Source organism: Bos indicus x Bos taurus, chromosome 12, assembly GCF_003369695.1.
Source record: "Bos indicus x Bos taurus breed Angus x Brahman F1 hybrid chromosome 12, Bos_hybrid_MaternalHap_v2.0, whole genome shotgun sequence".
NCBI classification, from domain to species: Eukaryota; Metazoa; Chordata; class Mammalia; order Artiodactyla; family Bovidae; genus Bos; species Bos indicus x Bos taurus.
Window position 1 is genome coordinate 28950139 of NC_040087.1, and position 144179 is coordinate 29094317.

The 144179-nt window shown below is 40.8% G+C and overlaps 1 protein-coding gene across 1 annotated transcript; it reads right to left on the reverse strand.

Moving 5' to 3' along the window:
* Positions 1 to 870: 870 nt before the first annotated feature.
* RXFP2 (relaxin family peptide receptor 2) lies at positions 871 to 98963 on the reverse strand. Its single transcript, XM_027557060.1, has 19 exons — positions 98860 to 98963; positions 98474 to 98673; positions 48100 to 48246; positions 45523 to 45600; positions 42380 to 42485; positions 41500 to 41571; positions 30555 to 30626; positions 29655 to 29726; positions 27549 to 27620; positions 26424 to 26495; positions 24603 to 24674; positions 22967 to 23038; positions 16934 to 17005; positions 16752 to 16823; positions 12598 to 12669; positions 9978 to 10207; positions 8762 to 9172; positions 5626 to 5844; positions 871 to 2105 (listed from the first exon to the last, which is right to left on the reverse strand). Exons 1-19 carry the CDS (start codon positions 98961 to 98963, stop codon positions 1846 to 1848), a joined length of 2475 nt encoding a protein of 824 aa, XP_027412861.1. The 3' UTR covers positions 871 to 1845.
* Positions 98964 to 144179: the final 45216 nt, after the last annotated feature.

A 144179-nucleotide genomic window follows, 5' to 3' on the forward strand; every position in this document is an offset into this window, starting at 1 on the left:
AGGCTCAGGGTCTATTCCTTATTTATGCTTCTGATGTTGGGAAATGTATTAGGAAATAAATCATATGATGTTCAAGGACTAGAAAGGACATTTAATAAAATAGGCACATGGGGAAGTAACTAATCATAGTGAGGAGACAAGAGGAGGAAAATTTGAAACTGTAAGAAAAAAGGGCAGCTTTGTCGATGGGGAGGGAAATTATTTCTAGAATAAATGTGGAAAGATTTCACTGATGTCAGAAATATCTCACGTGATCAAAATAAAGGAACTCACGTGATGGTTTTAGTCAATATTAGATAATAACAGTAGGTCACCAAAACAGGTGTGATGCATCAATTCTGGAATTCCTTTCATCCTGGGTGCTACTAGATAAATAAGCAGTAGGAGGTGGTCTGGGGTTCTCACCTGCTTACATTTCATCTCATTAAGGGAACTCCAAAGGAAGTGAAAAATAAAGAAATTAAGTTACTGCTTCATGATTTGGAAAAGAGGGGGAAGAAAAAAAAATGTAAAAAGCATCTTGTTAACTGAGGTTATGTGTTTGTTTCTGAGTTATATTCTCTACTAGAGAAAAAGTGGTTAATAGTCAATAAGCCCTATCACTGGTCTTTGCTGGTCTTCCCTGGTGGCTCAGCAGAAAAGAATTTGCTTGCCAGTGCAGAAAACACAGGAGACATGAATTCGATCCCTGGGTCAGGAAGATCCCCTGGAGGAGGGCGCAGTAACTCACGCCAGGATTCTTGCCAGGAAAATCTCATGGACAGAGGAGCCTGGCAGGCTACAGTCCATAGTGTCGGACATGACTGAAGCTACTGAGCACATGAATGTGGTCTTTGTTGAACTTAAAATAATACACAGACAATTGCAAAATAGAATTTTATTTACCTGATTCTTTTTTTCACATATAATCTTTCAGTACAAAAACATGTCCAGGCCTTCACAAGTGCTTTTCATTTTCCAAAACGAACAAACTTACTAGCTTTTTTGTTAAAAACAGTGGGAATTTATTTGAGTCCAGTATTCTTAAATCCCCCTTCACACTTATCTGTGTGTTCTGTGAAGGCAGAACTTGCCAGCAATAGGGATGATGCTCTAGAGAAATTATATTTTAAAACATATGGAAATATAGTTTTTGGCAGTTGTAATGCCCAATTTTCCTCTGTGGTATGGGCAACCTTAAGAAAAGTATTTTGAGAGCACAGCTCTTCTGACATCACATACAAGCCAGAAAGGTGAAGGGTACCAGGTGAATAGTCAGCACGCCCTTCTGGTCATATATTAGACTTCGAGCCTTGTGCAAAGTTCTGCTTTCAAAGCTGCCGCTCCACTGGCCTCCTTAGGGAGGACTTGAGGTGAGTGGACATCTCAGAAGTCCTTTTGCTATCACTTCAGCAGGATGCTGATGGATTCATTTGACGTTGAAAAAGCAAGGAAAGCGATTTAGGCTTAATGCGATTATGGCCACGCTAGAATTAGATGTCATGAATGTTTTCATTTAATGACAGTGCAACTCAATTTAAGAGCAGACTGTGCAGGGCCAAAGGGCGGGCATCCATTGGTAGGTTGGCCGTGCTGCCGAGATAGAGGTCCACTGCCCATCAGCCTGCTATTTATGGGTCATTAGTGCCTCGCAGGCACGTCGGGGTGAGGAGACCCTCAGGTACAGTCCTCAGGTGGTAAACACCACGGCTGCCATCGGAACGTCATGCCCGACACCCTCCTACTATGCTCCCAGTGCAGTCAAGTTTTGCTCTCAGTAAAGATGAAAAGCGTTGCAGGCGTCATCTTCCAAACGCTGTGCTTTTTCAGGTAGTCCCTTTGAAGCCCAGTGCTCCAAAACCGTGACTAGGAAATTGGTTTCACTATATTGTCCTCGAGGTTTATTTTGCTCAAAGCCCCAGGTTTAAGTGCGGAGGAGTCATCCGCCCACATGATGGAAGTAGACACGCTTTTTTTTTTAGTTTTGAAAATGGATTTTCTCCGATGTTTGTGCAGCAGCTGTTTCAACTTGTCCTTGAAAAAGCTGGTTGTGAGAGTGTAGAGGATTGGGTTCAAGGCACTGTTTACTGGAAGGAAAAAAATGACGACCCAGGAGGTGATTGTGTCTGGAGAAGGAAACGAAACGTGAAAGAAAGGTGAAGATTTAATACACACAAAACACATTACATGCTATAGTTAATGCCATTTTTGAGAGGGCTACCTGTTCCATCTAAGTCTTCTCTGACCTTATGGAAAATCTCTTTGCCAGAAGAGCATAGGAGCTACGGATTCAAGGTCCTACATGAACTTTTCTGAGTTTTAGTAACTACTCTGTATTTGTCGTAAATCAATATGGGAGGAAACATTATGTGAAAACACTTTATAAACTATAGATTGATACGTACTTTTCTAGTTTCTATTGCCTCTCCTTATAGAAAAATAGGAAAAAGAGCAATTAATTGGACAATGTCCAGGAATCTTCTGGTTTAGAGTCAGATCTGAACTTGGTCTAAATTTCAGTCCTGAAGATCTTCCTGCCTTACACTACTATATTCAGAATGGAGTCAGAAGATCTGAGGAGCAAAAAATATATATCTCAAAACTCAGTGAATTCCTTCTGTGTGAAGCCTTTCAAAGGCTAATAGAATATAAGGGAAATGTAAGGGAAATGTTTCACAAAAAGGGAGGAGATATTTTGGATGACAGAGCATTTTCTGAATTTAGTTGTCCCTTGATATCCACGGTGGGACATATACCAAAATCAGCAGATTCTTAAGTCCCTTATAAAAAATGGCATAGCATTTGCATGTAACTTATGTACATCCTCCCTTTAAATCATCTGTATATTACTTATAATACCTAATACAATGTACTTGAATGTAAAGAGTTATAAATACAATGTAAATACTATGCAAATATGTGCTAACACAAGGCAAATTCAAGTTTTGTTCTTTGGAAATTTCTGGAAAACTTTCCCCCAATACTTTCGGTGTGCGGTTGGTTGAATCCATGGATTTGGAATGCAGAGGTACGATGGGCCGACTACATCATTTACTTGGTTAGGATGAAATGTGTTTTCCTCCTCAAATAGAGCCTGACCCTAGGCTTGCACACTTCTTAGCTCTGAGACTGTGGGCAAATCACTAAGCTCCCCAGACCTCAACTGCCTTATCTGTGAAAGGGGCTGATGATAACTTACATGACTGATGTCCGGGAGCTGGGCCGGCTCTGCGGACGTCCCTTTTCAGCACTAAGCCCTGTGGTTCTCCAGACCCACCACACTCTGCTGCCTCCTCCCCTATCTTCAGAGTCAGAGAACTGTCATCTCGGGAGACCAGCATCCTGCCTTCCCCTCTCCCACTCCTTTGTGACTGCAACCTCTTGCTTCCCCACCCCGCAGTTTCTTATCCTTCACACACTGTTGCTTGCTCTTCTCTTAGTCCCGCTCTTCCCTACATCCTTTCTGTTCTTCTTCCGGTTTGCTTTCCATCTCTTCTCTGACTACTTATCTGCCCCTTCCTCCTCCCCTTTGACCTCTCCCTTCTCCTTTTTCTATGTTTGCCTCTCCTTTTTTCATCCCGTCTTCTCTTTCTTTTCCTTATTTCTTTTTAACTGGAAAGAATATGAAAGAAAAACATTTGTATTTAGCATATCTTAGATTGATTCAATGAAGTTTTATATTACTATATATTACTTGTCCTTAATTTTTTTAAAAATTAGATACAAACAGTATGTGATGGAAGAAAAACTGGTTTTTTGTTTTTTTTTTTGTCTATTGAGTCCTTAAAGGAAGCTGTGATCAGGAATGAGGTGTCCTGTTAGTCTCAGGGTCACTCGGTGGTGTAAGGTTAGATCATCTCAGGACTGAGATGGGAGGGCTGAAGCCGGCTTACCTTTGTGGCTGAGCCCAGGTACTATTGGCCACCTGTCATGGTGGAGAAGACCCCACAGTTCTTGGAGGGTGGGGAAGGGGTGGGTTTAAGTTTTCCCAATACCATGGGAAGTTGGGCGAGGAAGGAGAGGCTTAGTCAAGTCTGGTAAAGACTTTTCTCCTGGTTCCACTGCGACATTCAAGACAAACCTCAAACTGCTGAACTATAAAATGTAGAGAAAGACTAACGTGTGGCCCAATAATGTTTCATAGTAATTTCTTCCTGATCTGGTTCCCTATCATGGTCTGAAATGTCTTAGACTTTCTCCGAGAATGACGATTACTACCCCTGCTATCAGGCTTCCCTGGTGGCTCAGTGGTAAAGAATCTGCCTGCAAAGCAGGAGATGCAGGTTCCTTCCCTGGAGAAGGAAAAGGCAACCCACTCCAGTATTCTTGCCTGGGAAGTCCCATGGAGAGAGGAGCCTGACGGGCTACTTACCCTACCATAGGGTCCCAAAAGACTCGGATAGAACTTAGCAACTAACGAACTACCACAACCCCTACTATCAGAAAACCTTGTCGTGAGACTAAGCTGATAGGTTAAAGGGATGTGGTGGGTGTTGTGTGGCATTTGTAAGACATCTGACAAGCCAGAGGGACATAAATAGTTGGAGGAGATTTTTACTTAAAGAGTCTGCCTGCAATGCAAGAGACCTGGATTTGATTCCCGGGTTGGGAAGATCCCCTGGAGAAGGAAACGGCAACCCCCTCCAGTATTCTTGCCTGGAGAATCCCATGGACAGAAGAGCCTGGGAAGCTATAGTCTGTGGGGTTGCAAGAGTTGGACGTGACAGCGACTAAGCACACACACACGTTTGTTACTTAGCCATCCACCGGGCCCAGTGTGACAACCACATGGCCAGGGCCGTGAAACAGACTAGTGGTTCTTAACCAGGGGGGTGCACCTCAGAATCACAGGGCGATCTTTTCTAAAATATCCATACCCAGGCCTTGGTCCCTATAGACTGAATTCAGAGGCAGGCTGGAACCTGGGCATAGATATTTTGTTCTGTTTTACGCACCCTTGGTGAAGCACCACTATCTAGCTCCGGTGGAAGTGAGACACTAAGATGCGGTTTTTCTCTATCTCCTGTGTTTTTATTATTCTAGTCAGGCTTACACCATTATCCAATTCCTATCTTAAAATACTGATTATAGAACACTGAGGAGGGCTTCCCTGGTGGCTCAGTGCTAAAGAATCCGCCTGCCAATGCAGGAGACATGGGTTCGATTTCTGGTCTGGAAATATCCCACATGTTGCAGAGCAGCTAGGTCCATGCACCAAAACTATTGAGCCTGTGCTCTGGAGCCCACGGACTGCAACTGCTGGGTCCACACGCCCTAGAGCCCGTGCTCTGCAACAAGAGAAGCCACTGCAATGAGAAGCCCGTGCACCGCAACTCGAGAGGAGCCCCCACTCGCCACAACTAGAGAAAAGCCCGCACAGCAAGCAAGGCTAGAACAGTAAAAAACAAATAAAATTATATATATACACATATATATATTTATTTTATTTATATAAAAATATATATGTAATATATAATATATTTTATTTATATACGTATATATGCGTATATAAACACTGAGGAAATCATAACTCAAGCTGTAGGGATTTATGGAGAATTCACTACACGTAAGACCCTGTATTCTGGCCTCGTCAAACAGAGGACGAAAGCAGACACAACGTGCTTGGGAATCATAGAAGGGACTGACCTGGTATTTCCACCCGGGAGAGGGAAAGGATTTTAATTACAAATACAGGAATCCAGCAGATGGCTTCAGAGAACACTATAAAAAAGAAACGGTTCGCGACAGCCACCTCTCTTCCCATGTGACTCCTCTCATCTGAGGTCTGCAGGGCAGTTTTTTGAATGGAACAGAACATGACAGTATAGGAAAACACAATAATGAGGAAAGCCAGCAAGTTCACACCTGTTGGGAAAAGCACAGCTCTTAACATCTTGGGCGTATACATCAACAGCAGAAACACTCTATTACTTAGATGTTTGGTATGGTGCCTTTTCCAAGAACCATTCTTTGTATTAGCCAAGTGGTAATCAGGTAAAACCCTGAACTCACGGCTATAAACTGGAATAAAGGCATTGGGTTGGCCAGATCAAAAAGATATTTCAAATACATAAACACATTACCAAGAATTATAGACTTTGAAATTCAGATCTAGGTCTATCATGGGGTAATCTGTAGCTTTTTTAAAGCAGGAAAAAGGCTACTTAATTTTTTATCTCTCTGCAAATTCAAACCTTAAGGGATTACTATAATCACATGTACATATCAAAAAATCAGTATGCCCTATTCCTTTATCTTATAAATATGATTAAGATAACCTTGGGATATCAAGAAGATAATAGCATCAGAAACATTATTTCTCATGTTTATTGGTCTTAAATCAAAATAATACCTAGGACAAAAAAAAATCTTTATTTTCCTTCAGATTGTCCATAGTCATCTAAACCCAAATTCAGAACTCTTTAGACTATTTTAGAAAAAAGAGTAAGAGAAAAACTAAAAAGTCAACTATATGAATTACTGCTTTAGAGCCACTTATCCCACGATCGTGACTTTTTGGTCACTTTGTTATATTCTTGCTACCATAAAAATCCTGAGGGCTCATCTTATTCCTTATAGTGAATGTAAAATATCCATATAATTTCAAAGTTGTTTTAAAACGTCCATCTGAGTAGATTGTATGTAAGACTAGTAAAGTCTAGGGAAAAATACTATAAACTCATGGTGTTTCATTTTTTTTATCCAAAACATTTCGCATGGAATCTCATTACAAAACCATACAATTGGATTTCACAAAATGGGTTGATCTTAGGTCTACTGTCAGAAAGTTAAGAATAAATAAAAAAAAAAAGACTGTTAAAGATGTTTCTCCGGTACAAATCCTGAAAACAGACCTATAGAAAGGTTCAGAAGTGTATGTTCTGGAAACACCATAGGAATGTGAGATGTTAACAACAGTGGAATCTGGTGAGGCATGTCTGGAATACAGGAAACTGTACTGTCTTTGCAACTTTTCTCTAAATCTAAATATATTCTAAAATTTATAAATTATTTTAAAACTATATATTCTTATTTTTAAGCAAAAATATTGGCCTTTAAGTCTCCATGTCTCACACATAAGCTGTGTAAACGCAGATGATATTTGTGTGTGTGTGTGTGTGTGTGTGTGCGCGTGTGCTAAACCCTGTCAACCACCCCACACCTCCACCACAAGATCCAGCCACACAAACTTCTTTTGCCCTGTATCTGGGCCTGTTCCCTGGCTGCGGGTCTCTGACTCCTGGAACACAATGTCTGCCTTCACTTGGCCCGTGTATCCTCATGCTTTGGGCCCCCATTTGGGCTAATTTTTCCTGAGGCGCCTTCCCCGGTCCTCAGATCTTGGGCTTCTAGGACAGTCTGCACTCCTCCTTCCTGGCTTCTGTCAGCTGGTGACACAAGGACGTGTTTACTTGTCTTCATCCTCCTTGCTGGCTGCAGGTCTGTGGGGACCAATCTATTTGATCTCCAGTACCCAGAACAGTGCCTGGCCTATAGTAGGTGCTCAATAAATCCTTTTTGAATCCATGAATATAAGGTAGTTAGTGTGTGTGTGTGTGTGTGGCTATGCGTGTGTCGGGGAGGGAAGTTTTCCATGAAGTGCACCTCTACTGGGAACGGCTTACATTACTGCAGACATGATATAGCCATGAAACACAACTACCAAATAGGCTTGTGTGTGAGAAGTATTATTAAAATGGTGCAAATTAAGTGTTTTCTTTTTCAGAGGGAGAAGGAATAGGACCAGAATAGCTGGGAATTGTGCTTAGGGCCATTTTGTGATGGGCTTTAAAGTGACTAATTTAAACTTAACCCTGGTTGTAGGGGTTCCTAAAGGTCTCCAAGCAGAGGATACTCAGTCCTTGGGATACTCAGGTGGTGAACAGATAAACAGGAGAGCAAAGACCCCAGAGGCCAAAACACCAGCAAGTACTAATGTAATAATTCAGGGTGAAGGTCATAAGGCTTTAAAGAAAGGTACAGCAGCAGATAGAGACTGAAAGAAAGAGAAGTCAGAGGCATATTTTGAAGAAAAAACATTTGATGAAAAAGAAAGGATGACAGAGCTTATTTCTTCCTTAGATGAGGGGACCAGATGCGAAGGGGGGAACTGAATTGATGATACAGCCCTGGTTAAAGACAGAACACAGAGATGGCCTTAGTGCTAAGCAAGAGAGATACCTATTAGACAATATAAAACATTTTTTTAATCTTTAGGGGCTAAACTTCTCATTCACTTGTAATAGAAAAGGTTGGGTTTTCTTTTCTAACAAATTAGGGAGAATTAAGGAAATGGAAAAGCACCCTTCTGTTGCTGACTCTAGAGCTGCATTTATGAAAGGCAATAAACTTTTCTGGCATTTCCATTCAAATAATCTCCTGCTAGTGAATTTCAAGAATTTTGTTATTATTATTTATTTGGCTCATATCTAGACTGTGAAAAAATGAGTTCAAATAACTTGGAAGGGTCACAGGACATGGCAGTGAACTGGAATTCCTCCAGATCATTGTCATTGTGTATGAACATAAAATCAAAGGGTCTCACAGATAATAAAAAAGATCATTTGGAGATCCTGACAGTATGTTTTTGTTTTTCATACTAAATCTTTTAATAAAAATTTAATAAAACACTTATAAATATGCAGCAAGAACTTTTCTTTAAAAAAAGGAGACAGTCTTAACTATATTTGCTTACTTTCTGAAATGGACAAATATGGCTTTACTGAAATTTGAGGTACTTCTATCAAAATGATGTTTGTCCAGGAAATGAGAAATAAGTTACCTAGGAAAATTCCAAGAGAATACCCTTTGCTTCCAATATCTTCTGTTTGGTCATAATAAAGTGGGAAACATACTCCATTTTTTCCATAAAAGTTTCCAAAATAATCCTCTTTCCACAATGGAGTCACAGCTATTAAGAACCCCACAATCCAGATGCAGATGAGGACGGCCAGGGTCTGCCATTTTCCAGGACGAATGTTACTGAAGGGAAAGACAACGGCCAGGAACTTCTCCAGGGTCAAGTATGTGAGCAAGAGGACAGAGACCTCAGTGGACAGCATGGCCAGGAAGCCCAGGAGGCGGCACTGCAAGCTCTCCATCCACAGCAGCGCGTACTTCTGATACTGCCCGCGGTACTTTAGATCGCAAAGGCCAATGAAGAACAGATACACACCCATCAGGCAGTCCGCACCTGTTGAAGAATCACAGAGTGTGTGTTGGCAGTTTCAGCATCTCTGTCTTCGTTTTCTGATTAGATCTGCTTCCTCTATACTGTCCTAAACGAACTAACGTAAACACCCACAATAGTACTTAGGAGTACTGTTTGAAGTCAACAGACTTCAAAAGGTATATTATCTCTAAAGTACTACACTGCATCTTTATAATTTTGAAAAAGTGGTGGTAGGGAGATAATTAGGGTTGTGGGGAGCCTGGGCTTCCCAGGTGGCACTAGTGGTAAAGAACCTGCCTGCCAATACAGGAGACATAAGAGACACAGGTTTGATCCCTGGGTCGGGAAGATTCCCTGGAGGAGGGTATGGCAATCCACTCCAGTATTCTTGCATTGAGACTCCTATGGACAGAGGAGGCTGGTGGGCTACAGTCCATTGGGTCATGTAGGGAATCTAGGTTTTAAACAGTAAAAAATATAACTTACATATTTAATAAAAGGAGTAATTTTCTGGGCTTGAGGAACATGGATGTTACTGCAATTAAAGGTTAAACAAAGCATAGTTTTGTAACCTACAACCTGTCCTTCTATAATCCATCCCTTGACTCATTGACTCCCTGTTACTTCATTTCCAAGACATAAATCACTGCAGACTCATGCAATCCAGAACAGAGTAACCAAAGAGAACAATAGGACTTTCATACTTAAAAAAAAATTTCCCAGAATATGTAACTCATATTAAATGCCATTTGCTGAAGGCTGATATAATCTAGAGCACAGCACACTGAAGATACCCTTAATCCATTTACACGGGAAATATACTTACAGCCAAGGATTTTGATGGACGTAGCGTGAGTCGTGTTTTCAGCTTTAATGAAAGATCTCATGCCAATGACAAAAAGATTTCCAAAGCAGGTTATGAAAGCTATAACCCAGACAAATACTCTGAGGATATTGTTAGCCAAGAGGTCCTCAAATGAAGAAATGCCGTCAGTCAAGGGCATACATATTCGGACATGGGGAGCATAGGAGCAGTATCGAAAGTTTTTGAAATAACTAAAGTCAAAGGGAAAAAAGAGTCACTTGACAGCAATGACACAGAGACGACAGGTGCAGTCCTATCTGGGGCTGCAGCTGTGGAAGGCGTGTGGCTTCACTAGGCTCGGTTATTTTTGTTTAGTAGTGATTATGGGAGGACAGAGTTCTTCATTCAGTATTACTTTACTCTAGGCAGTGTTCTTCCTTTAAGGTGAAGAACCTGAAGAACACGGGATCTGTGGCAAGGACGTGAGAATGGGAAGTCTCCAGGGCTCTAATTTTCCCTGCCACATTGGGTGTGTTCTAAGAAGTTGATGGGGGTGTTATAAGAAGTTGATGGCCATTGTGAAACTGATATTTAACAAACTTTCAGGGGCTTGGGTTTGGGACATTAAGATTCTCACTAAAAACATTACTTACTTTTAAGTCTATTCCCTTAAACTAGCCTTCTTTTCCCTGGTAGGGGCAGGAAGGGAGGGTCCGTGAGACTAGGAAAATTCAGTCTCATGGCAGCGAGTAGGAGAAGCAGCTACACAGATTCCTGGTCAGGGCCTGGAAGGACTTAAACCATTTCGAGAAGAAAATACAGGCTCGTCTGTGATTGGTGTGTTTATGATCTAAGTGTGTGCAATCTTCAAGGGTTTAAACTGGGGAGGTCATTTGGATTTAAGGTCATTCTCCAAACATGTTATTTTTAGGATTTTCTCCCATAAAACTCGTTCTATTTTTTTATTCATTTACCATTTCTTTCACTTCCTTTCTCATCTAATCTTTTCTTTTTTTTTTTTTTAATCTGTTCATTCAATTTTGCTAAACTAGCACGTTAAAGAAAGCTTTACTTTGCCTGGCTTCCAGGCCTCCTGTGATTGGACCCCTGGCTACCCTGATGATTTCACCACTTCCTGACCATGTTCCCTCCACCCAGACACGTGGGCTTTCTTCTGATCCTCAGACAAGCAGGTTCACCTTCTTTTCAGTGTGCTGCTTTTGCTTTTCCCTCTGCCTGCAAGAACCTCCCCCCAGAATTGCCTCCCTCCATTCAGGGCTGCTTGACTGTCACATCTCTGACTTCTGGGGGAACCATCCACATTCCCTTCCTCCATCCCTTGAACTCGCAACACTTTCCTTCCCAGCATTTCTTCATCATTTATTTGTTTCCTAGTTTACTTTCTGGCTCCCGAAGCTCCATGGAAGCTCCATGGGGCAGATTCTTCTCTCTCTTGCTGATCCCTGTGTTCCCCCTGGCCTGAGGGAGGCCCTGGACACACACATGTGTTAGGCAAGCAGATGAATGGTTTAGCTCTGGCTGTGTCAGGTACCCCCGTCCTCAAATAGCAGTGGTCCAGCCTCTCTGCCCGCTGTGACCAGGGCAGGTGGGCAGGTGGAGGTATTTCAATAAACAATGGACAAGGAAGATGAAAGGAGAATCACTAGGTCCCTTAGTAGGGAAGGAACCACGTTCACAGACTTTCTGTTAATTGTTGGGTCCTTCTTGACCTCAACCCGAGGTTCACGTTTAAAGCAGCTGCTTCTCCATCAAATTCTACAAAGGTTGAATTTCTCTGTTCTAAGAAGACCTCACATTCTGCCCGCAACAAGGAAATGCTAGCCTCATTAAATATTTATCTACTGGAGCCACAGAAGGAGAAGTTATGAAAACCATTTGGATGTACATCGAATACTTGTCTTTGGGTAATCAGTCCTGCTGCATAAACATAAACAAAATGTTCTCCCCAAAGTGCACCTTCACACTAACCATTTCAGCCACTTGCTGCACCCAACTTGATATCTTACATCGAATCCTCCCTATTGTTGTGGATGACAAGGGTTAATTTTTGAAATCAGAACATATAGGTTACACAGTTGATAAAGAAATGATCATGTCATATACACATATATTAACACAACTTACACAGTGCACTTTAGCCAAATATATTAACGTGACTTATCAAAAACTACTATAAAGATGAATTACCTCCATTTTGCAGTGCACTCAGTAACAGAAACAACACCTGGAATTTATATAGCATCTTTCTTCCTAAGGGCTCAACTCTTAGAGTGGCCGACTGCTCACTCATGTGAGGTGAATTAATGTTTCCAGGTCTCTCGAGTACCATTAGCCAGGGACTTCATCCTGTGTAATATGTGGCATTCTGGTACCCTGATCTCTTATTGGGCCTCAATTGGATAAACAGCGTGTTTCCAGAGAGAAGTGTCATTCATGTCGGCACATCATAATATTGAACTCTATCTGAACAGGGACCAAAGGTGACAAAATTAAAAAGTTCTCAACAAAAAAGACTTTTTCTTGCATAAAAACACATTGCAGTGATACATTAGACAGTTTACGCTGCAGCATCTGTAACATTTCACCATATGTTCTTCTCTGTTCTTTCAGACATACATACATGTAGGAAAGATTCTTCATGGGTTGAAACATCCGTGTGTTTATATTCGGAATCTCTATCCTTTCCAGGTCTCTGGAAAATAGGCACAATAGGTTTCTTGATTTTAGGGTTTAACTTTTTAATCATTGTTTTCTTTGCCGATCTTAAAAACCATGCTTCAAAATCTTCTGTTATCAATTCAAAATAGGATGAAAATTTTTCAATAAACCATTTTAGAAAATTGCCATTTCTATTTATGCCTCCCATAACTTGGGGTTGATTTTGTCACTTTCACATGCAAAACTACCTTCTAATAAAACACTTTCATTCATTTTTTTTGATGTAAAAATTGCAGCTGTGATTTGGTCTGATTGTGAAATTGGCTCTGTAGCTTGATCTCATAAACCAAACAATATGAGTTACAGGGTTTCAGACAGGGGCTGATATTTTCAACCTGAGAACATTACCTAAGTGAGTTTTGTCAGAAACCAGATTTAAATAGAGTCATTTCTTCCTGGCCTATGTGTCTTTAAGGTGGAAAACCATGAGAATGGTAAGAGGAACTCTGATTCAGGGCAATTGCTTTCTCAGACCACCATGGGAAGCATAATTCCTTTCACTCCTCCAGCCTCATAAAACGTCCTCAGGGGGCTCCAATGGTAACCCCCAACACTCCTCATTTATCCAGAAGCTTCTTTAAATGTGGATTCTTTGAAGACTCTTTAGGATGACATGATTTAGAGGAGTCTTCATGTTCTCAGGAAATGTAGCTAGAAAGAGGATAATCTAGGAAGACAGAAACCTATTCCTTTTAAGGCTTATTTTGAAAAATGTGCGATTCTCATTCAGTTTCTTTTGGGCAAATCAGAATAAGGATTTCTTGACAAGGTTCCAAGTTGTCCATTGCTCATTGAGGACTTTGATGGTCAGAAATGAGACTTGGGGAACAACTATTACTACTGAACAGGGCCCCTCCTACAGAAAACTCTGGAGTCCTTTTTAAAGAATTTTTCTCTTTTCTTTCTTTTGATCTCTAGCTTTCTTTTGGACTTATCATAGCTTCACCATTACACGGGTTATGTGATTATTTGGTGAATGCCCTGTAGTTTTCAAAAGAGCAGAGGCTACTGTATACTGAGTGCCCAAGACAGTGCTATGATTATGTTGGCCAATAAATGTTTGTAAAATAAATGTGTAAATGAATCTTTAGAGAATAGGAAATGAAGCAATAAAGAAAGAAAAGAAAAGAAGAAAGAGACATATGGAGTAAATTTACAAAGTAGTAAATTACTACTTTGAATTATCTTTCAGAAAGGCAGGATGTGTAATGATATTTTGGTTTTTAGAATTCAGTATGTGGTGAGTGAAGGGAAGATCATTTGGTCCACATCCTCAGGCCTTTTTCCTTATACTTAAGAACAATGTATTATATATACATATATATATATTATATATATGTAATACATATATATTATCATCATCATGTTAGTCGCTTGGTTGTGTCTGACTCTTTGCGACCTCGTGGACTATAGCCCACCAGGCTCCTCTGTCTGCGGAATTCTCTAGGCAAGAATACAGGAGTGGGTAGTCATTCCCTTCTCCAGGGAACGTTCCCAACCCAGGGATCGAATTCAGGTCCATTGCAGGACGATTCTTTACAGTCTGGGCCACCAGGGGAGAATATATATATATATATATATACACACACACACACACACACATATACATATATATACATATAAGCATATGCTTCCTATATATATATACACACACATATATATACATATATATACACATATATATACATATACACACATATATACATATATATACACATATATATACATATACACACATATATACATATATATATACACACATATATATACATATATACACACATATATATACACATATATATACATATATATACATATATACACACACATATATACATATATATACACACACATATACATATATACACACACATATATACATATATACACACATATATACATATATATACACACACATATATACATATATACACACATATACACACATATATATACACACATATACACACATATATACACACATATATATACATATATACACACATATATATACATATATATACACACATATATATACATATATATACACACATATATATACATATACACACACATATATATACATATACACACACATATATATACATATATATATACACACATATATATACATATATACACACACACATATATATACATATACACACACACATATATATATACATATACACACACATATATATACATATATATATACACACATATATACATATATATATACACACATATATACATATATATATATACACACATATATACATATATACACACACATATATATACATATATACACACACATATATACATATATACACACACATATATACATATATATACACATATATATACATATATACATACACATATATATACATATATACACACATATATATACACATATACACACATATATATATACATATATACACACATATATATACATATATACACACACATATATACATATATATACACACACATATATACATATATACACATATATATATATACACATATACACACACATATATATACATATATACACACATATATATACATATATATATACACACATATATATACATATATACACACATATATACATATATATATACACACACATATATACATATATACACACATATATATACATATATATACACATATATATACATATACACACACATATATATACATATATACACACATATATATATACATATATATATACACACACATATATATACATATATATACACACATATATATACATATATACACACATATATATACATATATACACACATATATATACATATATACACACATATATATACATATATATATACACATATATATACATATATACACACACATATATATACATATATACACACACATATATACATATATATACACACATATATATACATATATACACACATATATACATATATATATACACACACATATATACATATATATATACACATATATACACATATATATACACATATATATACATATATACACACATATATATACATATATATACACATATATATACATATATATACACATATATATACATATCTATATACACATATATATACATATATATACACATATATATACATATATATACACATATATATACATATATACACACACATATATATACATATATATATACACATATATATACATATATACACACATATATATACATATATGTGTTTAATATTCTAGCTTCTTGAGAGCAGGAACCAAGACTTTTTCATCACTGGATGTTCACTAATACCTACTGAGAGAGAATCTAAATCTTCTATTAATTTCCAATAGAAAACTATTTAGCAAGAATAAAAAGTGGTATTAAGGAATGGTTTTTTGAATTAAATGAAGAAAAGCTTTTGGCTGAGATCAGGTAAGGCAGTATGTCCTTTGTGGGGGACAAAGAAAAGCTTTGATCAACAGTGGCTGTTTATGGGACAGGAATTGTTGAGGTTTTAGGACTAACTGGCAGAGTTCTTGGCACCATTTGAAATCTAGTACATTTGAAATTGTAAAACACTGCTATTTGTCAGAATGTTCATATTTGTGGAGTAATTTTTATTTACTGTTTGGAAAGTAAAAAGCGTGCTCTGCAGATTGATTATCAAGTAGATGGCTGTAGGAAAGAAGAAAGGGAAAAAGTAGAGAAGTCTTAAAAAAATTTTTTTTAACCAACTACTTAGTGATGAAACTATTGCAAATTTAAATCTTTGTGAGAACCGTAGATGAGATATTTCCATGAGAATCCTGTTTTCAGGAAGGAGCTGTGTGTAGCTTCAAACCCAGAAATGGTCTTTATACACTGAATGGTAAAAAATGAGATTCTGTTTGTCATTCGATAACCATGATATTCACCACTGTCTGACAATGCATGCTCACAGTAAAAGCCCTCCTGTGTGCCAAACACTCATTTATAAATAAATGTGATTCTGAGTAAAGCAACCCACTAACATCACAATCAACATACTGTTACATTTCACTTACAAAGACTGAAGTTGTTTAAGACTTCCAAACTGGCTCTTGTGGAGATACAAAAGAGGATTGGACGACAGATTCCTTTTGTACCATTAGAAGGGAGGAGGAAAGAAGCATCAGGATGTTATTATTTTGGAAACTCAAGATGTTGCCATTTAACTCTGATGACGGGGGTGGGAAGAAGAACTTACAGTTTCTGTAGACACTTCAGGTCTTTGAAAATGTGGGGTGGTAGCTCCGATATCATATTGCTCGATAGGTCCCTGTTGGTGACAGTGAAAATCCCAAAGCAATTACAATGAAAATAAATGCCATAGTTGTTACTCCTCACAACTGTCATCATCCCCTTTGACATAACAGAAAATACAATCCACTTTAACCAACCTGAGAGCTTGTTACGCAACTAAGCCATGTGATTCAGCCAAATGGGTATGTTTTCCACCACTCTCAGACGGGTGACATTCTGCTTATCCAGTTTCAGTCTGGAATTTCCTCTCAGCTGCTCTCCAACACATTCCCAACCTAGCTTCAAGGTCTACTTTCGTTAGTTTCCTCTGTTTTAGGTACTTTTTGTACCTTCAACCATTCCTTGTTTCTACGATTCCAATTTGGTTCACACACGTGATATCTTGTTTACCCAACTACATTAGAAGCTTTCTGAGGTCAAGACCAGTGTCTTCCACGTATTTTGCATTCCACCTAAGAGTTTTGACCATGTAATATCCACCGAGATAATCCTGAATGGATAAGTTCACATATTTTTTGTCTATTTTTACATGGTGCCAATTTTTTTTTTAGAAGAAATTGAAACTTTAGATCTGACTCTAATAGGGCTGTCCAATCCAGAAAGAATCGCAGGGAAGCGTTTCTAGAGAATGTGAAAACAAGATTTGTCAGGGTAAAGAAGGAATCAGGAATCTTTTCAAGTCCAAAATATCCTTCTGAGCCAGAGAAAGTGTTAAAGTGAAACAGATATGAAATTGCCTAGGAGTCAAACAAAAGATCTGTTTCTGATGCTGTGGTGCTCCTGATGGATATACGGGAGTTACAAATGACTGTGAAAATTCATTCTCTAAAAAAGCTTAGAATTTAAAAACTAGATTATAAAATAAGAAAAGATAGAAACAAGGGCTACTACGGAAGTACAGATTAAAAACAGAGGAAGGACTCATCAAACTTGGCATGGGAAATTATAGAGTGTTTAAGCAAAGCTTAATGATTTGTAGAATCCCTTAGAAGAAACAGAATAGCCATTATAGTCAACAAAAGAGTCCAAAATGAAGTACCTCGATGCAATCTCAAAAATGACAGAATGATCTCTGTTTATTTCCAAGGCAAATCATTCAATATCACAGTAATCTAAGTCTATGCCCTGACCAATAATGCTGAAGAAGTTGAAGTTGAATGGGTCTATGAAGACCTACAAGACCTTTTGAACAAACACCCAAAAAAGATGTCCTTTTCATTATAGGGGACTGGAATGCAAAAGTAGGAAGTCAAGAGATACCAGGTGTAACAGGCAAATTTGGCCTTGGGGTACAAAATGAAGCAGGTCAAAGGCTAACAGAATTTTGCCAAGAGAACTCACTGGTCATAGCAAACACCCTCTTCCAAGAACACAACAGAAGACTTTACATATGGACATCACCAGATGGTGGACACTGAAATCAGATTGATTCTATTCTTTGCAGCCAAAGATGGAGAAGCTCTATACAGTCAGCAAAAACAAGACTGGGAGCAGACAGTGGCTCAGATCATGAACTCTTTATTGCCAAATTCAGATTTAGATAGAAGAAAGTAGGGAAAACCACTAGACCATTCAGGTATGACCTAAATCAAATCCCTTATGATTATATAGTGGAAGTGACAAATAGATTCAAAGGATTAGATCTGATAGACAGAGTGCCTGAAGAGCTATGGACAGAGGTTCATGATATTGTACAGGAGGCAGGGATCAAGACTGTCCCCAAGAAAAAGAAATGCAAAAGGCAAAATGGTTGTCTAAGGAGGCCTTACAAATAGCTGAGAAAAGAAAAGACGCAGAAGGCAAAGGAGAAAAGGAAAGATACACCCATTTGAATGCAGACTTCCAAAGAATAGCAAGGAGAGATTAGAAAGCCTTCCTCAGTGACCAGTGCAAATAAATAGAGGAAAACAATAGAATGGGAAAGACTAGAGATCTCTTCAAGAAAATTAGAGATACCAAGGGAACATTTCATGCAAAGATGGGCTCGATAAAGGACAGAAATGGTATGGACCTAACAGAAGCAGAAGACATTAAGAAGAGGTGGCAAGAATATACAGAAGAACTATACAAAAAAGATCTTCATGACCCAGATAACCACGATAGTATGATCATTCACCTAGAGTCAGACATCTTGGAATGCAAAGTCAAGTGGTCCTTAGGAAGCATCACTATGAACAAAGCTAGTGGAGGTGATGGAATTCCTGTTGAGCTATTTCAACTCCTAAAAGATGAGGTTGTGAAAGTGCTGCACTCAATATGTCAGCAAATTTGGAAAACTCAGCAGTGGCCACAGGACTGGAAAAGGTCAGTTTTCATTCCAATCCCAAAGAAAGGCAATGACAAAGAATGTTCAAACTACCACACAATTGCACCCATCTCACACGCTAGCAAAGTAGTGCTCAAAATTCTCCAAGTCAAGCTTCAAGAGTATGTGAACTGTGAACTTCCAGATGTTCAACCTGGATTTAGAAAAGGCAGAGGAACCAGAGATCAAATTGCCAACATCCGCTGGATCATCGAAAAAGTGAGAGAGTTCCAGAAAAACATCTACTTCTGCTATATTGACTATACCAAAGCCTTTGACTGTGTGGATCACAACAAACTGTAGAAAATTCTGAAAGAGATAGGAATACCAGACCACCTGACCTGCCTCCTGAGAAATCTGTATGCAGGTCAGGAAGCAACAGTTAGAACTAGACATGGAACAACAGACTGGTTCCAAATAGGAAAAGGAGTACATCAAGGCTGTATATTGTCACCCTGCTTATTTAACTTCTATGCAGAGTACATGATGAGAAACTCTGGGCTGGATGAAGCACAAGGTGGAATAAAGATTGCTGGGAGAAATATCAATAACCTCAGATATGCAGATATCACCATCCTCAAGGCAGAAAACAAAGAAGAATTAAAGAGCCTCTTGATGAAAGTAAAAGAGGAGAGTGAAAAAGTTGGCTTAAAATTCAACATTCAGAAAACTAAGATCATGGCATCCGGTCCTATCACTTCATGGCAAAAAGATGGGGAAACAGTGGAAACAGTGGCAGACTTTTATTTTTTTGGCTCTAAAATCACTGCAGATGGTGACTGCAGCCATGAAATTAAAAGACGCTTGCTCCTTGGAAGAAAAGCTATGACCAACCTAGACAGCATATTAAAAAGCAGAGACATTACTTTGCCAACAAAGGTCCATCTAGTCAAAGCTATGGTTTTTCCAGTAGTCACGTATGGATGTAAGAGTTGGACTATAAAGAAAGTTGAGCACTGAAGGTTTGATGCTTTGGAACTGTGGTGTTGGAGAAGACTCTTGAGAATCCCTTGGACTGCAAGGAGATCCAACCAGTCCATCCTAAAGGAAATCAGTCCTGAATATTTATTGGAAGGACTGATGCTGAAGCTGAAAGTCCAATACTTTGGCCTTGGCCACCTGATGCGAAGAACTGAGTCACTGGAAAAGACCCTGATGCTAGGAAAGATTGACGGCGGGAGGAGAAGGGGACTATAGAGGATGAGATGGTTGGATGGCATCACCGACTCTGTGAACATGAGTTTGAGTAAGCTCCAGGAGTTAGTGATGGACAGGGAAGCCTGGCGTGCTGCAGTCCATGGCGTTGCAAAGAGTCAGATACAACTGAGCAACTGAACTGATGATTTGTATAGGTGGAGTCAAAGGAGAGCAGGTATTCAGGTGAGGATGAAGTGGGACCAGAGGACAGAGGCTAAAAGTCGGTGACACCGTCAGGAGTCAGTAAGTGGTCTAGTGTGGATGAAAGGATGGCAAGACATAGAGGAGGTGAGCCCAGAAAAGAGAGTGGAGTCAAAATGGGAAGGCTGAGAATACTTCCCAAGGCAGCATTTCTCAGAGTACAATTTAGGCATCTGAATCAAGGATGCTTGTAAGAAGAGCACCTTGCTGGGGCCATTCCATAACCATTACACCTGAATCTCTGGAAGGGATCTGGTAATATGCATTTAAAGCCAGAATTCCCTGTGATTTCTCTGAACATTAATGTTTGAGAACCTCAGTAAAAACTTTGCCTTATCGCAGGCAACAATCAGGGTCAATGTTAAACAGGACAGTGGCAAAATATGCTCTGGGTTATGGTATGGTAATTCTGTTAGAAGAATGAAAGATAAAATGAAAAGGCAGAGATTGAGAGGAGGGGGACCTCTGGCCCTGGACCAGGTGAGAGCTGCTGAGGGTTTAAGGAGGCACTGGCAGGACTTATGGGTTGATGGGATATCAAGAGATATCAAATGTCAAGAGAGGTAGAAGGAAGGGAGCACTCTTCCAGCCAGGCTGCCAGGAAGAATGATCATTTGACTAAGACGGGAGAGTCGAGGGGGAGAAGCAAGCTGTGGGGTAAGGGTCATCTGTAAATTAACTTCAAAAGATGGCTTTTGCGGTGCTGTCATGACATCCAAGTGTAGACAGGCTGCCAGCTGGTATTCTGGTCTGGTGCTCCAGGTGCAAGGAGCACATGTGGGCCGCGGCTCAGAGGAAAGCCTCAGGTGTGCACAGATCAGAGGGAACCTGACAACAGAGCAAGAGGACGACGACCTCATACACCTAGAGAACGTCCTGCAAAGTGCTACCTTGAGAGATAGAGTAGTCTTCTGCGTGAAAAGGATCTGAGTGATCTCACCTACGTGGACTTATTCCTCTCCAGGAGGGGTTTATGGTCATGGAGGCACAGTAAAATTATCTGACATTTTTGTCAGCTTAAGAAATATAAATGCCCTGTTCAAGTTCATTCTATTTAGTTCTGAATTTCTTCCATCATGCTGATGCTGTCTGGATTGGAATGAATTATTGGTGGTGATAAAAAAAGGAAAACTAGCATCTCTTAATTAGGCTCTTTTTTTGAGGGAGCGCTTTGCCTAAGTGTAGGATAAGAGAAGGATTAGGAAAATCTTCCAAATGTGGACTTCATACCACTGTTTTCTTAAGTTTGTATAAAAACACATTTTTGTTTGTCCTGGGCTACTCCTCCATCTCACTCCTATAACCCAAATCCACATCCATCCTCCAAGGTCTGATTAGGAATTCCTCTGTGAGAAAGGAGTGACCAGTCTTTTATTTTTTGCCATAAAATGGTAGCATTTTAGTTCTAATACAGTGCTTTGTACTTTGTAGGCACTTAATAAATATGTGTGGGTTTGGTTTATGATGCTCATTATTAGATTAAATTATCTTATTCATAAGTGTTTTTGAAATTACTCTGACTGAACTATTTTTCTCATCCTTTCTGGATTTCAAAACACAGTATAAAGAATGGGGGAGAAGATGATTAAGAAATGGATTTCCATTTTTTAGACTTCAGATCAGGAGGAGGAGATCTCTACCCTATTTGTAATGTCACAGACAATTTTAAACTCCAGTGATGCCCTACTTTGTGGGCAGCAATGAATTAATAGCAAGACAGATGATTTTCAAAAGGCTTAGATCTACAAAATATATATTTGAATGGAAAAATGTACAAGAGCTCTCTGAATATTTTTCAGTGAGCCTAATCCTCTTTCTAGACATTTCTGTTTGCTTCATTTGTTCTAGAAGTCATAAATTCTTAAGGGATAATAAGCATGTTCATTCCTTTGCTTAGTTATAGCTAATTAATATTATTTCATTCAGTCCATTATTCATTCAGCAAACTTCAACAGAGAATTAATTGTACTCCAGCTGTCAGCGATACAATCTGTGAGTTTAAGGGGCCATGGAAAACTTATTTACTCCCAAACACACACATATATGAAATCACCCAAAGAAAACAGGCAGGGAAATCAGAGTAGGCTAAATCCATATCAAGCCCACTGTCTGATTTTAATTTGTTTTCAGGATAGTGCTGGTTTTCTTAATTGATTTTGAATATCAGTCTACAGGATTTTGATTGCTACTAGTGAAAAAGCAGTCTCACTAGTCATTTCAATTTGTAATCTTGAAGAAGCAATCATATTTTTCCTAGTAGACAATGCTACTTACAGTTCTCCTAAATTTTTTAATGAAGAAAATGTCTTCTCTGGAACAAAACCAATTTGATTTCTAGGCAGAAACCTGTAAGACATGGTGAGAGTCAGCACTGTTGGTCTGAGTCTGCTGTAGTAATCAGTTCTCATTGGGAAATGCCATTGATCTGGCTGTAATTTAATAAACCTCGAGGTGAGGCACGTTCTGGAGTGGGACACAGGTGGCGGTTTCTCACTGACAGTGTCTCCATATGTTCACTGGCTCCAGGACATGCTGCCACACGGAACTTGAGGCGCCAAGCGTGGGCTACAGAGCTATACTTTGTTTGGATTTTGATTATTTTAGAAAGCTTTTCTTTTCCCAACATACACACAGAATGTCAAATTTGGGCCCTGTTAATGATTCTCAGAGAAGGCTTCGAGAGGATCTTTGAGCAAGGCACCTTCCTTACAAGAAGAAGGCTCAGAAAGAGCAAAGCATGAACCAACCCCATTTGGGCCACAAACAGATTTTAAATTGGGGGTGGGGGAACACTGGTTTTACATTTCCTCTGTTTGAAATGGAATCTTCCAGGACAAATGGCAAAAAAGAGGGGGTTGGCGACTGACCGCCTTACAGAGGTGTTAACAAATGAGATAATGAGTGTGAAAATGAAGTCTCTCAGTTGTGCCCGACTCTGCAACCCCATGGACTGTAGCTTACCACATTCTCTGTCCGTGGCAAGAGTACTGGAGTGGGTTGCCATTTCCTTCTCCAGAGGATCTTCCCAACCCAGGGATCAAACCTGGGTCTTCCCCATTGTAGGCAGACGCTTTACCATCTGAGCCACCAGGGAAGTCACCGAATGAGTATGAAGGTGACTCAAAAGCTACATGGAGCTATGAAATAGAAGGCATGGGTGTCATTCATTTAGTTTTCCAGCGCTCTCTCTCATTACCCATCTCCTATGTGGGACACCCTCTTTCCTTACTGAGTATGCTAATCTTCAATCTGATTGATTAATCTGTAACCTGGCAATAGCTTTGTCTCTTTCTGTTGGTGAAAAGTGGTTGGACCACCACAAACGGATATACAATGATTTTTCTTTTCCAACTACCCATCCAAGCAACAAACATTACTGAGCACTAACTATATATGGAGAACTGTGATGAAAGCAAAAGCACATTTTTGGGTTTTTAAGCTTACCACGCAAATGTACCAATTAACTGATCCATCTGCCTTCCTGCCCTCATAAAAAACACAAAACAGCAATCAGAATCTTTGCCCAACCAGAATGTGTTCGAAATTCTTCTCTTTAGAATAAACTTTTTTTCTTTAAAGAGAGAAATATTAAGTGATGTGTCACTGGCAGCAACACTAACCACTTTCACACACATTATCTCATTTCCTTCATGACCATGGTACCAGGTCAGCTGGGGCGGGGAGGGGGGGTGGGCAGTGCACAGAAATAACAACTGCCCTCAGAAAGAAGGAAGCTTAAATGGTTGGCAGCTAATCATAAGGCTTGGCCCCACCATCCATGTGTGCATTTTCCAGTACTGTAGTTTCAGACCAAGGCTGTAAACAAAACATACTTTGAAATTCCTTGTCAATGTTTTCTTTTGATTTCCAAAGCTGCTAGATTTCCCCTCATTCACCGTTGTATACTTACAGCACTGTGAGAGAACTGCACGACAGAAAGGTGGAATTCGTGAGGAATTTTATCCCGTTGCCTTCCAAATCCCTAAAAGGCATGGAGGGAAAAAATTTTTTTTAATGTTTCTGCACAAATCATATGTTTAAGCCATTTGTCAGTGATGTAACAGTTTCAAACTTTATTTTTACTTCATTCCAATTTTTTAGGCTTTCCTCCTAATTATTGCATGAACAGTATAATTAACATTCTGCTTCTTTTCCCCTTCCAATTAATTTTAGAACTTTAAAAAAAAAACTGAGCAAAAGGGCAGCCCACTATTTAGTGAATGTTTCTCTATGCTGGACATCATGCTATTAATTCTCATAATGCTGCCACCATAATAGCAGCAACTCCATTTATTGGGCTTTCACAGTGTCAGGGGCTGTTCCGCATGCATAACACACCCTCCTGAGAAGCTGGCATTATTACCTCCCATTTGAGGTAATAATTTGAGGAATCTGAGGACTTTGGAAATGCACTTTTCTTGTGGTCGCACAGCTACTGAGTGGTAGAACTGACCCTCTAACTCAGATCTGCCTGAATCGGATTCCTAGACACTTAGCCACGGCATCACAGATGGTTAAATTCTCATGTCCTCCCAACATCAGGTGGATATCTGTGTCTCTGTTTTGCTGAAGGAGAAACTCAGTCTAGTTTGCCTTCCAAATACTGGATGCCAGAGTCAGGATGCAGACTCCAAGCCATGTAACAGAAAATGTCCGTTCTTTCTACCTCCCTCTGTGGTGCTGATGCTGAAAGCAGAGCTGCTCCAAGGGTGCCCAGGACCAAGCCTCCGCATCACATGGGAGCTTGTTAAATGTTCAGATTCCCAGGCTCTCCCAGACCCACTAAATCAGAAACCCTAGGACTGAGGTCCAGCCGTCTATCTGAAGTCCCTAAGCTATTTGTGATGCCTGCTGATGCTGGAGTAGCCCTGGGGTAGAGATTACGCAGGTGAGCCTTATGACAGCAGCACCCACGTCGTCAGGGAACAACCTCAGGAACACCCTGACATGACCGCTCCCAGCAGCGCCGAGGAATGAGAGGGTCGGCTGTTCTGCCAAGTCTCCTAATTCTTTTTATGATCGGCGTCCTACAGTCTTCCAGGTCCAGACAGTAGCTATATTACTGCCTCTGAACCTTCCTCACACTCACACTAAAATTACCAATTCCTTTGTATTGCCTTTAAAATCCTATTTTACTGTTTGCATCTTAGAACATCTGATGTTTAATGTTTCAAATGTCTACATTATCGTTAATTAACTTACCCTTAATATAAATTCCTATTTTAAACCATCTTGGAGGACTTGCGGGAACTCAACTTTTTTTTTCGCTCTTAAAATACAGCAATTACACATAAACACTGTGGTCCCTTGAAAGTCCAAATACGACTTCCCTGGTGGTGCAGTGGATAAGATTCCTCCAGCCAATGAAGGAGACATGGGTTCAATCCCTGATCCAAGAAGATTCCACATGCTGTGTAACAACTAAGCCCGTGCACCACAACCAGCGAGCCTATCCTCTGGAGCCCGTGCTCCACATGAGAGAGGCCACTGCCATGAGAGGAGCCCCCTGTGTGCTGCAACTAGAGAAAGTCCAAGTGCAATGTCAAAGATCCAGCACAACCAAATAAATAAAATTATATATAAAATGGATTTAAGCCTGGAAGGGATATGATCAGATTTTGGTTTTAGAAAGAAAAGCACAGATGAGCTTTCTGTGTAATTGTGAATTACCTGCAGGGCTAGCTTTCTGAATCTGGTCGATTAATAAATCAGCCACTAAGCTTATACTCACATCCAGTTGAGCTGAGGCATTTGGGCGCACATCTGCTTCGGAAGGACTTGTAAGTGGTTGTTCACCATGGACCTTTACACACGGAAGAGGTTGATTAGAGACAAAATGACATGCCACTTTAGGGATGGTGTTTTCACTATTTCCACAACTGGGAAACTTGCATGTTAAAATCAATATATTAGGATGAAAACCATAAACATAACTACCCCTTCAAAATGGTCTCTAGATACACATGAGGCATGGATAAGGGAGCAGATGTCAGAGAAACTATGAATGTATAAGTGTGATACATAACCTAGGAATAAATTTGAAACAGTATGACTTTGTGAGATGAAACAAAAGTATATTGGGTAATAGTTTTGAAGTTCATGGTAATTTTCCTTGTAAACTTCAAAGTTACGATCATTTCCAGCATCATACATCCAAAGTTTCACTTTAAGAGAAATGCTAATCATTTATGGCATTAAAAGGTCACATTGGAAACTGCATTAAATCTAAGAAGTGATGACAGTGGGGAGGGGGGACATTTGGGGAAGAAGACAACTCATGAGAACATTAAGTTGCACGATTAATTTATGATATTGTGATATCCCATTTCACAAATGGAATATTAACGATGCTATATGATCAGTTGTAAAGGAGCATAATAATCCCTTGCTGACAAACCATCCAGTCTATTAATAAACACGGAAAATGTAATGATGAGAAAAGTTTAGTTGGTAAGACAAAGATTTTGGAATTTTCAGTGGCTCTTGCTGGGCAAAAACACATTTTTCTTTGTTAAAAAATGTAGCTGGAGCTGAACTCTGGGGAGATTCTGACAGATTTAAATGTAGTAAGAAGATAAAAATGAATACTATCTTTGGTCAACCATGGCAAATAAAAACATGCCTTAAAACTAAAAGGAATGAAAGGAGATTAAAAGGAAATGAACTAGTAGGCTTAAAATATGCCATGAGCCATGGCTAGGAAGTAGCAACAGTAATTGTGGCTTGAAATACAGGAAATGTTTTGACAAATAGAAATCTTAGAGACTTGATTTTCTTAAAGCTCTTTTTCGTAAGCTAGTTTTAGATGTCATTGCAATTCATAGACAGATGGATTGAAAGGTAGATGAATACTTACAAGAAAAACAAGGAATTTAATCCAGTAAACAACCGCTGTGAAATTCTGCTTATGGGATTGTCATCTAGAATTCTGACAAAACACATCACAAACATTTCCAATGTTAGAGATGTTTGTGAAATACAGCCAGGAAGAAATAAAAGGTCATGTCAATCCTGCCTCCCCCAACACCTGCTCTCCTCCTTCCTGTCTGTCCACACTTGGCTCATGTCTCTTCCCAGAGAGCTTTTCCTCCCCACTGTGGTTGGAGAAACACTTTCCTCCAAGCCCCCACTTCCCCCAGCACTTATCAAGTCCATCCTGGTGGTCTTCATTCCCTTCATCCACCTCCCTTTGGACTTAAGACCCTCCGCCTCTAGATACATAGGTCCGGACAAGCTGTTCTTATTTATTGGCTGATTTATGGGCTCCATAAATGCTTTGATCTACTGATTGACTGAATGAAGAATGAATGAAAAAGAATTCTTAGGAAGTGATTCCTTAGACTCATGGAACTTAAATGAATGCAAACAAACTTATTGGGAGCTTTGAGGGTGAAAGAGTGAAAAGATTTACAAATTTAAATCACTGTTTTAAACTCTATATGGTATTTTCTTAGGAAAAAATTACTGTAAGGGGAAATATGACTTCTTTTCTCTTGTTGCCTTCAAAGCCAGCTACCATTTCCCCTTACCCTCAGAGGAATCTGAGGGTAGGATTCTGAGAAGGAAGCTCACTGAACACCTACTATATGACAAGCATTTTGCATATGGCACTTTACATACATAATTCTCACAACATCCCTCTTAGAAAAAAAGGAATTATAATTATAGTTTACACTGCTATATTTAAGGGGCTTCCCTGGTGGCTCAGTGGTAAAGAATCCTGCTGCAATGCAGGAGATGCAAGTTCGATCCCTGGGCCAGGAAGATCCCCTGGAAGAGGGCATGGCAACCCACTCCAGTATTCTTGCCTGGAGAATCCCATGGACAGAGGAGCCTGGGGGGCTATAGTCAATACAGTCACTGTATTTTAAGTGGATGACCAACAAGGACCTACTGTAGAGCACAGGGAACTCTGTTCAATGTTATGAGTCAGCCTGGGATGGGAGGGGAGTTTGGGGGAGAACGGATACCTGTATGTGTATGCCTGAGTCCCTTCTCTGTTCACCTGAAACCATCACAACATTGTTAATTGGCTATATTCTAATACAAAATAAAAAGTTTAATTACAAAAATGGCATTAGGAAAAAAAATACAGATGAGGAAAAAGAGGCCTAGGAGATTAAGAAAATTGCCTGGAACATAAAGCACAGGGCTATGGCATACACAAGGATCTGGATGAAACTGAAGTCCTGGCTTTTCCTCTGGACCAGGCTGACCTCGAGAAATGGGAAAACTGACACAGCCTTCTAACTGCCCTTGTTCATCTCCCCTGATGAAAACATGGACCTCTGATAAAAGACTCCCTGGGATGGAGCTGGTGGCTCAGCCAGGTAAGTGATGAAACACTACAAGCTCTCATGTTTTCAGTTGTTTCTATACATTCTCTAGAAATCAAAAAAGTCTTCAACTTGCTTACTTTCTAGGTCAGTGGTTTTCAACAGAGGGCACTCTTGCCCCCAAGGGACATTTGGGATGGTCTGGAAACATTTTTGATTGGCATGACTCTGGGAGCCAGTACTATTGACATCTTGTGGGGTAGAGACCACAGAGGGTGCTAACCATCCAAAAACACACAGGACTAGCCCCACCCCTCCATCCCTCCTCCACTCCGCCCCACCCCCACCCCACCCTCCCAGCCCAGCCAAAGAATTATCTGGGCCGGAAGGCCAACAGAGAGCTGGGCTGAGACTCCTGTTACAGGTAAACACTGGATGGATGGATGACTTAGCAAGCCTACTGCTGGGCGCAGAAGCCCACCTGAGAAAGCACAGCATTGATGTCTCTTCACACAGCTATCATCTGGCATGCCATGATCTGAATTGCCAGAGCAACGTGCTCCAGATTATGTGATAAGCAGAAAAACTGGTATGATAAGCAAGATACATAAATAGATGGAAACTATGAGCCTTGATGAGTATCATTAGGACTGTGATCCCAGAGAAGGAAAAGCTAGAATACTTACAGCCAAGTCAGCTGATGTAAGTCTTTGAAGACTCCAGGTCTGAGAGTTGTAATGCAGTTGTGGTTGAGATATCTGCAAATAGAATGGGTGAGTCAATGAGGCAAACTTAATACTCCAGTTTAGTTACATATAATTAGAATACGAGCCTCTGTTAACGATTATGAAGTATGGACATCTGTCTCTGACAGCACTCAACTGGATGGGCAAGGAGAGAAAACCAAGGACAACCAGGAGATACAGATGATCCCAAGCCCAGTGTGACAAGCACCAGGGCCAGCACCAGGAAAGTGGCTGAAAATAATCCACTGGGGTATCATATGACCTTAGCGTGGAAGAGTAGGATAAACGTGTGAGGTGATTTTTGCTTTAGCTCACCTCCTTTGTAGACTATTGTTTTAAGAAAGTATGTACTAAGTTTTGTCTGACTCTTTGTGACTCCCATGGACTGTAGCCCACCATACTCCTCTGTCCATGGGATTTCACAGGCAAGAATACTGGACTGGGTTGCCTTTTCCTCCTCCAGGGGATCTTCCCAATCCAGGGATCGAACCTGCATCTCCTGCATTGCAGCAGGATTCTTTATTACTGAGCCACCAGGGAAGCCCCATAAAGGTAAAGTTAGCAAGGGTTAGAAAAAATATGATAAAATATTGTAGAAATGACCCAAACTTGAGGAGACAAGATTAAAGAGAGCCTTCATATCTATCTTCTGGTAAAACTAGGATTTTTCTTTTTTTTTTCCCGTAATTCTTTCAGTGTAACAACTATTCTAGGTACTTTCTGAAAACCTATTGCTCCCTCTTTACATCCACAGCCGAGCCTTTAACAAAATATCATTCTACCCTTTTAATCTTTACTTAAAGTTGTACTCAAGATATAATTATGAAAAAAGTTACTCACAGTATTTGCAGGTTATGTAATCCAAAGAATGCTTTCCTGGATATATATGTAATACAGTTCCTCTGGAGGAATCTGGTAGGAATGAGATAGGAGAGTCATGTGATTAGGGTACTCATACTTTGTTAGGTTGTTGAATGTGCTGTCCACTTTGTTCACATAAAGATGACTTGTGAAACCAGCTCATAAAGTCCTAAGTCCTAGTCTCACGTTGGGAGGTAGGAGCACCGCCCGTGAGAGAAGGCTGTGGATCTAGCCAGTGCCTGATGTTCTGAGAGCACCCGTGCAGTGAGATGCCGGCATCTCTGACTTGAACCCACCAAAGTCCGTGCATTGTGTGTGAGCAAAGAGCCAGTCTTGTTTCTGCGAGCTGGCACCCTGGTGACCTTCCTTCTCTGACTTGCAGGAGTTGCCCATCAAGTGAGATTAGCCAGGTTCTCACTGCTGAGCTTCCTCACTCTTTCAGTACCAGAGTTTCACCTTCAACTCCTCATTTCTTTTCATTCTACTCACATGAAAAAAGGTTAGGGCAAGTCTTACTTTGATCTGTTTCAAGATGCAGAGTGAGAAGCACACAACAAATTAGAGAGGTGTTCAAGGTCACAAGTGGCTGAACTGGGACCAGCGCACCAAGGTTAGCTCACAGGGTCATGATCTACTTAATCTCTATCTAGCAAGAGCGCATGGATTTGATAATAGCACTTTCATAAGCTTGTTGCTTGTTTTAGTTTCTAAGTTGCCGGGAGCCGGCATATTGCATATTGAGTGCAGCACTTTCCACAGCATCATCTTTCAGGATCTGGAATAGCTCAACTGGAATTCTATCACTGCCGGGAGCCAGCGTGAGGAGCTCCACCCATGACAAAGGTCATGAGGAAGGAGGCTCGGCATACGCAAAGGCGGGATCGAGCTTCAGGAGTCCCCCTGGAAATTCTCGAGTATATACCCCCAAAACCAGAGTCTGCCTACTTTCTGCTTTGTGCTTTCACCTACACCTCTGACTTTACGGGGGGCTGTCCCCCACTACCTCTCTGAAAAAAGAGTTAGCTTACAGCTCCAGTTAATAATTCCTGGGTGTGACAGTGTTCAACCTACAAACTCCTTTGGAAATCCTCTAGCCTGCCTGAATAGGTTTTTCTGGCCACATGTGATTGTTCAGAGCCTCCCAACTGTGAGAGGCAGGAGATGTTCTAAACTGTCTAAACACAGATTCTTTTGAGTAGTTAAAAGATTGATTAGAAATTGTATTGGTGAAGGGATTTTCACTTGTTGGGCCAATGTTTGCTGCTAAGTCTCCATATCCCTTACCTGCTGTGTCCCTGGCAGTGTACTGATTAATATAATTGGTGTAAGTAGTAGCTTTAATGTTTGTAACCTGGGACCCTTGAGTTCATTCTTTTTCTTGTTGTAGCCCACCACACCTTTGCTCTGTAGGAATGCAACTTTATCTAATGCTTTTGGAGGGTGGCTCCTGACCAATCACCTTTAGAGAAAAATAAGTTTTCTGAAGAAAAGGTCTTAAAATGTTAACAGGCCTCCGGGCCAGAAGATGATGCAAATCACCTAAGCTTTTGCATATGATAAGTTTGCAGGAAGAAAGCCTGGCTTGCTGCCTGACTCTACCCCTTCCCCCATTATCCTCTATGCATAACTTAAGGTATAAAAACTACTTTGGAAAATAAAGTGCGGGCCTTGTTCACCGAAACTTGGTCTCACCATGTCGTTCTTTCTCTTACCTTCTGGCTGAATTATTCAGCCTCTTTTCTCCACTGAATTTCCTCACTGAGCTATCCTTATTTCAGCCTCTTTTCTTCACTGAATTTTACTGAGCTAGCCTCATACTCTTTATATCCTTAATTAACATTTAATTAAGCAATTGTTTCCTGATCTTCGCCTACGCCGTCTCTCCTTCGAATACCCTGGATCAGCCAGGGCTGGTCCTCGGCACTAAGTCATGTCTGACTCTTTTGTGACCTGACCTCATAGATGGTAGACCACCAGGCTCCTCTGGGATTTCCCAGGCAAGAATATTGGAGTGGGTTGCCATTTCCTTCTCCAGGGGATCTTCCCAACCTAGGGACTGAACTCTCTTCTTCTGTCTTGGCAGGTGGATTCTTTCCTGCTGAGCCACCTGGGAAGCCCTCTTTCAGGAGTATCTAAGTAAACAATTTCTATTTCCTGTGCTCATTAAACAATGGGAGGTTAGCCCTGAATTCATATTTTCTAAAGATCTTTAGGCAGGAAATAATCACTCTATTAATAGTAGCTAATGTCTGTATAATCTTCTGAGTAGCTTCCCTATCTCTTGTTTTGATATGTTTTGGTTCCTGAGGTTTTGTTTTGTTTGTTTTGCCACGTAGCTTGCAGTATTGAACCCGTGCCCCCGGCAGTGGAAGCTTAAGTGTCCTAACCACTGGATGGCCAGGGAATTCCTGGTTCCTAAAATATTTTACAACACTTTCTTATTGTCATGCTACTTCACTGCAAAACTCTGGGTAGATCGTGGCCTTGTTCATTCGGCATTTGGCTCTACTCTGAATTTTGTTATGCCACGATTATTCCTCATCAGAGCTTCCCAGCCTTTGGGTCATGAATGTTACAGGTGTGCGGGCAGGTTGATGCCCTCAGTCCTCAAAGTGAAAGTGAAGTTGCTCAGTCGTGTCCAACTCTTTGCAACCCCGTGGACTGTAGCCTACCAGGCTCCTCTCTCCATGGGATTCTCCAGACAAGAATACAGGAGTGGGTTGCCATTTCCTTCTCCAAGGTGGCAAAGTAAAGCCAAGATTAGCTTCCAGTTATTAACAAACCCATCTTTTACCCCCAGAATCAAACAAATATTGTCATTTTCTCTGTGTACCACCATGTGGAAAATGTGGGTGTCACAGAGCACAAGCATTACAGCTGCAGCGGCATGCAAAGCATCAATTTCAATGCTACAAAGTGAACTTGAAACCCAGTAAGCACTTGTGCCATTCCATTCCTCCCTCTCTGATGCAACGTGCCTATCAGGAGATGCTTCACGTTGTAGCATAAATTCTGCTTTTGCTTTAGAGTTCTAAAACAGAAGAGATCAATATCTATTTTAGCATTTTCAGAGCCCCTGGAGTGATGTCATTAAGCTAATATGGTGAATTATATTACAAAAGCAAATGAAAATGGAGAAAGTATACAGTAGTATGTGCATTTGAAGTTTCTCTTAAATATAAAATTTACCACCTAACTAGTGCTATTTCTGCAACATTTCATTTAAGATCATTAAGTCAAAAGGTGCAGTACTGTGCATTTTACCTACACATTGTTAATCTTGAAGAGGTGGGGGCAGTCAGACATTGTGAATCTGACCTTGTGCTTTTGATCTGCGTGACTCACCTGATGTGTTCAGTCTATCTGCCTTCACTGACATGAGTTAAGATTCCCAATTTCTTAAATAATAAACAGCCTCTAATCTATTTAGTCAGTTTGCTGGCACCCCATGGAGAACTAGAGTCCCAGGTCCCTTGTTTCAGACTTAGGCTGCTGAATTTTAGCTTGATCCTCCAGTATCTGCTTTCTTTTCTACAGAATAGTAACTTGGTGAATGTGAGGGGGAAATTTGGAAATGGGACAATTTGGCAAGTGATGTCCTCTTTTTATTCAGAGCTGAGATATGAGTCCTTCTAATATACTTTATACTGAGTGGCTTTTCTAAGAATAACTTACTGGTTCATGAATTCCTGCTGTTTCAGCTGTCAGGACTTTTCGAGCAGAAACGCCAGGAATTTATGTACCTGAAACTAAAGCAAATAAATGCTTTAATGACATGCATGTTTATAGGCTATTTTTTAAATGCCACATTTTGTATTTATGAGCCAGGCAGACTCCTTGAGTTACATTGTGTTGCCAATGATTGCACTGAACAAGAGCCCAGTTTAAGAAGGAAGTCCAATTTATGTCCCAGTGAGAAGAATTGCTGTTGGTTTCCATGGTAGCAGTCATAAAGTATTATGGTCAAGCTCATACATGGTATTTTGTTTCTCTGAAGGTTCATCTTAAATTGCTTCTTATCACCCAGAGTTAGAAAGTTTAACAAATTATTAAAATGAATAAACTGATCACTAATAAAAGGATTCAAGTAAGTTGAGTGACATCTGTTCATCTAGCAATTAGTTTTTTTTTTACTTAGAAATTTATTTTTCTGGATGCCTCAATGACCTCAATTTCACTGTGAATATTTAGAGCATGCAAGACCAGAGACCCACTTGACACTAAATTGGGTGATTCCCTAGGATATATCCCAATACAACTTAAAAATGCATACCAGATTTATTAGCTCAATACAACTGAAAATGTGTGTCCATGAAGGTCTTTCCCTGGGACAAACAGAATAAAGCCCCAGTTCTTCAGCCTGGCATTCAAAGGCCCTAGCATCATGATTCAATGACCTTTCCAGCATATACTCCACCATTTCCTATGGTAACTCCCCCTTTAGACAAACTTGCCCAGTCACTCTCTTCCTAACAGCCTTCGAGTTTTTCTGTTCATGTTTCTTGGGTCCTCCTTGCTGAAGATGCTCCCTACCTTCTGTTTTGCCCTCTGTGTTCAATTTAGTTCAGTCACTCAGTCATGTCCAACTCTTTGCGACACCATAAACCGCAGCATGCCAGGCCTCCCCGTCCATCACCAACTCCCGGAGTCTACCTAAACCCATGTCCATCGCATCGGTGATGCCATCCAACCATCTCATCCCCTGTCGTCCCCTTCTCCTCCTGCCCTCAATCTTTCCCAGCTCTTCGCATCAGGTGGCCAAAGTATTGGAGTTTCAGCTTCAACATCAACCCTTCCAATGAGCACCCTTCAATAAATACCCATCGACCCTTCTGTATGTTTCAACACAGTTGACAATGAGGGGTGGTGGCAGTGGTGGTACATGGTACTGTGAGGGAACCAGAAGGACCATTCAGTTCAGGAGGAGGGTGTGTTGGTCAGTGAGGGCCTCCTTCAAAATCCAAGGGTGAATGTTAGGGGTTCATAAAAATGGAATCATAATGGAAAGAATGACCTAAGCCTTGTTCAAAACTCAGAAAGTGAAGACTACTATGAGAAATAGGGATGAATTTATAGTTATATTTTAAAACAAAAAAAAATGTCTACAGAGAAGCCCAAGCCTGTGGTATGGGACCTGTTTTACAATATGGTGAAATACTAAGAAAATATAAATTCTCAACTCTTATATTGTTCTTGTCTTCTTGGTCAAAAAAGATGATCTCAGAACTGAAGTGAATAAATAGCATATGGGGTTGTGGGAGTGAAAGCCCAAGAGGATAGAATACGTTAACCAAAATGAGTTAAAACCCGCTTGTTTGGACAATTTCTCCTAGACACTGAGAAAACACTGAAAATGTGAATACTCAGTCATGATGAATGGCTCAGGAATCTGGAAAAAGAGGAGAGCAGCTTGAAAATTAAAGATGGCAAGTGCCATTTTGATTTTTCAAAAAGGGAAGTAGATTTCACAAGCTATAGCTGGATGAGCTTGATGTTGATTCTAGGCAAGATCACAGGACAGGATCTTGTGATGGGGGCTTGTGAGCACCTCAGAGAGAACAGGAACAGGGCAGTTCCCAAGAAACAGGACATGTCAGATCAACTTGATTTTCTACTTTGAAATACTCATCAGATAAAAATGTGGTTGACTTTGCTTATATGTCTACCAGGCAGTGATCAAGCAGTTTTATAGACAAAGAACAAGACACGTTGTCTGATGGATGGTGATGATGATGATGAAGGGATCTGGAAAGAAGATCTCACAGCATCCTGCCTGGTATTCTACTCCATGACTTAGGTGAAGATGGCTCATCTTATTTTCAGATGACAGAATGCTGGGATGAGTAGTAAATCTGTTGGGATGAGCCAAAAAAGATCTTCACAGTCTGGTAAGAAGAGTTGAATCTGACAGGATGAAACTGAACCAGGATAAATTTGAAGCCCCACAACTAGCTCTCAGATGCTAAGTGCACAAGTACAGGATGGAGAAGCCGTCACTTGTTCAGTTAACGCATGTGGCATGGGATTTGGAATTTTAGGGACACAAACAGTAGGAGTTAAAGAGTATGAAGCAGCCACAAAAAGAACAAATGTAACCTTAGGGCATATGCAGTTTAGAAAAGAAGGGTTGCTAGCTTTCCCTGTTCTGCCCTTGTAGGTGTCATACAGGTGATAATGTTACATTTATTCTAGACACAATATGTAAGGAATGTGTAAGTGATCATACACAGAGTGACAAACAGATTTGAAATCAGGTCCTTAGGGGAAGAAGTTAAGGATTCGAGGCTGCTTGGGGGAGAGACCTTTGGTGGGGGGCGTGGTGATAATGGCTAGCTTTGAATATCAGAGGAATTAGGTAGGAGACTACGTGTTCTGATCAGTCTCATGGGGTAACTCTCAGAATCACAAAAAGATTTACAGGTACTTTGGGCAGTAGTAGAGTTAACTTCTCTGCATAGTACATCATACGAAATGCTGGGCTGGATGAATTACAAGCTGGTATCAATATTCCTGGGAGAAATAGCAACAACAACATAAAATATGCAGATGATACCACCCTAATGGCAGAAAGTGAAGAGGAACTAAAAAGCCTCTTAATGAGCATGCAAGAGGGGAGTGAAAAAGCTGGCTTAAAACTCAACATTCAAAAAACTAAGGTCATGGCATCCAGTTCCATCACTTCATGGCAAATAGATGGAAGAAAGTGCAAACAGTGACAGATTTTATTTTCTTGGAATCCAGAATCACTGCAGACAGTGACAGCAGCCACAAAAGTAAAAGATGCTTGCTCTTTGGAAGAAAAGCTATGACAAACCTAGACAGCATATTAAAAGGCAAAGACATCACTTTGCCGATAAAGGTCTGTCTAGTCAAAGCTGTAGTTTTTCCAGTAGTCATGCACAGATGTGAGAGTTGAACCATAAACAAGGTTGAGCACTGAGGAATTGATGCCTTTGAATTGTGGTGCTGGATAAGACTCTTGAGAGTTCCTTGGACAGCAAGGAAGTCAAACAAGTCAATCCTAAAGGAAATCAACTCCGAGTGTTCATTGGAAGGAATGATGCTGAATCTGAAGCTCCAGTATTTGGCCACTCGATGCGAAGAGGTGACTCATTGGAAAAGATCCTAAAGCTGGGAAAGAATGAGTGCCAGAGAAGGGATTGACAGAGAATGAGATATTGGATGGCATCACTGAATCAATGGACATGAGCTTGAGCAAACTCCGGGAGATAGTGAGGGACAGGTAAGCCCGGTGTGCTGCAGTCCATGGGGTTGTAAAGAGTCAGACATGACTTAACAACCAAACAACAATAGTTACATGGCAGGACAATTTAATAGCATTCCTTTCCTTCAGCATCTCCTAATTCTTTTTTTTTGGTTGATTTTTTCCCCCATAATCGCTGTGTATCTAACACACACTGCACTTTTGTCTTTCTCCATTGGAAGTTGAGTTCCTTGAGGGAAGATTTTCAGATGTGTTGTTTACCACTATATCCTTGACTCCTGATGGGTATCCACAACTATTCATTGAAAGAATGCACTAAAATGTGGGTTAGGCTACCACTTCCCCTCCTGCTGTCTCTGCCGACAGTTCTGGGCGTGTCCATCTGATTTCTTCCTTCCCTGGACATCTTTTCCTGGGGATGGTTTATGTTTAGTTTCATTGGTTGTTTGGACTGTTGAAATGCAGGACTGGTAGAAAAAGGGACTGAACAGGACAGGGGACTGCTTGAAACTGTAGCGGTTTTCCTGGGAGTTTGGGGGAAGAGTGGCAGGAGGAGCTGAGAAGTAGAAAAAAATAGATGGGAGGAAAGGATTTAGAGAAGAGTTGCTGAGCTTATGAATGGCTTTAGAATATTTGAATAATGCTTACGAAGAACTTCTGTTATTGTGCAACCAAGGTTCGGTTTCTGGGCGTTTTCACCGACAGTAACAATATACTGAGACTGGCCCATGTGGGTGGATTTCCAGGAGACCATAGTCAAGGGTTTGGCTTTAAAGTTAAATTCTAATACGTGTCAGCTGGTTGAAAGAAAGTGAAAGTGGTAGTCACTCAGTCGTGTCCAACTCTTCGCGACCCCATGGACTGTAGCCCGCCAGGCTCCTCTGTCCATGGGATTTCCCAGGCAAGAGTACTGGAGTGGGTAGCCATTCCCTTCTCCAGGGGATCTTTGTGACTCAGGGATTGAACTCGGGTCTCCTGCATTGCAGGCAGATTCTTTTCCATCTGAGTCATCAGGGAAATAATCTTTCTTTTCCAAGGATGGTGTCCTCATTCCTGAAAGGGATCTAATGCTGTTTATCTCACCTCATAGACTTCGGAGACAAAGTCCAAATGAGAATTCCAAATCCTGGAAGTCTTTTGTCAACTTTAAAAAATGATATTTAAATGTAAGGAATTGTGTTTTGTCTCCTGTGCTGTACCCTGCACGTAAAAGACACTTGGTGAATGTTTAATGAGAAGACTCTAATAATTCTTTTCTCTCTGGTTCTCTGGGAGAATCAAATTCACCTAGAAAGCATCAAAAAGCAGCTTGCATTAGGGAACTCCTGCTGGGTGATACTCAGGTTATGACTTAGGTACTCAGCGGTACCTAAGTTTTCTCAGAAAAAGCCGAATTAAACATTTAATTGGAGAAATTTACAGCTCATCTGGGCCATCCGGCAGGAAAAAAAATCTCAACTTTTTTTTAACCAGGAAAAATTGGGACTTGTATGTGCAAATTAGTGCTTCCATGTTCTTCCCTTCTATGGCTACCAGCTGCTGAGGAAGAAGTATTGACACGGAACAAAGCGTGGATCAGTGGTTCAGGGAAAGACTTGCCCTCAGAAGTCCTATCTTAAACCTCTTTGCTTGATCTTCTAGTGAGCCTCACCAGAGGTCAGCTTCCCCTAAATTGGGGACCAAAAGTATAGAATGGAGTTCGGTGTGGGACAGAAGAGTATGTGTCGGTAGAAGATTCAATTAGGTACTAGAACAATTTCTTTCCACCTCCAGATTTCTGGTTATTGTGTTGTAAAATGAACGTTGCATTGGGCATCAGAATGGCAAAACCAATACAATATTGTAAAGTAAAAAATAATAATAATAATAAAGAAGAAGATACGGACTGTAATTCTGTTTCTTCTGCTAAGTAGCTGTAGATCTTAGGTAAGTCATTTAATTGCTGCAAACTTCAGTTGCCTTATAAATGATGATAAGATTTAATTAGAAATTCATAAGACTTCTATGACTCTAGATAATAGATTTAAACAGCTACTCTAAAACATGAATATTTTTCCTTCTTCTCTGCTAGTGCTGCATTTCCAGTAAGACCAGAAGCAGTGTTGTTAAGATTTCTTCTCTAGAGGAATCTGGAACCCTAGAGTCAATGCACAGCTGCTCCAGTGGAACAATGACAACGTGACCACATGGTATATGATGGAACAGAAGGAGCTCACTGCAGACGGGAACCACCAACGCTACCATCAAACCCAGGCATGATTCTTCATGCTCACACAAGGTTCTTCTCACTAATGGACTTCCTTCAGGGACTTCCTTTCTTGTATGAGTGAGTCTATACCTAAAGACTCATGAGAACATAGAACTATTGATGCCACTTCAAACCAAGTACATTTGTACAGTATCAGCAAAAAAGTCAGATTCTTTTTAGTCCTGGAATTTAACATATATCACATTTCTAGAAACCTTCTCTTCTATTCTGAATGTTAAAGGGCAAAAACTGTAAGACGATGATATGACCTTACAACATTGTCTCGCTAATTTTCTAATCTATTCTGACGATCATCTTCGCAACTGTAGAAATTTGACCTCTCCATTATCCGAGTGAGTGACTCAGGCTCAGAGGGACTGACACTCAGTAACCGAACTCTCAAGAGGTTGAATATTTAATCCCTTTATTTAAATCAGATATATCCCATTCCACTAATTGGAACAGTCTTATTCTCCATCCAAGGTAACTTCCCAAATACTTGAGTGTAAATAATTTAGGAAGTTAATGTAATCATAATAAGGTTGATTGAAGAGCAGGGAATCAAAGCAAAGAGATTTTCCATCCTGATATGGACAGCATCACAATAAAGTTCATGGGCATTTTGGTGTAGGCTGACCGTCCCTCCTTGCCCTTCACTGGAGACTGTGTCTAGGGACTTTATCTCTCAGGTCCCGGTTTTCTTTCTTTGATGATGCTGGAAGCATCTCGATGCTCTGTTTCTGTGTTTGACTGTTTCCTATTTATTGTTTTCTTTCCTCAAATATGGGCTTCCCTGGTGGCTCAGCTGGTAAAGAATCCGCCTGCAATGCAGGAGACCTGAGTTCAGTCCCTGGGTTGGGAAGATCCCCTGGAGAAGGGAAAGACTACCCTCTCCAGTATTCTGGCCTGGAGAATTCCATGCACTGTATAGTCCATGGGGTCACAAAGAGTTGGACACAACTGAGAGACTTTCACTCACTTCCTCAAATATATTAATTTCACTGATTTGACCAAGATCATGTTTTTGCTCTTTTTTATCCTGGTAGACAGTCTAGACCCCATCATGATGCATTTTAAATGATCTGATAGTTCCTGTCTCTGCCACCACTCTCCCAGGTTAAAAAGCACATCTAGTATCTCTGAATCTACAATGTCATTTTCCAAATGCTCTGAAGTAAGAGTGTGGAGTTGTGTAAACTGAGATGCTTAATCGCAACTCCAATTTAACTCTCTAACAAAGGTTAAATAAAATCAGTTGTTAGTTTAAATTATGAAATGGAAAGAAAGCATACTTTTCAATGCTTTAATGTCTAACCTTAATTACATTTAGAAAAATAACCTTAATGATAAAGGTAATTAACTTTATATTTCATTTTATTCTCAGATTAAAAACATCTTAAACAAAACATCTCATAGATTTTCTCATAAAAACACTATTAAAAGCTACTTACATCTTTTTAAGTTCTGTGTATTTGATGAAAACTTTATCTGAAAGACTGTGAATATTGTTTTTCTTAAGAGACCTAAAACAACATGTAAAGAAGACTTTATTATGGAATTTATGACTAACCAATCTCTTTTCTAGAAGTTACATGCTTGAGAATATTTTATCGTGCTCCATTTTACTTCACACACATTTGAAAATGCCCATAATAAATGAAAACTTTCACATGAGAATGAAAAGTCCATAAAGCAAAATTAAAGCAGCTTGCAAATATTTGACCACATTAGCCAGCTAGTATAATAGACTGGAACATCTATGGTGATTTAACTTTTTCTTCTGTAGACAATTTAACAAAACACAGCAAGCACATCCAAAAAACAACAAAAATCCTAACCAATTCACGTGTGCCCAAATTATGATATATTTGCAAACAACTTCCTGAGGCTCTCCAAATATCTATGCAGAGTTAAAAAAAAACCTCCATGATTGATTATGCCATAGTTATCTTCACGCATCTTCTACACCTTTAAAGTCTGGGACAAATTACTACTATCTAAAACAAGATAGAACATGTAAGGTGCTCTTCCTTTTCCCCCCAATTTTTATTTTCACTTGAATAGTACTGGCATATTAGTAATCATACATAAATTGGAAAGTAATTGGAAATAAGAATTCCAGAAGTTTGTGAGTTAAAGATAACCTGGATAGTTCAACATACAGTGTTTAAAACACTTTTTCCCAGGAGAGGAAGCATGCAGAATTCTCTGATGGCTGATGGTTTTCTATTATTTTGCGAATACACAAGTAGCATAAGACAGAACAAAGATTAGACTGTATGGTTTTCATATGAGGTCAGGAGCAAATATCAAGATTTGAATGCTACTCACAGTAATGTCACATTGCTAGAAACCACTGGCACAGACTTCAAACCAGCATTTACACATTCCAACTCAGTTCCTTTGCACACACAGCGTTGTGGGTACTGATCTAAAACTAGGGGGCAAAAAGAGCAATGATTCAATAAGAAAAAATACTTATCTTTAGTTATGACTTTATCTCTGGTAACTGACATTGTTCTTTTTCCATTGAATGTATAACAGTCACATTTTGTTAAATGAACTTATTCAGGCCCCAAATAAAAGCAAACAAGAAATCTCTTCTAATTGAATATAGACTCATGTGGTATTCATTTCAGTTCTAGCTTCCAGTGGTCATTTTAGAGGCATTTAACAAGAGATTAGAAAGAAATCACAAACATGTTTAAATAGTGTTTTAAAAAGTATATAGTGAAGCAAGATTAAGCTCTTCTCAATGAAAACTGTGAGTGTGACTGACTAAATATTTAATGGGTATAACTAAGTCAATTTCACTTAATTGAATGGCACAGAAAGGCTGCTCAATACATGCTGTTGGTTAAAGCTAAATTCAACTATTTCCCTCCTTTCAAACTTCTCTTAGAGCTGTGATGAGAGTTAGATGCAGATTCTGCCATAGCCACCATTGTGTCTTACTAAAACCAACCAACTCAGATACCCTATTATTCTGGTTCTTAGTTTTCCATTACTATGAAGTTGAAGTGGTAGGTCAAAGTGGTAGAGAAGCTATAAAGCGGAGAAAACCAAAGCTCCATCTATCTAAAGCATTCAGAGGGAAGAAAAATGATTTAGGATTGACTCCAAAGGAGGAAGTTATTAATATAATGGCATATTATAATTATTAAGATTTTTAATGATATATTAATAATATATAATCATCATGTAATTCTATTCATTATTATATATAATTACTAATTATGTTAATTATTTTAAAAATTATGTTAATTATTAAAATAACAGCATGTGAGAAATCTATGGAGAAACCTGGCCAAGTGAGTCAACAGAACAATCACCATGTGTGCGTGTTTGTGTGTGTGTGAGAGAGAGAGAAAAGAGAGAGGAGAGAGAGTCTTGGGGAATGAGATTTATGGGGCATATGATGGTACTTGGCTGTGACGGAGCTAAAAAAAGTGAGTTATTTTCAATTTTTTATATTTATTATTGATTTAACTCTGACTATAAGTCCTTTCTGATTGCTCTGCTTCCTCTAGATCACTTTTATTCAAACTTTATTTTTAAAATCAATTTCACTGACTTTTAATATACCCAACAAACTTTTATCGAGTACCTGCTTAATTCAAAAGACACGTTCTAGTGCACAAACTTTTAGAAAATATTCTGTGTTGCTCATAGGCTGATGCTAATGATCTCAACTTCTTAAAGATGACTTCAGAATGTTTACTTCAATGTTTAACTGACATTGAAGTAGTTACATTCCTAGATTACGTTACTAGGGTTGGGAACTCTTTATTTACCAATAGAAGAACTGCGTGTAGTCGAAGCTGGGCCAATTGACTAAACCAGAAATGTGAGCGTAACTCCCTCACCTGCAGGTCAGTCACACCTCAACCTCTGGATTCTTCTTATGAAATGCCTCTTGCTGCCCTCCCTACCTCACTCCTCCCAGAGGTGTTTTCTGGGCTCAGATTCTTAGTGTTAGTCTGGAGCACTGCAAGAAATGTAATGCTCAGTGTCTCCTTCACCAAGCTTCCTCCTCAACCCTGGCAAGATTGACATTTGGGTCAGGTCATTCTGTTGTGGGTGCTGTCCTTCACATTGTAAAAGGTTCAGCAGTATCTTTGGCCTCCACTCACCAGAAGCCAGCAGTCACCCACCCCTCTCCTAAGTGACAACACAGAATGTACCCGACGTTGCCAAATGTTCTCCAGGGGCATACGTGTCTCAAGCTGAGAACACTGTTCTAACTCATTCTTTATAATTCTGGTGCAAGAATCATTGGTCCATACACTTCTTGTCATGTGGTTCCTCTTCTTCATTAAATGGAAATAAGCTCACGACTTTGGTGGTTGCCCACTGTGGACAGCAATGGCCTCCACAATGGTGTGTGTACAAGATGACCCGCTGTGGCTCAGGAAGAAGACGCTAGAGTTTTCATATATTTATTTTTCATTTTTTGTAATTTACTCTTTTTTGATTTCTAATTTTATGTATGATATATTTGAATATAGTAAACTATATACTAAGTGGTAGCTATGACCTAATATTATAAAGTATATAATAGTGTAAAAATTAATGTATGTACTTTATACATGTATATTATGTATACATACTAATGTGTGTATGTAACTATATATACACTATAATTATCTATCCATTTATATATTGTGTGTAATATATAGTATATAATATAATCTGTGTATGTATATACAGATAATTCTACCATAGGACAGAGGCCAAACTCTGAACTGTGCACCCAGAGCCCCCTGCAGGTTGGTCCCACCCTCTGGGTCCACCTCCTGCTCCTACATCTTACACTCTGCGAACCGATGTGAAAGGCATCGGGAAGCAGGCTCTGAACTTCCTACCCCGCTGCTTTGCAGGTCATGCTCCGGTGCTCATTCTGTTACCTCTTACTCTTCCCTCCATCCAAGGACCTCTGAGTCCATCTCAGTGTCACCTTGTCTGTGGATCTTTCACCCTCCCTGGCACAGACATCATTTCTCCCAAAGGGCTTCCATACCCACTTGTGCAAACATTCTTCCTTCAGTTCAGCACTAATATTGTATCACTCCTGCTTCTGTAAGGAACTGTCTCTACTTTGGAACCGTGTGAGGTATTTGAAGATTGGGGCCACACTTTAGCTATCCTTGCCCTCTCAGTGCCTAACAGAGGGGCTGAAAAAAGTTGGTGATTGAAAGGAGTAAGACCTTCATTACTTGTCACAAGTATTCAGTACCTATGCATTCGTGCAGTCACAGGCTAATACACAGAGGAAGCATGAATAGAGCATGTTGTTTTCCTTTTTCTCTCTTTTCAGTCCCACGAACAGATAATAGACCAGTTGACCACTGAAACACATTGAACTGAAATTGGGATTCTTAAGGGAATGAATGACACTACCCAGGTAAATCCATGCACCACAAATCATGTTGCTCGCAAAGCTGATACTGAATCTTCGAACCAATACCACTTACAGCACTCCTGTGTTAATGCCACATTATTAGCATTTCCATGGACTGTGCCAAATATAGTCGCCCATCCACTAGTGTCTCCTGTGAAACACACGGTGATGAACATGTGTCAGTTATTCTATAAATAAAATATCAAATTACAAACCAAAAATATAAAAATTTGATCATGAAATCAACTTAAAGTTTTAAGTAATAGAAAGATAACGACAATGGTAAGGAAGAAAAAGCAGGCAAACATCTCGAGTTTTGTCTGTTTCTGCAATTACAAATATTTTAAATATATGATGATTATTTTCCATATGTGTATCCACCTTGAAAAATATCATCGATTTCTAATGCTGACATTTTAAATGTTTGATCTTAATTTTGAGATCCTCAGAAGAAAACATAATCTGTATATGTATATGTAGATACCTACTTGATACATGTAATGAATTCTGATAAAATTCATGTCCTTTGACTTTTTTAATAAGGCAAAAATGAAGTTCCTTTTAATAAAGTTTGTCTAGTCCTGATGAGAAAAATATTTTCTCAATTTGTCAGATGATATGATCTGCTTATTTGCCAGGTTTCCTTCTCTTTTTTAGCAATGAAAACATATTCTTTTTAAAAAAGAAGGCTTGATTTTTGAAATATGATTATCTTAGCATTAGCATAAGCTATTAGAGGCAATAAAACATACAATATGATGCAGGATCCTAAAGTTTATATAAATAGAAAACTAAATTTAAATAGTTGCCCACAGGTCCCTTTACTGTTCTGCTTTTTTTTTTTTTTGGTTTCGCTGTGTGGCTTATGGGACCTCAGTTCCCTGACCAGGGACTGAACCAAAGTCACAGCAGTGAAAGCCTGAAATTCTAACCACTTGACCACAGGGAACTCCTTCCATAGGTACCTTTTTGCAGATCCCTGCAAATTTTAGTTTATTTTTATTTCTTATTAATATTCCCAACAGTTTTTATAATTATTCTATTGGTGTCTTTACATGAATTACTTAATTTGCATTTGGAAAACTCGCATGAGGCAGACAACATGCATGGTCTGAGATTCCCAAGCAGTTGAAGAGGAGAGAGCAAAAACGTGAGTGACTTGCCCTTGGCACCCAGAGAGCTGCTCCACTCCTGAGCACTGACTGTCCTTGCCTGTTCTAGGCTCTGGTGACACCAAAGCAAGTAAGATGCCTGTAAGAACCCTTCGCAAGGTGTTTCTGTCTAGTGAGAGAAGTACGGTGGGAAGACGAGGCCGTCTTTAGTACCATCATCCAGGCACACCAGGATGCGATAGCAGCAGAGAGAAAGGGTGCTTGTCCTAGACAGTGGTACAGCCTCAGGGCGGGAGGCATGGCCGGGAAGCCAAGCTTCTCAGGTGAGGATGGGACGCCTGAACTCTGTCCTACAGGCTGAGGAGGAGTGACGCACAGCTGGTGAAGGCAGAGTGCCGGGAGTGTGCATGAGTCCCCAGGGGCGTGAGAGCAGATTCTAGAGCCAGACACCAGGCACTCCTGGACTCTGCTGTCACCCCTGCTTGCTAGCTGGGCCGTTCCAAGGAGGGGCAGTTTGGTGTGGTATAAAACACACACGATTCTTCCAGATTCAGGACACCTGGTTCCTAGGGTCTACTCTACAACTAACTAGACATGTCGACCTCTCAGGACATCAGTTTCTCCATGGGCAAAATGCACAGGTTAGATGAGAAGACATATACAGTCCTGATACACACACCTAAAGTGGCCTGGGAGACCTTTCTGGTCTGGCCTCTCTTACCTCTTTACCCTCTTTATCCTGTTCGCTCCGCCCATCTCAGTCTGGCTTTCACTTCCCACAAACACAGCTATCTTATTTCATTCAGCCTCTGGGCCTTCCATTTGCTGTCTCCTTTGCCTGTAACTCTGTTCCTCCAGAATATTTCATGGTTTTCCTCTTCTTTCATTTCATTCGCAAATGTCATCATCTCAGCGAGGGGTTTTGTGGCTATGTCTTTAAAGTAGCCTTTCCTCCAAGTCACTTCCTCTCCCACTATCCTGATCTGCATACCTCATGGGGCTTACTACTCTCTTAAATTATTTATTTAAGTACAAGTTTGCCCACATCCTTGTTCACACGGTCTCTGTGAACCCCGCAAGGGTGAGGCGCCTGTCTCCCCTGAGCCTGTCATGTCCTGCTGACTTGGGGAGGACGCAGTGGACACGATATAGGTCTACTGAATAATTTACTTCTCTAGGAAGATCTATTCACACTTTATAGATATTCTTGCAGCTGAACCCAATTTCCAAGCCAGAAGGAAGTGGTCATCGTTTAAGCCATTTAAAACTAAAATACGGGTATCTGAGTAGGATTTAAAATAGTTTTATTTTGTTTTTTATCATACTGTGTTTCTGATTCAAGCCACCTCTAACTAGGAAGATGCAGGTAATTATCACAAATCCATTGGAGAGGAGTTGTTTAGTCGTGTCACAATAGGAGTCCCTACAGAATACCAAATCACCTCTTCCAGTTCATCACTGTTAGCATTCGATCCACACACAGTTCTGGGGAGTTCACAAGGGGGTGTGTCCGTATGGAGCTGAGCAAGTGGACTCACCACAGTTCTCCTCGTCAGCTCCGTTCCCACAGTCCTCCACGCCGTCACAGTGAAAAGCACGAGGCAAACACTGGGAGAGATTCCCACAGGGAAAATATCCTTTTGGGCACAAAGGAGTGATTGTACTGCCTTCAGTCAGTGCACAATCTGTATGAAAGAGGGGACAGGAATCTTAAGTAATGAGAAGAAATTGTTGATATGGCCAAACTCTTTTCATATTATCCTGTTTAATTTTCCCAAAGCTCTATGAGTTGAGTTTTCTGGCGTTACTCTTAGTTTACAGTTTCTCTGAGTAATGTTCTTAATTATAACACTTAAAATAATCACCGTCATACCAAACATTAACTCTACCAAGAATGGAATCAAGGCTCGTTATGAATCTGCTTCAGGAAAGCAAGAGTAAACAAAGTCAAAGCGACTGTCCTACTTGTGTATGTAATCAAAGACTTGTTCACTCCCTGGAAACAGGAAAGCAAAACCATGAGCTAACAGGATCAAACAGATGGATTTATTTACTCATTAATCCTTTATAAGAAGGATTTGAGGTGACATAATGAAAATACACATGCAGAAGGAAAGATGAAGTGTAAATGAGAGAGAAATTCAGGACCACGTTGGAATAAGGAGAGATAATACTATGTAATAACAGGTAACTCTCATTGGGCTTACTGTGTACTGGGTAGTTTGCACAGTGGGTAATCTCAGCTATAAGCTATGACCAACCTAGACAGCATATTAAAAAGCAGAGACATTACTTTACCAACAAAGGTCTGTGTAGTCAAGGCTATGGTTTTTCCAGTAGTCATGTATGGGTATAAGAATTGGACTATAAAGAAAGCTGAGCACCGAAGAATTGATGCTTTTGAACTGTGGTGCTGGAGAAGACTCTTGAGAGTCACTTAAACTGCAAGGAGATCCAACCAGTCCATCCTAAAGGAAATCAGTCCTGAATATTCATTGGAAGGACTGATGCTGAAGCTGAAACTCCAATACTTTGGCCACCTGAGGCAAAGAACTGATGCACTGGAAAAGACCCTGATGCTGGGAAAGATTGAAGGTGGGAGGAGAAGGGGACGACAGAGGATGAGATGGTTGGATGGCATCACCAACACGGTGGACATGAGTTTGAGAAGGCTCTGGGAGTTGGTGATGGACAAGGAAGCCTGGCATGCTGCAGTTCATGGGGTCGCAAAGAGTTGGACATGACTGAGCAACTGAACTGGGCTCCGAAATCACTGCAGATGGTGATTGCAGCCATGAAATTAAAAGACGCTTGCTCCTTGGAAGGAAAGTTATGACCAACCTAGACAGCATATTAAAAAGCAGAGACATCACTTTGCCAACAAAGGTCCATCTAGTCAAGGCTATGGTTTTCGCAGTAGTCATGTATGGATGTGAGAGTTGGACTATAAAGAAAGCTGAGCAAAGAAGAATTGATGCTTTTGAACTGTGGTCTTGGAGAAGACTCTTGAGAGTTTCAGAGTTAGGGAAGCAAAATGCAAAATCATACAGATTGATCTGAATCATCTCTCTGACCCCAGAGGCCCATTTTTAACCATCATGCTAGGGAGAATCAGGAATCTGAATTTCAAGGAGCATAAGTCCTCTATGAGGATGATCTAAAAGTCTTCTCCTTGTGCAGGCAACATAAAAGAAAATGAATGAGAGCTGAATAACTGCTAGATTGAATGAGAAAGTGCAGAAAGGAAACATAATTAATATTTGGAAAGTTACTATATCTGTAGATAAGATGACCAAAGAGATTCCAGAAACATAGATGTGAGAGCCATTCTCTCAAGTTTTAAAGAATATTTTCCAGAAAATAAAGATATGTGGGGGTTTTTTTTGCAAATATCTAATAAAAATTTAGGAGTCATTTTTTTTTTTTTTTAAGAGAGTAGAGGTTAGATAGAAATAGGAGAGGGGGATTAAGAGGTGCAAACTTCCAGTTGCAAAACAAATGAGTCAAAGGTATAAAATGTACAATGTAGGGGAAAAAAGTGCAAGATGAAACTTCAAATAAATTGATTTAAGGAGAGTGCATTCTCAGGCAGGGCTATAGTTCATTATGACTACTTGAAGGGAACAAGGGATGTTGACAAAGTTTTCCTAATCATGCCCATGAAGGTTGGCATCATGGCTAGGAATTTCCCTGGGTTGGGGGGTCCAGTGCTTTTTTGCTTCCCTGGTGGCTCAGACAGTAAAAAATCTGCCTACAAACCAGAAGACCAGGATTTGATCCCCGAGTCAGGAAGATCCCATGAAGAAGGGAATGGCTACCCACTCCAATATTCTTGCCTGGAGAATTCCATGGACAGAGCAGCCTGGCAGGCTACAGTCCATGGTGTTGCCAAGAGTCAGACACAACTGAGAGACTTTAACTTTCACACTTTATGGTGCCTTTTAATACAGCAGAGGACTAGACAATCTAACCTTTGGGGAGCATCATCTACTGCGTACTGCTAGTTTCCTAATTATTTCACTTAATCCTAACACATTTGTGTTGTTGGTATTACTGTCTCCATGTGAAGATGAGGAATGTGGACTTGCCAGGTGGCCCAGCATTAAAGAATCTGCCTGCCAATGCAGGGAATGTGGCTTCGATCCCTGGGTCAGGAAGATCCCATGGAGAAGTAAATGGCAACCCACTCCACTATTCTTGCCTGGGGAATCCCATGGTTAAAGGAGCCTGGTGGGTTACAGTCCATGGGATTGCAAAGAGTCAAACAGGACTTAGCGACTAAACAACAATAACAAAAATAATGAATGGCTGCTGAGCATATGAAGGACACTTCTACTCTGGTCCTTGGGAAAATGCCCTGTGAGCTCTGAGTCCTCCCAGCCCACGCTGCTTTGTGATGAAGTCTTCTCCCGCCAGAGTGTTCACTCTCCTAAAGTCAGTCATGCCTGCTGACCCTCCTTGTTTAACGAATCACGCCATTTGTAAATGGGCAGGAGTTTGATACAGACACTAAAGCTAGGTCTGAGTTATACTACATGTCAAGCTTTTAGTGATATTGATAGACAGCATGAGTAGATTATTGGATATTCTGAGCTTTAGTCCTGACGACCCTGACGACCCTGCAAACACATAAAGGACCAGCATCCGGTCTTTCATGGGGACACTGAGATGTGGCTATGCTCACTCTCCTATGGAACCCGCTGCATCCACGAGGCCTTCCCTCAGTGGGGAGCGTGGCCCTTGGATTCTTTTCTCCCCACTGGGTTTTTGTTTTTACAAAAGCAGAACATATTTTCTCTGCCTTTTCTGTAGTGATCGATGAATGATTTACTGTGAGCAACTGGGCATAAGACCAGTCAGGTCTGACTATTTTAGGAAAACTCTCTGCTGTGAGGCTCTGGAGGTTGGCTTGTTAAGCCTATTCATACACGGAAAGGATTTCATAGATTAAAAAATCAATGAAAGGTCATAGATTTTTAAATCTCTTAACTGCTTTCTTACAAAGATTTCTACAGAGGGCAGGTTTATAAAAACTAGTCCTCCTGTGCTTGGAACATGCATAAAAGTGAAAGTGTTAGTCACTTCAGTCATGTCTGACTTTGGGACCCCATGAACTGTAGCCTGTCAAGTTCCTCTGTCCATGGAAATCTCCAGGCAAGAATCCTAGAATGGGTTGCCATGTCCTCCTCCAGGGGTTCTTCCCAACCCAGAGATCGAACCTGGGTCTCCTACCATGGCAGGCGGTTTCTTTACCACTGTGCCACCTGGGAAGCCCTGGAATATGAATGAGTAAGAGTCAATATTTCTTAGTGAAGCAGCTTTAAGATTAAGATAGTAACTCACAGTTAGAAATAAATTTTGCATCACATCAAAATTTGGCATACAAATACACACGCATATACACACACACAGAAAACAAAATTTCTTCAAATATTACTTACCTTTTACTATGGTGGATGAACTCTGATCATTACCATTCTATCTCATTCACTTAAAAAGGCATCACAAGTCACTAAGTTGATCTCATGAGGCACCAATGGGATGTGAATCACTATTTTAAAATATTCATTAGTAATGAAGTACTCTGGAGACCATCAGATCCAGATTACAACTCTCTCTGCCACTCCCTAGCTATGTGACTTTGAACAAGCTGTAAACTCTAGTTTTCTCATATTTAAAACTGGGTTAATGATAATATCCCAGGAAGCAGACCAGCTAGTGCTTATGAAGTGCTGGAGAATGCCTGGCCCATGGAAGACCCTTGGTTAATGTTCAGTTCAGGTCAGTTCAGTCACTCAGTCATGTCCGACTCTTTGCAACCCCATGAATCGCAGCACGCCAGGCCTCCCTGTCCATCACCAACTCCCGGAGTTCACCCAGACTCACGTCCATCGAGTCAGTGATGCCATCCAGCCATCTCATCCTCTGTCGTCCCCTTCTCCTCCTGCCCCCAATCCCTCCCAGCATCAGAGTCTTTTCCAATGAGTCAACTCTTCGCATGAGGTGGCCAAAGTACTGGAGTTTCAGCTGCAGCATCATTCCTTCCAAAAAACACCCAGGACTGATCTCCTTTAGAATGGACTGATTGGATCTCCTTGTAGTCCAAGGGACTCTCAAGAGTCTTCTCCAACACCACAGTTTGCTGGCAATTGCAATGCAAGGTGAAAAGCATAAAACTTTGATGGAACCTTGCTGGGCCTTACCATTGCATGATCTTTTTATACAACTTCTATGAGAGAAATAACAGGACTATAATAAAGCTTCTCCTACTGCTTCATGTTATTATTTTAAAAGTCATGTGACATACATGGTTTCTGTTTTAAGTAACCTCAACCTCTTGAAAGCTGAAGGGGGATTGTAAATGATTAGGCAACAGAAATATCCTTGCAATTTTCTAATAATATCTTTTTATTGATCTAGAAGAGGTGATTAAGGACTCGGTTTTAAAGACAGTTTTGAAATAGACAGCTGAGGCTGTGTAGGATATTCTGAAGGCAGAACACTGTCTTCTCTCATGGGGTTTATTATGAAGATAACCTTGAGTTCCCCGAGGGCTGGCCCCATTAAATGTCAATCCTACAGATGCAGACTCATTCCGAGTGAGACAAACAATCCAGGGTCAAAGACAGGAAAGATCAAGGTTGTTTCCTTTTCCTTGGGGAAAAAAATAGGCTACATTCACCAAGTATGGGTGAAGGAAGGGGAGGGGAAAGACTGACCATGTAAAAACAGAACCTTACCAACTGTACTTCTAAAAATTCCCATTTTTCACCCCAGAATGGAATCTTCCTGAAAACAGCATAACAATAAAAATTGTATGTGGAAGAGAAATAAAATCTATTCCCTACCTACCCCCTTGCCCTCTGTATCATGAATCTTTATTATCTAACCTAGTGCCTGGTACTTAGTTGGTGCTCATTAATTTTTTAAATGAATTAATGGGTCATTTAGGAATAAAAGAAGGGTTGAAGGAGGAACCCCTTTAAAATGTGAAATTTCCAAAGTTGCAGGCTAATGTTTTGATTCTGATGACAAAATATTGTTTAGTCTTCAAAGTGCTTATCATTTATCATTCTGTCATTATACAATTTAGAAGATGATTAAGAGTCCTTGCTATAGTTGGCATGTACTGAAAAAGAGCCAATACCGGTCTGTAGACAGCATATCATGCTGTCTATTCTTCCTGCCATCTGTGCAAGTGGAGATAGTTTTTATTGAAACTCGGGGATTATAAAAATGGAGGATGCCTACATAAAAGTTGTGTCAATAGCTTTTAAATGGGACCCCTGCCAAACGTGCAGCTGAGGGGAGAATCTCTCTGTAATAGTCTTCCTCTCTTCTCTTCTGGTCAATATTCTAGACATGTCTGTGCAAAGGGATTCTGAAATGACTCCTTGATAGCTTTTTGAAGCCAACTGGACTGCTGCCTAAGGACATACTTTACTGCTTGCTCACCCCTTCCTTGAGGGGGAAAAACAGATGAGAATGATCTTTGAGGTACTCAGTTTGACTTGATGGGGATGAGCGAGTCCCTCTCTGCTTTCTTGGATTCTCTGCCAACGCTCGTCCTGCATGCTGTGGAAGGAAGTCCTTATCCTCTCAGCCTGGTGTTCTGGCTGAGGCTCTTTCCACGTCTCCACCAGGGACGGGGGACGCCACCCCCAGGAAGCCCAGGGGATCTTGGCCCATGAGGCCATTTCTCTATTCCTAGTGGAATTCAGATGGAGATGAGGCCTCTGCTGTTGACTCTAAAGAGACAGTTACTGCATCACGGGAAGGAGCATTCATTTAACATCTAGAAAACGTCAGCTGAGTGCCTACAATGTGCTCTGTCCACAAGGCAGACACAACACTGCCCATCCCCACCTGGAGCTCAGGTGGCAGGATCTCCAAGGGGAGCAGCAATGCCACTCAGGGAAGCAAAGGTGAATCCAGCCCAGTACCTGAGATCACCTTCGGGAGCCCCCCCGACCTCTGTGAAGAGTCTGAGCTCCACTAACACCCCACCTTTTCAGGGCACAGGATTTATTATTTGTTTGAAGGAAACTAGTAAAATCTTCTCTTAAAAAAAAAAAAAAAAAAAAAGCCGTGATGTTAAGGTGAAAGTCACTCAGTCATGTCCAACTCTGTGATCCCAAGGACTGTACGAACCATGGAATGCCTCAGGCCAGAACACTGGAGTGGGTAGCCTTTCCCTTCACCAGCGGATCTTCCAGACCCAGGGATTGAACCCAGATTTCCCGCATTGCGGGCAGATTCTTTACCCGCTGAGCCACAAGGGAAGTCTATGTTAAGGTGAGTGGAGAGAAACTGGCCTCCTGGCGGTTGTTTTCTAAACTTAGAAATCTTATCCTTTTACTCCACTGTTGGGTCCTCCCAGCCCTGACAATATTGTGAGGCCCTATCAGTGAATATGGGCTTCCCAGGTGGTACTAGTGGTAAAGAACCTGCCTGCCAATACGGCAGACATAAGAGACATAAGATATGCGGGTTCACTCCCTGGGTCAGGAAGATCCCCTGGAGGACAGCATAGCAACCCACTCCAGTATTCTTGCCTGGAGAATCCTATGGACAGAGAACCCTGGTGAGCTACAGTCCATGGGGTCACAAAGTTGGACACGACTGAAGGAAAATTTGGCACGCACACATCAGTGAGTGTGCAGAATTCAGATCCAATTTTATGCACACACTGACTCCACCTTCTTCCCATTTCAAAGACTCTGGCCTTAACTGAGTTTCTCTAAGTCCCCAGTTTCTGTTCTTTTCTCCTGAGACAAACTGACCACCTCCAACTGGTGAATGTTCTTCATGATCCTACTCACAGATTTTCTGCAGAAACTATCACCCCAGCTCCCTCCTCAGGTTATTGTCTGAAGTTTGGACAAATTTGGGGAAATGATGTCTGCTAAGTCACTTCAGTCGTGTCTGACTCTGTGCGACCCCATAGACAGCAGCCCACCAGGTTCCCCCATCCCTGGGATTCTCCAGGAAAGAACACTGGTTGCCATTTCCTTCTCCAAAAACAATGTCTAACTATATGGAATAGAGTATTGGTTCAATATGTGTTGATCTAAATTGGGGAAAAAAAAAAAAAAGAATTCTAAATTGCCAACATTATCCTTACAAGGGATGGATCTCCACCCCATGTCCCCCTGGGCTGGGTGCTTTTATGTGGGTGGCGCAATGAACACCATGGCTCTTGATGGGCTCTAAGGTATATAAAGGCACAAGAAAGACTTCTTTTCAACAGATCTCTTCTACTGATCAGTTCACTGCTTAAACTTCATTTTGAGGGATGCATCCTTTTAGGTTCGTATCTGGTCTTTTACTATTTAAATCCACATCTTGTTCTGTAAGAGACTGACTTCTTCCTAAAACCTGTCCGTGTAAAATGAACTTAAGAGAGGTTCGTATCTGGTCTTTTACTATTTAAATCCACATCTTGTTCTGTAAGAGACTGACTTCTTCCTAAAACCTGTCCGTGTAAAATGAACTTAAGAGAATGAACACTGTGATGGGTGAATGGAAGAAGAATGTGGAAAGGGTTATTATGAAGGAGATGGGGTGAAATTTGATGGAAACTTGGCATGGGAGATGTGGAGAGGAGAAAAGATGATACCTTTTTCATTTCACCTCTCTTCTAACCCTCTCTGATTTGTTGGCTGCTCTGTCTTGAGGGACTTTCACGGGCTATTCTTCTTGGTGGTAACTGTCTCAAATTGTGTCACTCCAACTTACATACTGACCTGTGTCCTAGACTGCTGCGTACGACCAGGCAGGATGAACCTTGCACAAGTGCGGGGCTCCATTCACACAGCTGCTACTGCTGAGCTGTGTAGGAGCCACAAGGTCCAAGCCTGAGGCCCTGGATGATGCGCCCTTTATGATGCACAAAGGTTGATGGGCTCCCTTTCTGCCCTCAGACAAAGCTCCCATCTGTGTCTTATATTCCACTTCATCTCCTCTTCTCAGCATCTCTTGGCATTATCTCTTTTCTCTCCTGTATTTTCAATATCCCTGTCTCTCCACTGGCTTTTCCATTAACACTAATCTTACTCAATCACCTCTTAACCTTCAAAACAAACAAATCAACCAACCAACTAACTAACTGAGCAAGCAAGCAACCAACCAATCAACTAAACAACTCCCAGTCCTACTGGAGCTGAGACACTCCTCCCTTCAAAGTTAAATTTCCCAGAAAAATCATATTAGCCAATGTTTCCAGTTCCTTACCACCCTTTCTTTTCTCAGTTCACAGCATCAGTCTTGGCTGTGCTGCTCCACTGAAATTTTTCCCACTGGAATCACTAATGTCCTCTTTATTTCTAAACACCATAGATATTTTATAGTCTTCATTTTGCTTAATTCTTGCCAGCATTTGACCCAGCCAGCCACAGTCATCAGGTTGAAGCCTTTCTTCCTTGGCTTTGTGATGTCTCACTGTCCTGGCTTACTTCCTTCTTCTCCACACTCTCTCATGGTCCTCCTCTAGTTCCATCCCATCTCCTTAATGTGTTGGCTCCTTTTTCTTCATCAATATCCTGAATGTCACCAATATGCATTAGGTCAGAATCAAGTCAGTTAAAGAATTTAGAGGGACCTGTGAAGAGTTACTAATATTTTAGTTTGTCAAACAAGAACATTAAAAAAAACCCTAAATTATGATTATTAGAATGGTTATTATAAGAAAAACAGTATTTTATTGTTAAAAATCTGAGAGAATATATGCACAGAAGAAAAGACAGTCCCTTGAAAGGAATACATTTAGCTTTACAAAAGACTAACTTATTTTTGCTCATGGATGGGTGAAACTTTCATTCCTGACAGCAGTGGCCTGGAACACAGTGTTTGGAACTATGTGTGAGAAAACTGAATCTGGCAATGCAAGCAGAATTCTTTGCTGAGGTTAGCCCCTCGGTTCTATAACTCACAAGTGTTTTCTGCCACTGTGTCACTTGTCTTTAACTTTGCTTACAACAGAGGCTCTAGAGAGGAAATGATCAGATCCTGACTTTAAAATAACTATGCAAGCTAAAAATAGAAGGCAACTTACTTGATTTATTAAGGATATTTATAAAAATCCATAGCATATAATATACCTAATGGGAAATTTTGGGAGATGTTCACTTGGAGGTTGAGAACAGGGCAGTGATATCCACTATTACTGCATCTTCTCAAGACTACACTGGGGACTTTCCTGGTGGTCCAGTGGCTAACTCTCCGAGCTCCCAATGTAGGGGGCCCAGGTTCAATCCCTGGTCCAGGAACTCAATCCCACATGCTAAGAGTTCTCATACTACAGCTAAAAGTCCCTCAAGTCACAACTAAGACCTGGTATAGCCAAATAAATAAACACTTTGTGTGTGTGTGTGTGTGGGGGGGTGGGGGTGTTCTGCACTGGAGGACTTAGCAAATGTAGTAAAGCAAGGTGAGCAAATCAATGATATACATGCTGGAAAAAATAAAATTGTCACTATTCACAAATGATATCAGTGTGAACATTAACAAATTCAAACTAATAATTAGCATTATAGAGTTTATGAAGGGTTTCTGTTGAGTCAATTTAATATCTCTATATCAATTACAAACAATTGAAAAATGAAGTATTTTTAAAAATGCCTTTTACAATAGCATCAACAGTGTTTACTATAGCATCAAATCTAAGAAAAATTTGCAAGACATTTGTGCAAAGTATGTAAAGTTATTGATAGCTATTAAGGACCTAAATAAATGGAGTTAATTCTTCTCTCAAATTGATATATAGGTTCAAAGCAATTTCAGTAAGAATCCAGGAGTGTGGATGGGTATGTATATGTGTGTAGAAATGGATAAGCTGTTTCTCCAACACATATGGGGACAAAAAAGGACAGGAAAAGCCAGCTGTGTCTTGAAGAAGGAAGACGAGTTGAGAGAACTGGTTACCTGTATATCAGGACTTAGGATTAATGATACAATAATTCTGAGAGTTTAATAATTGCACGAATGTCCGACCAAGGCTCAGAGGTTGTCTGGGACGCAGAAGGTCTAAGACTGCAGAGGATGAGGGCTGTAACTGGAACACAGGTTGGCTCACCCCTAAATCTAGCATCCACGCCACTCCTGTCCTAATCCCTTCCACTGGTGTAGCACTTCGTGATTCCAAATCTCTGTTGTGTATGCCCTCCGTGTCCAGTCTCTGATTAAAGCAACACCAGAAGAATTAAAAACTACCTTCTTTTCTGAGCTTTGGGTTAAGATGATCTATTGTGAGCAAATCCCAACTACGCTCCCCACCACACTCACTTTTCCGAAGACACAAGGGCCGACTGACAACTCTGCTTTTTCACTGAAAAATTTAGTTTATTGAAGAGAGAATCTCCACAGAAGGTGACCAGAGAAAAGGCTGCTGCTGTGAGAGGAGCTAAGCTCTGTAAGAGCAGTTAGATCCGGCTTCCAAGCTGGCTTGAGGAAGTGGCTGGACACAGCCGGTCAGCAGAAGCTGGGACCTGCATGAAGCCACCTGCTGGGGTACAGCCCCTAACAATGCGTGGGGGATAAGTTACCTCTGCTGACCACCCAAGGCTGTGATTTTAATACTGGCCAGGAAGGAAATCAGCGGTGGTATCTCTGCAAACTGGGCATGAGATTTGGAACTTGATCACCCACAAGGCAAAGTCCCTGAGATTCTCATATAAACCACGGCTCAGAACTGAACACTCCAATGAACTATGTTGATGCAATTCTGAGATCGCTCATAGGGAGAAATGAGCAGGAGGAAAATCCCTCCAACGTCATGAAAATGTCCAGGCCTTCAAAAAAGAGAAAATTCATGCCTAGGGAATTGGGAGATAAAATATCTTCCCCTTATCAAGCACATATTCTATTCACACAGAACTTGCCTGAGGCGGGGAAAAAATTAAAGTGATATGCCACTGATGAGAACATTTATTGCAAACTTATTTTTTTCTATGCTACTGAAGATCTAGAATTATAGGGATGAGGGATGGATGCATGTGAATGAAGCATTTAAAAATGCTTCTGCTAATTCCACTATGAATTCTTTTTTTTCCCCACTATGATTTCATGTGTAAATTTTCCACTATTTTTTCTGATTTATTTTCCACTATTATTTCTTATGATTTCTTATTTATCATCATATAACTGTGTACACAAAAACTATCCTTAATTAATTGAATTTTATTCACAATGTCTTAGGATGAAATGTGCCATTTTTCAATATCAGCTTACTGGAAAGCAACATCCCAATTTTTGTCTTTAAAATTCAGGTGACAGCCAATTTTGTCACTTCAAGTGAGAATCCTTAAAACTCTTTTATTACACTGGGTCATATTCATTCACGGTAAGATGAACAAATGAATAACATCTGTTGGGAGATGTATTTTAGGTAGTGCCTTTAGAGATATCTCCAATGACCTTCCCTTCTGGGTTTCTGCTATTTTTCCTCTTCCCTCACAGTGGGCTCCATTCAGCCCTGAAGCAGGTGAATTTTCATTAGCAGTGCTGCTTCAGCCTCTCAGTATGACTGGCCCACAGTATAACTGATTTTCACAGCTATTGGCAGCATGGATGTAATTGTGTGAAACTAAGATTTAGTTCATAAACCTTTTCTCAAGACACAGTCTCAGCCCTTTTCTCAAGGGCTGAACTGACAGGATTTAGAAAGGACAGGGTTGAGATTTGAATTGGTCCATTAGGGGGCAGTCAAATACTGTTCTCCTCAAAGCTCTAGCTCTGCTTTTGATGACTGCGTTTTTTCAAGGTTACAAAGTATTTAAATAAGTAGCAACTGGTAGTTATCAAGTAGCATTCTCAGTACTTCATGCTTTCAATTTCCCAGCCCATGTTTTTAGTTTGTAATATTGCTCATAATTAGCCCATAAAATTTTTATGGGGAAGGAGTTTGAAGCTGGTTAACAATACAAGTAAATGAACTGATGATAAAATACATGAAGAAAGTGATGATCAGATCTGTTATCTTGACTGATTAACTAATGTTGGTAGCTTAAGATAGCCATATCATTCATTCTTTTTTAAATATACATTTAAAAAGCAATTTTTACTCCTATAATTCTAAATGACTTTCCTTTGTTTATTATAAACAACTTTGTTGCTTTAACTGTGTAATTTTAACTGCTTTAACTAACAATTATAATTTTATCATGGAAAAGAAAAAGATTTTGCTGATATATATACCAAATTATTTTTATAAGCAGGAGTAAGATATCAAAGCATTAACATATCTAACTTTGAAAGTAAATGATTTTAAATATAAAGGGTTTAAAAGTAATATAAAATTAGAAAATATAAATTTCCAGAGAATTATAATTAATAAATATTTATTAGATTGGTACTATGGATTTTAAATATGGCATTTACTTAGAAATAAAAAAAATCATCTGCTTAAATTTTTCCTTCTTTTTTAAAGAACAGCATTACATTGTGGTAAATCTTAAAAACATTACTTTGGTAATAGATAAAGATTTTGCTTTTCCAAAGCAAATCAATTTAGATGCATTACTATAAGCAAGTATTTTAGTAAAATTGGTTAACCATAGTTACATATCTGTACATTAAAGAATTTTTAAGGGCATAGATAACCTTTATGACATGTGTTGAATACAAGAACCTATTTTAAACTGTCTATTCTTAAAGATTATAAAAAGTTGAAATTACAGATGTGCATAGAGCATTAACTTCTGAAGGAAGAAGACCTTAAATCAAGTAGACTCCTTTCTACAACTGTATTTCATGCAAAATGAGTTCATATAATGTTTCTCCTTAGATAACACTTAAGTTTTCATGTAAGAAAGATTAAAATATGACAAAACTCATGCTACATGTATTAAAATATTTTAAAATAATTTGAAAAAAGTTTTAGTATTCCAAATTCAAGCTAAAATTTGAATATTAAAAATATTTTATCTGTAGATATTCTTAAATAACTGCTCGTAAATACTGCAGTTTATTTCAATATTTAAAATATGCAGTTGAATTCATTTAATAAAATAAAAAAATTTTAAACCTAAAACAAATTTCTCAGAAAAGAAATACAATTTCAAATTTTAACTTCATTCTCAGAGGTTTATTAAAAGTTTCTAAGAAAGCCTATGAATCTAAAAACATCCTTAATAAGACTAATAATAAACCCACATGCCTTGGGTATGATGAATAGATTATTTACTTAGAGGTGCACAAGCTCACAGCAAAACAAGTCTATATTTTTCTTTAAAACCAGGTAAAGATTAAATTTCATTTTTTTTTCTCAGCTATACAATAAAAATGCCACCAACTTGAAAGTGAGCAGTCTGGCTAAAATGAAAATGTTTAAAAATTAAAAACAGAAAGAATTATCTTATGGTAGCTTTGGTTCATTTAAATTATTGTCTTTTATCTAAATTTGCTCTTAGGGAGAAATATTGATTTTAGATTTGTCTTTGGTTTTGCAGTTTCCAGTTTAATTATGTTAATAATGAAATATACCAATATATTATTAAATATAGCAATATTTAATTATGTTAATAATGAAATATAGCAATAATGAAATATAACAACTATATAAAATTTATGAACAGATTTCAACAGGTTGAAATTTCATAAGGCAAAATTTTAACTTATTAACGTGTCGTACATTTTTTCAAATACTAAAAAAATTTCTCCATTATCATTGATTTCTTCATCATCGTTTTTTTAAGCTATCTTGTCTACAATTTTAACCACATTTAAAAGGCAAGTTTCCACGAAAAATCTGTTGCATCTAGAAACTGCTAGGATGAGACTACAAGCAACTAGTGACAATGACAATGCAAACTGGAGGTCTGCTCATCAAACATTGCAATGAGTGTATTATAAATATGATAGAACTAAGTAGAAATATTCTGTTCTTTTGGAATTGCACTCATTTAAGTGAGAAAGCAGCAGCCTTACCTTTGACATCCATCAGAACGATGAAATGAAGTAGAAGGAACATTGCAATCAATCTGCGGCTGAAGAGACACTTAATACCAGAAACGTAACAATGGGTTCACAGCAACTGAGTTATTAGATGTATGCTCCTTATACCTCAGAAGGAGTTCTGATATACTGACTTCGGTGCCTCCCCTGTGTCTGAGCATGCTCACAGCTAGAACTTTACTGGCACGAGAGGAGACGGTCTTTGTCACTATGCAGCCTATCTTTTTCATTCTTTTTTTTTTTGGTTTCATTTTATTTCAAATCTACAGTTGTGTTCTTGATCATTAATTCATTATAGTACGTACAGAGAGACATACATAAAACTCTGGTATTATAAAAAACATTAAAAAAAAATCACTCTAAAAAAGTTTCCCATTAAAGCATGTAGCACAATTTGCTCCTAATTTAGTATATGTGCTGCCAAAGCGAACACAGATTTACTCTTAATTTAAATCCAATAGTATATAGAAGTTCTCCAATAGGGAGGGAAATAGATTTACACTGAATAGGTGATGAAACTCTTTGCAAACATATTTTTCATTCAATAAACAACTAACAAAAAGCTACTCACTGGCAAATATACAAAGAATACCTGCTTCCATTCATATGCACTTAAATGTTTTCAAATGGCATACAGAAAGATAGTAATAACTAAGATATATGGCCCTGTGTTTAATACTTACTAACTGTAAGACATTCACACAATATTTTAAACTTCATTTACTTCCTCTATAATTATGTTCCTTTTTTTAAAATGGATACTTTTATTCTTGCTTTCAATCCCGTGTTTCACATCTATTAGAAAATATTAATTATAATTCAGATCTTACATCCTGAAAGCAGCTTTTAAAGCAGCATAGTCAGTGTAAGTTAGAGAAAGAGACTTTGGTCATAGAATTCAGTTGATCCTAGTCTAATGATAAAGAGTCTACAAAAGGACATTGTAGAATTTCATCGTCTAAGAAATTCTGAGAAATGTCTATGTAGACATACTAAACATTTCGTAGTTGTGATTTGGACAGAGGATTTTCTAAGGAAATGACACTCTTATATGTTGCTATGAATTCTGTCACAACAACACTGAAAAACTATCTTGTGATGACTGGCTACATCATCACAAATCATAAGAAATGGGGTTTTCATTGTTCTTTCTTTCATTCCAGCTTTTGACAGAATAAAGATTCAAAGGGAATTTCAACTAGAAAATATTTCATTTATCACATAATGCAGTTAGTTCTTTTCTCTTTTAAGAAGTGAGCTAAATTCTCCAAGACTCCTTCCAGATACATTTAGCTGTATTCTCATCTTATTTTTCAAACCAAAAGAGAGAGCAGCAAGAATAAAAGAAATGATGAAAAGAAATAGTTCAAGGTTTTTGTTACATTTCAAGCACCCTTTTTCTTCACTAATTTTGAGGTCTTTTTACATAAAATTTGCCTTAGTTTTCATTAAAAAATTCAGAGTGATGAATTTTTCCTATATTTTGTGTTCTACTGTCAAAATGAGGGGTGCTAGTGTCTGGTATTGAAACGTTAAGCATAACTTTTTAAGTGCAGTTAAATACCATGAATTGCCCATCACAAATTTATTTGAGGTTTTAAATGTATATTTCATGAAAACACAATTTTTGGAGAAAGAAGAAATGTCAAGATTTCAAAGCCCTTAATTTTGACTGCTTCTTGAATATTAAGCCTTAGAAATAGATTTAAATTGTTAAAACATTGAATCATCATCCTTTTGTGTTAAGCTTTTCAATCTTTCTAATATTAACATAAATAATTCAGAACTCCATAATTATAAATAATAGTTAAGAACGTCTTAGGCTCATTATTGGTTTCTAAAGGCCGAAAGTGCATGTATTGTAAGATATTTCATTTAGTAAGTTTTAACTTTGATTTACCTAGTATGAGCATCCAGTATCTTGAACTGAAACCCAAATGGTTGAAATGTACACAAGGATATAATATAGGGGTTTAATAAGGGTGAACAGATTGACTCTTTCCTTGGAGACACAGTTGGTACAGAAGGTCCAGAGAGTGCTTCATGCAGAGAGGAAGATTTGTACAAACTGATTCATCCCTGGATGTTAACGTCAAACTTGCACAAGTGTATTTTATTGATCCTTGGCTCAATCAACTTACTCCTTCATGAAAGTCTCTTGTGGGTAGCACTCACATTTTTGGCAATAACAGTATAAAAGCTCATATAAATATAGTATTTAATAATAGCACAATTCAATGTAATTCTGGCTAATTCAAGGGAATTCACTAACAGGATAATTACCTGGGCTTCCCAGGTGGCTCAGTGGTAAAGAATTCACCTGCCAATTCAGGAGATGTGGGTTCGACCCCTGTTGAGAAGATCCCCTGGAGAAGGAAATGGCAATCCATTCCAGTATTCTTACCTGGGAAATCCCATGGACAGAGGAGCCTGGCTGACTACAGTCCATGGGGTCGCAAAAGGGTCAAACAGGACAAGAATACTGGAGTGGGTTGCCATGCCATCCTTCAGGTAATCTTCCCAACCCAGGGATCAAACCCACATCTCCTGTGGTTCCTGTGCTGCAGGCAGATTCTTTACCACTGAGCCACTGAGGAAGTTCCAAAACCTTAGATATTCAGCTATAATTAGGATTAGGATTAGGATTATAATTATGTTAGCCCCCTCTTCAGGGGATACATCATTAACTCCTCATTCAATAAGATTGATATTTTGAGTAACGTTTCAGCAGTGGTAACAGACCTACTTGTTACTCTGTAGGCAGAACAAACCTAACTGAATCACACAACCTCATTAGCGTAGAATGTCAGTCAGTTGAGCAAACCAGTCCTCATATAGGGTCTGTTTTGAGAAGGGAAGTCTCAGTTAAGTATTCTCACTCTAATACTTTACATTTAAAATAATTTAAGTCATGCTCCATTTATCTGGGAACTTCAAGCTCTTGGCAAGCTCAGTGAATAGGAGCATAGCTATAAACCCAGAGTAAAAAAATATCACAGAGACAACCACTCCCAGCAGGAGGGTAGATTAGACAGTCTCTGAAAAGCCTTCTTGCTTGAAAATAAAAGCTCTTGCACGAAAACAATTTTCATTGCATTTCTGCAGTGTTAAAAATGAGGAGAATCAAGCCTAAAGGAAAAACACAAGACAAAAGCAAAAATGCTGAAACGCCAATGCAGAACAGTAAACAAACATAAAAGGCAAGATATGCCTACAAACAAAGCAGATGCCAACTGAAAGATCAACTTTTAAACTGGGGGAGTGGCAAGGTCTCAGAGCTCAGCCTCAGCCTCCCCAGAGGACAAAGCCATGCACCGTCAGAGTCACCCTCCAGCACCGCGCAACAGAAACACGAACTCTGCAGAAAACATCCTCAGTTTAGTTCCTCGGGGTTTACCCAGATTAACGTCAACCAACTACTGGCTCACTATCAACGATCAACCAAGCACCCTAGGGTAACACTTAGCACAAATGAAAACAGATTCAGAACCCCAAGAGCTTCATATATTGAAATGATCAGTTATGGAATACAAAATGTTTAAAGAAAGAAACACACAGAATCACAAAAATAAGTAAGAAATAAGAAACCATTCAAAAGAAACAGAATTTTTAGAAACAAACAACATATTTGTGGAACTTAAGAACTCAATGTATGGGTAAAAGTAGTCATTAAGAAGTAGTTGAGGAGAAAAAAAGTTGTAGACTGGAATAAAGAGGTAAAGAAATTATCCAGAATTTAGTACAGATAAACAGAGAATGAACAAAACTAAAGAAATTAAAAGCTTCAGAGGAAAGCATGAAAAGTTTCAACATGCAGCTAGAGTCCCAGAAAGAACAAGTCGTAAGAATAAAGGAGAACATTTAGGGAGGTGATGACTGAGAATTTTCTAGAAATGATAAAATATAAAATTTATAGATATAGGAAGAATGATGTCTGGTAGGCAGTGCAAATAAAAATAAATCCACATCTGGACATTTGGCATTAAAATTGGGTAATATTGAATATACAGAGAAAGCTTTAAAATAAAGCAGAGAGAAAAAGCAGATGAGCTACACAGGGAAAACTAGAATGCTAACGGACTTCTCAACAACGATGATGGAAGCCACCATAGATGTAATAGCATTCAAATTCTGAGAGAAAATGACTGGCAACTAAAAACTGTATTCTTAGGAAAAATGTATTTTAAAGGGAGCACTAGATATATTGAAAAGTCAGCTAAGACTCCAAATGAAAGGTGCAGATAAGAAGTTCAGTGGCTTTTCAGGGAAGGGAGCAATCTGTCTGAACTGCAAAGATCACTAGATGAAATCTGTGCCATGCACATCTTGAATAGAACAAACTGAGAGATTAAGAAGTCATGTCATGGTGTGGAGCAACTAAGTCCACAGTCAGGCTAATGGCAGAAGAAAGTAAAACTGGTTCTTCTACCCGAGTAAAACTGAGAGACTCCTGGCCACGCATACATGGCCAGACCAAAAAGACGCATATGAGAGATATTATGCTACATCAGATTAGCATTCCCAATTATTCCACTGTCTGCAAAAGGATTATGCACTGTTCCACATTTTGCCATGTGACTTGGCAGAACCTCTCATAATGAGTGTGTATTTCTCTGCTGCACTGATTTTTGCCTCTTGACCAATAAAATGTGACCAGAAGTAGCATGTGCTGCATTCCAGGAGAGGCTTCAAATGTCTTGTGTGGTGTGGCTTAGCTTCCCCACTCCTTAGCCAGAGTGAGAGCCACGTGCAGCAGGCTTGAACCTGAGCCCAACCGAGCCCAGAAGAGCCACACATGACCCACAGACTCGTGAGCAAGGCATCCATGTTTGTGGTTGTAAGCCACTGAGATTTTTTATTTTTTTTTTGTTGCTGTTTTGGTTGCAAAACAACAAAACCTGACTCAGAGAGATGGATCTGGAAGTCACTCATCCTGACCTTAGGTTTTCAGGACAAAAACTAAAGATATTGGGTTAGTGGCATGTGCTATATTCAGTTCAGTTCAGTCGCTCAGTCATGTCCGACTCTTTGCAACCCCATGAATCGCAGCACGCCAGGCCTCCCTGTCCATCACCAGCTCCCGGAGTTCACTCAGACTCATGTCCATCAAGTCGGTGATGCCATCCAGTCATCTCTCCCTCTGTCGTCCCCTTCTCCTCCTGCCCCCAATCCCTCCCAGCATCAGGGTCTTTTCCAATGAGTCAACTCTTCGCATGAGATGACCAAAGTATTGGAGTTTCAGCTTTAGCATCAGTCCTTCCAATGAACACCCAGGACTGATCTCCTTTAGGATGGACTGGTTGGACCTCCTTGTAGTCCAAGGGACTCTCAAGAGTCTTCTCCAACACCACAATTCAAAATCGCAGTCCAAAATCACTACAGATGGTGATTGCAGCCATGAAATTAAAAGACGCTTGCTCCCTGGAAGAAAAGCTATGACCAACCTAGACAGCATATTAAAAAGCAGAGACATTACTTTGCCAACAAAGGTCTGTCTAGTCAAGGCTATCGTTTTTCCAGTGGCCATGTACGGATGTGAGAGTTGGACTGTGAGGAAAGCTGAATGCCGAAGAATTGATGTGCTATATATATTGAATCAATTAGTGCACAAATTCCATTTTTATTTGAAGTAATTTTCTTCTTTTGAAATGTCTTCTACATTATACCTGATTCCCATGTTTCTTAGAGTAAATTATGCAGCTATTATTTGCTGAGGTGACATTCCCTTCAGTATTCACAAAATGGTTCCTAAATATTTCCTAAGTTCTTTTGCTTTCTGAAATTCTATAAAATATGACTGAGCTTAAATAAGTTAGTAGATGCTATTTTCTAGTGCTTGTGTACCATGGTTTCTAAGTGCCTTCCATTTTACAACTTCAGGTAACATAAAATAAATTTGAACACTATTTGGTGAATGTTTTTACTTTTAAGTTTGTATACTGAGTTTACTCTGAGTGAATGGACCTTTATTTACAAAATACAATCATATCTACTGCTGGGTAATGATCTTTGATGTAAAGTGAAAATCCACAAATCATTTTTATCTAAATTCTTCTCGAATTCATTATGCCAGCCCTTCCTTTTATAGGATCATAAAAACACAAACCTGGCACAGCCTACCAATGCCCTCAAACCAGCCTGAATGTTCCTAACAGCTGTTATCCTCATCCTGTTCTCTTATTTTGCCTTTTGCTTGCATATAAACACCGATCTGTGCACTGTTTCTTCATTCTATAACTTTACAATTCTGACAGTTGGATGCAGTATCCAGAAGAGTGCCTAAACTGTTGGTCTTAGACAGGACAGAGCAGAAGCAAGACCCCACAAAGCAATAAATCAGTTAATTTCTGGATAAAGAGGAAACAAATCTAAGATACACTTAGGAGGTAAAGTTGAAGGGAGCAATGGAAGGACGGGAGAGAGAGACTTCAGGGGATTCTCAGGATCTCTAAACTGAGCCACTGGTTATCAGAGACAGTATTGAGTGAGTATTTCCATGTGTTGAACTTAAGGGGCCTGAAAGTGAAAGTCACTCAGTTGTGTCTGTCTCTTTTCGACCCCAAGGATTGTAGCCTGCCAGGCTTCTCTGTCCATGGAATTCTCCAGGTCAGAATACTGGAGTGGATAGCTGTTCCCTTCTCCAGGGGATCTTCCCAACCCAGTGATTGAACTCCAGTCTCCCCCATTGTAGGTGGATTCTTTACCATCTGAGCCACCAAGGAAGCCCAAAACTTTAAGTGAAAGTGTCAGTCACTCGGTCGTATCCAATTGTTTGTGACCCCATGGACTGTAGCCCACCAGGCTCTTCTGTCCATGGGATTCTCCAGGCAAGAATACTGGAGTGGGTTGTTACTCCCTTCTGCAGAGGATATTCCTGACCCAGGGATCCAACCCAGGTGTCTTGCATTGTAGGCAGATTCTTTACCATCTGAGCCACGAGGGAAGCCCTAAGGGGCCTGAGGATCATCCAGAAAGTAGTGTCAACAGGTAGAGAAGTTAGAATTCAGGAAACAGGTATGGTATTTGAAATAGTCTCATTGGTAGAATAATTACCTACAATACTTTAAAGAAATTGAAAAGTTACAATTAGAAAATTGTAATCATTTAGTTAATGGAAACCCATCTCCATAATCTGAGCATGTAATGACTTTCCAGTCTTTTAAACTTTCAGTTCAGTTCAGTTCAGTCGCTCAGTCATGTCCAACTCTTTGCAACCCCATGGACTGCAGCACTCCAGGCCTCCCTGTCCATGACCAACTCCCAAAGTTTACCTAAACTCATATCCATTGAGTTGGTGATGCCATCCAGCCATCTCATCCTCTGTCATCCCCTTCTCCTCCTGCCCTCAATCTTTCCCAGCATCAGAGTCTTTTCAAATGAGTCAGCTCTTCCCATCAGGTGGCCAAAGTATTGGAGTTTCAGCTTCAACATCAGTCCTTCCAGTGAACACCCAGGACTGATCTCCTTTAGGATGGACTGGTTGGATCTCCTTGCTGTCCAAGGGACTCTCAAGAGTCTTCCCCAACACCACAGTTCAAAAGCATCAATTCTTCAGCACTCAGCTTTCTTTATAGTCCAACTCTCACATCCATACACGACTACTGGAAAAACCATAGCCTTGACTAGACAGACCTTTGTTGGCAATGTAATGTCTCTGCTTTTCAATATGCTGTCTAGGTTGGTCATAACTTTCCTTCCAAGGAGCAAGCATCTTTTAATTTCATGGCTGCATTCACTGTAGTGATTTTGGAGCCCAGAAAAATAAAAGTCAGCCACTGTTTTCACTGTTTTCCCATCTATTTGCCATGAAGTGATGGGACCAGATGCCATCCATGATCTTAGATTTCTGAATGTTGAGCTTTAAGCCAACTTTTTTACTCTCTTCTTTCACTTTCATCAAAAGGCTCTTTTGTTCTTCTTCATTTTCTGCCATAAGGGTGGTGTCATCTGCATATCTGAGGTTATTGATATTTCTCCCAGCAATCTTGATTCCAGCTTATGCTTCATCCAGCCCAGCGTTTCTTAGGATATACTCTGCATAGAAGTTAAATAAGCAGGGTGACAATATACAGCCTTGACGTACTCCTTTTCCTATTTGGAACCAGTCTGTTGTTCCATGTCCAGTTCTAACTGTGGCTTCCTTACCTGTATACAGGTTTCTCAAGAGGCAGGTCAAGTGGTCTGGTATTCCCATCTCTTGAAGAATTTTCCACAGTTTATTGTGATCCACACAGTCAAAGGCTTTGGCATAGTCAATAAAGCAGAAATAGATGTTTTTCTGGAACTCTCTTGCTTTTTCAATGATCCAGCGGATGTTGGCAATTTGATCTCTGATTCCTCTTCTTTTTAAACTTTAAGAGCTAAAATTTATATAAATAGATATATGAATTGCTATATGAGCTATATATTTTTAAATTTTATTGTATATAAACTATTAGTAAAGTTTTTAAAATATATAAATATATATCCATTATTGTACCTAACATATTTTTGTTTACATTGATTATAATAAAAGAATGAGTTATAAGTTCTTTTCTCCTAGTAAGATGATATTTTACAAAGTACTCTGTTCAGTCCATGATCCATTTAGAATCCAGAGGGTCCAGCCTGGGAAAGTTGTACAAACTACATGTCTCTAGTTTATAAGGAAACAGAGTTGCATTTAATATTTTAATTTTGGGGGGGTGGTCCTTCTATGTATCTGTTTTATTCACTAGAGACTTCACTGTTACATTTGGCAATAGTTGTAAATTATAATTATGAACAATCCTTAACACAGTTGCCTTGAAGGGTTTCAGATTTGTTTCTGAAAAACTTCAACAGCAAAAAAGGTAAAAATTGCACAACTTACGAATAAGGAAATGACAAAAGAACTCTGCTATATGGAAATCAACATGGTTCCTTACTAAATGTTTCTTGAGCTCCAGCTCATGTAAATGTCTCAGTAGTCCATAATGATGTAAGCTTGCATCTTCCTCAAAAACAAGCAACCAAGCTACTCCTGGGAAAACTGCTGTGTATCACTGAGCCATGTAATGTTCTGTTGTCAATTTTCTGTATATTATCCTGCCCAGTATGGTCATGTGACTTCCTGAGGAACTGGTTATTAACCACATCAAACAGGAAAATAACACTGGCAGATGTGAGATGAAAAAAACGTGTAATTATTATTAGCATATTTTCGGAAGAGAAGCTTTTTCACTCTCTGAGCTTTCCAGAACAGAAAAGAAAAAAAAAAAAAAAATACATACTATATACAGTTCTGGAGCTTCCCTTTTCTTCCATGGGCTTACTCTTAAATATGGCTGTGTGCCATATGCTCAGTCACTCAGTCGTGTCCAATTCTTTGCGACCCCATGTATTGCAGCCTGCCAGGCTCCTCTGTCCATGGGGATTCTCTAGGCAAGAATACTGGAGTGGGTTGCCATGCCCTTCTCCAGGAGATCTTCTGAACCCAGGGATCGAACTCAGGTCTCCCACATTGCAGGCGGATCTTTTACTGTCTGAGCCACCAGGGAAGCGGAAACATCTCATTATTTTAGCCTATTTTTCTTCATTGTTCTCCAATGTACAAGTTCACTTCATAAGTTTTTGTTAACAGTTGCTCTGCTACTTAGTTCCTTTCTCTTGGAGTATTTGCTTTTCAAATACCTCCCTCTGTCATCCTCCTAGGTCATATTAAGTGGCGCTAGTGGTAAAGAATCCGCCTGCCAATGTAGCAGACACAAGAGATGCAGATTCAATCCCTGGGACTGGAAGATCCCCTGGAGGAGGGCATGGCAACCCGCTCCAGTATTCTTACCTGAAAAATCCTATGGACAGAGAAGCCTGGAGGGCTACAGTCCATGAGGCTGCAAAGAGTTGGACACGATTGAGTGAGTCTATACAAAACATCCTTTATCTAGCCCTGTACTTGGCCCCACATATTTGAATTCATCAGCTTGATTCTGGAGTTAGCTGTTGTATCAGATCCCACAAAATAAAACTTTTCAGTATTTTCATGGAGTTTAGTGTTTACTGTCATTCATTTGCTAGGTTTATGTGCTTTAGGTATGGATTCTAAAATCTAGTACTATTATATTGACAGGCTCTAGCTAATTTCCTGCATATGTACTTGGGAATATGCACAGGTGCGTATTACTTACCTAGTTTCAGCTAATATCATTAGTATTGGTATTGTCATTGTGGTATTGTCATTTTTCTTTTCTTAAATCTTTCACTTTGGCTTACCCAAATGGAGACAGTATGCTGGCCCCATAATGAATGGTCATTAGATAGTAATCTGAAATTAGCTGTATGTAGCCCTGCTGCTGCTACTGCTGCTAAGTCGCTGCAGTCGTGTCTGACTCTATGCGACCCCATAGACGGCAGCCCACCAGGCTCCCCCGTCCCTGGGATTCTTCAGGCAAGAACACTGGAGTGGGTTGCCATTTCCTTCTCCAACGCATGAAAGTGAAAAGTGAAAGCAAAGTCGCTCAGTCGTGTCCGACTCTTTGCGACCCCATGGACTGCAGCCTACCAGGCTCCTCTGTCCATGAGATTTTCCAGGCAAGAGTACTGGAGTGGGGTGCCATTGCCTTCTCCGGAGATGGACTGGATATGTCCAATGGTACATATTACGGAGTGCTTTAATTTTTTGGCACGAAGCCTTTGGACTTGATGGCAAGAAGTCCAAAGAATGATAAGAAGTCCAAAGATGACAAGAAGGTGACAAGAAGCTATTTGTGACCATTGAGCAAGAGAGGCATGTGAGGGAAGCTAGGCTTTAGGGGGACAGATCAAGCAGTGGTGTGAAATGATTAAACAGAGTTAGGAGGGAGAGACCTGAAAATAGGAGAGCAACTTGAAAAAAAGATAAACTCAAGTATATATCTCACACTGAACATAAGATAAACTGCAAATGGATTAGAGATCAAAAAGTCAAGGCTGAAAGCACAGAAGCACTAGAGGACAGTAGGGATGATCTTTCCTTAATGTAAGGAAAGACTTTCTAACTATGAATCAAAATGCAAAGGTAATGAAAGAAAAAATATAATAATAATAAAAATAAATAATAATAAATAAAAGTGGAAGCAGCGACAGATTTTATTTTTTTGGGCTCCAAAATCACTGCAGATGGTGACTGCAGCCACAAAATTAAAAGATGCTTGCTTCTTGGAAGGAAGGCTATGACAAACCTAGACAGCATATTAAAAAGCAGAGACATCACTTGGCTAACAAAGGTCCATAGAGTCAAAGCTATGGTTTTTCCAGCAGTCATGTAAACAACTGGTGCTTTTTCATGGGACCCCCTCACTTGTGTTCTTTTCATACTGGAATGCTGATTGATGTATTGATATGCTGATCTTTCTCTTAAATAAATTAGGCCAGGGTTTCATTTATCTACTGTGGTTCTTTTAGAATAAGGAGCAGTTGCTCTGTGATTTTAGGTCTTCCTTTATGAGAAGTAGGGTACAAAAAACCCACAATAGCAGAATGCACTGCTCCTGGAGGTCTTCCATCTCTTGCTTCTATCTTTAAAGCAGCCCTTTCTTCCTTTTCTCCACCTCTGACTAGCCCTTGTATCATATTTAGGTTTACCTGCTAAACTCCCATGTAAGGGTGAAAAAGAAAAATTTAACTCCTTCTCACATAAAAAAATTCTGGAAATTTGATTTTCCAGACTGGCCAGGTAGATTTGCTGTGACAACCAGGACTCAAGCCACACAGAGAATATAGGAGATGTAGTCTTTTCCTTCCCAGAGAAGGCAACAGCAACCCACTCCAGTACTCTTGCCTGGAAAATGCCATGGACGGAGGAGCCTGGTAGGCTGCAGTCCATGGGGTCACTAAGAGTTGGGCACGACTGAGTGACTTCACTTTCACTTTTCACTTTCATGCATTGGAAAAGGAAATGGCAACCCACTCCGGTGTTCTTGCCTGGAGAATCCCAAGGATGGCGGAGCCTGGTGGGCTGCCGTCTATGGGGTTGCACAGAGTCGGACACGACTGAAGCAACTTAGCAGCAGCAGCAGCAGTCTTTCATTCCATGTGGAAACATGCAAACTATTAAAAAGCAGGGCTATGTTAACTAAACTTAACTAAGCTAAACATCACTTTACCAATAAAGGAACATATAGTCAAAGCTGTTTTTTCCAATAGTCATGTTCAGATGCGAGTTGGACCATAAAGAAGGCTGGGCACCAAACAATTGATGCTTTCGAACTATGGTGCTGGAGAAGACTCTTGAGAATCCCTTGGACTGCAAGATCAATCCTAAAGGAAATCAGTCCTGAATATATATTGAAAGGACTGATGCTGAAGCTCCAATACTTTGGCCACCTGATGTGAAGAACTGACTCACTGGAAAAGACCCTGACGCTAAGAAAGATTGAAGGTAAAAGGAGAAGGGAGCAGCAGAGGGTGAGATGGTTAGATAGCATCAGTGACTAAATGGACATGAATTTGAGGAAACCAGGAGATAGAAGAGGACAGAGGAGCCTGACATGCTGCAATTCATGGGGTGGGAAAGAGTCAAACATGACTTAGTGACTCAAAAACAGCAACAAAAAGTTAGTAAGAAGGAAAGAGAGAAGGGATATTGCAGTGGTCAACTTGCAATATCTGAAGATGCTTCCTTAGCTTGCAGGCCTTTGGGAGCCTCTTGTAGGATGCTTTTTATACTGTAATTTATATATGTTCATTTAACCACTATATTCAATAACAAAGACTATGACTTCATCATCATATTATCCTGAATTCTTAACACAGTCCTTGTCGTGTGTGTGTGTGTGTGTGTGTATGTGTGTGTGTGTGTGTATACATATATATACATACATATCAGTTCAGTTCAGTTCAGTCACTCAGTCGTGTCCGACTCTTTGTGACCCCGTGAATCACAGCACGCCAGGCCTCCCTGTTCATCACCAACTCCTGGAGTTCACTCAGACCCACGTCCATCGAGTCAGTGATGCCATCCAGCCATCTCATCCTTTGTTGTCCCCTTCTCTTCCTGACCCCAATCCCTCCCAGCATCAGAGTCTTTTCCAATGAGTCAACTCTTCGCATGAGGTGGCCAAAGTACTGGAGTTTCAGCTGCAGCATCAGTCCTTCCAAAGAAATCCCAGGGCTGATATCCTTCAGAATGGACTGGTTTGATCTCCATATATATATATATATATATATATATATATATATATACACACACACACATACATATATATATATATATAAAATATGATGAATTATATTGAACAACTCCTGGCACTTCTATCCATGGCTCTATTGTATCATTGGAAATTACAGTCCCTAAATTAAACAGAGCTGTTCTAAGAAGGGAAGGGTTTACTATGTTTGTTAAAGAGCTCATTTACCTAAAAAAAGAGATTCGAAAAGACTGATGGTCCACACTTGCCCAGCAAAGTCCCTATAATGGTGAGGGCAATGGTACCCCACTCCAGTACTCTTGTCTGGAAGATCCCATGGATGCAGGAGCCTGGTAGGCTGCAGTCCATGGGGTTGCTAAGAGTCGGACATGACTGAGCGACTTCACTTTCAGTTTTCACTTTCATGCACTGGAGAAGGAAATGGCAACCCACTCCAGTGTTCTTGCCTGGGGAATCCCAGGGACTGGGAAGCCTGGTGGGCTGCCATCTATGGGGTTGCACAGAGTCGGACATGACTGAAGCGACTTAGCAGTAGCAGCAGCAGAGACTTCACAGAGAGACATGTGAGGTGCCATATTGTTTTACCTTACTCCCAATCTTCTACTATCTGCAGCTTCAATAAGGTGAATTCTTCCTGTAGATGTTGATTCACATGTCTAGCTTCTATTGGGGCAGGAACTTTATACCTTGTTCTTGTTTTCATGACTATTTTAAAGACAGGTTGTGTTATGCATTTAGTCGCTCAGTAGGGTCTGGCTCTTTTGCAACCCCGTGGACTTTGGCCACCAGGCTCCTCTGTCCATGGGATTTTTTAGGCCAGAATACTGGACTGGGTTACCATTTTCTCCTCCAGGGGATCTTCCTGAACCAGGGATCGAACCTGAGTCTCCTGTGTCTCCTGCATTGCAGGCAGATTCCTTACCTGCTGAGCCATGAGGGAAGTCCTTAAGACAGATTGGCAGAAGACAAACCAGGGGCCTCTAGTTGAGTTCTATTTTGTTGCAGAGACCCCACATTATAGAATTTCTAAGGGAATTTGTCTTGTCAAAAAATCTTGCCAAAACTTCAAATTCTTAATGTATAACAGAAAAGTGAAATAGCTCAAGTCCCAACAATAGTATCTGTAGAATACATTTCTTTCCATTGAGTCAATAAGAGATTGATTTTCAGTATGAAACCAAAAATACTTTTCTCTAGAAAACATTTGATCCTAAAATAACAGGAAAACCATGTTTCATGATACAGCATATTATTGAAAATAATTTATATAAAGAAAGATTTTGTAGTTCCAGTAAAATAAATAAATAAATCAAATAAGCTCTAAGAAAATATATTTTAAAAATCTACACAATCCTTTTTCTCATTTTAGCTTAAAGGTCTGAATGATAAATGATGTGAAATTTATATTTTTGCTAAATCAGAAGGTTTCAGCTTTGTAAAAATTTTCTCCAACATTTCAAAGCAGAATATATTTCATCTTTCTTTGGTTTGCATTCTCAGACGTGTTTTCTTTACCTTTCAGAAGACACTGCTAACAGAAAACTATAGAAATAGAGGAGAATATGTGCATGCATGTATGAGAAAAGCGGAGAGAGAGAGCATGCAAGACAGAAGGAGAAGATGGAGGGGGAAGGGAGAGGGGGGAAAAAAATCCTCTGAGTCTGAAGAAACTGAAAGAGCAAAAATAGTGTTAACAATCCAGAAAGTCTGGCCATAGAATAAACCAGAAAACCTCTTAAGCTGAAAGAAACACTGAAAATCCAATAAGTCTTCCGAGTCTGTCCTTAGCATATGTTGAACTAGTTCTGTAGTTTAAAAATCATTTAAGTACTAATTTTAGTAAATTGAGTCTGTTGGATTTTATAACAGGCACCAATTATGTATTTGAATAATTATATATTCCAATTATATTGAATAATTGAAAACTTTTCATTTAATGTATCTTTTAGGAATCTAAACAGGTTGGCATCCATGAATACATAACTTTTGATTATGATCATTTTTCACTACATGGGACTCTGAACTCAGGACACGATCACATACTGCATAATATTTGCTGGAGAAACATACTGGATTACTTTGGATCTGGCAAGTCTCCAGCCCATGGGCCAAACGTGGCCCCAGCTCTCATTCATCTGAATCTTGGCAAATATCCCCCATGTGAATGTGGGCCTGACAAGAGCTGCTACAACCTTCAGGGCACTTTTATTTGTTGGGATTATTCCATTTTGTGAGGAGTCTATGAGGGTTTAATGATGGTGAAGGTTTAATAACGCTTTGGGAGACCAATGGACCGCATGTTTTAACTCATCAAAATGCTGAAGGACAGAAGGACCTCAGAAAGCACAGCCTTAGAGAATAGCATTTCACCCTGACTCCCTCTGGTCCAGAAACCACATGGCTCCTCCTTTTTTTTATTTCATTTTATTAGCAAAATTTTTTTTTTGGTTTTATTCTTTCCTTCTTCCTTTTTAGCATTGGTCCAGTCACAGAGGAGACTCTCCGAAAACATTTACTTATTGTGTAAACAGGGGATTTCCTCCATCAATCTTTCTCTTTACTCTCTGTGTTTCTCTTCACCTCTCATTATCTTGTCCTTTTTCCTTTTCTCTTTTACCATTTCCCTCATTTAAATGAATACAACATGGAGTGCAAATACATTTAGATTCCAACAGTTTTAGTTCCCGGAGAAGGCAATGGCACCCTACTCCAGTACTCTTGCCTGGAAAATCCCATGGACGGAGGATCCTGGTGGCTGCAGTCCATGGGGTCGCGAAGAGTCAGGCACGACTGAGAGACTTCACTTTCACGCATTGGAGAAGGAAATGGCAACCCACTCCAGTGTTCTTGCCTGGAGAGTCCCAGGGATAGGGGAGCCTGGAAGGCTGCCATCTCTGGGGTTGTACAGAGTCGGACACGACTGAAGCAACTTAGCAGCAGCAGCAGCAACAGTTTTAGTTCCAATTTAGTTCCATAAAAGAATTTAAGTTTATTGGCTAAAAAGAATCTTAATATTTATGTAATCCATGAGTAAACTGATAAATCCATGAGTAAATTGACTGTTTTATAGTTCTCAGAAAACAAAAAAAGATTATTTTTAAGCCTTGGTTGATTTCTCCCTTTGACATTATAAGTTCTTCATAGAAAAAAAATTATTGTATTGCCCATAACTGCTTGATGAACTAACTAAACATCATTATTACAAAAGCACCAAAACAGATTTTAAGATAGCAGCACTGAAGTAAGCAAAAGTTTTGCTTTGCTTCTTTTCTCAATGTTACTGGGCTCTAAAACTTTTATTTTAAATACTAAGGGTGATTATTCTTATTTTTAACCTTTGAAGAGAGAGGGACACTCTAAGAAAATAGCATTCTGATTCTAAGCATAATAGTGTTATTTAAGTCAAGAACAGGCATGTCCTAAACCAAAGATATTTAATTATGATTGGAAAAAGTCTCTGACACAAGTATTATCTTAGAATATTCCTATTTTGAGGTGTCTTTCCTAGAGGTCATTTCCTAACTTGAGATGGTATATGTGCAAACTGGGACTCCCTTGGGGTGTCATTGCAAACGGGGCAGGAGTGATGATTGGGATGGAGCTGAAATTGGGAATGGAAGATCCCCAGAGGGAGTTATCGATGAAGACAAAGCACATCTGGGAACACCTGTAATCCAACCCTGTTTTCCTTTGGCCACTTCATGCTTCCTTGACTCCAGCCACTCACCCTAAATTTAAGGATGCATTTTTCAAATGCACCAGTGAATTTTCACCCATTACCTTTGCTCACATACTGTTCTCCTTGCCAGCAGTGGTTGCCTAGGAATCTATGTATGTCCAACTACATATGATGTGTGCTTTAAGATCTGATAAAAGTCCCACTGCCTTCTTATCAAAACTCTTTAAATTTCTCAGCTCACAGAGATTTCTCCCTCCTCTCAATTTCTGAGGCAATTTTTGTTCGCAGTATATAATTTATTGCTGCCTATATACATTAACTGGGGTCCCCTGGGGGCACAGCAGTAAAGAATCTGCCTGCAATGCATGAGACATGGGTTCAAGATGCTGATCCAACCCCTAGGTCAGGAAGATTCCCTGGAGAAGGAAGCAGCAACCCACTCCAGTATTCTTGCCTGGGAAATCCCATGGACAGAGGAGCCTGGCAGGTTACAGTACATGGGGTCATGACTTAGCAACTAAACCACCACCACCACCATATACGTTAATTGCTCTCTTGGGTATATGTTCTCATTCCTCATTTAAGTTCTAAACTGTTCAAAGGCAGACACCTTGATGTCCAAGGTGGATTAAAGTGACCCAGCTATAGTCATTTTTCCATAATTGTTTGCTCATTGTAATATTAAAGATATGTCTGATCTCAAGTTTAAAGAAGTGGGAGATTTTCCCCTAATCTTGGGAGCTTTGTTTTATAAGCAGTAAATGAGATAATACATTTACACCACGGTTTGTTAGTACTGTTATTTTATGATCTCCCCAAACATCGTCTTTTATGATATGAGAAACACCTTTTTGATTTAGTTTCAACTCAATTTCTTTTCTAATTAGTAATTCAGTTATATAATAATAAATAACTGATAGTATTTCACTTCTATCACCCACTTCATACTTTGCCAAGTGTTTTTACAGACCTTGTTTAATCTTCATAACAACCCTGAAATAGGCAGGGTTAATATTGTTCACCCCACTTTTTTACTAGGTGACAAATTTAGCCTGACAGAGTTCAGATGGCCTCCTCAAGGTCACTTCAGCACTGCCCAAGCATCTCAGCTCCTTGTTCTAATGCACTGGCCCCATTATAAAGATTCATGTTTATGATTATTCTCCAGCTGTGGTGGGAAAGGATACGTGACTTCCATTTGGTCTGTCAGCTCGGCAGAAGTGAACCTTGAAAGTTTATTTTGTGTATATGTGCCATAACTTCTTTATCCATTCATCTGTCGATAGACATCTAGGTTGCTTCCATGTTTTAGTTATGGGAATTTGCTGTATGTTTCAGGGAACTCAAACAGGGGCTCTGTATCAACCTAGAGAGCTGGGATGGGGAGGGAGATGGGAGGGAGGTTCAAGATGGAGGGACATATGTACATGTATGGCTGATTCATGTTGAGGTTTGATAGAAAACAACAAAATTCTGTAAATCAATTATTCTTCAATTAAAAAATAAATAATTTTTTTTTAAGTTTCTTTTGTGGCTGAGTTAACCTGAGTTAACTCCTGCTGAGTATTCCCAGCAGGAATACACTGGGAAATGCAGCAATGCTGTCCAATCCCACAGGAGTTCAAGTTAGAGATGAAAGTCAACTCAACCATTTTTAATGAGGAAGATGACTGCCAGGATCATGTTGACAGGAAATATCAACACATTTTCCCTCCTAGTAGTGAAACCTGCTTTGGAAACCAAATACCAATTCATTGCATCTCAACAGAGGTTTTTAGAGGTAACAAATCACTTTTAAATTCCTGTTCTCAGCTGATCCACCAGCGTCAACAGAACAAGTATGACCACCCCCTCCTCATTCCTTAGCAGGAAAAGGGGTTGTTGGCAGGCTCCCTGAAGGGAGTGGTCCTGCAGATCTTCCTTAAGACCACCCACTGGTAGTGCTCTGGGGGAGGGGCACACAAGGGCAAGGAACCTTAAGCGTATTGTGGAATTCCTTGTAATTTATTATAGCTGTTCCTCCAATGTCACCTTCCCTTGTGATGAGCTGTAAAATAATTTGTGAAACAAAAAGGAAAGAGAGTGAATGGGTAAGGCAGGCACTGTTGACATTGACAGCAGGACAAACATTTTGCGAAATAATAGGAAATAAATATCCATTGGCTTCTGCTCCTAATTCCTGACACAGAGCTCCTAAATTGCTTGTAAGTTCCTTGTGATAAGAGTGCCTTTTGTCCTAATGAGGTGACATTGGATAGATTCCTGAATTGGGGCTGGTCACCAGAAAGACCAAGCCATCATCAGAAACTTGGGACTTTCAGGTTCAATTCCCACTTTGGGGAGAGGGGCTGGCAATTGAGTTAATAAATAATCAAACCCTCATTTTAAAAAAAATCCCTAAAAGTGTGGGGTTCAGAGAAATTTCCAGGTTGGTGAACAGGTCTACAGGCTGGGAGGTTGATGCTCTCCAACTCTATAGGACAGAAGCTCCTTTGCTCGGGACTCTACCAGATCTCACCCTCTGTGTCTCTTCTCTCCTTTGTATCCGTTAAAATATCCTCTGTAATAAATCAGCAATAGTAAGTCAACTGTTTTCCTGAGTTCCATGAGCTGCTTTAGCAAATTACTTAACCAGTGGAGAAGGTGGTGGGAACCTCTAATTTTAGCCAAGAAGGACATAAGTGGTACCAACCTGGGGACTCACTGCTTGTGACCAGCATCTGATCTGGAGTAGGGGGCAATCTGGTGGGGTCTGTGATAAATCTGTTTAGTGTCAGAAGTGATTTGAATTATAAACCATCCAGCTGGTGTGGGAGAATTGGTGGGTATGGGAACAAATCCACTCATCTGGCATCAGGAGTATTATAAGAGTGTGAATCAAGGAAAACTGTGTGTTTTTCAGAGACGCCTTTGTGCACTTTTTTCACAAATCAAAGAGTTCATTCAGAAGCAAGATCCCAAACTTCGTTTCAGGTTTTAAAATTGGCTAACTTTTATAAACCACCTGGGGGTAAGAGTGGGGTAGGTGCCTGCATAAGTGCTCAGACGTGTCTGACTCTTTGTGACCCTTTGGAATATTGCCCACCAGGCTCCTTTGGTCCATAGGGTTTTTTCAGGCAAGAATACTGGGCCGGGTTTCCATTTCCTCCTGGGGGATCTTCCTGACCCAACGTTCGAAACTGCGTCTCCTGCATCGCAGGTGGATTCTTTACTACTGAGCCATCAGGGAAGCCCATTGGTAGGTGAGGACCCAGGAAACATGCCAAGTGTCAAGCTCAGAGAAAATTTTGCTAAATGAAGGATATATTTGATCCTAGTTTATTTTTAATATTGATCTGTATAAATATTATAGGACTTCCCAGGTGGTTCTAGTGGTAAAGAACTTACCTGCCAATGCAGGAGACATAAGAGACACAGGTTCGCTCAATCCCTGGGTAAACAAATATTCTCATAAGTAATTGGTCTCCATTAAGAGTATCTTTCTTTTTCATATATATTTTTTAAATCAAGGTATAATTGATGCACAACATATTAGTTTCAGGTGTACAATATAATGATTTGATATTTGTATATATTGTGAAATTATCACCACACTAAGTCTAGTTATACGTCACCATGCACAGTTACAAACTTTATTTTCTTATGATAAAAACTTTTAAGATTTATTCTCCCAGCAACTTTTAAATACACAACACAGAATGTGGTGTCCATCTCCATGACTTATTTTTTTTTATAACTAGAAATTTGTACCTTTTGACATCTTTACTCATTTCAGCCCTTACTCCCTTCCTGCCTCTGGCAACTACTGATTTGTTTCCTGTATCTATGAGCTTGGTTTCTTTGTTTTTGTATTTCACATATGAGTGAGATTATATGGTATTTGTCTGTCTCTATCTGACTTATTTCACTGTGAAAGTCCATCCATGTTGTGAAATAATGGCAATATTTCAATCTTTTTTATGGCTGAATATATTCCATTGTGTGTGTATATGTATCATATTTCCTGTATTCATTCATCCCAAGGTGGTCACATAAGGTCTCTACATGTCTTGGTTATTGTAAGTAAAACTGCAATAAATGGGCAGTTACCTAGATATTTTTAAATTAGTTTTTTTGTTTTCTTTGAATAAATGCCCAGATATGAATCACTGGCTTATATGGTAGTTCTATTTTTAATTTTTGAGGAAACTCCATGCTGTTTTCCCTGATGGTTGCACCAATTTATAACAGTGTATGAGAGTTCCTTTCTCATCACTTTCTGCTAACACTTGCTATTTCTTTTTTTGTGTGTGATAGTCATCTTAACAGGTGTGAGGTGATATTTCACAGTGGTTATTGACTTGCATTTCCTTGATGATTAGTGATGCTGAGAATCTTTTCATGTACATGTTGGCCATTTGGATGTTCCCTTTAAAAAAAATGTCTATTCAGATTTTCTGCCCATTTTTCAATTAAATTTTTTTCAAAATGAGTTGTAGGAGTTCATTAGATCTTTAAGATATTAGCCCTTTATTAGATATAGGATTTGTAAATATTTTCCCATCCACTCCCCCCAATTTTCATTTTGTTGATGGTTTTAAATCACATTTTAAAAAATAAAATTCATTACATAAGTTGCCTTTATAATTATTAATGTTTTGCCAAATTTAGAGGCTAAAAATTTCAGGCCTCCTCTATTCTATTTACTCCTGATAGTACATAAATGTATCCAATTAAGTACAAAGGAGCTTCATCAAAGGCTCTTCCTATAAGTCAAGATGTTTCAAAACTCATAAATTTTCAAAATTAGATGCAGGGCATAACTGGATTTAATTTTAATCTGTTCAATTCCTCCTCAGCTTTAATAGAGGAAAAGCCAGAAAATGTGTTGTTTTCAACAAATGCAATTCACTAATATCTTCAAAAGTTGACATTTTTGGCACTCCATTTGTTTTACCCTCTGATTAAAGATTTTTCAACTGATCTTGGAAAATAAGTACAGCTGAGACTTATTGGACTGATTTACCAATAAAGTTCCAGAACATTGTAGGATACTAAGATTGATTTACAAAGGTAGTTCTTCAATGTTTTAAGTCATTTCCCAAGTCTAAACATTAATGGGCAACTGTAGTATTTTTGCTAGGGCTGCCGTAGGAAAATACCTCAGACCGGGCAGTTTAAAAAACGGAAATTTATTTTCTTGCAATTCTGGAGGGTAGAAATTCAAGATCAAGGTGGGTTGATTTCTTCTCAGTCTCCTTTCCTTGACTTATAGACGGCCATCTTCTTCTGTGGTCATATGGTCTTCTCTCTGTACATATCTATGACCAAATCTCCTCTTTTTATGTGATATTCAATCAGGGCTCACCTCAAGACCTCATTTATCCTTAATTGCCTCTTTAAAGGCCCTGTCTCCAAATAGTCACGTTCTGAGGTGCTGGGGGTTAAAGCCTCAACATATGAATGGGGGTGGGGTGGGACAGACAGTTCAGCCCATAAGAGCAGCAGAGAGAGGAAGCACGCACTGCCAGGTCATGCTTTGTAGGACATTACCCACCAACTTCTTCTCTATTTCATTGTCTAGAATGTATTCTTGTACCTCTACATACCTGGTATGGCCTCTGACCCCTCCAAGGTATAAGTGGAAGCCACAGAAAAACAGGAGAAGCAGGAAAGGACTTGCTTGTTATTGTTTAGTCACTAAGTCCTGTCTAACTTTATGGTACCCCATGAACTGCAGCCCACCAGGTTCCTCTGTCCATGGGATTTCTCAAGCAAGAATAGTGGAGTAGATTGCCATTTCCTTCTCGAGGAACCGAATCCAGGGATCAAACCTGCCTCTCTTGCATTGGCAGGTGGGTTCTCTACCACTGAGCCACCTGGGAAGTCCCTAAGGACTTGCTTGCTTTGTACCAGTTTAACCAGGCTTTGACTCTTCTTTGGCAGATATTTAAAGCCAGTTATCTGGGCTCCATGGTGAATGAGCAAAGCTGATTCTTTTTCTTGGTGCACATCTCTCTGGCTGTTTCCCTTCACAGAATGCTCTTTCCCTGGATCTTGGTGGAGTTAAAGCTCCCTTCACTGAGGTCCATACTCAAAGAGGCCCCGCTGACTGGGTTACCCAAAATATCCAGGTCCACCTGCCATCTCCCCTCTCTCTGCTTTCTTTTCCCAGCCCTCTCTCCACCCACAATCCTTTCACATGTCTGCCTCTTTGTTGCCAGTCTTGTCTCTTTAGAATGGAAGTTCCTCAAGGCCAAGGTTTGTGACCATTTTCTTCATTATCTATCCTCAATACCTACTGCTACATGCTTGGCTACAGTAGACATTCAAGAAATGTTGGAGGGGCTGAGTGAATTCATGAGCAAATGAAGACCTCTTTATATTATTGAGCGCAGAAGGCAATGGAACCCCATTCCAGTATTCTTGCCTGGAAAATCCCATGGATGGAGGAGCCTGGTAGGCTGCAGTCCATGGGATCGCTAAGAGTCCGACACGACTGAGCGACTTCACTTTCACTTTTCACTTTCATGCTTTGGAGAAGGAAATGGCAACCCACTCCAGTGTTCTTGCCTGGAGAATCCCAGGGATGGGGGAGCCTGGTGGGCTGCTGTCTATGGGGTCGCGTAGAGTCAGACACGACTGAAGCGACTTAGCATATATTATTGAGAGGAGAGTTGGCATGTTGATATTGGGGAGCAATTTCTCTGACTCAACAGCTTTGGCATTGCCTGTGGCTTTGGCACACAGAGCGGCCAGCAGCTTGAGTGATGACAGTGGGGAACATGTGCTCTCAATAAACCACATGGCTCCTCTGTGTTGAGGACATATTATCTGGAGGAACCATCAGGGTGTGCTGAGGTCATCACAGGCCACCTTATCTAAAGAAAATATCTGAAGGAAGGATTCTGGAAAGTGGAAGGAAGTCCAAAAAACGGAGCCAAGACTTGGATGCTCCAAAGGGCTTTCATGACCTTAATGTATTTCCTTTCTGGGTAAGATATTCTCCAACCACCTTGCAGGGGCTGGTCCATAATTTCTGCTTGAAACGGAATCCATTATGAATATGTATGTAGAAAACATTACAACTTTTAAACTGAAATAGGAAAAAAACATCTGGATTACTTGGCTATATAGAAGTCTGGCCTGATGATGAACCCCAGGCACTGTAATTTGGACTGTGTTAGGGGTGCGATTCATCACAGTATCAATCCTCAGGGACAGAGTCAAAATCTGTATGAACAAGGAAGTCTAAAATCAGATAAGCAGCTGTAAATTTTCCTGGATTAGACCAGTCATCATCTCAGGTCTAAGGTAAACTTGAGCACTTTCCTCCCCATGCTAATATATTGATTAAGTAGATGTCAGAGTAATCATTTGGACCCCTGAGTGGTTGGGGTCTTTGACTGACTACAAAGGGAGCTAGGAAGGCAGAAGACTCCTCCAGACCTTGACAGTCAGAAAGCAAGGGCTTCCAACTACGTATGCTGCAGCGGAGAAGCAGGAAAGGAAAGTTATTCCAGAGTTGATTTTATTTTACTGTATTTTATTTTTGTAAATACTGTGGAAATGTGACATGCAGAAAAGTATGCAAATCTTAATTGTACGGCTGCATATATTTTCACATAGTGGATGCAAACACAGATCATATTGTGATCTGCAAACACAGCTTATGAAACTGCACACTGCACCAGAGACAGCCCCTCTTAGTGTCTCCCTCCTAGCACTGCCCCCTGCCACAAGGGCAATCACCATGGTGACTTCCAAGAGCATACATGTCTTTGACCTGTTCTTTTTCTCCGCACACAGAATTCCGTGGAATCACACACGTATTCCCCTATGTGAGTAGCCTCCCTCACTCAACACCAAAACTGCACAGTTCAACTACATTTTGCAACTAAACCTCATCCAGTCTCGCTGTTTTCCACTACTGAAGACTACATCAAGATTCATCCATCATCCCTCACATGTGACCGGCTGGACCGTTTCAGTTTGTGACCACTGCAAACAGGCGCTCCATGGACATCCACAGTTGTGTCTTTTGGTGAGCGTATGTGTGCAACTTAGCTGGGTATGTACATAGGAGCAGAACTCCTCAGGCTTGTCTTGAACAGCAGGCTTAAGTCCAAACTCCATAGCACAGACCCCAGTGCCCTATATTCCATGAACCTGTTGTCAATACCAGACCCATCTCTCATACCCCACTCTGCAATACCTAAAGACTGATCTCAAAAGATATCCCATCTCCTGTGCCAAGGCCATTCATTCCCTTGCCTGGAATGCCTTTTTACTTTCTCGCCTAACAAACTCCTTCTGATTCTTCAAAGTTCAGCTTAAATGTTAGTGAGCCCTTCCCTGAGGGGTGCTCTTAAAGGGGAGATGGCTAGAGGATCCATTTATGGAAGAAATGACTTAAGGCCATGATTGCAGCTCTCTGATAAGCTCAGTTTTTTTTTAAAATTTTAAACTAATGCTTTAATTTTTAAACAAAATATTTGCTCATTAAAGAAAACTGAAACTAGACAGGAAAAATGTAGTACAGAAAAAAATAAAAGATACCAAACAGAAGTGCTGTTGCCATTACAGACTGCTTATGTGCCATCATCCTCGTGCTAAAGTTCATGATGCCCTAGTAATCCTCAACATTTCTCAACAGTATTACTGACTCTAGATAGTCATAATTTTCAGTAGCTACATAACATTTCTTGCATGGACATATTATAACTTGCTTAACTCTTTCCAGTTGGATTGTTTCCAAATTTTGTTATTATATGCAGAGTATCTACAGGCACAGTATTTTGTCATGACTTCTATTTATTTCCCTGTGAGAGATTCTTAGAAGTTGCCTATGTAGAACAGATAAGATTTGTAAGACTCTTTATGCATATTATCAGATTGCTTTACAGAAATGTTAGAACAGTATTCCCACCTGCAATGTATAAGAGTTTGCTTCACAGCACCTTAGCCAGAATTATATATCTTTAATTTTTTTCAGTTATTCTATTGGGTTTTCTTTTTGTATTTTGTTGTTATACTTTAACTTCTTTGTTAGTTCAGTTGAACCTTTTCCTTCATATGTTTACTGGCTTTTTGTGTCTCTTCCTCTATGAGCTAAGTTAGAATCAACCTGCCTCAAGGTACAGAACTGAACATCAGTGAAGATGTTCAATAGTAAGAAGATTCATTCACTTCATTCATTGATCAAACTGAGCTACTATATAAACTCTTACATAAGACTATTTGTCACATTGTTTAACTTTTAAGAAAACATGTTAAAAAATACACATGGAAGAACTTAATTCACTCAACACTAAATAATAGCCCATTATGTACCATTACAGTGTCAGAGATGGTAGACAAGATAAATTAAACATATTTTGCTCTCAAGATGCTTACAAGTTAAAGCAAAAAGAGCGTAAAACAGATGTTTGGTAGAGAGCAGGAAACTCAGAGTTCACTGTGCACTCAGAGGAGTGGATCCATCTCATTCCCATGAAGCAGAGACGTCAGAAATGTGAAGAGATTTTGAGAGAAATTTAAGAGTGAAGGGGTTGCAAAGAGTCAGCCATGACTTAGCAACTGAACAACAACAGTAAGAGTGAGAAGGAGTTTATAGGGCAGAAAGATAAAGAGCAACCTTGTCTAACAGGCACGTTATTAAGGGATCCTCCTCTACCCTATGGTCCTACAGGAACAGGTTATATGCTAGGAGAAGAAGGTGCATTAGGAGGTTTTAAGAGCCAGCGGTGGTTAGTCTGAGGCCAAAATATGAAGTTTATATGTACTGATAAGGAGTTTGGACTTATTCTATTTTTTGGCATGGAGGCAACATTTCAAAACAAGAGACTATTGTGAGCATTCTTATTTTGCAGCTGAAGAACTGGAGGTACAGAAAGGTTAAGGGATTGTTGTTAAGTTGTAATGTTAGGAAGTGAAGGAATTTGAAACCATCTCATCTGGCCCCTGAAATAGGGTTTTATTTTCCACAATGTTATATAATTCTTCCCATTATTCCACTCATCCTCACCGTATCCATAGAAAGTAGATCCTGGAACTGTACTAGGTGCTAAAGACAGCAGGAGACAAACCTGTTCTGGTTTCTGTGTGCCTCCCACACCTGACATTCCCCCCCAACCACAACATTATATACTCAGCAAGAGAGGAAAAGCCACCCATTGACCTGGCAAAGACCAAGATGTGGGAGATGATACAGTGGGTGCTGGGATCTCAACATCCTTTGTTGCAGGCTCAGAAACAAAGAATATATTCACCAACAATAAGAATACTAATTACACTTCTATTTATCTTCTCACAAGTTAGTATGGCTCCAGATACCAAAGGTTACAAAAATAATTTATCCAAATTGATTCATGAGCATTCCTAATCACATAATTAGCCTTTGTATATTTGGATGAAAGCGGGGAAAAATGCTTTTTTCCCTGGTCTTCAGGATAATCATTCTGTCCTTTATTAAGACCCATTGTTTGGAAAGTTTGAGCTGTAATCTAGAAAAGCAAACTCGTACACAGTTCAGTGTAGTGTGTGGTGGTGGAGCGCATGTTTAGCAAATCCCTTTCCCTGACAGCAGCCATAAAAACAAGTTTTCACTTCTATCTTATCGCTCTTCTCTTCACTTTGAATGAAAGTTAAAGAAAATATGAACATACCACCTATATTTTTAAGATCTATCGTTTCCTTCCAAGCATGTCAAAGTTCTTGCAGATATTCGGCAGGTCTGTTCAGTTTATATGAATTACTCCTGTACATACGGGCAGAAGCAAGGAGCTGAAAGGTTTGACAGGTAAGAGGTCTGCTGTATTTTGGCAGGCTGTCTGCTGGATAGAGTCACATAAAGAACAGTCGGTTGGTGAATCTTCCGCCTAGGATGGTGGGAGGGACCTCTCCAGAAAAGGCTGGAATTCATTAACCCCCATTGGGAGATGGCATGTGAAGCCTCCTTATTCTTCTGCAGCCTGCTAATAGTCACAGAGATCTGGTGGCAGAGAATTACTTCCACCTTCAAGTTCTTGCTATGACAACCCCTTTATTTTGATTTGATTTTTTATTTGTAAAATATATTTAAATATTCATATTTATGGCACTTATCTACTATTTATTTTGATTCCCCATTGATTCTTTATAGTCTGCCTTTGTGTATCATTCTTAAATTTTTTTTTCTTAATTTTTTTTTGCTTTCTTCAAAGGGTCACTGTATGTATATTTGAGAAATGCTGGCAAAGGGTATGAGCATTTATTATTAATTTGCACTGGCTATGAAAAGTGGAAACAGTGACATATTTTCTTCTCTTGGGCTCCAAAATCACTGTAGACAGTATGACTGCAGCCATGAAATTATAAGATGTTTCCTCCTTGGAAGAAAAGTTATGACAAACCTAGACAGCGTAAAAAGCAGAGAAACCACTTTGCCAACAAAGGTCTGTCTAAGTCAAAGCTATGGCTTTTCCAATAGTCAAGTACGGATGTGAGAGTTGAACCACAAAGAAGGCTGAGGGCCAAAGAATTGATGCTTTCGAACTATGGTGTTAGAGAAGACTCTCGAGAGTACCTTGGACAGCAAGGAGATCAAACCAGTCAATTCTAAAGGAAATCAGTCCTGAATATTCATTGGAAGGACTGATGGTGAAGCTGAAGCTCCAATACTTTGACCACCTGATGTGAAGAGCTGACTCAACTGCTAAGAACCTGATGCTGGGAAAGATTGAGGGCAGGATGAGAAGGAGGTGACAGATGATGAGATGGTTGGATGGCATCCTCGACACAATGGACATGAATTTGAGCAAACTCCAGGAGATAGTGAAGGACAGGGAAGCCTGGCGTGCTGTAGTCCATGGGTTGCAGAGCTGGACACGACTTAACGAATGAACTACAACAATAACAATGAACTGCATTTTCTAAAAATCTACCTCTTTTCATCTGAGATATAATAAACATCAAGATGAGGTAACTTCTGGAAAGACACAGCCAAAGATTTGAGTTTTATAGAGAAGTTTCTAAAATTAGATGATTTTCAAATTATTCAGAATAAGGTTCAAAATAAAATAACATACGTCTAATAATCAAAACAAAGATGTTTGTTTTGCCTATTAAAGTTCAGATGTTGACTATTTATTGTACTTTTTATGGGTAACAATGTGGTATTGATTACCAAGATCAGCCAGAGATAAATAAACACAACTATGGAAAATTTCTTCTGATATATATATATATATATATACGTATATATATATATATATATATATATATCAGAAGAAATATATATATATTTATATATACATATCAGAAGAAACATATATATATATATATATATATAATGAAATTTGAATTTCTGAAGCCATATATGTAATAATATTTTGAAAGATTTATTGATTCTTCTATGAAAAAGTAATTTTCTTTGGAAACTAAGAAATAGTACCTTCTGTTTATTGTGGAGAGAACATCTGTTAATTATAATATTTTTCTTAATTCAGGAATCTTTAAGTGAACAAAAAAAGGGTATTAAGCAATAAGAGAAACATTAAGACATCAGTAGATAAACAAGTGAAGAGCCTGACCGGAAAACAGACAAAAGGAAATATGACTGGAGGAAAAGGGTGAAAAAAAAATAATGGTTAAAAGTGATTGGCATAGTTACTAGGGAGAGGAAATTGCATTTTGCTTAGGTAAGCACTAAATGGGTCATTCTAGCTTATTAAAATATAATAATATTTTATTATATTACAATGATAATCTATATGGCCAAGTAGAAGTGAGTAGAAGGGGACTCAATATTTTATTATATTACAATAATAATCTATATGGCCAAAGAGAAGTGAGTAGTAGAAGGGGACTATAAGCCTCAGAGAAACACAAGGCAAGGAGCCCAGCCCAGACTGAGGGCTCTAGAAGGGGAAGTGGACAAGGTGTGGTCAGGAAGAGACAGGCCAGCCAGATGAAGGAAGCCAGCATCCAAGAATGCAAGGGACCAGAGACACGTTCCCAGGAGGAGGAGTGGCTGTGCCCCTTTATGATGGAGATGGTTTACATCGAATCTTTAGGTTGTTTGCCATGCTGAGATGTTTTGTTTCCTTGCAAACGTCCGCCCCTCCTTTTGCTGCCCCTGGTATGAAGAGTGTGTTAGGGAAATGGAGAAAGGAAACAGAGCGACAGCAGTCACATGAGGTAAGAAATGGGAGAAACAGAGGCTTCCGTTGACTTGAAAAATATGAATAAGAATCGACTGGAGGAAAAATATCAGATCTTCAGATCTGTCACAGTGGACACCAGGTTTCCATCACCCAAGAGAACTGAAGCTATTTAATAAAATGGAACAGGTGAAACCAGCAAGCAGGGGAGCTTGCTAGCATCCTTGCAGCTAATGTGAAGGTAACAGACTCTTCTTCAAAAGAATAAAAGAAGCACAAATTAAAATAAGCAGTGGGTACTATTTTAGCTACCAAATTAGGGAGGAAAAATGTTCACGATAAACTAGTCTTGACATTTCACATCTTCATCTGTCACTGAAGGCACTGGAAAAGGAACTGACCTTTTAGAAAAAGCAATTTAGCAATTACGTATTAAGAGACATAAATATGACAATATACATGGACCAGTAATTCCACTATGGGACTAGGGAGATTCTGCTCCAATTTTACTCCTATATTCACTAACATCGGTCAACAGTGGGCTCCTGCTGATCGTGGTCACACAGTATTAGTCACACAGGGAACAGCAGCCAAAAACAAAAATCATACACATACGAAGGTGATATCATTGCTATTTACACAAGTTAAACCTTAGAAACAATGAGATTGACAATTATTTGATTTCACTGATTTGCCTTGTTTTTTCCCCAATCCCACTGAAAGTGGTAAAGAATTATTATTTTTTAAAGAGGAACTCCTCTATCAGCCTTGAAAAATTAGGGACGTCACTGTGAACAAGTGGAAAATACTTTGTCGTTTTTAGACTGTATAGCTGTAATGCAAGCAAACTGCCCCCACATCAACACAAGCAGTGGAGAGATCTCACCCAGGAAATGGGTACACAGGATACCCAAAGAGCCCTGGGAAATCTCAGACATCAGAAGAAAGAAGGCCGGCCATCAATCAGCACATGGGGTGCAGAGGTGATACCTGCTTAAGAGGTGCTTATAGTAGGGCTGTGCTGACAGTGGTCAGGCTGCCCTAGCCACACCCTGGACAGCAGCAAAAGCCAACCATTGGAGCCCATGTCATTACCCTCCAGAGGGTGGCTGGGTCAAGTCAGACCTGTCCTCCTGGACTAAGAGCCTGCACACCAGACCAAGAGCCTGCTCCATCCCCAAGCCATGCCGGGGCTCAGGCCTCACCACGTAGAACAACACTTCAGTCTCAAAAACAAAACAAAACCTCTTCAGATCCTGACACTGAACAAACACACAACTTCTCCATAAGTTGAATAAAGGAAAATCACTGGATAAATATACCATAGTCTGTCAAAGGGCGAATAACAATAATTTGTTAAAGGATAAGTGACAATAATAATATAAATATATTATATATAATAATAATGTGACAAAGTTAAAGGATAATTTTTCCAAATGCAGGGGACACCAGTTCTCTCCCTGGGTTGGGAAGATCCCTTGGAGAAGGAAATGGCAACCCACTCCAGAATTTTTGCCTGGGAAATCCCATGGACAGAAGAGTCTGGCGAGCTATAATCCATATGGTCACAAAGAGTTGGACATGACCGAGGGACTGAGCACATTCACACATGAGGATGGCAATCCTTTGGGGGTTGCTCCTCTGTTCTGGGTTGGGGCTGTGGAACCCTAGAAGGGGAGATAGTTTAGTGGGTAAAAACGAGTGGCTACTGTTTTAATATGACTTCTCACATATCTTCTGGTTTATCTTCGATGCATTCAGCCACATAGGTCAAAAGGGCAGCTGATACTGAGTTAGAAATTGATTCTAAGTGTTTCTGGACTTTCTTTCATCCTTGACTCCCTTCTGCTTGCACTTGCTTTTCTTTTCCAGCTATGGACTGCAATTCTAACTTTGACCCCTTTCCAACTATTTGTTATATCTGCTGCCATTTTGGTTTTTTATGCCTTCACTTGTATGTATACTATGTGTATGTGTTTGTAACAATATAGGCTTAAATTTTTGCCTGGTTACTTTCATAGATGTTTTCCTTGTGTCTTATTTCATAATTTTTAACTTCATAATTTTTAAGAAAATTACCCTGAGCACTCTGTTCTATTCTACTGCTCCATCTGCCTGCTCTTTAATCAGCAGCATGTGGGTTCCATGTCGGTGAAGAGGAGTGAAGCGATAAGCCTAGGAATCAGGCAGACCCGGATTAGCTGTTTGATCTTGAACAAGTTATTGATCTTGAACAACCACTTTCATTCTGTCACTTCATCCGTAAAATATGGGTAATAACAGTGCCTATTTCACAGCACTACAGTTAGAACAGAAAAAAAATAATTTGCACAAAGTGGTTAGCATAATGCCCAGCACATCACAAGCTCTCAACAAATGATAGTTTGTCATCCTCATCATCACTAGCTTTCTCTAAAAGGGATTTTGAAACTCAGTAGTTCGTTTCATAATTCATCTTTTTCAAGCAATTTTTGCCTGTCTATTTTTTCAATAATTCGCAACCAAATCAATTTATAAAGCTCCAAAAATCTGTTGGAATTTTAAAATTGTAATTATGTTAACCCTTTAAAATAATAGGGTCATTATCTTTAAACGATTCAGTATTCCCACCCAAGAACACAGCGAATCTCTCCATTTATCCAACTCTTGTATCTATCAGGAAGTCTTTGTCCATTTCCATATGTCAGAAGCTAGACACTATGCAGGAGGGACATTTGTCAAGGAGATGCCCACTGCCCATGTAAGGGGCAAGATTTAGCATCATGCCAGGGTCAGAGAAAAGATGTAACTTCAAGGACCCATTTGGAGGGTCTGGAACATGCAGACACTGAGAAAAAGAGTCATAGCTACAGAATGAATGTTTGTGTGTCTCTGACAGCCGTCTGCAAACCAGGCAGTGGGCTCTAACCAGATACCCTGATCTAGGATTCCCAGACTCCAGAACTGTGAGAAATTTGAAGTCACTCAGTTTGTGGTGTTCTGTTATAACTGTCCAAACAGGTCAAGACATTCATCTTATTTCTACTTCAAATTCCACTTGCTGTTTTGCAAGTCTTCCATTAATTGCCATCAAGCATTAGTTGAGTCCTCAAGTGTGCCTAAGTCCACACTCAGGCAGAGCAACACAGCACAGCCTGGGGTGGCCTCTGGAGAGGGTGGGAATTACCTGGTGAAGGGAGAGGAGCAGGCCCTGGAGACAGGCCACTGATTGAGTGGACCCTCAGGATGGACTTCTGGAACCATGCAAACATAGATTCCTTTATCCTTCTACCCTGCCTCTCAGTCCTCAGTCCTTTTCAGACCTCACAAGACAGGAGTAGAGGCCTCAGGTAGGAAAGCTAGAGACTAGACCGGCATTTTGATTTAAAAGAAGCATTCCCCCCCTGTTCTCTCCTGCCTGCTTCTCTCCCTGTGAAATGACCTGATGCATGCACCTTCTCCCACTGATTTCAATCTGGAGATTGGAGGGGTTGGGCAGGAAAGAAAAATTGAAAACTGTTTGTTCTGAGCTTAAGGTAGGAGCAGGAGGAAGGGAAGAGACAATCTCCTGCTTCCATTCTACACTGGGTCGTTTATCTGGAGAGAAGAGTCAGGGCGTCTCTTGCAGGCACTCAGTTGACTTTTTAATAAACTAAGACATGGTTGTTTTGTCATGGTGCAGAAAAGGCTGACTCCAGCCTGCTTTGGGGGATAAGACCCCTGAGGAGGCTGAGGCCTCCTCTCAAGCCATGTCCACATGTTTATACTTGTAAAGTCTCTTCCCCTTCTATGCCTTCTATGCCTTCCTGCCTACATTTTTTGAGATCTGGAAGTCTCAGACTCTATTCAGTTATCAAAAAGCAACATATACCACACATTTTATATACAGTTGACCCTTGAACAACATAGATGTGAACTGCAAGGGCCCATATATACACTATTTCCCCTCCCCCCAATAAATATGTACTAGAGTACTACATGTACTGTACATGTAGTACTAGAGTACTACAGTACAGGGGCTGGGGGAATCCATGGATGCAGAACCATGAACATAGAGGACTGACTGTAAAGTTACACTTGAATGTTCCACTGACCAGAGGGTTGGTGCCTGTAACCCCTAGTTAGGGGGGTCAGCTGTACTCACTGCTTCCACTTTCCTGTCCTCACAGAGGGAACGGCAGCCTTGGGAAGAAGAATTTCCAGCCCTGCTCCAGCCAGTTCCCTTTCTAAGCCCTGCTGCTCACCCTTTCCCACCATTGCACCTCTTCACAGGCAAGCAGATGAGCTTCTTCAGTGGCTGCACATAAGGTCGGTGACAGGTGGTTAAGTAGGAAAAAAGAGATTCTGGGGGAAAAGATGAAGAGGCCAACTAGGAAGGAGAGAGTTTGTCCAGAAAATAAGAAAGGGTGCCAAGAGTCCTGGAGCCTTAATTCCATCGAACACGGCAGAGAATTCCAGCGAAGCAAGCACAGACCCCAAAGGGCACTGGTCACATTGGTAGAGCAGTTTCAGTGGCGTGGTGGGGAGAGGGCCACATTCCAGGGGATAAGAAAGGACCAGGTAACAAAACAACAGCAACTCATGGGACCACTCTGTTTCCTTTGGCTTATTTGATACTTTCAAAAGCACATCAGGAGGACTCCCCTGGTGGTCCAGTGGCTAAGACAGTGTGCTTGAAACATATGGGGGCCCAAGTTCTATCACTGGCCAGGGAACTAAATCCCACATGCGGAAATGGCACAACTTGAAAAAAAAAAAAAATCCCACCTGCCATATCTATGACCAGGCACAGCCAAATAAATAAATATTTAAATATTAAAAAAAAAAGCATTTTAGGTAACTCATGAGCCCAGTAGTCCACTTCACAATTCATCTTTTTCAAGCATGAAACACAGTGATAAATGTATATCACCATCCACCTGAAAAACACTACACAGTCCATGCTACTGCATCTACTGCACCGTGAGGACCACTCTCTGGAGAAGCTTGATTCTGAAGGACAGAATGGTGTGAGTGATGTGGGCCGGAGGCGGAAGAAGGCAGGAAAGGCACTTTTGAAACAGACAGTGGGAAGCTGAAGACACAAGGGAGAGTGGAAAGGTGCCCAGAAGCCCTTCAGTGGAGGTCCTGGGGACCACAGACAGGTGTCAGCTAGCTTTGCAGGCTGGGCTCTTCCTGAAGGAGTGTCTAGCACTTCTCTTTCTCCCACAGGGCAAGTCTAAAAAGAGCATGAGAAACTCCGATACTTTGGCCACCTGATGCAGAGAGCTGATTCATTTGAAAAGACCCTGATGCTGGGAAAGATTGAGGGCAGGAGGAGAAGGGGACAACAGAAGATGAGATGGTTGGATGGCATCACCGACTCAATGGACATGGGTTTGGGTGGACTCCAGGAGTTGGTGATGGAGAGAGAGGCCTGGTGTGCTGCGGTTCATGGGGTCAGAGAGTCGGACACGACTGAGCGACTTAACTGAACATAATTAACATCAGCAGGAGGGATGTAGCTCGGATGACACCAGCAAAGCCCATTCACAATTACCAGGAAGTAAAAATAGAATGTAGCTAACAAAAGTGTTTATAAAGAAGGCTGAGTGGGGAAGAATTGATGCTTTTGAACTGTGGTGTTGGAAAATACTCTTGAGAGTTCTCTGGATTGCAAGGAGATCAAACCAGTCAATCCTAAAGGAAATCAACCTGAATATTCATTGGAAGGACTGATGCTGAAGCGGAAGGTCCAACACTTTGACCATCTGATGTTGAAGAGCCGACTCATTGGAAAAGACCCTGATGCTGGGAGAGACTGAGGGCAGGAGAAGGGGGCAGCTGAGGATGAGATGGTTAGAGGCATCACCGACTCAATGGACATGAATTTGAGCAAACTCTGGGAGGCAGTGAAAGGAGCCTGGGAACCTTGAGTGCTGTAGTTCATGGGGTCGCAAAAAGTCAGACACAACGTACTGGCTGAACAACAACAACAAAATAAAGTTTAACCATTTTTTCCTTTTCCGTTATGCTGAGCCTAGTTTCACTGCCTCACAGGGTGCCGCGAGTAGAGGTCTCACGCCCAGGCCCTTCTGACCTGCGTTCCTGGTGCCAAACAGCTGCACGGCGGCCTCAGCTTCTGGCTCCTGTACAGACACTGCGCACTTAACTCCATCCAAGATGGCGGAGGCGGTGCAGAGAGGCTGCGCCGCCTCCTGACAGGAGCTTGAGCGGTACAGCTGCGCCTGCGCGCCTCTGCAAAACTACCCCTCCCCTGCGGGCGGTAGAGGTCGCCGTAAACTAAGCAACTGCCAGTGGTGGGTGGCGAGAACACCTTCTCTGGAGCGGAAGCTCGAGCGTCTTCACTCTTTGATCTGAGGAGAACGCTTTCCTTGCCTTTGGAACCGAACTTAGTCTCATTCCATTGGTGAGAGCAGGCACAGGGCAGAAGGCCCCTGGTTGTGGCCCAGCTCCAGAGGGTTGATGACAGAAGCTCCGTATTTGTTGCACTGGTAAGTTACTGAGGCGTGTCCTGCAGCAGTCATACGGAAAGCTCTTGGCTCGGCCGGGGCTCAAGTCAAAGGGCCACTTTGAGTTTCTCCCCCAGATGTCACATTCTGTCCCCAAGCTCACAATGCAGTCCCTGTCGTGCGGCAGGTAAGGACACCCCACCCTCATAAAGACAAAACCATGTCCTCCAGATGGAAGCAGAAGTTTCCAGAAGAGGCCCTGGGGGACAGAAACCAAGCAGTGCCTGACGATGTCCCCCACGCCCCATGTGTTTGTCACCGCTTCGTGGTTCTGGGTACTGTACACCTGATGCTTTCAGATGCTTCTCTCCCTCTGCTCTCTGGCTCAGCAACACACTGTCCTTTTCAACTTTTCCCCCTAACTAGGATCAGATCTTCTGCATTAGAGAAAAAGAATAAGGCCTTCCCCCGCAGTCCTGTGGTTAGGGCTTCTTCTTCCAATGCAGGGGGTTCAATCCCTGGTCAGGGAACCAAGATCCCCCCGTGCGTAGTGGCCAAAAAATCAGAGCATAAACAACAGAAGCAGTATTTTAACAAATTCAATAAAGACATACAAAAGAAAAACCGACAACAACAAAACCCTCCCAAATTAACTGATAAAATAGAGCAATATTTTCTGAACATAAAAAGTAACTGAACTTTGAAAGCACCAACTTTGAACTCTATTGTTCTACCAGTTCTGCCAGCTCTTCCCTTGCCCAAGAACAAATGTTTATTTAACATTTATTACTAGGAATGGGCCAGGGCTTCCCAGGTGGCGCTAGTGGTAAAGAACCTGCCTGCCAGGGCAGGAGACATAAAGAGATGCAGGTTCCATTCCTGGGTGTGAAAGATTCTCTGAAGGAGGGCATGGAAACCCACTCCAGTATTCTTACCTGGAGAATTCTATGGACACAGGAGCCTGGTGGGCTATGGTCCTTGGGGTCGCTGAGAGTCAGACACAACTGAAGCAACTTAGCATGCTCACAGGAATGGGCAAATTGCTTTAAATGGATTATCTCATTTGGTTTTCATACATTTTAGTGAGGCAGTTGTTAATAAGATTATCTTGTAATTTTTATTTTTTTGGTAAATGAAGTTAACTGAGGTTTGGAGATGAGAGGAACTCACTAAAGTTTAAAAGGTGCATCACTGACGAAGCTTTGATATGAGCTTGCTTATGAAGGACTTCAGACTCCCCTATGCCAGACAGCCTTGGATTTGCCCTTCAGTCAGTACAGGATCCACCCATATAGCTCTCAGAGAGGTGTTTCATGAAGTTCTCCATGGGCTTCTCTGATGGCTCAGTTGGTAAAGAATCTCCCTGCAATGCAGGAGACCCCAGTTCAATTCCTGGGTCAGGAAGATCCGGTGGAGAAGGGATAGGCCACCCACTCCAGTACTCTTGGTCTTCCCTTGTGGCTCAGCTGGTGAAGAATCTGCCTGCAATGTGAGAGACCTGGGTTCGATCCCTAGGTTGGGACGATCCCCTGGGGAAAGGAAAGGCTACCCACCCCAATATTCTGGCCTAGAGAAGCCCATGGACTGTATAGTCTGATTGAGCGACTTGAGCCAGCGTGAGGAACTCCGCCCATGACAAAGGTCATGAGGAAGGAGGCTCGGCATACGAAAAGGCGGGATCGAGCCTCAGGAGTCCCCCTGGAAATTCTCGAGCATCTACCCCCAAAACCAGAGTCTGCCTACTTTCTGCTTTGTGCTCTCACCTACACCTCTGACTTTATGGGGGGCTGTCCCCCACTACCTTTCTCTGAAAAAAGAGTTAACTTACAGCTCCAGTTAATAATTCCTGGGTGTGACAGTGTTTCAACCTACAAACTCCTTTGGAAGTCCTCTAGCCTGCCTGAATAGGATTTTCCGGCCACATGTGATTGCACAGAGCCTCCCATCTGTGAGAGACATGAGATGTTCTAAACTGTCTAAATACAGATTCCTTTGAGCAGTTAAAAGATTGATTAGAAATTGTATTGGTGAAGGGTTTTTCACTTTTTGGGCCAATGTTTGCTGCTAAGTTTCCATATCCCTTACCTGCTGTGTCCCTGGCAGTGTATTGATTAGTATAATTGGTGTAAGTAGTAGCTTTAATGTTTGTAACCTTGGACCCTTGAGTTCATTCTTTTTCTTGTTATAGCCCACCACACCTTTGCCCTATAGGAATGCAACTTTATCTAATGCTTTTAGAGGGTGGCGCCTGACTAATCACCTTTAGAGAAAAATAAGTTTTCTGAAGAAAGGGTCTTAAAATGTTAACAGGCCTCCAGGCCAGAAGATGATGCAAATCACCTGAACTTTTGCATATGATAAGTTTGCAGGAAGAAAGCCTGGCTTACTGCATGACTCTACCCCTTCCCCCATTATCCTCTATGCATAATTTAAGGTATAAAAACTACATTGGAAAATAAAGTGCGGGCCTCGTTCACCGAAACTTGGTCTCCCCATGTTGTTCTTTCTCTCACCTTCTGGCTGAATTATTCAGCCTCTTTTCTCCACTGAATTTCCTCACTGAGCTATCCTTATTTCATCCTCTTTTCTCCACTGAATTTCCTCACTGATCAGATCAGATCAGATCAGTCGCTCAGTCGTGTCCGACTCTTTGTAACCCCATGAATCGCAGCACGCCAGGCCTTCCGGTCCATCACCAACTCCCGGAGTTCACTCAGACTCACATCCATCGAGTCAGTGATGCTATCCAGCCATCTCATCCTCTGTCGTCCCCTTCTCCTCCTGCCCCCAATCCCTCCCAGCATCAGAGTCTTTTCCAATGAGTCAACTCTTTGCATGAGGTGGCCAAAGTACTGGAGTTTCAGCTTTAGCATCATTCCTTCCAAAGAAATCCCAGGGCTGATCTCCTTCAGAATGGACTGGTTGGATCTCCTTGCAGTCCAAGGGACTCAAAAGAGTCTTCTCCAGCACCACACTTCAAAAGCATCAATTCTTCGGCACTCAGCTTTCTTCACAGTCCAACTCTCACACCCATACATGACCACTGGAAAAACCATAGCCTTGACTAGACGAACCTTTGTTGGCAAAGTAATATCTCTGCTTTTGAATATGCTATCTAGGTTGGTCATAACTTTCCTTCCAAGGAGTAAGCATCTTTTAATTTCATGTCTGCAGTCACCATCTGTAGTGATTTTGGAGCCCCAAAAAATAAAGTCTGACACTGTTTCCACTGTTTCCCCATCTATTTCCCATGAAGTGGTGGGACCGGATGCCATGATCTTCGTTTTCTGAATATTGAGCTTTAAGTCAACTTTTGCACTCTCCATTTTCACTTTCATCAAGAGGCTTTTGAGTTCCTTTTCACTTTCTGCCATAAGGGTGGTGTCATTTGCATATCTGAGGTTATTGATATTTCTCCCGGCAATCTTGATTCCAGTTTGTGTTTCTTCTAGTCCAGCGTTTCTCATGATGTACTCTGCTTATAAGTTAAATAAACAGAGTGACAATATACAGCCTTGATGAACTCCTTTTTGCTATTTGGAACCAGTCTGTTGTTCCATGTCCAATTCTAACTGTTGCTTCCTGACCTGCATACAGATTTCTCAAGAGGCAGATCAGGTAGTCTGGTATGCCCATCTCTTGAAGAATTTTCCACAGTTTATTGTGATCCGCACAGTTAAAGGCTTTCGCATAGTCAATAAAGCAGAAATAGATGGTTTTCTGGAACTCTCTTGCTTTTTCCATGATCCAGCGGATGTTGGCAATTTGATCTCTGGTTCCTCTGCCTTTTCTAAAACCAGCTTGAACATCAGGAAGTTCACGGTTCACATATTGCTGAAGCCTGGCTTGGAGAATATTGAGCATTACTTTACTAGCATGTGAGATGAGTGCAATTGTGTGGTAGTTTGAGCATTCTTTGGCGTTACCTTTCTTTGGGATTGGAATGAAAACTGACCTTTTCCAGTCCTGTGGTCACTGCTGAGTTTTCCAAATTTGCTGGCATATTGAGTGCAGCAATTTCATAGCATCATCTTTCAGGATTTGGAATAGCTGAACTGGAATTCCATCACCTCCACTAGCTTTGTTCGTAGTGATGCTTTCTAAGGCCCACTTGACTTCACATTCCAGGATGTCTGGCTCTAGGTCAGTGATCACACCATCGTGATTATCTGGGTCATGAAGATCTTTTTTGTACAGTTCTTCTGTGTATTCTTGCCATCTCTTCTTTATGTCTTCTGCTTCTGTTAGGTCCATACCATTTCTGTCCTTTATCGAGCTCATCTTTGCATGAAATGTTCCTTTGGTATCTCTGATTTTCTTGAAGAGATCCCTAGTCTTTCCCATTCTGTTGTTTTCCTCTATTTCTTTGCATTGATCGCTGAAGAAGGCTTTCTTGTCTCTTCTTGCTATTCTTTGGAACTCTGCATTCAGATGCTTATATCTTTCCTTTGCTCCTTTGCTTTTCACTTCTCTTCTTTTCACAGCTATTTGTAAGGCCTCCCCAGACAGCCATTTTGCTTTTTTGCATTTCTTTTCCATGAGGATGGTCTTGATCCCTGTCTCCTGTACAATGTCACAAACCTCATTCCATAGTTCAGGCACTCTATCTATCAGATCTAGGCCCTTAAATCTATTTCTCACTTCTACTGTATAATCATTAGGGATTTGATTTAGGTCATACCTGAATGGTCTAGTGGTTTTCCCTACTTTCTTCAATTTAAGTCTGAATTTGGCAATAAGGAGTTCATGATCTGAGCCACAGTCAGCTCCTGGTCTTGTTTTTGCTGACTGTATAGAGCTTCTCCATCTTTGGCTGCAAAGAATATAATCAATCTGATTTCGGTGTTGACCATCTGGTGATGTCCATGTGTAGAGTCTTCTCTTGTGTTGTTGGAAGAGGGTGTTTGTTATGACCAGTGAATTTTCTTGGCAAAACTCTATTAGTCTTTGCCCTGCTTCATTCTGTATTTCAAAGCCAAATTTGCCTGTTACTCCAGGTGTTTCTTGACTTCCTACTTTTGCATTCCAGTCCCCTATAATGGAAAGGACATCTTTTTGGGGTGTTAATTCTAAAAGGTCTTGTAGGTCTTCATAGAACTGTTCAACTTCAGCTTCTTCAGCATTACTGGTTGGGGCACAGACTTGGATTACTGTGATATTGAATGGTTTGCCTTGGAAACAAACAGAGATCATTCTGTTGTTTTTGAGATTGCATCCAGGTCCTGCATTTCGGACTCTTTTGTTGACCATGATGGCCACTGCATTTCTTCTGAGGGATTCCTGCCCGCAGTAGTAGATATAATGGTCATCTGAGTTAAATTCACCCATTCCAGTCCATTTCAGTTCGCTGATTCCTAGAATGTTGACATTCACTCTTGCCATCTCTTGTTTGACCACTTCCAATTTGCCTTGATTCATGGACCTGACATTCCAGGTTCCTATGCAATATTGCTCTTTACAGCATCGGACCTTGCTTCTATCACCAGTCACATCCACAGCTGGGTATTCTTTTTGCTTTGGCTCCATCCCTTCATTCTTTCTGGAGTTATTTCTCCACTGATCTCCAGTAGCATATTGGGTACCTACTGACCTGGGGAGTTTCTCTTTCAGTATCCTATCATTTTGCCTTTTCATACTGTTCATGGGGTTCTCAAGGCAAGAATACTGAAGTGGTTTGCCATTCCCTTCTCCAGTGGACGACATTCTGTCAAATCTCGCCACCACGACCTGGCCGTCTTGGGTTGCCCAACAGGCATGGCTTAGTTTCATTGAGTTAGACAAGGCTGTCGTCCTAGTGTGATTAGATTGACTAGTTTTCTGTGAGTATGGTTTCAGTGTGTTTGCCCTCTGATGCCCTCTTGCAACAGCTACCATCTTACTCGGGTTTCTCTTACCTTGGGCGTGGGATATCTCTTCACAGCTGCTCCAGCAAAGCGCAGCCATTGCTCCTTACCTTGGACGAGGGGTATCTCCTCACCGCCACCCTTCCTGACCTTCAATGTGGGATAGCTCCTTTAGGCCCTCCTGCGCCCACGCAGCCACGGCTCCTTGGATGTGAGGTTGGTCCTCCCGGCCACTCTTTATATCTTTAATTAACATTTAAATAAGCTGTTGTTTCCTGATCGCCGAAGCCATCTCCCCTTCGAATTCCCTGGATCCACTGGAGCTGGACCCCGGCAGCGACTTTCTCTTCTCTTCATTCTTCATTATCCCATCTCCCCTTAATTTGGTGTACTGTAGACATTATAACTTTCTCTTGAAATTAAGTCCCCAGAATTAAATCTAGTTTTTCAGCTGAGGTCTAGTCTGTGCCTAGGATAGTTGGTCTATTGTTTTCTTTGTGATGAACATAAATTTTTGTGTGATTAATGTATATCTTTGTTAATGAAAGGCTACTCTGTGCAATTGCATGTGTGCATGCATGTGCATGCTCAGTCGTGTCTGACCCTGCAGCCTCTATGGACTGCAGCCTGCCAGGCTCCTCTGTCCATGGGATTCTTCAGGCAAGAATACTGGAGTGGGTTGCCATTTCCTCCTCCAGGGGCTCTCCCCAACCCAGAAATTGAAACTGTGTCCCCTGCTGAGCCACCTGGGGATCCCCTAGTCTGTGGATTTGTTTCTGTTAATGCAGTGCTGTCCATCTTGCTTTATATCACAGATTTGTTTTTAAAGGTAAATGAAGGATTTTATATTTATCCTTATTAAATTGTATCTTATTTGTCTCAGCCCATTGTTTTGGTAAATTAAATCTTTTCAACATTTTTTCATCTAGCATATTAGTTTTATTCTCCAACTTATTAGCATCTATGTACTTTCATCCATAAAATATCAAGGAGATCGATCCAAGAACAAACTTTAAAGGACATAAAGGTCATCTTTAGTTGCCACTGATCTTTCAGATAATGCTGGATTTCTTTTTATTCAATCACATAGGAGCACAGTTCAGTTCAGTCACTCAGTTGTGTCTGACTCTTTGCGACCCCATGGACTGCAGCACACTAGGCCTCCCTGTTCATTGCCAACTCCCAGACTTTATTCAAACTCATGTCCATTGAGTCAGTGATGCCATCCAACCATCTCATCCTCTGTCGTCCCCTACTCGTCCCGCCTTCAATCTTGCCCAGCATCAGGGTCTTTTCAAATGAGTCAGTTCTTTGCATCAGGTGGCCAAAGTATTGGAGTTTCAGCTTCAGCATCAGTCTTTCCAATGAACATTCAGGACTGATTTCCTTTAGGATGGACTGGGTGTATCTCCTTGCTGTCCACGGGACTCTCAAGAATCTTCTCCAACACCACAGTTCAAAAGCATCAATTCTTTGGTGCTCAGCTTTCTTTATAGTCCAACTCTCACATCCATACATGACCACTGGAAAAACCATAGCTTTGACTAGACGGACCTTTGTTGGCAAAGTAATGTCTCTGCTTTTTAATATGCTGTCTAGGGGGCTTCCCTGGTGGCTTAGACAGTAAAGTGTCTGCATGCCATGTAGGAGACCTGGGTTTGATCCCTGGGTTGGGAAGATCCCCTGGAGAAGGAAATGACAACACACTAGAGTACTCTTGCTGGGAAAATGCCCTGGATGGAGGATACTGGTATGCTACAGTCCATGGGCTCACAAAGAGTTGAACATGACTGAGCCACTTCACTTTACATCAAGTTGATCATAACTTTTCTTCCAAGGAGCAAGCGTCTTTTTAATTTCATGGCTGCAGTCACCATCTGCAGTGATTTTGGATGGAGCCCCCGAAAATAAAGTCTGTCACTGTTTCCACTGTTTCCCCATCTATTTGCCATGAAGTGATGGGATCAGATGCCATCGTCTTAGTTTTCTGAATGTTGAGTTTTAAGCCAACTTTTTCACTCTCCTCTTTCACTTTCATTAAGAGGCTCTTTAGTTCTTCTTCGCCTTCTGCCATAAGGGTGGTGTCATCTGCATATCTGAGGTGATTGATATTTCTCCCAGCAATCTTGATTCCAGCTTGTGTTTCATCCGGCCCAGCGCTTCTCATGATGTACCCTGCACATAAGTTAGATAAGCAGGGTGACAATATACGGCCTTGACGTACTCCTTTTCCTATTTGGAACCAGTCTGGTGTTCCATGTCCCGTTCTAACTGTTGCTTCCTGACCTGCATACAGATTTCTCAAGAGTCAGGCAGATGGTCTGATATTCCCATCTCTTGAAGAATTTTCCACAGTTTGTTGTGGTCCACACAGGCAATGGCTTTGGCATAGTCAGTAAAGCAGAAGTAGATGTTTTTCTGGAACTTTCTTGCTTTTTTGATGATCCAGCAGATGTTGGCAATTTGATTTCTCGTTCCTCTGCCTTTTCTAATTCCAGCTTGAACATTTGGAAGTTCATGGTTCACATACTGTTGAAGCCTAGCTTGGAGAATTTTCAGCATTACTTTGCTAGCATGTGAGATGGGTGCAATTGTGCGGTAGTTTGAGCATTCTTTGTCATTGCCTTTCTTTGGGATTGGAATGAAAACTGACCTTTCCCAGGCCTGTGGCCACTGCTGAGTTTTCCAAATTTGCTGGCATATTCAGTGTAGCACTTTCACAGCATCATCTTTTAGGGTTTGAAATACCTTAACAAGAATTACATCACCTCCACTAGCTTTGTTCATAGTGATGCTTTCTAAGGCCCACTTGACTTCACATTCCAGGATGTCTGGCTCTAGGTGAGTGATCACACCATCATTGTTATCTTGGTCATGAAGATTTTTTTGCTATCATTCTTCTGTGTATTCTTGCCACCTCTTCTTAATATCTTCTGCTTCTGTTAGGTCCATACCATTTCTGTCCTTTATCGAGCCCATCTTTGCATGAAATGTTCCCTTGGTATCTCTGATTTTCTTGAAGAGATCTCTAGTCTTTCCCATTCTATTGTTTTCCTCTATTTCTTTGCATTGATCATTGAGGAAGGCTTTCGAATCTCTCCTTGCTATTCTTGGAACTCTGCATTCAAATGGGTATATCTTTCCTTTTCTCCTTGCCTTTCGCTTCTCTTCTATTCACAGCTATTTGTAAGCCATCCTCAGACAACCATTTTGCCTTTTTGCTTTTCTTTTTCTTGGGGATGGTCTTGATCCCTGCCTCCTGTACAGTGTCAGGAACCTCAGTCCATAGTTCTTCAGGCATTCTGTCTAACAGATCTAATCCCTTGAATCTATTTGTCACTTCCACTGTATAATTTTAAGGGATTTGATTTAGGTCATACCTGCATGGTGTAGTGGTTTTCCCTACTTTCTTCAGTTTAAGTCTGAATTTGGCAGTAAGGAGTTCATGGTCTGTGCCACAGTCAGCTCCTGGTCTTGTTTTTGCTGACTGTATAGAACTTCTCCATCTTCAGCTGCAAAGAATATAATCAATCTGATTTTGGTATTAACCATCTGGTGATGTCCATGTGTAGAGTCTTCTCTTGTGTTTATATTCTCTTGTAGCAATAATTTAAAAGTATATTTTAATGAAGATTTAAAAGACACTCAAGTATTCTGCTTTTACTGAAGATATAATGTTCTCAATTCACAAGCCTCAGGTAAACAAAAAAAGTGTAATTCTGCTTTTATTAAACAAGTTCTCTATCTTGATCCATCACTGTACCTAAGAGCAAAGTTCTTAATCTAGGTGCATCCAGGTAAAGTGAATCAGTACTGTGCCTAACGGATTGTGTATTTCTTCTAGTAGGGTGTGAAGCCAGGTCGCTGGTAATTGCAAAGATTGCAGCAAGAAGGAAATACTTTTTTTATGTGTGTGTGAGTTGTGTGTGTGTGCGCGTGTGTAATGAGTAGAAATGAACAGAAAGGAGAATACAGGAAATTATTTTTTTGGAGAATGAACAAGCACACATAGTAGAAAATATATTCATTTGAGTTGTCAGTATAAACTTAAGGAGATATGAGTCTGCTTGCTTGTGTATTTGATGGAGCATTTGTTGAGCTGCTTGGGTGCAGGTGGGAAGCAGATGCATAGTGGGGCTTACGTAGGGTTTTGGCTTTGCAAGGCTAGTGAAGTTAGGAAGAGAAGAGTGAGGGGGTTATGTTTCTAATTATGATCTATGGAATCTACACTAAATAAGAAGGGACACAAACCCAAGGGGAAGCTGATAGAAAGATCAAGTCGGTGCTTGGGTAGGTCTGAGAATTTCTGGAGTGGATACTCAGGGTAGGAGAGCTGGAAGGAAAAGATGTGATTGTCAAGGGGAGAACGTTTTAAAGACTCCAGAAGAGATGCTGAGATGGGAAGAAGTAAACACATCATTGGAAGCAAAGAACCCAAGGATTTGAGAGACTAAAATGTTGAAATCAGTTGTCTATGTGGATGTTGAAGTTGTTAAGAATGATGACAGGAGCAAGGAGGAGGACAGTTGGTAAAATCATCAGAGGATGAGAGAGAATAGGGAGGGGTCCAGAGATGACGACAAAGAGGAGCTGGGAGAGGTCAAGTCCGAAGGTGTGGGTGTCACATGACAAGGTGTTAATCATCTGGAGCATTGGAAATGACCACACGATCTGGACACCAACATCAGAGAGATCGAATGTTCAGCTGGCTTCCTGTGCTTTTCCTCTTCTGTTTGGCTATTGTGGCATGGTGTGGGAAGGGTTACAAGTATAGAGTTAAAAAGAGGAAAAAGAAACCGTTTTTACTTTCTGAAAAACCCTCAGTGTTAATTATGTTACAATATGCATAATGCACCCTGACTGGCAATGGCAGACATTTGAACAAAGAAATCAAGATGCTCTAGGGCTGGTAGCAAACGGTGAATTCAACAGTTTCTGACGTTTGAAGACGGAGTTTCACTTCAGGCAAATTAAACATAGATGTTTTGCCTGGAGACCGTTAAGAAAAAAAAAAAAAATCCCAAGCTACTAAGAGAAATAGAGCTGTAATTGGACTCATTTAGCAAAAATGAAACAGATAAAATGAATGCTCTCTGTGAAATTATTGTGGGTTATTTTTTATAATGCAGCTAAACAATATCCCTAAAGCATTTCAATGTAATTTTTTCCATTTCTTAAAATGACGATAAATTCAGTTTGATTTCTGATTATGCTAGCTGGAATTTACAGCAAGCACACAAGATATGTGTAAGATAAAGCTACATTTTATAATGCAGTTTAAATAGGTTTTGCCATCAATTAACTACAAATGGGAGAAATTAAATAATATAATGTAGAATTCATTAAACCCAAAGAAAAAGGTGAAATATGTAATCCAGGAGTACTCATATATTAGTCTCTTCTGTCACCTACAAAAATACTAAACTTTCTTTTTTATCACATATTTAAGTTCTAGCTATCTACAAAACCAACCCAAGCCCCACCTCCTTCATAAAACCTTCTAGACTTTCCCCAGGTTGCAAGATCTCCTTCTCTTCTGAAGTCCTGTAGCATTTTCATTCAACAAAGTATGATTGATCATAATTTATGTATCAAGTACTATACCAAGAATTGGGGAAATAGGAAAAGAATATAATTAATCAGAGGGGAGAAATAATAAAAAACAGCAATTAAAATGACTGGTTCTTGGGACTTCCCTGGTGGTTCAGTGGTTAAGACTCTGTGCTTCAAATGCAGGGGCAAGTGTTCAATCCCTGGTTGGTAAACTAAGATCCCACATGGCTGTGCAGAGTGGCCAAAAGATTAAAAAAAAAAAAAAAGACTAGTTCTTACTTGTCAGGCTTTATTATAAATGCTTAACATGTATGGACTCTTTGATTTCTCACCACAACGTTATGAAGTAGTTACTATTTTTATTCCCATTTTAGAGATGAGTAAATAAAGGAACACACAGGTTATGTTAGTTGCTAAAGGACACAGAGTTAGTTGGTGGTAGACTCAGATTCAGAAGGAGTTCTCCCTGATTCTAAAGCTCTTGACTACCTGAATCACTCAACTGCTTTGTCCCTCAATATCCTCATATCAGGGAAGGAAAAAAGCATACTACTCTACATTTGCCCTACCTATTTTATCGAGTTGTCGTATGAGGTTCAAGTAAGGTAATAGGTTTGGAAATACTACTTCCAAAATTATATCTACTGTAGAAGTGCTAAGTATTATTATGTTGACATTTGTGAATTGTTTGACATGACTAACCCACTCATCTCTCAAAATGACACTCTGGAGCAGCTTTTAAGATCACGTCCTTTTTATGATGGGGAAACTAAGATATAGAAAGTTCCCATCTGTTCAAAAGTCCAACCCAGGGAGTCTGGCTCCAAAGGCCATGCTCTTAACCTCCAAATTTTGCTGCCTTGTTGCTAAACTTTGTACTGTGAACAGTACATGGAGCCAGGCTGGGCCAGGTGTCCATGGCAGTAGAGGTGGGCAGTTGCTGAATTAGGACGAGACCTCTGGGAGGATGCTACTCCTTTCCCTGGCTTGTATTCAACCCGAGCCTGAGGCCATACAGATAAGCTGTGTCCCCCCAACCCACCACAATGGGTGTATCAACCCATACTCCCAGCAAAATGACTGGATGGCAGAGCACTGCCACCAAGCCTATCATGCTCTTTGCAATGTTCAGATCCCGAACGAAAATCACATCCTACCTTTCCCAGGGGAAATGCTCAGGGTACCTGGTTCCTGTAATTCCTGATTGCGTCTGTATGAACATTTCCCAGGACCGAAACCCACTGCCTCCAGAAAGAATTCTTTCCATTTTTACTTAGCTCTGCTTTGTAAAGAGTCCTTTAAATAGAACTGGGAATGGCTTAAACTGAACTATGAATTGAACATTTTTTGGACTGGCTCAAGATCTGCCCTACTTCTCAAAGCAAAATTAGTTTGACTTAGTGTGTATATCTGTGGTGCAGAAAGACTTGCTCCGGCCAAAATTCTCACTGTCTTATTACCCACTGTGAGAGCGGGATTGGGGGTTTAGGTGGCGTGGGCAGGAGTACCTATTGATACGGCAGCAGGCCCCTCCCTTTACAGGACACACTACTTCTGTATGGGCTTCTCAAGTGGCTCCATGGTAACGAATCTGCCTGCTAACCAGGAGACGTGGGTTTGATCCCTAGGTTGGGAATATTCCCTGGAGATGGAAATGGCAACCCATTCCAGTATTCTTGCCTGGGAAATTCCATGGGTGAAGGAGCCTAGTGGGCTAGAGTCCATGGGGCTGCAAAAGTGTCAGACATAGACTTAGCGACTAAACAACAGCGACAACCACTCTTGTATGAGAAAATGAAAATCAAATTAGAAAATTTAATCATCTGAATCTAGCTTTGTCAACCCATCATCTCTCCAAATCATTTGCCAACAAGATTCCTTTTCATTTGTTTTTTGTTTGTTTGTTTTCTGGTCAATGCATCCTCTCCGACCAAGGATTGAACCCTGCCCCCTGTATTGGAAGTTCAGAGTCTTAACCACTGGACCACCAGTGAAGTCCCAAGACTCCATTTTGTTTGTTTGTTTTTTAAAGTAATGTATTTATTTTAATTGGAAGATAATTACAGTACTGTGGTGGTTTCTTTTTAAAAAGCAAATATCTGTTAGCCCACTGTAGAGCTAAAAATAAAGTAAAAGAAACCAATTTCAACTAATGGAAATCACCACTGTCTTATCAGGACTGGCATTTAAAGCCTTTCTGAGTATCGAGTGGTATTTTTCACTATGAAAAGTGAAATAATTTCTAAGCAACCAACTTCTTCATAAAGGCAGTTTGAAAATACATTTTGGGAAATGTTGGCCAGAGGATGTATAACTGAAATTATAATCAAGTGCTAATCTCACAGACATTTCTTTAGGTCCTCGTCTCAAAGAAAAATATGATTAATACTTCTTGCCAGTAGATTCAATGATTGTGGGGTTTTTTGTTTGTTTTTTTTTTTTAGTTTGCACAGGGTCAAAAACATTGCAGAGGGCACACCATGCAAATTCTGAATCATTGAAATGTAGCATCATTTGGAGGTTCAAGAAAAGACAATATTCTGTTGATGTAAAGTATAATTTTTACATGACAATACATTTAACCACTTTCAGAATCTGTGAAAATTGAGAGATCTTGGAAATCATCTAGTTCAGCTTATTTCATAATTGCAAAACCTGAGGCCCAGAAAAAGAGATTCAGTTCATAATCATTCGGCTAATGAGCAAGAGAGAGCAAGAATACAAGACCCAATTCCATACCTCAATTTGGTGCCAACCAAAATCTGAGCATGAGGAATATACTTTATAAGTCAAACATAGGTGAGCAATTAATGCTCAGCATTTCAGCAGATATAATGGGAAGAATACTTTGACTCTACCCTCTGGATCTTTCCAAAGTTGTTATATTGAGACTTGCACAAAATATGAGAGGCTTCTTCACATTTCACAAAGTATCTGTAGAATAGCACAAGCAAGGGAATTCCAACAGTAATGGCAAAAGTACCATTCTTGTATGAACCAGAGTTTATCTTCTATGAAGGTACTCATAGAGGCCACTCAGAAGATTTACAAAGCCCACTAAGTCTCTGTTTCATATGAATATTAAAGAAAGGACTCTATATAAATTTCTTTGGGGAAGAGATTGAGAGAAAATTTCCATATTCTACTAGAGTTGTTACTAGTTTAACAAGAATACTAGCACATACTGTAAAAATTTATTGCCTCCAAAATTTTTCTGTACGATCTGAAATAAAGCTTTATATCACATCTTATTGGGTTTCCCTGGTGCCTCAGATGGTGAAGACTCTGCCTGCAGTGCAGGTAGACATAGGTTTGATCTCTGGGTCAAGAAGATCCCCTGGAGAAGGGAATGACAACCCACTCCAGTATTTTTGCCTGGAGAATTCCATGAACAGAGGAGTCTGGCAGGCTACAGTCTGTAGCGTCACAAAGAACCACATTTTATTACATAGCATTTTATTACACAACTTTCCTACTTTACTTTGATACAAATGAAAAGAATATAAAAATTTCTCTTATTTATTCAAAATATTGGGTTTGCCAACAAGTTCCTTAGGGCTTTTCCAGAGGGTGGAACTTTCTGGCCAGCCTAATATATTAAATTATTATTTCCTTGGATCATCATTGGCACTAAGAATTCTCTTCATACTGCTATTTGATAGGGAGTAAATAAAGAGAAACCAATTTCAACAAATGGAAATCATCACTATCTGTCAAATTGTTGGGAGTTTTTCCAAGCATCTGGTGGTGTTTTCCACTAGGAAAAGTAAAGTATCTAAACCACCAACCTGTTCATAAAGGCAGTGTAGAAGGAGTTCATATCTGAATTAATTGATCAAAATAGAGGTCTCCTCAACTTAGGTACACATAAAGGAATCAGAGTGAATTTTGTGTTTACGAGAGAGTGAAAATAATTCCAAGTAGACATTTTCAAAGGTGAAGTAATTACCTTAAGATACTTAAGAACTTTCATGTACAGATCCACAAAGTTAGGGTTACTTTGGAAGTAATTCCTCTGCATGCTGATGTAACGTTTTTACTGAAAAGTACTTTTCTTCTCAAGAAATTTAAGAATTAAATGTCCTCTTCTCACACACAGTCCTATGTGCCTTAACTCAAATGAACGTGGTTAGATATGAGCAGAGTAAGATGAGACAGGAAAGAGGCTGATGAACAATGTGCTGAGGAGGGAGGATTAATTCAGTGCCTCCTTGGAGTTTGGTTCCAATAGCTCTAGAGGCTGGGAGTCCAGGTGTGATTAAAGGAGGGAAGAGTCTGCAGGCTGAGTCTGCACATGAGCAGTCAGTTTTCTCTTCTCTGAGTATTACCGCCAACCATGCTCTTTGAAGGCATACCTTGTGGTCCCTTCATGTCCCTTCAGCAGATTTTAGATCAAGTCTTTCTTTGCTGATACAGTGGTCTCTGTGGATGGGCACATGGTGTTGTGTCCCTCTGGCCCTTTCTGTTCCTGAGGACCCCTTCCCCATGTGGCTGGTCCTCTACTCCGAGCTCCTTCATGGTACCAAAGAACCTAAGGAATTAGAAGGACCGTATCCTCCTGTCCTTTTCTTCCCAGGCACTGCTGCTGCTGCTAAGTCACTTCAGTCGTGTCAGACTCTGTGCGACCCCATAGACAGCAGCCCACCAGGCTCCCCCGTCCCTAGGATTCTCCAGGCAAGAACACTGGAGTGGGTTGCCATTTCCTTCTCCAATGAAGGAAAGTGAAAAGTGAAAGTGAAGTCGCTCAGTCGTGTCCAACCCTCAGCAACCCCATGGACTGCAGCCTACCAGGCTCCTCCGTCCATGGGATTTTCCAGGCAAGAGTACTGGAGTGGGTCCCAGGCACTAATCTAGTTCAATAAAGTCCCTTTCTGCTTACTAAACAATTTACTTGATGTAATATTAACAGAGGGGCTTCTCTGTTGGCTCAGTGGTCAAGAACCTGCCTGCTAATGCAGGAGACATGGGTTTGATCCCTGGTTTGGGAAAATCCCCTGGAGAAGGAAATGGCAACCCACTCCAGTATTCTTGCCTGGAAAACCCCATGGACAGAGGAGCCTGGTAAGCTACTGTCCTTGGAACTACAGTCACAAAGAGTTGGCCACAGCAACTAAGCCACCACCACCACCACCACCATCAAGCCTCCTGCATTTGGAAGTAACCAACTAAGAAACAAACCCCCGTTTCCATATTTCTGCATCCCTGTTCCCGAAGACACCCCAGACTTTCCCAGGAAGTTTCGCACCACACTCTGCCAACACCCAGCTGGGGAGCAAGAGCCGGGCTTCCTTTCTTGCTGGCACTCCTCACACCTGTATGGGGCAGGGAGGGCTTGGGCTCTCCCCCTTACGTGATACTAGAGGCAGTGGGATAAATCCCACAGGAACACCACAGTCCCCCATAAGGCTGATGATGGCCACTCTCCTACCTCTCCTTGGACCTCTTAGAGGATACCTGCCTAGGGTGAGGAGGGAGGCCAAAAGTAGATGGTGGTTAGTTGCAATAGGGTCTGGGGTGAGAGACGGATGTCTAGCTTTTCTTGTGGGCTCTCTTTAGAATGTGTCTTCTTTGTCTATGGCTCTGTGGTTTAATAGTCACAGGCATGTCCCACTAAGCATCAGATCCCATTTATGTTTGGAACTAAGTTGATTGGCACTAAGGGGACAGAGAAGTAGGGCATTGATTTACTCATTCATGCCTTCTTTTATCTGAATATTTATCTAGAGTAACTATTGTCCCTGGCAGTCTTCCAGGCACTTGAGAGATGGATTTGTCAGATCCTCCAGGAGTTAGTAGTTAGATGGAAGAGTAATTACCAAATGGAGTATTATGTCACATTATGGATCATGTGGGATTCTCTCGGGGAGTGTGGGAAAGGCCACTAACCCAGGCTAGAGGTTGGGGAGGGTCAAAGGATGCACAGGAATACCAGGTAAAGGGGAGTGGGGACAGGTATTGTAGCAGTAAGAGCATGAGCCAGCACCCAGAGGTCCCATAGGACACAGACTGGCCCAGTGTGGAGTGTGAACAGCAGTGGCTGGTTCTACCTGGCAGGTAAACGGGGTGAAGCCTGGGGCCTTGCATGTCTCTTAAAGAATCTGAACTTTCTGTGGAGGGTAAAGAGGAAGCTGTAAAGGATTTGAGGCCAGGAATAGCACAATCGCATTTGTGTTTTAGAAAGTGGACTAGCAGGTCTATGGGTGATAAATTCTGCAGCGTCCAGGCTACAGGCAGGCAAGTCAGTTGCAGTGACTCTGAAAACAAAGGAGACTGTCCTGAACTAAAGATTTCCACATCAGTGAGGCCTGAGATCTCTTCATCACGTGACAAACTGGTCTGGAGATACACTGAGACTGGAACCTGAGAATGAAGCTATGTTTGTGTGTATGTGCTCAGTCTTGTCCCACTCTTTGCAACCCCATGGACTGTAGCCAACCGGGCTCTTCTGTCGATGGAATTCTCTAGGCAAGAATACTGGAGTGGGTTGCCATTTCCTCCTCAAGGGGTCTTCTCAACCCAGGGTTCTCACCCACATCTCTAGTATCTCCTGCATTGGCGGGCAGGTTCTTTACTACTAGGTGTACAAATCACAAATCCACACAACTCAGAAATGACATTTGCATAAACTCACACATCTGTTTATTTGGTATTTTCTCTATGTGGATCTCAGAAATCTCAGAGACACCTGACTGAGATGTTTCATATCAGGTAAATGGAAACGTGATTTCAAAGCTGTGGTTTTAGGTTTATAAAAGCAACCTAGGTCAGTGCCGTGAGACACACAGTGGAGGTCAGGCTTGGGAATTTTAGCCTCACTGCTGAGCCACAAGATTAGCTATTAATCCTGTTCCACCCACTCCTCCAATCAAGGGAGAAGGCTGCTCTCTGAAATGATAGGCTTCTGAAGCCGACTGTATGTACATTTACTGGAATTTGCCTGGGTTCTGGATCCTGTCCCTCAAGGCCACTAGGTGACACTGTGGAACATAGTCGTTGCATTCTGCTATTTTCTCAGGCTGGAAAATGAGTGCAAACGCTGAAGCTGAAGCGCCAATACCGTGGTCACCTGATGGGAAGAGCTGACTCGTTGGAAAAGACCCTGATGCTGGGGGAAATGGAGGGCAGGAGGAGAAAGGGGTGACAGAGGACGAGATGGTTAGATAGCGTCACTGACTCAATGGATATGAATTTGAACAAACTCTGGGAGATAGTGGAGGACAGAGGAGCCTGGTGGGCTGCAGTCCATCTTGTCAGAAAGAGTCAGCAACAACCCCCCCTTCCCCAGAGTTTTAGAAAAGCCACTTGCTTGTCAACCACTCTCCCAATTCAGTTATTTCCTGCTAGGTAGGTTAGCTGTGCTCAAAAACAGAAAAGTCATTAGAAATGTTTGCTATGTAAAAGATGTATTTCTGTCTCATACTCTTAGAATACAGCAGCCATCTCCAAATTATCTGGTTCGGTAAAAATGGATGCTTGTGTAGGAAGTTTCGTCGACTGGAGTGATTCCTGCAGTAATAATCTTCACCCCCTCTGGCACCAATAAAAGAACTGTTTTTGCTGTTTACACTGGCTCCTGGCTTTGCTCATGGATTTGCTGCCCTGGGGTTTGTTTTTTCCTGAGCCTTCTGATAGCAAGGTATTGGTGTTTTCTCCCATCACAGTATCAGTGCCCCGTGTACTTAATAGTTTTCCCCTCTTTGTCATTTTTCCGACTTCTTGTCCTGCTCTCTTGAGTAGCTCTGTATCTACCTACTTCTTTATCTATTCATTTATGCATACTCTAAAGATTTGTGGTTGCATGGTTATTCTCATGGAAAAGACATTGTGTAGCTGGAAACAAACATTTCTGTGTCTTCTCCCCTAAGGGACACACAACTGATTACAACTTTTTACAGTTTTTCTAATTGTCGCATCTTTCTGGACTTGATGAAGCAAACATACACTTCTCTTTTCTGTTGTTGTTTTTGCTTGTGTGTATGTGTTTTGTTGTTGTTGTTGATTGTTTTAGTTTGCCTCAATGACTTCAGCAGATTGAATTTCTTTTTCTCATCATTGAAACTCAAATTTTACTTATACTGTAAATGTACATCCTTGCCTTGATTTAGCATCAAATCAACTTGGCACTTCTAGGCTATTTCCCCTCCAGTTTCTCCTTTAGAAAAGATTGTATTCATTGCTTTGCCAAATTGAACAATTATAGGTTTCTGATTAAAGATCAGTAGAACAACAAAAAAATGAATCCCTTATCCAGCTCCAGCTGAGCTGTGAAGAATGAATACTATTTTGGTCACTTGAAGATTGATGCCTGACTCCAGTGGCCCTGGAAGCTACCACATGGGCCACATGTGGGTCTGTCGGCAGTTGTCTGTGGCCCATGGAGTTGGCAAGGAACCATCAGTGGCCAGACCCAAAGAGTATCTTTCTTCAAGTCAGTAACAATTACAGCAGCCTCTGTCAGAGCTGACACCACCCCTCACTCCCCACCGAGGGAATCTATGGGAAGATTGGTTCACTTCCCATTAGCTCTCTGGGTTTCTCTTTTCCCTCAAGGCTCTAGCCTCCATGACAGCTCCATGCTTTGAACACCAACTTTTCTGTTTTGCTTAAGAGATGTGAAAACTTCATGACAAAATGTTCAAAACGGATCTCTGGAGATAGTCAAAATGTAAGCAAGTTTTGCAGAAGGAAATGGCAACCCACTCCAGTGTTCTTGCCTGGAGAATCCCAGGGACAGGGAAGCCTGGTGGGCTGCCATCTCTGGGGTCACACAGAGTCGGACACGACTGAAGAGACTTAGCAGCAGCAGCAGCAAGCAAGTTTTAGAAAGTTCTTCTAGTAGTGGTTTGGAAGATGGCTTTTGGAATAGCAGATCTCTGAAAGCTCTGAAAGGACTCAAAGCATAAAGTGTTGCATCATTAGATCATGTCCTATTTTTTATCATTTATTTTATTTTTAGCAAAGCTGCACAAGGATATGTTATTCCACATGGTTTGTAATGAAAATAGCTTCTATTGCTTTATTCTTTTTTAAAAAAGTGATTTATTTTATTGAAATATAGTTGATTTATGATGTTTCAGGTGTACAGATAGTGATCAATTTTATATATATATCAAGAAAATTAGAGATACCAAGGGAACATTTCATGCAAAGCTGGGCTCGATAAAGGACAGAAATGGTATGAACCTAACAGAAGCAGAAAATGTTAAGAAGAGGTGGCAAGAATACACAGAAGAACTGTACAAAAAAGATCTTCACGACCCAGATAATCACGATGGTGTGATCACCGACCTAGAGCCAGACATCCTGGAATGTGAAGTCAAGTGGGCCTTAGAAAGCATCACTACGAACAAAGCTAGTGGAGGTGATGGAATTCCAGTTGAGCTATTTCAAATCCTAAAAGATGATGCTGTGAAAGTGCTGCACTCAATATGCCAGCAAATTTGGAAAACTCAGCAGTGGCCACAGGACTGGAAAAGGTCAGTTTTCATTCCAATCACATAGAAAGGCAATGCCAAAGAATGCTCAGGCTACCGCACAATTGCACTCATCTCACATGCTAGTAAAGTAATGCTCAAAATTGTCCAAGCCAGGCTTCAGCAATACGTGAACTGCAAACTTCCAGATGTTCAAGCTGGTTTTACAAAAGGCAGAGGAACGAGAGATCAAATTGCCAACATCCACTGGATCATGGAAAAAGCAAGAGTTCCACAGAAACATCTATTTCTGCTTTATTGACTATGCCAAAGCCTTTGACTGTGTGGATCACAATAAACTGTGGGAAATTCTGAAAGAGATGGGAATACCAGACCACCTGACCTGCCTCTTGAGAAACCTATATGCAGGTCAGGAAGCAACAGTTAGAATGGGACATGGAACAACAGACTCGTTCCAAACAGGAAAAGGAGTCCGTCAAGGCTGTATACTGTCACCCTGCTTATTTAACTTCTATGTAGAGTACATCATGAGAAACGCTGGGCTGGAAGAAGCACAAGCTGGAACCAAGATTGCCGGGAGAAATCTCAATAACCTCAGATATGCAGATGACACCACCCTTATGGCAGAAAGTGAAGAGGAACTCAAAAGCCTCTTGATGAAAGTGAAAATGGAGAGTGAAAAAGTTGGCTTAAAGCTCAACATTCAGAAAACGAAGATCATGGCATCTGGTCCCATCACTTCATGGGAAATAGATGGGGAAACAGTGGAAACAGTGTCAGACTTTATTTTTCTGGGCTCCAAAATCACTGCAGATGGTGACTGCAGCCATGAAATTAAAAGACACTTACTCCTTGGAAGAAAAGTTATGACCAACGTAGATAGCATATTCAAAAGCAGAGACATTACTTTGCCAACAAAGATTCGTCTAGTCAAGGCTATGGTTTTTCCTGTGGTCATGTATGGATGTGAGAGTTGGACTGTTGAAGAAGGCTGAGCACAGAAGAATTGATGCTTTTGAACTGTGGTGTTGGAGAAGACTCTTGAGAGTCCCTTGGACTGCAAGGAGATCCAACCAGTCCATTACGAAGGAGATCAGCCCTGGGATTTCTTTGGAAGGAATGATGCTAAAGCTGAAACTCCAGTACTTTGGCCACCTCATGTGAAGAGTTGACTCATGCTGGGAGGGATTGGGGGCAGGAGGAGAGGGGGACGATAGAGGATGAGATGGCTGGATGGCATCACCTACTCGATGGACGTGAGTTTGAGTGAACTCTGGGAGATGGTGATGGACAGGCAGGCCTGGCGTGCTGCGATTCATGGGGTCACAAAGAGTCGTACACGACTGAGCAACTGAATTGAACTGAACTGAACTGATACATCCTATATATATGTGTGTGTGTGTGTGGGTGTGTTCTTTTTCATATTCTTTTCCATTATAATTTATTGCATGGCATTTAATATAGTTTCTTGAACTATATAGGAAGTCTTTGTTGTTTACCTATTATATATATAGTATGCATCTGCCAATCCCAAACTCCTAATTTATCCCTCCCACCCCTTCCCTTTGGTAACCATAAATTTGTTCTCTATGTCTGTGAGTCTATTTCTGCTTTGTAAATACGTTCTGTTGTATCATTTAAAAATGCTGATGTCATTCTTGATGCTTTTCTCTCTCCCACACGCCACAACCAAATGATTAGGAGATCCTGTTGATACTACCTTCAGTATAGATTTAGAGACTCACCACTTCTCAGTACTTCCATGACCACTTTACTACCATTGTGGTCTAAGCCACCCAGCATTTCTCCTCAGTTACTGTGGTAACTCCTCATGGGTCTCTGTGCTTCTTCCCTTACTGCTAGCACCCTTGCCCCCCACCCTTACCACCCATAGCCTGTTCTCAACCCAGTTGTAAGAGTGATGCTTTAAAATTAGCAATCAGAGTATGTCGGTCCTTACTTAAAATCTTGCAGTAGCTCCTACCTCACTTGGAATGAAAACCTGAATTCTTACAGTGGCTCACAAGCTCCACACAATCAGAACATTTCTGACTTCATCTCTTAGCTCTTTCCCCTTGCTCCCTGCCTTCCAGCCATACGCTCTCCCTATTGTTCCTCAAACCCTCCAGGAATAACCCACCTCAGGGTCTGTTCTCCAGCCGACCCCTCCTGGCAGGCTCCTCCTTCAGAAAGCTACATGGTCAACTCCTTCACCTGCTTTCTGTTTTTGCCCAAACGTCTCCCCCTCAGCTAGCCTGACCACTTTATTTAAAATGATGTCACGTCCTCTTCATACTTGACCCCTTTTATTTTTCCTTTAGCACGTTTTCCCTTTCCTGTGTCACCTTCTAAAATACTACAACATATTTTATGTCTTTGTTGTCTGTCTTCCTCTACTTTCTAGCTATAATTGTTTTGTTCACTGATGTATAACAGTTGAGTAATTGGTCAACAGAGATATGGGGCTTCCCTGGTGACTCAGTTGGTAAAGATCCACCTGCAATGCAGGAGACCTGGATTTGATCCCTGGGTTGGGAAGGTCCCCTGAAGAAGAGAGGGCTGCCCACTCCAGTGTTCTTTCCTGGAGAATCCCATGGACAGATTAGCCTAGTGGGCTATAGTCTGCAGCATGGTAATAGAGATATGCTGCAGAATTAGTAAATTCATAGGATATATTCTCTTTGAAGGAGTCAAGATAAGATTTAATGAGTATCTGCAGTGTAGCCAAAGATTTATGCACATTATCTCATTTAATCTTATCTGTACCACATGAATATTTGGCAAACATTCAAGGCAAATGTTCTAAAGCTTCTTAATTAATTAATTGTGGAAGGTGGAATTTTAATATTGGTAACTGAACCCTCACATTTTCCCCACTGTATCATGTTCACTCCACCTCTTAAACCATTCAAGCCCAGGTCCTCCCTGTTAATCACCACTGTATCTGTAAGTGCCCAATCCAAGATGGTAGCCACTAGATGTGTGGTTATTGAGCTCTTGGAATGTGGCTAGTCCAAATCAAGATGTGCTGTAAGTGTAAAATGGACAAGATTTCAGACAGTATGAACAAGAATTAAAATATCCTGATGAGAATTTTAAAGTATTTATTATATATTAAAATGATAATATAGAGATATTGAGTTAAAGTATGTTGTCAAAATCAATTTTACCTCTTTTTAATGTGACCTCTAGAAATTTTTAAACTATGTTTCAATATAAACATAGTTTATATTACTTAGATTTGATAGTGCTGATCAAGGTCATTGGTCCCTGGTTCTATAATCATAAGAATTCATATTTTCATCTTTCTTTGGTTAAAGGCAACAAAGTCTCCATAAGAAAGATAAGATTTATATATATCTCAAATTAGTCAACCCTAAATCTAAACAGGACAGGATAGAAGATTTGAAAGGTTTTAAAAGGTCAGCCTACTCCAAAACATCTCCCCAGACAATCTTCATGGATTTCCTATCATTAGCCTCATTCCTCTGGAATAAAATTTCCAAGAGCTGTCATGAAAATATCATTACGGCCAAAGAGCATAGATATGTTTGTTAAATTACCTCCAAAAGGGCTTTTAGGTGTATGGCTTGATCTGGGAAGAAATGAAAATATTGTAGCCTCAGGCACTGCCAGGGAATATAAAACAGATACCTGGAAAATTTCAATAATATAACAAACAAAATAGACCACTTGTTGGTGTCATTTTAGAAGAAGAGGCAGCCATGACATGGAACTATGTTTATGGTCATCTCTGTGTTGGGAATTAGTGACTATGACCTCTGAGTCACTTACATAATCTGAAAGTCCATATTGCTTGATGCTGTATAGATAGAGCTATAGGTGATATATGCCCCCAATACTTCGATTCCTGAGTTTGTTTAAATTGGATGTTTTAAAGGTTGTTCAAATATTTTGATTTTTATCAGGAAGATTTGGAATGGCAAATTTGTATATCGTTAACGTGTGCTTTTCATGTGACTGCAATCTATTGTCGTTCTCTAAATGAGCATCAAATATATGCAAATGGGAGGCAGGGGGGGAAATGCAGACATATACAGCAGTACCTTGTATGTGAAATCTGGTTTATAATTGTAATTGAAGTGTAATTTTGCTATTGGGAAGTCAGAGAACAAAGACAGTTCTTTATTGATTAGTTAGAAAAAGACAAAATACCCAAGCTTATCATTTAATAAGATTAAATGTTTATCATTTAATAAGAGAATCTAAAAGTTTCTTAAGGAGTTGAGTTAAAGAATCACAAAGTAAAATCCAGTCAATATTCAAGCCTCCAGAAACACTGTGAAGCATATGGTATGATTCCATGTATATGTAATATTTGAAAGTGAAGTCACTCAGTCATGTCCGACTCTCTGTGACCCTGTGGACTGTAGCCCACCAGGCTCCTCAGTCCATGGGATTCTCCAGGCAAGAATACTGGAGTGGGTTGCCATTCCTTCTCCAGGGGATCTTCCCAACCCAGGGATCAAACCCGGGTCTTCTACATTGAAGGCAGATGCTTTAACCTCTGAGCTACCAGGGAAGAGATAAATTCATAGAGACAGAAGATACTTGGAGATTACTGGGGTCTGGAAGAGAGGGAAATGGGAAAAAAACTACTTAAAGGGTACAGAGTTTTACATTGAATGGTAGAAAAGTTTTAGAACTAGATAAAGGTGGTTGTACAACATTATGAATTTTCTAGATGCTACTCAGTTAACCACTCTAAAAAGATTAATTTTATGTGAATTCACATAATTTTATGTGAATTAAAATCATGAAAACTTCAGTTGATAAAATTACAATTAATTTCCAATGAAACAAACAAACAAAAAATACTACAGGAAATTTTGAGCACAAATATGTTTACAATAAAAAAAAAAAAAAAAGAATTTTTATACATTTGAGTAAGATCTTAATTTTCTGGAACCTAGAGGCTAAATTCAAAAGTCTCCCTGAAAGAATCACATTTAACAAATTGTTGATGCTGCATATCTTGTGAGAAAGAACATGTAGAAGTTTTTTTTTTTTTTTTTTTTTTTGCGTAGAATAGCGCATATCTAATTTATAGGGATTTTAAATGACAAGCCTTTTCCAAATTCCAGAAGGCTTTTAAAATTTGCATTCTTATAAATAAACCAGTCTCTCTTAGATGCAGATCAGATCAGATTAGTCGCTCAGTCATGTCTGACTCTTTGCGACCCCATGAATCGCAGCACGCCAGGCCTCCCTGTCCATCACCATCTCCCAGAGTTCACCTAGACTCACGTCCATCGAGTCAGTGATGCCATCCAGCCATCTCATCCTCTGTCTTCCCCTTCTCCTGCCCCCAATCCCTCCCAGCATCAGAGTCTTTTCCAATGAGTCAACTCTTCACATGAGGTGGCCAAAGTACTGGAGTTTCAGCTTTAGCATCATTCCTTCCAAAGAAATCCCAGGGCTGATCTCCTTCAGAATGGACTGGTTGGATCTCCTTGCAGTCCAAGGGACTCTCAAGAGTCTTCTCCAACACCACAGTTCCAAAAGCATCAATTCTTCTGTGCTCAGCCTTCTTCGCAGTCCAACTCTCACATCCATACATGACCACAGGAAAAACAATAGCCTTCACTAGACGAACCTTTATTGGCAAAGTAATGTCTCTGCTTTTGAATATGCTATCTACGTTGGTCATAACTTTCCTTCCAAGGAGGAAGCGTCTTTTAATTTCATGGCTGCAGTCACCATCTGCAGTGATTTTGGAGCCCAGAAAAATAAAGTCTGACACTGTTTCCACTGTTTCCCCATCTATTTCCCATGAAGTGATGGGACCAGATGCCATGATCTTCGTTTTCTGAATGTTGAGCTTTAAGCCAACTTTTTCACTCTCCATTTTCATTTTCATCAAGAGGCTTTTGAGTTCCTCTTCACTTTCTGCCATAAGGGTGGTGTCATCTGCATATCTGAGGTTATTGAGATTTCTCCCGGCAATCTTGGTTCCAGCTTGTGCTTCTTCCAGCCCAGCGTTTCTCATGATGTACTCTACATAGAAGTTAAATAAGCAGGGTGACAGTATACAGCCTTGACGGACTCCTTTTCCTGTTTGGAACGAGTCTGTTGTTCCATGTCCCATTCTAACTGTTGCTTCCTGACCTGCATATAGGTTTCTCAAGAGGCAGGTCAGGTGGTCTGGTATTCCCATCTCTTTCAGAATTTCCCACAGTTTATTGTGATCCACACAGTCAAAGGCTTTGGCATAGTCAATAAAGCAGAAATAGATGTTTCTGTGGAACTCTTGCTTTTTCCATGATCCAGTGGATGTTGGCAATTTGATCTCTGGTTCCCCTGCCTTTTCTGAACCCAGCTTGAACATCAGGAAGTTCACGGTTCATTTATTGCTGAAGCCTGGCTTGGAGAATATTGAGCATTACTTTACTAGCGTGTGAGATGAGTGCAATTGTGCGGTAGTCTGAGCATTCTTTGGCATTGCCTTTCTTTGGGATTGCAATGAAAACTGACCTTTTCCAGTCCTGTGGCCACTGCTGAGTTTTCCAAATTTGCTGGCATATTGAGTGCAGCACTTTCACAGCATCATCTTTCAGGATTTGGAATAGCTCAACTGGAATTCCATCACCTCCACTAGCTTTGTTCGTAGTGATGCTTTCTAAGGCCCACTTGACTTCACATTCCAGGATGTCTGGCTCTAGGTCGGTGATCACACCATCGTGATTATCTGGGTCGTGAAGATCTTTTTTGTACAGTTCTTCTGTGTATTCTTGCCACCTCTTCTTTATATCTTCTGCTTCTGTTAGGTCCATACCATTTCTGTCCTTTATCGAGCCCATCTTTGCATGAAATGTTCCCTTGGTATCTCTGATTTCTTGAAGAGATCTCTAGTCTTTCCCATTCTGTTGTTTTCCTCTATTTCTTTGCATTGATCGCTGAGGAAGGCTTTCTTATCTCTTCTTGCTATTCTTTGGAACTCTGCATTCAGATGCTTATATCTTTCCTTTGCTCCTTTGCTTTTCGCTTCTCTTCTTTTCACAGCTATTTGTAAGGCCTCCCCAGACAGCCATTTTGCTTTTTTGCATTTCTTTTCTTAGAGGCAACCTTAAGACAAAAGAAGAAGAAACATTGTGAGGGGAGAACAGACATGCTATAGAGATTCTAATGGCAGTCCCTATGGAGAATTTCCTTTCAGGGCACACCGGGGCATGGCTACTGAATGGCACAGCCCTGAAGAACCAAGTCTTTGGAGGACTGGGCAGGGTGTTTGCTGGCATTCCTGATGGACGTGAGCAACTGCTGACTTTGTGGTCATCTCTATGTCGCTCTAAATTTTCTTGAACAGTCTGGTTTCATACAATTATTTTCCTCAATGTGATTCAATGAATGTAAAATTAAGTGCTACTTAAATTAAGTCTTTAAAGAAATGAAATAAAACTTTATTTAAAACACATGTGAAACTCAACCTAAAAGTCAATCATTAAAAAAAATGCTTAATGTGTGTGATATGTATATAAATAACATTTATTACTGAAGTGATCTTTGGTTATCTGTTACTTTGCAACTTACATTCAGATATCAGGAAGAAATTTTTTAAAATGAAACTTTAATTTCAGAACAGCTTTAGATTTTCAGAATGACTGCAAATATAATATAGAGAGTTTCCATATATATAACACCCAGTTTCCCTTGTTATTAACATCTTATGTTAGTGTGCTACATTTGTCACAACTAATGAACCAATATTAAAACACTATTATTAACTAAAGCCCATAGTTTATTCAAATCTACTCCGTTTCTCTGTAATGTTGTTTTCTGTTGTAGGATCCTATCCATGATTTCATGCTACATTTATTTATCATGTGATTTTTTTTCTTTTATTTATGTAAACAAGTTTCTTTTTGGCTGCACCACTTGGCATGTGGGATCCTAGTTCCCTGACCAGGGGTCAAACCCACACCCTCTGCAGTGGAGACTTGGAGTCTTAACCACTGGACTGCCAGGGAAGTCCTTTTCATGAGATCATGCTTGTGATATTTTCTCATACCTTCTTGTTCAGGCTGACCTTGACAGTTTTGAGAATTAACCAATCTCGTATTTTGTCCACATATTTTGGGATTTTTCTGATAGTCTTCTCATGACTAAAAATGTGTTTGTGGGAGGAAAACCAGAGAAGTCCCATTCTTATCACATCATATGCATGGTACATACCATCAGTATAACCTTTTCTTGATGTTGACCTTGATCACCGGATTGAGGTAGTGTCTGTCAGGATTCTCCACTAACCATAATTAATTATTATTTTTTCCCCTTCCATACTGTACTCTTTGGAAGAAAGTCACTGTGTGAAGCACACACTTAAGGGTAGTGAGTTATGTTTGATTTTCTTGAGAGTAAGAGTGTGCACATAAATTAGTTAGAATTTTTCTGTTTAGAAGATTTGTCTATCTGCCTTACTCATTTACTTAATCAGTTTAGTATTGTGGAGTCATGTATATTTATTTTGCACTACTATATCTGTTTTGTTGCTCAATTTTTCCCTTTTCAGTTATTGGAAAACTCTTTGAGTTGGCTGCTAGGTCCTTTTTATATACTTCTATCATTGCATTTAAAAAAATTTTTGAACTTTCTTAATTTTTGGCACTAACTACAAAATGCTCTAGGGTCATCTAGCAAATTTCTGGCCCAGTTCCAGAATCAATCACGTCTACAAGGAGCTCTGGTTTCTTTTATTGGATAATTTTATTAGAAACCAAGATCAGGGTGGTAGGTGTGCCAGTTGCCACTGGAGTGTTTGCCATTACTTCTGGGCCCTCTCCGCTGACAGGGCAAGGAGATACATGTGTATATACCAACTTGTGTATATACACACATGTCTATAATTATTCTATATGTAATCAGCTATACCTGTAATAAGTTACACATGAATTCATACTGATATCTCCATTTATAGTCCACTCCCACAGTCCTCCTATTCACCTGTCACTTCCCACTCCACAAGTGAGAACCCTGGCCCTCACTGTTTCACATCCATTTACATAATTTTCTGTTCCAGTATGGTGGTTTTAGAACTGCTAACCATACCCCATGGGAAAAACATTATCAGCTAGAGTACAGTCCTTATGTATAATTCCTTTTGCCTTGAGTCTTAACAGTCATTCATTTCCAAAGTTATTTAGGTTGGCATCTTATTCCTCCACTTTCTTCAATGAAGTTGTTTCATACATTCATAATGCATTTAGATTCTTCTGTCACATTCTGCATTTCATCCTGGGATCCCAGATCTCCTAAATGACTTTAAAAATATGCATATATTAAGGTTTTCTCTTTGGTCTCTAAAGTTCTCTGGCTTTTAACAAATGCTTAATGTCTTATCAGTTCAGTTCAGTTCAGTTGTTCATTTGTGTCTGAGTCTTTGTGACCCAATGAACCACAGCACGGCAGGCCTCCCTGTCCATCACCAACTCCCAGAGTTTACCCAAACTCATGTCCATTGAGTTGGTGATGCCATCTAACCATTCTCTGTAGACCCCTTCTCCTCCTGCCTTCAATCTTTCCCATCATCAGGGTCTTTTCAAATGAGTCAGCTCGTTGAATCAGGTGGCCCAAATATTGGAGTTTTAGCTTCAACATCAGTCCTTCCAGTGAACACCCAGGACTGATCTCCTTTAGGAAGGACTGGTTGGATCTCCTTGCAGTCCAAGGGACTCTCAAGAGTCTTCTCCAGTACCACAGTTCAAAAGCATCAATTCTTCTGTGCTCAGCTTTATAGTCCAACTCTCACATCCATACACAACTACTGGAAAAACCATAGCCTTGACCAGATGGACCATTGTTGACAAAGTAATGTCTCTGCTTTTTACTGTGCTTTCTAGGTTGGTCATAACTTTCCTTCCAAGGAATAAGCGTCTTTTAATTTCATGGCTGCAGTCACCATCTGCAGTGATTTTGAAGCCCAGAAAAATAAAGTCTGACACTGTTTCCACTGTTTCCCCATTTATTTCCCATGAAGTGAATGGACCAGATGCCATGATCTTAGATTTCTCAGTGTTGAGCTTTAAGCCAACTTTTTCACTCTCCTCTTTCACTTTCATCAAGAGGCTGTTTAGTTCTTCTCCACTTTCTGCCATAAGGGTGGTGTCATCTGCATATCTGAGGTTATTGAACATAATGTCTTATGTTCACCATTAAAGTATCATACAGGATAGTTTCACTACCTCCCTCCCCCCAGATTTCCTATGCTTTACCTAATCAACCTTCTGCCCCTTCTCCAGTACCTGGCAACCACTGACCTGATTACTACATCTATAGATTTGCCTTTTCCACAGTGTCATCTAACTGGAATCATACGTTACATAGCTTTTTTAGATTGGGTGTTTAACTTTTTAAATGTAACATATATAAATATATATGCATATATTAGATATAATATATATGTAATATATATAATTTAAATGTATATAAATATTACCCACATTCAAGGTAAGAGAAACCCAAGTAAAACGGTAGGTGTTTTGAGAGGGCATCAGAGGGCAGACACACTGACGATAATCACAGAAAACTAGCCAATCTGATCAACGGACCACAACGTTGTCTAACCCAATGAAACTAAACCATGCTATGTAGGGCCACCCAAGATGGACGGGTCATGGTGGCGAGGAATGACAGGATGTGGTCCACTGGAGAAGGGAATGGCAAACTACTTCACTATTCTTGCCTTGAGAACCCCATGAACAGTATGAAAGGCAAAATGATAGGATACTGAAAGGGGAACTCCCAGAGTCGTAGGTGCCCAACATGCTACTGGAGATCAGTGGAGAAATAACTCCAGAAAGAATGAAGGGATGGACCAAAGCAAAAACATTCCCTGTAGATGTGACTGGTGATAGAAGCAAGGTCCGATGTTGTAAAGAGCAATATTGCATAGGAACCTGGAATGTCAGGTCCATGAATCAAGACAAATTGGAAGTGGTCAAACAGGAGATGGCAAGAGTGAACATCGACATTCTAGGAATCAGCGAACTAAAATGGACTGGAATGAGTGAATTTAACTCAGATGACCATTATATCTGCGGGCAGGAATCCCTTAGAAGAAATGGAGTAGCCATCATGGTCAACAAAAGAGTCCGAAATGCAGTACTTGGATGCAATCTCAAAAATGACAGAATGATCTCTGTTCGTTTCCAAGGCAAACCATTCAGTATCACAGTAATCCAAGCCTTTGCCCTAACCAGTAACACTGAAGAAGCTGAAGTTGAACGGTTCTATGAAGACCTACAAGACCTTTTATAACTAACACCCAAAAAAGATGTCCTTTCCATTATAGGGGACTGGAATGCAAAAGTAGGAAGTCAAGAAACACCTGAAGTAACAGGCAAATTTGGCCTTGGAGTATGGAATGAAGCAGGGCAAAGGCTAATAGAGTTTTGCCAAGAGAATGCACTGGTCATAGCAAACAGCCTCTTTCCAACAACACAAGAGAAGACTCTATACATGGACATCACCAGATGGTCAACACCGAAATCAGATTGATTATATTCTTTGCAGCCAAAGATGGAGAAGCTCTATACAGTCAGTAAAAACAAGACTGGGAGTTGACTGTGGCTCAGATCATGAACTCCTTATTGCCAAATTCAGACTTAAATTGAAGAAAGTGGGGAAAACTACTAGACCATTCAGGTATGACCTAAATCAAATCCCTTATGATTATACAATGGAAGTGAGAAATAGATGTAAGGGACTAGATCTGATAGAGTGCCTGATGAACTATGGATGGAGATTTGTGACATTGTACAGGAGACAGGGATCAAGACCGTCCCCATGGAAAAGAAATGCAAAAAAGCAAAATGGCTGTCTGGGGAGGCCTTACAAATAGCTGTGAAAAGAAGAGAAGTGAAAAGCAAAGGAGCAAAGGAAAGATATAAGCATCTGAATGCAGAGTTCCAAAAAATATCCAGGAAGAGATAAGAAAGTCTTCCTCAGCGATCAATGCAAAGAAACAGAGGAAAACAACAGAATGGGAAAGACTAGAGATCTCTTCAAGAAAATCAGAGATACCAAGAGAACATTTCATGCAAAGATGGGCTCGATAAAGGACAGAAATGGTATGGACCTAGCAGAAGCAGAAGATATAAAGAAGAGGTGGCAAGAATACACAGAAGAACTGTACAAAAAAGATCTTCACGACCCAGATAATCACGATGGTGTGATCACCGACCTAGAGCCAGACATCCTGGAATGTGAAGTCAAGTGGGCCTTAGAAAGCATCACTACAAACAAAGCTAGTGGAGGTGATGGAATTCCAGTTGAGCTATTTCAAATCCTGAAAGATGATGCTGTGAAAGTGCTGCACTCAATATGCCAGCAAGTGTGGAAAACTCAGCAGTGGCCACAGGACTGGAAAAGGTCAGTTTTCATTGCAATCCCAAAGAAAGGCAATGCCAAAGAATGCTCAGACTACCGCACAATTGCACTCATCTCACATGCTAGTAAAGTAATGCTCAATATTCTCCAAACCAGGCTTCAGCAATACATGAACCATGAACTTCCAGATGTTCAAGCTGGTTTTTGAAAAGGCAGAGGAATGAGAAATCAAATTGCCAACATCCACTGGATTATGGAAAAAGCAAGAGAGTTCCAGAAAAACATCTATTTCTGCTTTATTGACTATGCCAAAGCCTTTGACTGTGTGGATCACAACAAAGTGTGGAAAATTCTGAAAGAGATGGGAATACCTGATCTGCTTCTTGAGAAACCTATATGCATGTCAGGAAGCAACAGTTAGAACTGGACATGGAACAACAGACTCGTTCCAAATAGGAAAAGGAGTATACATCAAGGCTGTATATTGTCACCCTGCTTATTTAACTTCTATGCAGAGTACATCATGAGAAACTCTGGGCTGGAAGAAGCACAAGCTGGAACCAAGATTGCCGGGAGAAATCTCAGTAACCTCAGATATGCAGATGACGCCACCCTTATGGCAGAAAGTGAAGAGGAACTCAAAAGCCTCTTGATGAAAGTGAAAGAGGAGAGTGAAAAAAATTGGCTTACAGCTCAACATTCAGAAAACGAAGATCATGGCATCTGGTCCCATCACTTCATGGGAAATAGATGGGGAAACAGTGGAAACAGTGTCAGACTTTATTTTTCTGGGCTCCAAAATCACTGCAGATGGTGACTGCAGCCATGAAATTAAAAGACGCTTCCTCCTTGGAAGGAAAGTTATGACCAACGTAGATAGCATATTCAAAAGCAGAGATATTATACTTTGCTAACAAAGGTCTGTCTAGTCAAGGCTATGGTTTTTCTAGTCGTCGTGTGTGGATGTTAGAGTTAAACTGTGAAGAAAGCTGAGTGCTGAAGAATTGATGCTTTTGAACTGTGGTGTTGGAGAAGACTCTTGAGAGTCCCTTGGACTGCAAGGAGATCAGTCCTCGCTGTTCATCAGAAGGACTGATGCTTAAGCTGAAATCCAGTACTTTGGCCACTTCATGCAAGGAGTTGACTCATTGGAAAAGACCCTGATGCTGGGAGGGATAGGGGGAGGAGAAGGAGGACGACAGAGGATGAGATGGCTGGATGGCATCACGGACTCGATAGACATGAGTGAACTCCGGGAGTTGGTGATGGACAGGGAGGCCTGGCATGCTGTGATTCATGGGGTCGCAAAGAGTCGGACACAACTGAGCGACTGAACAGAACTGAACCGATTTAAATGTTACATATTAAATGTATATATAAATTATATATAAATATATACGCATATATGTGCATACATATAAATCTGTAACACCTACATTATTTCCCCTTTAGCAGTGCTTCTGCTGCATACTATAACTTGTTGGGTCTTTGTTTCATTTTCATTTATCTCTAAGTTATTTTCTAATATCCTTTTTGATCCTGTCTTTAAGTCATTGGTTTTGTTGTAGTTTAGTTGCTAAGTCATGTCCATCTGTTTCATGATGCCACGGACTGTAGCCCACTAGGCTCCTCTATCCATAAGATTTCCCAGGCTAGAATACTGGAGTGGGTTGCCATTTTTTCCTCCAGGGGATTTTCCCCACCCAGGGATCCAACCAAAATCTCCTGCATTAGCAGGCAGATTCTCTACCACTGAGCCACCAGGGGAGCCCAAATCATTGGCTAAGAATATGTTAATTTCACACACTTGTGAATGTTCCAATTTCTTTCAGTTCACTTGAAAGGTTACTGTACTGTTTTTGATTAGTGCTCTGTATATGTGTTTTGGGCTTCCTTCGTGGTTCAGCTGCAATGTAAGAGACCTGGGTTTTATCCCTGAGTTGGGAAGATCCCCTGGAGGAGGGAAAGGCTACTCACTCTAGTATTCTGGCTAATACTAATTCTCGTATTCTGGAGAATTCCTTGGACTGCGCGACCAAGGGGTCGCAGAGAGCCTGACACCACTGAGTGACTTTCACTGATACGTGTGTTAGTTTTAGTTGCTTTATTGTGTTGTCCAAGCTCTCTATTTCTTTCCTCATCTTCTATCTGGTTGTCCCATCCATTACTGAGATTGGGTAATAGTCTCCAAACATTAACAACAGGACCACCCATTTCTCCCTTCAGTTTGCATTCCTCTCAAGGAAGCTCTGCTGGTCATGAACTCCTTCAGTCTGCTGGTCATGAACTCCTTCAGTGCTTTGTATGGTTGAGAAAGTCTTCATTTCTCCTTCACTTCTGAAGAACAATTCACTGGATACAGGTCTCCTGGGATGAACCCAGGCCACCTCACGGGTGCCAGAGGAACAACCAGCCCCCAAGGGAGTGCAACGGCATGGCACGTTTGGGTTGCTGCATCCCGAGGAGGGTTGGCTTGGGCCCTGGGGTTTGCCACTAAAGGATGGAAGGCTCCGGATTTGCCATGCAGGCTCAGTGGGTGGCTCCTGCTGGTCCTGGACCATCCTGCCTGGGCAGCTTGGGCTTTGGTCCAGAGGCATTGCCTGACACTTTGCCTACCCCTGAGGTGAAGGCCATGGGGAGGGGTAGACATTGCCCTGTTGAGTAGGTTTGGAGTCTACTTGATGGATGGCGTGGGCTGGAACCCTTGCAAATAGAAAGTCTGGGCCTAGGCCCCTCCAGCACCCAGAACACTCCGGTGTTTCTCATCGCAGGGCTTCCCAGCAGGCCCTCAAGGAAGCCTGAGGTCCTGCAAGGTGAGGCCTCTTCTAGGGAGGTGGTGGAGGCAGCCCCTTGGGCTTGAGGGCTGTGCCCTGTTGGGAGAATCTAGTCCATCCTGTATCCGCGGCAACTCAGGGCCTCAGTCACAGCCCTCTGTCGCACTCCAAACCATTCAGCCCCTATGGCCCCAGCCCAGCCCTGTTGGCAATCCAGGAAACCCCACTCTTCCTGTCCACACCTAGCTCCATCTGAGGGCTTGCAGGCCACCCTCGGGTGAAGGGAGAAAACAGATGTTGCTGGTTTCCAGGAGCAGTTGGCTGTCTGTCCTGTGCAGGTCAGACGGACACACTGAACTTTCACACCTCCTGGGCTCTTTCATGATTTTCTCTTGGTCTTTGGTTTTCTGCAGTTTGCATAGATATATCTAGGCATGGGCTTTTCAGTTAGGGTCTTTTCTTAGGCGGGGGTGGGCCTGTGGGTTTGTTTGTTTGTTTGTTTAGTGGTTAGTCTAAGCTTCCTGGGTCTGTGGTTCGGTGGATCCCATAAATTTTCTAAAGGTCTCAGCTTTTATTTCTTAAAATTTTTTTGACTCTTTTTTCTCTTTATTATGTATCTGATATTCCCATTATGAATAGTTGCACCTTGTGTTAATTGTTCTGTTCATTATTATTTTTATTAATGTTTTACTTTATTTTTGATTTTCAGTTTGGGAAATACAGACCTATCTTTAAGCTCATTGACTGGCTGTGAGGAGTCTACGGTTGAGCTCATCCGAGGTAATCTTCATTTCTATTATCGTATTTTCAGTTCTAGGTTTTACTTTTGGCTCTTTCTTAAGAGTTTCTGTGTAAGAAACATCTTGAATTTAACATATTAGTTAGACTTATTTTTAATGACTGAACAATTTTAATATCTGTGTCATTTCTGGATTTGGTTCTGATATTTACTTTGGCTCTTCAGTTTTTTTTTTTTTTCTTGCCTTTTGGAGTAACTTGTAGTTTTATGTTGAAATCAGGATTCGATCGATGCATTGGGTAATAGGAATTGAGTTCAGTAAGCCTTGAATGTGAGGTCTTTCTGGGAGCTGAGCTGTGTTTGCTGTTTGCTGTAGGTGCCAGGTCCTTCCAGTTCTTTTAGTGTCCTTGATTCTGTCTCCCTTATTGATTTTGGGATTCCCCATGTCCTACAGCCCTTTAAGCTGTAACTCACTCATATTATACTGGGGCCCTGTTCATGTGGTGGTCTATCTGGGAGAAGGGACGTTCTTGAATCTTCCTATTAAGTCTGTTTCATTGGGCCTTTGTCTGTAGCCCATGATCACATGGGTTTTATACTTTCCCTTGCCATGCTCCTTAGGTAAGACAAGAAGGTTGAATGGGGGCAAGAATCAGAGAAATGACCACCACCCCCCCCCGACCCCAACTGGCTCTAGAACAAGTTTCTGGTAGAGTCTTTCCCCTTGGAGAGAAGAATGTTATAGAAAAGGTCTGGGCCAGTTTCATGAGCATTACTTCTAATTTCCCATGCCAGAGCTGGGAGGTTATCTTTATCAGAGAAGCTCGTGGGATTCATGGAGATAAAGCCAATAAAATGTGTGCTGCCCTCCCCTTCCCCATCATGCTGCTGCTGCTGCTGCTGCTGCTGCTAAGTCGCTTCAGTCGTGTCTGACTCTGTGCGACCCATAGACGGCAGCCCACCAGGCTCCCCCGTCCCTGGGATTCTCCAGGCAAGAACACTGGAGTGGGTTGCCATTTCCTTCTCCAGTGCATGAAAGTGAAAAGTGAAAGTGAACTCACTCAGTCATGTCCAACCCTTAGCGACCCCATGGACTGCAGCCTACGAGGCTCCTCCATCCATGGGATTTTCCAGGCAAGAGTACTGGAGTGGGGTGCCATTGCCTTCTCCCTTCCCCATCATAGTCCCAAGGAAATTCTCATTCTCAAACTGGTGCACACTCAGCCTCTAATAGTTCACCCAAATTTCTGTTTACATGTTGTGGGAACTCCAGGAGCTTCTGCTCCAGGTAAGCCATTCTTGGCAGTGACCATCTGGATTTCTCTGATTCTGCAGATTTCAGAGCATCAGTTTGCCCTGTGGCCTCCCTGTGTGGGTCCAAGAGAAGTCTTTGATTTTTAGTTTGTCCAGGCTAAACAATTCTGCTTGCCAAAGCTGAAATTACAAGATTTAAGACTTACGATTTTTCAATGATTGTTGATGAAGCAAAGTCAGTTTCAGGGTTTTAGAATTTGAAGAGAAATGTTTTTTGTTTTTGCTTTATTTTTTTTTTCTTTTTTTAAAATATAAATTTATTTATTTTAATTGGAGACTAATTACGTTACAATATTGTATTGGTTTTGCCATACATCAACGTGAATCCGCCACAGGTGTACACATGTTCCCCATCCTGAACCCCTCTCCCACCTCCCTCCCCGTACCATCCCTCTGGGTCGTCCCAGTGCACCAGCCCCAAGGATCCTGTATCCTGCATCAAACCTGGACTGGTGATTCGTTTCATACTATGATGTTATACATGTTTCAATGCCATTCTCCCAGATCATCCCATCCTCTCCCTCTCCCACAGAGTCCAAAAGACTGTTCTATACATCTGTGTCTCTTTTGCTGTCTCACATACAGGGTTATCGTTACCATCTTTCTAAATTCCATATATATGCGTTAGTATACTGTATTGGTGTTTTTCTTTCTGGCTTACTTCACTCTGTATAATAGGCTCCAGTTTCATCCACCTCATTAGAACTGATTCAAATGTATTCTTTTTAATGGCTGAGTAATACTCCATTGTGTATATGTACCACAGCTTTCCTATCCATTCATCTGCTGATGGACATCTAGGTTGCTTCCATATCCTGGCTATTATAAACAGTGTGATGAACATTGGGGTACACGTGTCTCTTTCAATTCTGGTTTCCTCGGTGTGTATGCCCAGTAGTGGGATTGCTGGGTCATAAGGCAGTTCTATTTCAAGTTTTTTAAGGAACCTCCACACTGTTCTCCATAGTGGCTGTACTAGTTTGCATTCCCACCAACAGTGTAAGAAGGTTCCCTTTTTTCCACACCCTCTCCAGCATTTATTGCTTGTAGACTTTTGGATCGCAGCCATTCTGACTGGCGTGAAATAGTACCTCATTGTGGTTTTGATTTGCATTTCTCTGATAATGAGTGATGTTGAGCATCTTTTCATGTGTTTGTTAGCCATCTGTATGTCTTCTTTGGAGAAATGTCTATTTAGTTCTTTGGCCCATTTTTTGATTGGGTTGTTTATTTTTCTGGAATTGAGCTGCAGGAGCTGCTTGTATATTTTTGAGATTAGTTGTTTGTCAGTTGCTTCATTTGCTATTATTTTCTCCCATTGTGAAGACTATCTTTTCACCTTGCTTATAGTTTCCTTTGTTGTGCAGAAGCTTTTAAGTTTAATTAGGTCCCATTTGTTTATTTTTGCTTTTATTTCCAATATTCTGGTGTTTTTGTTTTAATTTTTTGGCCACATTGCATAGCATGTGGGATCTTAGTTCTCTGACCAAGGATCGAACCTGGGCCCCCTGCATTGGGAGCACAGAGTCTTAGCCACTGGACCACTGAGAAAGTCTGCATGAGATGGTTTTTCTTTAATGAGGGGAAGTAGAAGCACTTTATGAGTCATGGTTCAGAGTCTGCATTATTGCTTCCAGAAAACTTGAGTGAAACAATTTGATGCCTATGGTAGTTGAGAACTGGGACAAGGAGATGGGGGAAGAATGCTGCTTAATACCTGTACCTGTGGTATTGTAAAGACCGAGCATTTAGGTGATGGGCTGAATACTTTAGTTTTGTCTTTGTATTTGGTTGTCATGAGAACCCAGTATATACCAGAAATATGCTGACCATTGAGGATTAGCCATATTAACCCACATGGAGCTCATATATTAATGGAGGGTCCCAGAAATTAGTTATTGTCTACTCAGCAATCATTTCCTCCTCCTCTCTAACAGAACCATAATTACTTCAGGGAGCAGGAGAAAATGCTCTGATTTCTGAGAAGGGCAGACCCCGTGTCAGTCTGAGGGGCTGTATTATAATCAGCCAACAAAGGTCCATGTAGTTAAGGCTGTGGTTTTTCCAGTAGTCATGGATGTGAGAATTGGACTATAAAGAAAGCTGAGTGCAGAACTGATGCTTTTGAACTGTGGTGTTGGAGAAGACTCCTGAGAGTCCCTTGGATTTCAAGGAGATCCAACCAGTCCATCCTAAAGGAAATCAGTCCTGAGTATTCATTGGAAGGACTGATGTTGAAGCTGAAACTCCAATACTTTGGTCACCTGATATGAAGAGGTGACTCATTTGAAAAGACCCTGATGTTGGGAAAGATTGAACGCAGGAGGAGAAGGGGATGACAGAGGATTAGATGGTTGGATGGCATCACTGACTCAATGGACATGAGTTTGAGTAGGCTCCAGGAGCTGGTGATGGACAGGCGTGGTGCAGTCCGTGGGGTTGCAAAGAGTCGGACACAACTGAGTGACTGAACTGAACTGAACTGAAGACAGTCATGGTACTCTCATTACTCTTTTCTAAAAACTTAGTATCTCAGCCTCCTCTTCAGCTGAGCAATGTGAGGGAACGTTTTCCCAGGAGCTTCCAGGGAGGGGGCGGGATCTTCTTCTAAAGAAGAAGAGAGGACCTTAGAAAGTAGAAACCTTTGTGTTCCTTCCTTCCTTCCTTTGTGGGGATTTGGTCTAAGGCTATGATGTCTGTAGCTGCAGAAATCATTTTGTGACTCTAAGGTAAGCAGAGGACACAGAGTCAGAATATGTAGGTAGGAGGGGATAAGGCTGGAAGGAGCTCTAGACCACGAGGGAATGCTGGATCCCTCTGCCTCCCATTAGGTCCTGTGGTTTATGTTGGTGCTTCTGGTAATGAGTGGTGAATGATGTTAATACGTGTAGGCTCCCCCGTGTTCACTGAGACAAATCCATGGGTCTTGTGCTTTGATGTGGCAGCACTGTCAACTGGGAGCATCTAAACACTCCCGGTTTGTGTGTTCACTTTATCACAAGCTGGCACTGGTCTGCAGACCATGTTTTGAATTGCACCCATTAGTTAGCCTTTGGGCTTCCCTCATAGCTCAGTTAGTAAAGAATCTGCCTGCAATGCAGGAGACCCAGGTTCCATCCCTGGGTTGGGAAGATCCCCTGGAGAAGGAAATGGCAACCCACTGTAGTAGTCTTGCCTAGAGAATCCCATGGACAGAGGCTCCTGGCAGGCTATAGTCAATGGAGTTGCAAGAGTCCAAGAGTCAGACACGACTTAGCAGCTAAACCAATTAGCCTTTGCTTAAGGATGATACAGGGACTTTAAAGAAATATTAATGTTTTATATCTAATTCTTTTAGCATACTCCCCCTCCATCACATGATTCTGAAAAGAGCCCAGCCCTGTGGCAGTGGATCTATATATATGTGCTAAGTCACTCAGTTGCATCTGACTCTTTGCAACCCCATGGACTGTAGCCACCAGGCTCCTCTGTCCATGGGATTCTTCAAGCAAGAATACTGGAGTGAGTTGCCATGCCCTCCTCCAGGGGATCTTCCTGACCCAGGGATTGAAACCCCATCTCTTATGTTTCCTGCATTGGCAGGAGGGTTCTTTACCAGGAACACCACCTGGGCAGTGGGTGGGTCTTCCAATCTGAATCATGTTTATCTCCAAAACTAAAGCCAGTCTGACTGGGCTTGGCTGCCTTTCTCAGGAGGATCCTCAGGTACTCCGATAAGCCTAGACATGCCCAAATCTCAGGAGTGGACATGACCTGGCCTCACAGTGGTTTTATGCATACACACATACACACCCCTCTTCAGACAACTTTTCGTCTTTTTCTTTCTCTGACAGTGCCTGTGAGCTCATTTGAAACAGATTTCATGTAAATCATGTATCTGAGGGGGGAAATTATGGAGAGGGGAATTCCTCCTGTAAGTTGAATTCTTCTAGCAACAGACCTGGTTAGGGGCTCCCCAGCAATAGTACTCAGTACACATCCTTGGCAATTGAGAAGTCTTACTCGATTCTGGAAAGCTAGTTATCTGGAAAACATGCATCACTTCCATGAGAATGAAGAAATATGAAGGGTGGAGCAGGGAAAATTGTTAACACTGCAAGTGTGCATCTAGTTCACCATGTCAGAGAAACAGTTCACTATAACATGTGATAACTCTCTGAAGGAAAATCACAGAAAGAATCCCATAGGGAGAGTTGCTTGTATTCTCTGCTTGAAGTGGAATGATGTTGGTTTGAACTCGGACAGAGGGAGATCACTCCACACAGAAAGGCCTTGCATTTCTTGGCACTGGCCATTAACATAAGACTTTGACATGTTCTTCCTTCTCTCAATTAGGTTGTTTTTTTTTTTTTACATATTTATTTTTGGCTGTGCTGGGTCTTTGGTGCTGCTCGGGCTTTTCTTTAGTGGGGCTACTCTCTAGTTGCAGTGCACGGGCTTCTCATTGTGGTGGCTTCTCTTTTGCGGAGCATGGGCTCTAGGGAGCTCAGTCTCAGTAGTTGTGGCTCCCAGGTCCTTGAAGGCTGGTTCAGTGGTTGTGGTTCGAAGGCTTATTTGCTCCGAGGCACGTGGAATCTACCTGGAGCAGGGCTCAAGCCTGTGTCTCCTCCATCAGCAGGCAGATTCTTTACCACTGAGTCACCAGGGAGGCCCTCAATTAGTATTTCTTTACTGCCATACTGGGGTGAATAGTGTCCCCACCTCCCAAATTCATGTCCACCCAGAATCTGTGAACATGACCTTAAGTGGAAATAGCCTTTGCAGATGCAGTCAAGATGAGGTGTCCTTCTAGGAAGAGGGATATTGGGATACACTGGGGGGAAATCCTGGTGAAGACAGAGACAAAGACTTGGAGAACTGCATCTATAGGCCAGGATTGCTGGCAGCCACCAGAAACTCTGAGAGACAAGGAAGGAGCTTTCCCTAGAGCTTCCAGAGAGGGCATGGCCTGCTCATACCTTGGCTTTGGACTTCTCACCTCCAGAACCGTGAGACAGACAAGTTTCTGTTCTTATAGAATACCCTGTGTATGGCACTTGGTTATGGCAGCCCTCAGACACCAATACATGACTTGATCGGTACTTGTTGTTGTTGTTTAGTTGCTCAGTCGTGTCCGACTCTTTGCGATCCCATGGACTATAGCCCACCAGGCTCCTCTGTCCTTGGGATTCTCCAGGCAAGAATACTGGAGAGGGTAGCCATTCCCTTCTCCAGGAGATCTTCCCGACACAGAGATTGAACCCAGGTCTCCTGCATTGGCAGGCAGATTCTTTACCATTGAGCCACCAGGAAAGCCCAGTAGGTACACAGTACAGAGCTAGAAGCATAATACTTTTGTGGGACTTTAGGTCATGTTCTAGAATACCAACATACACAGATGAAAAGGGAAATGAAATCATCTAGTGTTTTGTTTAAAAATCGGCAAAGATAGGGACTACTGCAATAACAGGAAAGGACAGTCTTGCCAGGTATCTGATGTTTTCATGTCTTCTTGAGATCCAGATGAAATGGTTCAGGACGTACACTGAGTCTCTCATGACATCTAACCCTATCCCCCTGGCCCCAGAGCTTCTTTTCCTATAGCTGAAAAGAGTGTTTCTGAAACTTCTTTGGTTGATGAAAATTACCTGGACTGCCAGTGAATTCCAGTTTCCAGGAAACTTGGATATTTAACTAGCACTCAGTAAGTATCCCTTTCACTTTTCATGCATTGGAGAAGGAAATGACAACCCACCCCACTGTTCTTGGCTGGAAAATCCCAGGGACCGGGGAATCTGGTGGGCTTCTGTCTATGGGGTCGCACAGAGTCGGACACGACTGAAGCGACTTAGCAGCAGCAGTAGCAGCAGTAAGTATCAATAGCAATTTTAATCAATGGATATAAGTCTCCCAGACCTATGTAACCAGAGATTATCCAGAGAACATGAAGCATGTTTTGATGCATTTGGTTTAATTATTTAGCTCCTCTTGTGTCCAGGAAACATCTACTGAGCATGTCCCTGTTGTCAGGCCCACCTAGATTGGGAAGCACAGGGAGGTGAGGTGGAGAAAACCACACTTGAATCTTGATTATGCCCCTTGCTGCTTGCAAGGTCATTGTTTGCTTAGGCAAGTTATTTAATCCCGTTGGATGTCTGCTTCTTTGTCTGTGAAATTGTGGTAATGTGGGACATTGTATAAGTGCAACGTATGTAATGAAAAAATTGGATGTGTGCACAGATATTTGCAAGAACAAGCCTTCCAGCACTAAAGGGAGAACTAGAAATACCAGAGATGTAAAACTAGGAAGACAGAGTATTCTCCCTGAATGAAAAATAAACTTTTGAGTAAGCTGCTCCCTGAATGCCCTTTGTTCCGAAATAGGAGAGGCCCGAGGATGATTTCCTCATAAGGAGCAGTGCTTGTCAGGGAGACAAATGAAAGGCAGGTCCTCTGACTCGACTGTGACAGTAATTGAACATTCCTTAGGAGAAAATCGACTTCTCTCATTTCTAAAAAAGAAATAGTATGAAGTTTTTGTTTTTAATGTGGAAACTATGAGTTTTAAAAATAGGCCCTACTTGCAGAAATGATATAGTATAGAAGAACAAAGATCAAAACAACACAGAAAGGGAAAAACCAGATGAATCACTTGCAGTCAGATCCATTTTTCTCTTCCAGACCGAGAAATAAAAACCAAGGAAAAGGGCCAGAATGTCTCTATTTTGTCATCAAATGATGAACACTGCAGGAAAACTCTAATTATATAACTTTAACCATAACCACAGTACGGGGGAAAAAAAAACAAAAACTTACCATTTAAAAAATAACCGTAATTGTACATCTATTTCTTTCTGTCCCTGAGGGAAACGTTAGCTGGGGTTCAGAGCCTCATGCTTTGGGATATTGATGGAATTCAGTTTCAGTTCTGATTCATGTGATCCTCGGCTTCCCTGACACAAGAAATCAATTGACTGCCCCTCCCCACCTCCATGTAGTTGACATTTGTCTTTTTTTGTTGTTGTTTATCTGGCATTTAAACTTAAAATTTAAAAAAAATTTAATTTATTTCTGGCTGTGCTGGGACTTCGTTACTGTGCAGGTTTTTCTCTAATTGGGGGGGCTGGAGTTGCCATTTGTGGGCTTCTCACTGTGGTGGCTTCTCGCCTCGTGAAGCATGGGCTCTAGGGTGCACAGACTTCAGTAGTTGCAGCACATAGGCTCAGTAGTTGTGGTTCCTGGGCTCTGGAGCACAGGCTCAGTAGTTGTGCACATGCTTAGTTGCTCCAGGGTGTGTGGGATCTTCTGGG

Bases quoted from the DNA above. Each gene is read 5' to 3' on its own strand.
- RXFP2 (XM_027557060.1), bottom strand. From the start codon at position 98,963: ATGACTGCTGCAGGACACGCCTCAGTAACTTACCAGTGCAACAAATAC. The intron at 45,601-48,099 runs GTGAGTCCACTT...TGTGTTTCACAG, and splicing joins AGCTGACGAGGAGAACTGTG to GAGACACTAGTGGATGGGCG. The intron at 27,621-29,654 runs GTAAGTATTCTA...GTGTTTTGTCAG, and splicing joins TTACATCAGCTGACTTGGCT to AATTCTAGATGACAATCCCA.